A 136,290-nucleotide genomic window follows, 5' to 3' on the forward strand; every position below is an offset into this window, starting at 1 on the left:
TCTAAAGAGCACTTACGAATGGGGATGAAGAACGTCAAGGAATTAAAGATGCCAGAAAAGCAAATAGCCCCTTGGATTTGAGAACAGGAAACATGCACTTTACATGCCTCATCTCTTTCTGCCCCATCCAGCAAGCAGGGATGACGCGGAGACCTTCCCCGGGTCTCGCCATGCCCAGGAGTTAATGTGTTCTACAATGTATTTGTAGAAAGAAGATGCTGTGTCTAGTAGAAAGAGATGTGATATGATTGACATGGAGTGGCCACTCTTGACACAGGAGACATGGCAATTGTACTTCCCTGTATGAGAATGAGGCCTGAAGGAATGTTGCTTCCCTCAGTCTTTTCTCAGCAGAGGAGTTTTGTAAAACAAACCAAAACAAAACACCAATTCCCTGAAGCGGAATAAAGAAAGAAACTGAAATATCTGGAAACAATGGAAACTGCAAGAGCCAAGAAATGGGCAGCTTAGGGGCCCCAGGAAGTGAGGTGGGATCAGGCAGAGATAGGCTTGGGGCGGAGGATCTGGAAGCTGTTGCTGTTTACAGTCAATGTCCTCTCTCTCTCCAAGAGGTGGCAGGCCACTGCCCAGTGCTGAAGTCACTGTTTAACGAAGGTGGAGCCTGCCTTTACCTGGTACACCCATATAAGGAAAAGCCTGAGGTCAGGAGCAAGCAGACACCACCAGCACTGCTCTTTCTCCAAGACGGCTGGCCATGCTCTCCTCCTCTGCCAGTCTCCTCCACCACTCTCTAATCTGAGAGCCTGTGGAAACTGCCCGTCTCCCCTCCTCCATCAGACGCACCTGCCTCGGAAACAGGTAAGGTGTGCGTGGTCATCTCCCAGAGCTGTGGACCAAGGCAGTCCTCTAAACATTAGTGAGCACGTACAATTTTCTAGAGAGCTTCATGATGTCACTTCTGAGTTCCCACCTCCCAAGGTACATATTCAGTAGCTCTGGAAACTGGGTGTTTTTGATGCAAGTTGTCCAAGGATATGCTTTAAGAAAAACTAGGGCAAAGTGGGAGTTGATTTTCTAAGAGAATCTAATCCAAACTTTGCATAGTTCATGCAAAGAGAGTATTTCTTAATCATTCTGTCACCTTTGATTTCTGATCATTCTAAGTTGTGACCTTGAGGTCTGTGCTCACCATAAGGGACACATTGATGGCAGAAATCATGTCTTCTTTGTGCACTGATGTGTAGTTTCTGATAGATAGCAGGTGCTTAATAAACATTTGCTAAAGGAAAGAATGGGACCTGGGCCCTTTGTTTTCTAATCATCTAGCTTATTAGTTATAGGAATGAAGTTGACAACTCTGGGTTAACCACAAAAGACAGATCATTACAACTTCAGAGATTCAGGAGGTTCCTATATGCCTCTAGTGGTGTCATGGTCACACATATGTGTCTCTGTAATTGCTAAAGTTGTGTAGTCTTTGAGATGTGATGCTGTTCTCCAGGAGACAGTTCCAGCTGCTCAGCTTGGACCCAAGTTAACCAGATTAGAATAAATGCAGATATTTTCCCTCTATAGTTAACAGTTGGGTCATGAACTACTGACTGTCCCATTTGTCCTGGGTCGCAAACACAACTTTGTTTACCCCCAAGTGGCATTAACTAGACTTTCAATCAGATTATCCTCCTGAATTGTTTCACCTTTGTACCAACCTTGACATAAGTGTTGTGGGTTTTTGTTGTTGTTGTTGTTGTTGTTATTTTGAAGGTTGGAGGAGTGACAGCTAAAGGAAGGCTTACTTATTAGTAGATTGGTTGATGGAAATGTAATAATCTACCAACTGTGTAATAGGCAAAAGGTATATGTAGCATGAGTTCATTATCCCAATTTGTAGATGGAAAAAGTGAGGGACCTGGTGAGTGACTTGCTGCTAAAGTTTATACCAGATGCAAATGACAGAGCTGGAGTTCTGCTGTGTCTGGTAGGTACCCCGTCTTGTCCCCTAGTTATTTGGTTGTATTCAGTTACCCTCTTGAAAGAACACCTTAGAAGAAAAGATGCTATGAAGAAATGCACACATTAGGCCAAGCACTGTGACTCACACCTGTAATCTCAATACTTTGGGAGGCCAAGGTGGACAGATTGCTTGATCCCAGGAGTTCAAGACCAGCCTGGGCAACATGGTGAAACCCTGTCTCTACAAAAATAAATTTAAAATTGGGGGTCTGGGAAAAAATATTAGCTACATGTGGTGGTGCACACCTGTAGTCCCAGCTATTGGAGGCAGGGGGAGGGGTCCATGGTTGAGGTGAAAGGATCGCTTGAGCCCAGGAGGTTGAGGCTTCAGTGAGCTATGATCATGCCACTGCACTCCAGCCTGAGTGACAGAGCGAGACCCTGTCTCAAAAAAAAAAAAAAAAGACCAACCTACTGGCCCTGAGTCTCACTCCATATCAAGCGTTGTGCTTGATGCTTCCATATGGTGAGCTGTGTGATTTGGGGCATGCTCCTTAACCTCTTGGGGGTCCCAGTTTCCTCATCACTAAAACATGGTAGCAACAGTAATCTACCCCAAAAGATCAGTGAAAGGATCAGATGAGATCGTATATGGAAAGCACTTAGCAGTACTTGAGCACATGGCAAGTGCTGAAGATATTTTAGTCATTATTGTTGACATTATTTTAGCCTGGGTTCTCTATAAAACAAAGCCTGAGGCAAAGCTTAAGTGCTACTTTAGCACTTAAGGTAAGACACCAGGGGAGTGAGAGTCAGGGAAGTGGGAAATGGGAGGAGAAAAAGGGGAAGCAGTGAGGGATGATGTGCCACCACCTGGCGTCTCTTCACAAAGAGACATGGCCTGCCACTTGGCCAAAGCAGGGCCCCTCTGGACTGGTGTTGCAGATGCATTGTGCCTTGGAAGAGTCCATCTGAGCAAGGGTAGAGAGGACATTTGTATGTTGGCTCACTCTGTCTCCTCTCTTATTGTTCAAAGCTTGCCCTATGGGGAGTTAACTGTCCTGCACTTCCAGCTTGTGTCTTCTGAGCCCCGTGGCAGCCACTGGGAAAACTAGATCTAATTGCTAGAGGCTTGGCACCTCATCTGAGTCCAGAAGTGGTCAGAACAGCCACTTCCTTGGCTGGAGTAAAAAAAGGACCAAGAGTCCTAGAGACAGGTTGAGGCTAAGAGAACCTGAGATGGCACCTAAGAAAGGTTTAATAAAGACTGAATTATCATTAATATCTACTGAACACTGCGTACAGCACTAATGTTCCTGCCTAGACGTCACCTCTTTCTCCCATGAGAAAACCATAAAGGGGACCTTGGATAGGCTGGTCCATTCCATCTCTCCTCAAGGTTTGGAAGAAGTCAGGTTGAGGGCATCCTAACTCTTTCAGAACGTCCATGGTGGAACGTGCCACTGATAGACAGCAAGGAAGTCCACAGCCATGCAAAAGATCAGAGCAGAATCAAGAGGAGGTGTTGATTTTCTACCACCCTTGGGACTCTGTCTTTTGGTCAAGTGTTTCCTAAAGCATGGTATACATGGAACACTAATTTTGGGGGCTGCTGCTGGGGGCTTCTTGATATAAAGCATTTATGATCAAATATTTAGATGAATGTTGCCTCCTACTCTTCCCTCCTCAGAGAGTTATGATTCCAATTTACTTAAAAAGGCTCTGTTCATGCCTGTAATCCCAGCACTTTGGGAGGCCGAGGCGGGCGGATTGCCTGAGGTCAGGAGTTTGAGGCCAGTCTGGCCAACATGGTGAAACCCTGTCTCTACCAAAAATACAAAAAAATTAGCCGGGCATGGTGGCATGCGCCTGTAATCCCAGCTCTACTTGGGAGGCTGAGGCAGGGGAATTGCACGAACCAGGGAGGTGGAGGTTGCAGTGAGCCGAGGTTGCGCCACTGCGCTCCAGCCTCGGTGACAGAGTGAGACTCCATCTCAAAACAAACAAAACAGGCTCTGAGAAAGCCAAAACAAAGGAACCAGTTTAACTGAGTGCACCAGAGCTTCCCATACTGAACTCCAGTTGGAAATACAGCTTTGGACCATGTGTTCACGGGCTCAGTCTCTTTTGTCTTGATTCCTGAATTCTCAGGGCACTCTTCTCCACTATGCACTACTTTTTGCTTTGCACAAACCCTGTTGAATAAAAAACTCTGCAGTACAAGGGAAGACTGTGTGGTGCATGAGAAGCTTTTACCAATCTGCAGAGCTCATTCTCCCAGGAAACAACCAGGAAAGCTCAGCCAAGCCTTAAGCCCGTTTCCTCGTCTCAATAATAAAGAGAGGTGAACAAGGCGATCCCCAAGGGGTCTCCCAGCCTCTTGCAATCCATGATACTCATGTTGAAAGGCAGCTAAAGGTCACCTCGTCTACCTCTTGTGTTGCCTCAGAGACATACTATTTAGCGAATAAAGAGATCCAAATTGTTAAGACATGTTGTAGGGGTATGAAGTGGAGGTTTGCCCACTGCCACCCTCTCTGGTGAGTTGAACATGAGATGGGACATGTACCATGTCCCACAGTAGTGGCCGGGGCGATGAGCTGCCTCTAAGGACTTGGGCTGGAGGACAGCCAGGGCTCTAGGGTTAACATCCTCACTTTGGCCAAGTAAGTCCTGAGGGACCTTTAAAATTGGGAGTAGCCAGGAGGTTTATTTCCTTTCCCTCTGAAAGAATGGTGCCTCTGGCAGCACTCTGCCCTCTGATCTCCACTGGTCAGCCCTGCCATGTCCACCTCCCATGCCTGTGGACCAGGTCTGACCAGCATCTCCCATGCAGCTCAGAGGACTGAGCCAGACCCTGTCCCAGCCTGCAGACCAGAGACACAGAGGGGCGCTGTCTCCCATCACAGCCACACACCTGCCTTCGGGAGATGTGCCCAGTGGCGCACTAGAGACCACTGGTTCTCAAGGATCTGAAGCCAGAGGGGTGATGGAGAGATGACAGGAAACGTTGCCCCTGTTCTCCTCGCCAAACATTCTCTTTTCTCCCCACTCTAATCCTTAACCAGACGTGGCTGCCAACCAGCTGAACTACATATACCATTAAGCCCCACCTCAGAAAACTCTAGCTTTCTGCAGGAACTTAAGATACAGTCAGATGGCATGGCCCTGGGGGAGATGAGGGCAGAGGCTTTCTGCAGGGGCTGGCTCCTGGGACTCTACCCAGCAGACCACCACAAGCATGTTCCGTCAACCCAGGGGCTGTCCTGAGCCAGTGCTGCCATCCCCTCAGACCTGTCCTCAAGCCTTCTTCCTCAGCCAGGTCACCTGCCCTAGGTGGGCGTGGGGATTCCTCACAGCTCCCTGCCTGTTCTGGAACATAGGCCAGACAGCAAGAGGGGCGGAGGTCTCCTGGGACTGCATCTACCTCTCTTTTCAGGCATAGGCTCCCAGGCCTGCACCCCCTGCCCCAGGTCCTGTCCTTCCCACCATCTCCCCAGTGGGCCCTGCATGAGCTGGTTTTTAGGCCATTTCTGCTCCTCTCTCTTTCCTCTGTCTTTCCTTCTTGCCCTCAGCCCTTGCCTTCAGAAGCTCTGGCTCTCCCCGTTTCTTAGGTCTGGAGAGAGAAAGAATGACAGAAGGAACAAGGGAAACCTCAGAGGTCTAACCACCACCCTCCCCAGGCTGCCTTTCTCTGCTTCACTCAATCATTTAGACACATTTACATTCACATTTACACACACACACACACACACACACACACATTCTAAGCTCCTTCTTTTTCATGTTGCTTTTTGACATATTTAATATAGAAAGTTCTTGTTTTTGAAAAACATTTCTCCTCCCACTGGTCCATACCGTGACCCCAGAGATGGGACCCCCATCTGCTTGGATGGAAGCTTGCTCCAGAACAAGAAGGTTGACCTGGGCCTTCCTGGGGACCTTCATCGTGTGTCTCTGAGCACCTGGTCAGAAAAGGGAATGGCTCCCTTAGTTAACGTGCTTGGCCACTGGTACTACTGGATCTGTCTCCAACCCCCCGCCACCCCCCCACCAGAGCTCCCAGTCCAGGGCTCAGCCCACTCACCTCTGCAGCCTCCACAGGTCAGGCCTGAGAGACCCAGAATGGCCAGGCACAGACTGGGATGCCCAGGTAACCTGGCCAGGGGTCCAACAGCTGGCTCCACTGTCCTTTCTCTCTCCACTGTGTTGTGGCTAGAGGCAGCGCAGGGAGTGGTGGTCTTTAAAAAGCTCCATCTGAGAGTCACAGCATCTGCATTACTTGTTTTCCAGCCATGCCTTGAGAATTCACATCTTGAGGGATAAGAAAACAGGGTAATATTTGGACACAATTCTGGTGCGCCGTCAATGCTGGGCTGGCGTGAGAATCCCTTATCCTGGTGGGCTTCGTCCTCCCTGCATCTGGGCCATCTCATTCCTCCCACTCTTTTCCTCAGTCTGCATCCCTGCTGACTGGCTGTCCCTGGCTCCCTTTCTGTCACCCAGCCAGTCTTTGACTTTCTCTTTGTGTGGTTGATGTCTTGGCCTCTGCCTCATCCATTTTTCCATTTTCTTCTTCTTCTTTTTTTTTTTTTTTTAAGATGGAGTCTCCCTCTGTCACCCAGGCTGGAGTGCAATGGCATGATCTCGGCTCACTGCAACCTCTGCCTCCCGGGTTCAGGTGTTTCTCCAGCCTCAGCCTCCTGAGTAGCTGGGATTACAGGTGCACACCACCACGCCCAGCTAGTTTTTGTATTTTTAGGGTTTCACCATGTTGGGCAGGCTGGTCTCAAACTCCTGACCTCGTGATCCACCCGTCTCACCCTCCCAAAGTGCTGGGATTACAATCGTGAGCCACTGTGCCTGGCACTCACCCATTTTCTGTTTCTCTTTGTCCATTTAAATGAAAAAGCCTAAGAAGATAGGCTGAGGGAAATCTTTTAAGAATAAACGGATTATATAAATGTGGCCTCAACTTCCAAAGAACCTTAAAAAAAAAAGAAAGGAAAAAGACCCCAAACCTAGCCTTTTGTGGTTCAAGCCTTTGGGAAGTGAGCAGGCCTGGAGCCGAGGGTCTGCCTGGGGAGTATTCGTCTGAAACAGCGGCTCTCAAGACCCTGCATTTTAACTTGGTACCTGGCAGGCCCCAACTTCCTAAGTCCACCAAATTTGTATTTGTTTCAGAAAAAATTTGAATTAGCTAAATGAGAAGTGCATCTCTTCTTCAAGGATGAAAAAAGAAAAAAACCATGCCGAGAAATCTAAGCACAGATTAAATATTACACAGTGTTTCTGAGACCCATGTAGTTTTAGTTCCCAGAAAAAAGAATACTCTACCTCATCCTTAGAATATAGTTGAGTCTACTCAACCCTATCATAATTGAATGACACCTATCAAATACTCTAGGGAGGGGAAAGGAGGAGATTTCCATGCAAAGACAAGTTTCTTTTTTGTGTGTATTGGCACAAACCTAAACTTAATTGAAAGGAATAATACATTCTGTGGGCTCCTATTTTATTGTCTAACAGTATCACTGAGGCTACATAAGAACCTGTCGTCTCAGTTCCAGAAATACAGAATCTTATAGTAGAAAAGCACTTGGAAGAGCAAGACCAACCTCCTTAGTATTCCAAGTTGGGAGACCGAGGCTAGGGGAGGGAGCGATGTGCCCAAGGCCCATAGAGTTTAGTGGAGCTGCACAGATTCTTTCTGTCAGGCAAACCTTCTCTTGGTTACCCCCAGGGTCTCCTGAGAAGGACTCATCAGCAGAGCTCTCTGAGCTTCCTTGCACTATGATTCAGGAAGAGGCTGGGTCCACACAGCAAGGGCAGTAGGGAGAGAAGAGGCTGGGGTTGCCCTGCCTGTGGAACCTCAGTAAGTCGCTTCTGCTTTCTGCCTCTCTTGCACCAAGCTGTTGATCTCTTTGGCAGTCAGCTACAGTGCTGAACCCAGAGTCACTGTCAGGCAATAGAGAGGTCTGTTCTGTTCTGGGCACTTACTTCTCTGGCACCTGTTCCAGGTCTACGTAGCTTTCTTTCTTTTTTTTTTTTTTTTTTTTGAGATGGAGTCTCACTCTGTAGCCCAGGCTGGAGTGCAATGGCGCAATCTTGGCTCACTGCAAGCTCTGCCTCCCGGGTTCACGCCATTCTCCTGCCTCAGTCTCCCGAGTAGCTGGGACTTCAGGCGCCCGCCACCACACCTGGCTAATTTTTTTGTATTTTTAGTAAAGACGGGGTTTCACCGTGTTAGCCAGGATGGTCTTGATCTCCTGACCTCGTGATCCGCCCGCCTTGGCCTCCCAAAGTGCTGGGATTACAGGAGTGAGCCACTGCGCCCGGCCCTATGTAGCTTTCTACATCTGAAGACACGAGAGAGGTTTCTTTCATTTCATTTCATGGCCTCTTCCCTGGCCCTTGGTGGATCAGAGGTTATCTCAGAGGATGAGAAACACTAGCTTACCTGTGCCCCTCTCAGCCCTGATTAGGCATAAAGTAGGATGCCCTTGGCAGGGACAGAGGCATGCTTTGCTCACAGGCCAGATCACCCCAGCTTTGAAGCTGGGGGCAGGACAGGAGTCAAGCCCAAGTGCTGCCTAAACTTCTCCTGTTTCACCTTGAGCCCCACTTTCCCCTTCTGCAAAGTGAGCCCCACATAGTCTTCCTCTGAGGTCTGCCTTTCTGGGGGCCACCGATCCCACCATGGTGTTCAGGCCACACATGCATGGAAACTTACTGAGATGATTCTGAAGTGCAGAGTGGCTCAGGGACAGCACTGATCTGGCGGTTAAGTTCCATCTTCAAACCCAATGTTTAAGCTCATTCTCACACTTAAACCATCTCATATAAGCTCTCTTTGAGAAATACTCACATGTTCTCCCAACTTGCTGTAGATTTGTATACACACCAAATTTTCTGTCTTCTTTCCTCTCTCCCACACCCTCTCTCCTCCTCCTCCTTCCTTTTCCCCCTCTCTGTCTTCCTTCCTCCTTCCTACCCCCTTCCTTTGCTCTCTTCTCTCTCTCTGCTTCACTCTCTCTCTGTCTCCCTCTCTCTCCTCAAAGCCCTGAGGTATGCCAAAGTGGTATATAGCTGAAAGTGGTTTGCACATCTTTTTCCCACCAGAGAGCAGTTAAGTGCCTATTTTCTCCACTCGGGTAGCTAAATTATTCTCGATGTGTTAAACAGTGTAATTAAACACACACATACACACACAAGTGCACAGGCCCCTTCCCCCACCCTTCCTTGTTCCTTGTCAGCAGAGAGAGTGTCAGCCCCAGCCTTCAAGCTCTGTTAGTTTTAATTTGAGCTGTGGAATTAGTAATGGGTTTTGCTGGAACACTGTTGTGGGAAATAGATTGCTCCTCGTGCAGGGTTTGGGCACCATGTCAAATGAGTATTTGTTAAGGGGAAAACCGTCCCCTGTCGTGTTCTGCTGCATTACATCAGATTTATTTCCATTGTTCTGAAAAACACCAGCCAGGAGAGGGCCACATGCAGCACTCCTGGGCAGGAAACCATTGAATGCAGCTTCCTGTTTCTTAGCTGATTGAAAACAAAATGCAAACAAAATTACCCTTTGTTGCTGGGATATGCTAGGAGCATCCTGCGGACAGGGACGCCAGAGCAACCTGTCACTGGGGCAGGGAGGTGATCTCGTCACTGGCAGAAAGTCACTGAGTGGTTTAGTGCCCAAAATATGACACTGAAGAAAAGCAGAGAGAGAGCTCAGTAGGTTGAAGTTGGAAGGGATCTGCCCAATCCAAAGGCTCTTCTGGGCCCCCGTGTAGAGTCATCCAGCCTCTGCTCAACCATTTCCACCCAAGAGTGCTCACGGCCTTCCTTGTTCTGTGGTAATTCATGTCATTAGAAGTTCTCTTCTTCAGTACCATCCAATAAGGCTGCATGTGAATATTTACATTTAAATGCAAATTGTTTAAAATTGAATAAAAATTAAAATCCAGTCCCTGAATTGCACTAGCCATCTTTCAAGTGCTCAATAGCTACATATGGCGAGTGGCCACTGTATTAGACAGCACAGATATAGAACACTTCCATCATTGCAGAGAGTCTAATCAAAATCACTCTTCCCCAAATTTCTGACTCCTTCCACCCTCTGAACTGCACAGATCACGTGTTCTTCCTTTGCGTTCATATCCTTTCCACTGGACATGTGTTTGGCCTCAGAGACACCTGGCCATCATGTAGGACAGGGTAAGCAGAGAAGGAAAAAGCCCCCTGGGACGGGATAGAGGCTGTGGGACACTGGCCCAGCTGGAGATGCTGACAGATAGCTTGGTCTACAGCATGGCTTAGGGCCAGAGGCAAGGGTGCACCCAGTGTTTCTGCCAGGCAGGTGGAGGAGATGACAGTCTCAACGCATGGAAAGAACACAACTCTGGAACCTGGAGAGACCTGAGGTTGGGAGTTCAGAGGTGACTGGCAGGTGCCTGGTATGCCCACCAGCTGGTACAGGGTTGTAGTTACTGGGCTCAAGTTCAGGGCCAGGCAGGACACTCAAGGAGTTGCTGATAGCATAATGGACACAAGCTTTTACTATGTGCCACGCCAAGCCCTTTACAAGAATCTTCTCAATTAATATCCGTCTGGTGCTATGAGGCTGGTTTTATTACCTCCACCTCCCGTCCACTTTATAGGTAAGGAAAGGAGGCTCAGAGATATTAAGAGTATTGGCCAAGATCATTCAGTCAGTAAGAGACAGCTGGATTCAAACCCAAGTTTCAACCTGATTCTATGTGCCTGTGAGCACTGTTCCATGCTGCTTCTTTTTCCTTTTTCCTTAAGACACAAGGCAGAGTTCAGTTTTCTGAACTAGAGCATAATCTTGGCAGTAGGGAAACTTAGGTGTTGGGAGTACAGTTGTGGGGCCAGAGGTGGTTAAGTATCTGCTCTCTTGGAGCAGGATTATTCTGAAGGGAGGGGGACCTGGGCTGCAGGGGCTGAGTCTGAGGATCACTGTAGGCCCCTCAGTTGGCCTTCTTCCCAGTAAACCTCTCTAGATCTCCGACTCTTCCTCCCAGGAAGGGATTTCCAGGCTTCCTGTCTATTTAGCTGGACTGCCTCCCACCCGTATGGCACATTTTTGCCAATATGAAAATTTGCCACCTCTTTCAGGTGGATATAACTGCATGCCAGGAGACCACGCTTGCAAGCAAAGGGCTTGCCTCCCTGCCAGGCACGCTTATGTTACTCAAACACTCATTTTCAGATACCATTGAGCATGCTGATGAGCCTCTTGGAATGTGGCCCCTAGAACTGGGCTAGCCTGTCGAGAGCAGTGCCTTACTGCTGTTGAATCTGGTCAGAGCCTGCCAAATCTTTCATTTGTCTCATTTTAAATAGGAAGTCAAGTGAGGCATACAAAAGATTTTCAAAATGAAATTTAGCCAAGACAGATCCTGCTATTTACTTGCATAGTTAACTTCTTAAATGTAAAGACAGGTTTGCAGTTCCCTTAGTTAATTTCATCTTCTTGGTTTTGAAGTCATTTAGAATTTTGATTCTGCTATCTGCTTGGTTAATTGCTCTTGATTTCCACTATTAAAAATGATGAAAGAGTTGAAAAGGATCTTCATTTTTATTTCAACATCTTCTTTAAGGACCAAGATAAAAATGTAGAATAGGACAGGACACGGGACAGAGCTCTGTAACTATTACAATGCAATGATTCTTAGCTATTCCAGACCATTCATCCATGATCTCTGGGTCAAACTGCGAATTCTATTTACTACGCTGTATTCTACTTTACTATGCTACGTTGCACTCCACTATCATAGTACGTAATATACAACCTACTCAATGTAGTCTACACACAGGGAATAGGTGGAGATTTTATCAAATACTTTTTAAAAATCAAGACTATATATATATATATATATATATATATATATATATATATATATATATATGTAATTCTCTTCCTTCAAAGTAAGGACTCTATTTTGGGGAAGAAAGGAAAAGGGAGGGAAAATTAAGTAATTGGCTTTGGCAAAGCTATATTTGCTAATACAGATACCAGCTTTATTTCCTAAGTACTCAAAGTATTTCTCTGTAAGTCTATTTCAGATTTTGATATATATGTTGGACTTCATAAAAATATTATTATAGAGCTATAAGAAATTTTTAAATCAATGTTTTGGAAGAATGTGTTAATTACAAATTTTCTATTTTAAAAAGAGAATCTCTTACAAAGTTTCTTACATTAAATTCCCATAAGAATTAATATTGGCTCAATTATAAAAATTAAACATAAGCAAATATTTGTAATACATTTGTATTAGTGTAAAGAATATTGATCTTTTGTTTGTCTTTTGTTCATCAAAAGATACTGTAAAGGGGTTAAGAAGATAGGCCACAAACTGGGAGAAGATATTTACAAGACATATGACCAACAAAAGACGAATATCCAGAGTGAGTATTGAATTCCTACAAATCCATAAGAAACAGACAACCCAGTAGACAAATGGGCACAAAATATGAATATTCCTCAAGACAGGGAACATGAATGGAGAATAAACATATTGAGAGATGCTCAATTTTACCAGCAATCAGGGAAACAAATTAAGACATACGAGTTGCCACTTACTCCCACGAGATGGGTACAAATAAAAAGCCTGCCAATACCAAGAGTTAGTGAGGATATATAGCAATGGCAACTCTTTTACACTGTTGGTGAAATTATAAATTGGTACAACCTGGGAAAATAATTTGACATACTTAATGACATTGAGTATGTGAGTTTCCTGAACCCAAAAATTCTACTCCTTGTAATATAAACTAGAGAAACTCTTGCGTGTTTATCAGGAGATATGTACAATAACATTTATAGCATTATTTTTCATTAAAACAAAGAGAAGAGCATTAAATGTCCATTGAGAGGAGAAGTACAAATAAATCATAGGATAACATACAGCAGTGAAATAAATGAAATCCCGCTACTTTTTAACCATGGGTGCAGGGAGAAGCAAATTATTGAAGACTATATAAACTATATATAGCACTTAATTTTTGAAACAACTCTACTTAGAATATACAAAAACTGCATATGTTTAAGGTATAAATTTTGATGAGTTTTGACATGTGTATACACATGTGAAATCATCACAACATTCAAGATGAAAAATATTTCTATCACCCCCAAAAGTTTCTCATAACCCATTCCTCCCTCCACCCCTATTTCTGAGCAACCACTGAACTTCCTTCTGTCACGGTACATTAGTTTGCATTTCTAGGATTTTGTATAAATGGAGTCATATAACATGTATTCTACTTTGACTGGCTTTCACATAGCATAATGATTTTAGAGATTTATTCATGTTGTTGCATGTATCAATAATTCATTTCTTTTTATTGCAGAGTAGTACTTTATGGGTACATCACAATTTATTCATTCACTTTTGATGGACATTGGATTGTGTCCAACTTTTGGCTATTAAATATAAGTCTGTTTTGATTATGCACAAGTCTTTGTATGAATGTATGCTTTCATTTCTCTTGGGTAAATTCCTAGGACTGGAATGGCTGGATCATTTTGAAGGTGTATGTTTTAACATTTTAGGACACTGCCACACTGTTTTCTAATGTAGTCATACCAATTTACATATCTACCGAGAGTGTATGAATGTTCCAGTTTTCCATCTCCCCATAAACAGTGTGATCAGTCTTTTTAAATTTTAGGCCATTAGAAAATGGCCTATAGTGAGCTTTCACCGTGGTATGAATTTGCATTTCACTGATAACTTATGATGTGGAACATCTTTTCAAGTTGGGTTATTGCTTGTTTTTATATATTCTTTGGTGATGTGTCTATTCAAATCTTTTGGCCATTTTAATGGTTTTTTTTCTGATTATTGATTTGTAAGAGTTCTTTATATGTTGTGGATTCAAGTCCTTTGTCTGATATATGTGCTGCAAATATTTTCACCTAGTCTGAAATTTGCATTTTTGTTTTTTTAATGGTGTCTTTTAAACTTTCGATGAAGTCTAATTTATCAATTTTTTTTCTTGTATGGCTCATATTTTTTGTATTCTATCAAAAACACATTTACCTACCCCAAGTTTGCAAATGTTTTCTTCTGAAAGTATTATAATTTAAGTTTTACCTTTAGGTCTGTGATCATTTTGACTTGGTTTTTGTGTATGGTGAGAAGTAACATCCATGTTTGTTTGTACTTTTCCCATTTAGAAATCCTGTTGATCCAGCACCATTTTTTTGGAAAGACTTTTCTTTCCTCCATTGAATTGCCTTGAAACCTCTCTCAAATTAATTGGCCATATATGTGTTGCTTTATTCTAGATTCTGTACCCTTCTCCATTTATCTATTTGTCTATATTTTTGCCAGTACAGTAGCTTTATAACATGTATTGAAGTCAGGTTGGGTAAGTCCTTCAGTTTTTTCTTCTTTTTAAAAATTGCTTTGGTTATTCTAGGTTCTTCACATTTAGATGTAAATCTTAGAATCTGCTTATCAATTTCTAACAACAAAAAAAAGCATGCTAGAATTTTGGTTAGGATTGTATTGAACCTATAGAGAAATTTGGAAAAAAACTGCCATCTTGACAGTATTGAGCCTTCCAATAAATGAACCGGATATATCTCTCCATTTATTTAGTTTTCCTTTAATTTTTCTCAGCAATGTTTTATAGTTTTTTTTTTTTCTTTTTTTTTTTTTTTGAGACGGAGTCTTGCCCTTTCGCCCAGGCTGGAGTGCAGTGGCGCGATCTCGGCTCACTGCAAGCTCTGCCTCCCGGGTTCACGCCATTCTCCTGTCTCAGCCTCCCGAGTAGCTGGGACTACAGGCGCCCGCCACCACGCCCAGCTAATTTTGTTTTGTATTTTTAGTAGAGACGGGGTTTCACCGTGTTAGCCAGGATGGTCTCGATCTCCTGATGTCGTGATCCACCCGCCTCGGCCTCCCAAAGTGCTGGGATTACAGGCGTGAGCCACCGCGCCCGGCCTATAGTTTTTTAATGTAGATATCTTTAATGTCTTTAATGTTAGATTTTTTTCCCAAGTATTTTGTATTTTGGATGTTACTATTCTCCTATTTTTTGTTGCTATTATATAATAATATAATTTTTAATATTAACCTTGTATCTTGTGACCTTACTAAATTTAAGTATTAGTTCTAGTAGTTGTTTTGTAGATTTCCTACAATCAAAATGCCAAAATAGGACCTTCTTGTTTCTGATCTTTTTGCCTTTAATTTTCTTGTTGCATTGGCTAGGACCTTCACAACAGTGGCAAATAGAACTAAAACAGTGGGCATTCTTGCCTTGATTCTGATCGTAAAGGGAAGAAAATGCACTTTCCATCATTAAATATTATGTTAGCTGTAAATTTTTCACAGATACCCTCCTGAGGATGTTACCTACTATTTCTAGTTTTCTGAGAGTTTTTATCATAAATTATGTCTTTGTAGCTTTTTACTGTGGTAGATTGCAGGTGGATTTTAAAAAATATAAATCAATCTAACATTCCTGGAATAAACCCAACTTATGATGTGGTATCTTTCTTCTTCTTTTTTTTTTTTTACATTATTGGATTTGATTTGCTAAAATTTTAAGGCTCTTTGCTTCTCTATTCCTGAGAATATTGTTCTGTAATTTTTTTTCAGGAAGAAGATTTCTTTATGAGGTTTTGTTTTTAGTATTTTGCTGAGCTGATAAAAATAAGTTCAGCCATATTTCCCTTCTCCTCTATTTTTTGAGGAAGTTCGTGTAAGATTAGTGTTACTCTGTCCTTGAAGGTGTCATAGAATTCACTAGTGAAACTATCTGAGCCTGGGGGTTTCTTCTGGAGAAAGCTTCGGATAGTAAATTCAATTTCTTTACTATATGTGGCATTATTCAGATTTTCTGTTTCTTCTGTGTCAACTTTGATAAATTGTATTTTTCAAGAAATTGATCCATTGTATATAACTTAGCAGATCTGTTGGCATTGGGTGGTTCGTAGTATTCTCTTATTAGCCCTTTAATGTCTATAGGATGTGTGGTGATAACCCCTTTATCAAATGATAATATTGGCAATTTATGTTTTCTCTCTTTCACTCTTGATCAAGTTGACTAGGGGTTTGTCAATGTTGTTGATCTTTTCAAAGAAGCAGATTTTTGCTTTGCTCATTTTATCTGTTGTCTCTCTTCTGTTTGATTAATTTCTGCTCTTATCTGTCTTCTGTTTTACTAATTTCTGCTCTTGTCTTTCTTATTTATGTCCTTCTACTTATTCAGGTCTTCCTAATTCTCTTATGATATTATCTTTGACTCATAAATTATTTAAAAGTGTGTTTAATTCCAGATATTTGGGGTTTACCTAAATATTCTATTGTTACTGAATTCTGCCTGTGAATTTTCATGTAGAAGAACAACACGTAGTTCAGGGAAAAGAGAGAAACTGGGACAATAAATGTCCTTTTCATGTTTCTGGGCAGAAGTAATTTAGGTAATTTATCTGTGTATTCTTACAACTATTTATTTCTGAGAGAGAGAAATACAAGCAGGTTAAGGCAAGATTAGAGTCAGATAAATAAATAATAATGAACATATTTTCATAAAATATTTCATGGTTTAAGTCTCCTTCCATATATTTTCTTATTTGATTTTTCAACAAAGTATCATGTTCCCATTTGACAGATGAAGAAACAGGTGTTTAGTGTGTACGAGGCAGAATGAGGACTTGAGTCAGGATGTTCTGAAGTCACTTAACTCTTATGCATCTTTTCCATGAAATGTTAATAAAAGTTCTCCAATAAAAGGACTTACTGGTTATATGTGTGAAACACTGGGAGCAAACTTAAGTTTCTTTATCGAAGGGCTTCTTGGAGCTTTTTGTGAATTTCTGTAAAGACTGTTCAGTATCAGATGTTTTCCAAAATAATTTCACCTCATAATTTGTTATTTGTGGAGTGTTTCATGAAGCAACTGCTTCATAGAACACACTCAAGAATAGCTGATATGTAATATTTAATCTGCTGACACTCAGGAGATTTTATTGAATACCTACTATGTGCCAGGCCTAGCGCTAGGTGCTGGCAGATCAAGATACTGCTAAGACATAGTCGTGTGGCTCAGCAGTATCTAAGACATATCTCCCATTAAGGAGCCCTCATCATTTTTCCATTAATTCAAATAATGTTTACATACTTATCACTGTTGCTGCTCTGTCATTTGTTCTTGTGTCCACTGGCATCCTCCGTCTATTCTCTGAGAACCTTACCGACATGACCCAATTCCCCTTTGATCTGCACACTCCCTGCAGTATGCAGCCAGGGCTAGGAGAGTTGTTGGATCAGGCTGGGGTTAGTCACTGCCATGGCCTGAACTGTACTGTCCCCCTCCCCCAACAAATTCATATGAAACCCTAACCCCCAACATGATTATACCTAGAGATAAGGTCTTTAAGAGGCAATTAAACTTAAAAGAGATCATAAAAGTGGGGACTAATCTGATAGAACTGTGGTCTTATAAGAAGAGGACGAGGGAAAGATCTCTTCCCCACCCTCCACCACATACTGGCACTCTGATCTGTGACTTCTAGCCTCCAGAACTGTGAGAAATAAATTGTTAACCCATTTATGGCTAGTGTTCCATTATTGGAACGCTAAGCATGTGGGAGTTATTTATATCCTACTGCTCAAGGTCATCACCAAGGTCTGATTGCAAAACTTTAAAAAAATTGCAATCTCAGGCATAAATGCAGTTAAGTCCCTCAGTTGGTGGTCTTTTGCTATGGCAGCCCGAGCTCACTCAGTCACCCAACTCAGCAAAGGATGCAGGGAAGCTCGTTTCATAGACAGCAAGGGCAGCTAAGGAGGCTTTGTAGCCCTGAGCCACAGCTCCTGCTTGCTTCTCAGCCTAATTCTGAGCTTGACTCATGAGCTCACACAAGCTTCTTACATGAAGAACTTTATATCAATTATTTTTGTGATGTTTCTAGCTCCTCTTGTGTGATTTTTCTTGCAACACCCAAGAGCTGCCCCAGCAGCAAGATAAACTTTATCTTGAATATCAGGTAGGCCTTTCAGCAACCTTTTTTTCCCTTAAATTAACAAAGCTGGGTCTTCTTCTGCCTTTGGCTACCCTGCAAAGTGAGACAAATTGGGTAGAGAAGAGAGGAAAGAACCAGAAAGCCCTCCCAAAAATGACAGCAGGAAAATCAGGTGGTCCTCTTCTGCTGTGCAAAAAAGTGAAATGTTGTCAGGTGCTGTGGGCCCTTCCTGAGAACATGAGCCTACAGGCTGTTCCCTGGTGAAGCCAAGAGCAACTCAGAGGAAAGAAGAACTATGTGTGTGGAGGCGGAACAAGCTTCCCCTGCCTGCTTCTCCCTTCCCCATCAAGAGTCTCCTCCCAGAACAGCCCATCTCCGCGGCAGCAGACACACGGCCTGCTGCCTGTCCCCAAGCCTTCCCTTCCCCCAGGCCTGGGCAGCCCATGTAGTGAATGCAGAGCAGTAACAGAGCCCAGGGCCCAGGTCTGATTGACCATCCTGACCCTCACCCTGCAAGCCCCTCTGAGCCTAGCCTGTCCTGGATATGAGCAAGTCCTCGTCTCAGACAGTGTTGGGCCTCTGCGCAGTCCTTTCCTGCTCAAAATCACAATGATCATCATCCTAATAACCACCATGTATTGGCTGCTTTGTACTTACCAGTCACTGTGCTGAGTGTTCTGGAAGCATGGTTTCATCTGAGTTTCACAACAACCCTATAACATGTGTAATAGTATCATCATCTCCATTTCACAAATGAGGCAAGTGAATCTTAGAATGGGAATTCCTAAAGTCTGGCCAGTCCCCTACCCAATAGTGGACAGTGGGGGCCCCCGACATGGACTAGGAACTGATCCTCACATATAAGACCTTTGTATGATTCCAAAGGAGAAATGAAGCAAAATTCTTTAGAATTTCATTTTTATATGCAATTAAGGGCTACTTGCAGGCAATCCCATAATTATATTATTAAGGGTAACTACAGGGGGGAGGAGCCAAGATGGCCGAATAGGAACAGCTCCGGTCTACAGCTCCCAGCGCGAGCGACGCAGAAGACGGGTGATTTCTGCATTTCCATCTGAGGTACCGTGTTCATCTCACTAGGGAGTGCCAGACAGTGGGCGCAGGTCAGTGGGTGAGCGCACCGTGCGCCAGCCGAAGCAGGGGCGAGGCATTGCCTCACTCGGGAAGCGCAAGGGGTCAGGGAGTTCCCCTTCCAGAGGTGACAGACGGCACCTGGAAAATCGGGCCACTCCCACCCGAATACTGTGCTTTTCCGACGGGCTTAGGAAACGGTGCCCCAGGAGAGTATAGCCCGCACCTGGCTCAGAGGGTCCTACGCCCACGGAGTCTCGCTGATTGCTAGCACAGCAGTCTGAGATCAAGCAGCAAGTCGGCAGCGAGGCTGGGGGAGGGGCGCCCGCCATTGCCCAGGCTCGCTTAGGTAAACAAAGCAGCCTGGAAGCTTGAACTGGGTGGAGCCCACCACAGCTCAAGGAGGCCTGCCTGCCTCTGTAGGCTCCACCTCTGGGGGCAGGGCACAGACAAAAAGACAGCAGTAACCTCTGCAGACTTAAATGTCCCTGTCTGACAGCTGTGAGGAGAGCAGTGGTTCTCCCAGCACGCAGCTGGAGATCTGAGAACGGGCAGACTGCCTCCTCAAGTGGGTCCCTGACCCCTGACCCCCGCGCAGCCTAACTGGGAGGCACCCCCCAGCAGGGGCAGACTGACACCTCACACGGCCGGCCAGGTACTCCAACAGACCTGCAGCTGAGGGTTCTGTCTGTTAGAAGGAAAACTAACAGAAAGGACATCCACACCAAAAACCCATCTGTACATCACCATCATCAAAGACCAAAAGTAGATAAAACCACAAAGATGGGGAAAAAACAGAGCAGAAAAACTGGAAACTCTAAAAACCAGAGTACCTCTCCTCCTCCAAAGGAACGCAGTTCCTCACCAGCAACGGAACAAAGCTGGACGGAGAATGACTTTGACGAGCTGAGAGAAGAAGGCTTCAGACGATCAAATTACTCCGAGCTACGGGAGGATATTCAATCCAAAGGCAAAGAAGTTGAAAACTTTGAAAAAAATTTAGAAGAATGTATAACTAGAATAACCAATACAGAGAAGTGCTTAAAGGAGCTGATGGAGCTGAAAACCAAGGCTCGAGAACTACGTGAAGAATGCAGAAGCCTCAGGAGCCGATGCGATCAAATGGAAGAAAGGGTATCAGCCCTGGAAGATGAAATGAATGAAATGAAGCGAGAAGGGAAGTTTAGAGAAAAAAGAATAAAAAGAAACGAGCAAAGCCTCCAAGAAATGTGGGACTATGTGAAAAGACCAAATCTACGTCTGATTGGTGTACCTGAAAGTGACGGGGAGAATGGAAACAAGTTGGAAAACACTCTGCAGGATATTATCCAGGAGAACTTCCCCAATCTAGCAAGGCAGGCCAACATTCAGATTCAGGAAATACAGAGAACGCCACAAAGATACTCTTCGAGAAGAGCAACTCCAAGACACATAATTGTCAGATTCAACAAAGTTGAAATGAAGGAAAAAATGTTAAGGGCAGCCAGAGAGAAAGGACGGGTTACCATCAAAGGGAAGCCCATCAGACTAACAGCGGATCTCTCGGCAGAAACCCTACAAGCCAGAAGAGAGTGGGGGCCAATATTCAACATTCTTAAAGAAAAGAATTTTCAACCCAGAATTTCATATCCTGCCAAACTAAGCTTCATAAGTGAAGGAGAAATAAAATACTTTACAGACAAGCAAATGCTGAGAGATTTTGTCACCACCAGGCCTGCCCTAAAAGAGCTCTTGAAGGAAGCGCTAAACATGGAAAGGCACAACCGGTACCAGCCACTGCAAAATCATACCGAAATGTAAAGACCATTGAGACTAGGAAGAGACTGCATCAACTAACGAGCAAAACATCGAGCTAACATCATAATGACAGGATCAAATTCACACATAACAATATTAACTTTAAATGTAAATGGACTAAATGGTCCAATTAAAAGACACAGACTGGCAAATTGGATAAAGACTCAAGACCCATCAGTGTGCTGTATTCAGGAAACCCATCTCACGTGCAGAGACACACATAGGTTCAAAATAAAAGGATGGGGGAAGATCTACCAAGCAAATGGAAAACAAAAAAAGGCAGGGGTTGCAATCCTAGTCTCTGATAAAACAGACTTTAAACCAACAAAGATCAAAAGAGACAAAGAAGGCCATTACATAATGGTAAAGGGATTAATTCAACAAGAAGAGCTAACTATCCTAAATATATATGCACCCAATACAGGAGCACCCAGATTCATAAAGCAAGTCCTGAGTGACCTACAAAGAGACTTAGACTCCCACACATTAATAATGGGAGACTTTAACACCCCACTGTCAACATTAGACAGATCAACGAGACAGAAAGTCAACAAGGATACCCAGGAATTGAACTCAGCTCTGCACCAAGCAGACCTAATAGACATCTACAGAACTCTCCACCCCAAATCAACAGAATATACATTTTTTTCAGCACCACACCACACCTATTCCAAAATTGACCATATCCTTGGAAGTAAAGCTCTCCTCAATAAATGTAAAAGAACAGAAATTGTAACAAACTGTCTCTCAGATCACAGTGCAATCAAGCTAGAACTCAGGATTAAGAATCTCACTCAAAACCGCTCAACTACGTGGAAACTGAACAACCTGCTCCTGAATGACTACTGGGTACATAACGAAATGAAGGCAGAAATAAAGATGTTCTTTGAAACCAACGAGAACCAAGACACAACATACCAGAATCTCTGGGATGCATTCAAAGCAGTGTGTAGAGGGAAATTTATAGCACTAAATGCCCACAAGAGAAAGCAGGAAAGATCCAAAATTGACACCCTAACATCACAATTAAAAGAACTAGAAAAGCAAGAGCAAACACATTCAAAAGCTAGCAGAAGGCAAGAAATAACTAAAATCAGAGCAGAACTGAAGGAAATAGAGACACAAAAAACCCTTCAAAAAATAAATGAATCCAGGAGCTGGTTTTTTGAAAGGATCAACAAAATTGATAGACCGCTAGCAAGATTAATAAAGAAAAAAAGAGAGAAGAATCAAATAGATGCAATAAAAAATGATAAAGGGGATATCACCACCGATCCCACAGAAATACAAACTACCATCAGAGAATATTACAAACACCTCTATGCAAATAAACTAGAAAATCTAGAAGAAATGGATAAATTCCTCAACACATACACCCTCCCAAGACTAAACCAAGAAGAAGTTCAATCTCTGAATAGACCAATAACAGGAGCTGAAATTATGGCAATAATCAATAGCTTACCAACCAAAAAAAGTCCAGGACCAGATGGGTTCACAGCCGAATTCTACCAGAGGTACAAGGAGGAGCTGGTACCATTCCTTCTGAAACTATTCCAATCAGTAGAAAAAGAGGGAATCCTCCCTAACTCATTTTATGAGGCCAGCATCATCCTGATACCAAAGCCTGGCAGAGACACAACAAAAAAAGAGAATTTTAGACCAATATCCTTGATGAACATTGATGCAAAAATCCTCAATAAAATACTGGCAAACAGAATCCAGCAGCACATCAAAAAGCTCATCCACCATGATCAAGTGGGCTTCATCCCTGGGATGCAAGGCTGGTTCAATATACGCAAATCAATAAATGTAATCCAGCATATAAACAGAACGAAAGACAAAAACCACATGATTATCTCAATAGATGCAGAAAAGGCCTTTGACAAAATTCAACAACACTTCATGCTAAAAACTCTCAATAAATTAGGAATTGATGGGACATATCTCAAAATAATAAGAGCTATTTATGACAAACCCACAGCCAATATCATACTGAATGGGCAAAAACTGAAAGCATTCCCTTTGAAAACTGGCACAAGACAGGGATGCCCTCTCTCGCCACTTCTATTCAACATAGTGTTGGAAGTTCTGGCCAGGGCAATTAGGCAGGAGAAGGAAATCAAGGGTATTCAATTAGGAAAAGAGGAAGTCAAATTGTCCCTGTTTGCAGATGACATGATAGTATATCTAGAAAACCCCATTGTCTCAGCCCAAAATCTCCTTAAGCTGATAAGCAACTTCAGCAAAGTCTCAGGATACAAAATCAATGTGCAAAAATCACAAGCATTCTTATACATCAATAACAGACAAACAGAGAGCCAAATCATGAGTGAACTCCCATTCACAATTGCTTCAAAGAGAATAAAATACCTAGGAATCCAACTTACAAGGGATGTGAAAGACCTCTTCAAGGAGAACTACAAACCACTGCTCAAGGAAATAAAAGAGGATACAAACAAATGGAAGAACATTCCATGCTCATGGGTAGGAAGAATCAATATCATGAAAATGGCCATCCTTCCCAAGGTAATTTACAGATTCAATGCCATCCCCATCAAGCTACCAATGACTTTCTTCACAGAATTGGAAAAAACTACTTTAAAGTTCATATGGAACCAAAAAAGAGCCCGCATCGCCAAGTCAATCCTGAGCCAAAAGAACAAAGCTGGAGGCATCACGCTACCTGACTTCAAACTATACTACAAGGCTACAGTAACCAAAACAGCATGGTACTGGTACCAAAACAGAGATATAGATCAATGGAACAGAACAGAGCCGTCAGAAATAATGCCACATATCTACAACCATCTGATCTTTGACAAACCTGAGAAAAACAAGAAATGGGGAAAGGATTCCCTATTTCATAAATGGTGCTGGGAAAACTGGCTAGCCATATGTAGAAAGCTGAAACTGGATCCCTTCCTTACACCTTATACAAAAATCAATTCAAGATGGATTAAAGACTTAAATGTTAGACCTAAAACCATAAAAACCCTAGAAGAAAACCTAGGCAATACCATTCAGGACATAGGCATGGGCAAGGACTTCATGTCTAAAACACCAAAAGCAATGGCAACAAAAGCCAAAATTGACAAATGGGATCTAATTAAACTCAAGAGCTTCTGCACAGCAAAGGAAACTACCATCAGAGTGAACAGGCAACCTACAAAATGGGAGAAAATTTTCGCAACCTACTCATCTGACAAAGGGCTAATATCCAGAATCTACAATGAACTCCAACAAATTTACAAGAAAAAAACAAGCAACCCCATCAAAAAGTGGGCGAAGGACATGAACAGACACTTCTCAAAAGAAGACATTTATGCAGCCAAAAGACACATGAAAAAATGCTCACCATCACTGGCCATCAGAGAAATGCAAATCAAAACCACAATGAGATACCATCTCACACCAGTTAGAATGGCGATCATTAAAAAGTCAGGAAACAACAGGTGCTGGAGAGGATGTGGAGAAATAGGAACACTTTTACACTGTTGGTGGGACTGTAAACTAGTTCAACCCTTGTGGAAGTCAGTGTGGCGATTCCTCAGGGATCTAGAACTAGAAATTCCATTCGACGCAGCCATCCCATTACTGGGTATATACCCAAAGGACTATAAATCATGCTGCTATAAAGACACATGCACACGTATGTTTATTGCCGCATTATTCACAATAGCAAAGACTTGGAACCAACCCAAATGTCCAACAATGATAGACTGGATTAAGAAAATGTGGCACATCTACACCATGGAATACTATGCAGCCATAAGAAATGATGAGTTCACGTCCTTTGTAGGGACATGGATGAAATTGGAAATCATCATTCTCAGTAAACTATCGCAAGAACAAAAAACCAAACACCGCATATTCTCACTCATAGGTGGGAATTGAACAATGAGAACACATGGACACAGGAAGGGGAACATCACACTTCAGGGACTGTTGTGGGTTGGGGGGAGGGGGGAGGGATAACATTGGGAGATATACCTAATGCTAGATGACGAGTTGGTGGGTGCAGTGCACCAGCATGGCACATGTATACATATGTAACTTACCTGCACATTGGGCACATGTACCATAAAACCTAAAGTATAATAATAATAATAATAATAATAATTACAATAAAAGAAAAAAAAAAGAAAAAAAAAAAAAAAAAAAAAAAAAAAAAAAAAAAAGGGTAACTACAATTTGGTTTTCATAAACCAAAACTAGCTCATTGCTAGAGTTTATCACACATTGTAATTCAATATTTTCCTGAGAGGTAGGAGGCTTGGCAATGCTATACCGGTTCCACTGTCCCTGAGCATGCACAGAGAATTGGTAGACCCATGATTTTCACAACTCTTCATTATTGAGTGCCATTGCCTTTTGTCTTGAATTGACAATCAATTTCTATCACTGTTTTCTTGCTCTTGAATGATACCTTGACATTTCAGCTTTATCAGTATTTAATTTGTTGTGGGCCCTCTTTTTAACCCTATTGTGAGTGGTGAGACATACTGAATATTTTGTGCCATTATTCTATAAGAACTCAATTGAAGAAATGTACATGTGTATTAGGTTAAACTAAACAGAGCTGTTTGTATTTAACCATTTCTTACCTTAGGTTAAACCCTATGAAACTGACTATATTCAACCATTTTTGACCTACAAAAATGGCAGTTCTGTATGGTCCAATCTAATAGTTCAAATGTAAATGTAAATTATTCGTATCTTGTTTGTCAGACAGTTGTATGCACAATTCTCTCCAAATATGCTTGCACAATGACTGGTGATATTCTGTCTACAAATTTGTGCTATCTAAATAACTTGCCACATGCTATTACAAGGTAATTGTAAGAAAATTGCTAAGTTATGTTAAGTTTACATACATTTTTCCAGGATTCAAAATTTTGATTATGAGTTCATATTCTTTTCTTAGAATTTATTCCTTTATAGTCCTTGCTCATTCATTATCACCTGCTTCCTTTTCCACTGTGAAGTGGAAATGGGTGGAACACACGGACCCTGGGATTTTTTGTGCCACCTGCACTGACCCTGGTCGAAGAAGCTTGAAAAGCCCTATTTTAAGGACCAGAGAGGTTTTTCAATTCCCATAACTAGGAAGTGTGGATTCAGGATTCCCATCCAGGCCAGCCTCACAGATGGAGGACGTGGTACATTTTTGGTGAATGGCACCAGTTACATTCCTGTGGCTGCCTGAACAAGAAACCTCAGCCTTCCTTGTCAACTCAAGGAAAATTGGGATGCTAACATTTACTGAGGGACTACTGCATGCCTGTCACTCTGCTCAGTTGGTTAGGCCAAAACTTATTTAATATCATAACAAACCTATGAGATTTATAGCTTCAATCCATACAGCTGGAGAAATAGGTTCACAGGCTTGAATATTCGCTCCAAATTGCAGAAGCAGTATGTAGCTGATGAAAGCAGAAAGCAAACTTCAAAACCCATGTGATATTCACTGCACTATCTTTTCTTTGTTTTCTTTTTTTCCTCCCTATCCCCCATATTCAATTCTCCACCTATGAAATTACACAAAATCTGTCCACACTCCACCATCTTCCCTTCTGATGCTCTAGCACCGTCTCTCCTGTGGACAAGTGCAGCAGCTCCTGGCTTCCTTCCTGCATCCAGTCCCTGCTCACACCCTCTCTCTGGTCCCCAGATTGCTCCTAGCAGCCCCATTCTATGTACAGATCTGATCATGCCCCACATCTTCAACAGCCCTGCAGAGTTTACGGGGTGTATAAAACATTTCCTCACCCAGCTTTCCAACCTACCTTTCTGACAATCTCTTCCAACACTTCCTACCCACCCTCTGCCCCCATCCCACAAAACCCTCCAACACCCCATGACCTTTCCAATGCAACTCATGGGCTTCTGTGCACTTGCTACTCAGGGAAGCTGTGGACACCTTTTTTTAGCCTATCTACCAGTTCTTCACTTGGCAGTGCTCAATAAATGTTCATGAGATGTACTAGTACTCCATAGCATCTTGCGCACGTGAGAGCACATTGGAAAGCTGTTTTGTACAGCAGATTGAAAGGTTAACTGGGAGTGAGGATGCTTGAATCCTAGTTCAGGCTTAATGACTGTGCCACCAGGGACAGTGCAGACTTAGTCTCAGTCCCTGTAAAGGGTGGTATATCAGAGTGCCCATCTGGGGCTCACATTTGATGATGCAAAGGACTTGATGGCGTACCCCAAAGGTATCCCTTTTTCTCACCAACAGGAAAGGACCTCGGAAGTCTTCTAAGGAGAGTCATGGCGTATAACCAGGAACCTTCAGTGGAGACCTCCATCATCAAGTTCAAAGACCAGGACTTTACCACCTTGCGGGATCACTGCCTGAGCATGGGCCAGATGTTTAAGGATGAGACATTCCCTGCAGCAGATGCTTCCATAGGCCAGAAGCTGCTCCAGGAAAAACGCCTCTCCAATGTGATATGGAAGCGGCCACAGGTGAGTGAGCCCATCAGGAGCATACCCAGCTCCAGGGTCCTCGGAGTCGCCTGCCATGGCACCTCCAGCCAAAAGGAGGTGGGGCCAAACCAAACTGGAAGGAGAATGAAATTCACCGGGTGTCTGTGCTCCAGTGTTGTAGCTACTCAGTGGGATGGGAAGATGCTATAGCAGGAACCAGGAGCCCAGACTCCTGAGTTCTAACCCAGTTCTAACACTAAGTACATCACTAAATTAAAATACCTCAGTTTTTCATCTAAAAAATGGGAAACCATGGGTATGAAATTGTAGTTGTTGCTTTTTGGAGTCTCCTCCACCCCATAAGTGACCCCATCTATCACTCTGTCACCCTTTCTTCTCTTCAGGTGTCAGTATCTTTATATTCTTTTTTCCTTCCCTGTTAGAATTTGCTCAAAGGGAAGATATCAGGTCAGTCATTTACACTATAGGATGAATTGAAATAATCACCTCCCCTCTCTCTTTTATATTCACATTCTCAATCTTAGAGAGGCTTGACCACCTGTAAGAGAATTTTAGACATCAGCTTTAAAATTAGGGAGAAATTGCAGGACAACATTCAGATGTCCCTGACTCCACAACCCCAGCAGATGGCCACTACCTCTACCTTGCAGCCAGGTGAGCCCTCCTGGTTTTTCTAGAACTATCTCAATTTTAGGGCATGACAACTCCACGGAAAATGTCTCAGCTGACTCAACATTCTGATAATCTCATCAGGACTACTGTTGATGCAAAGCACCCGGATAAGGACCACCCTAAGGACCCTCCTTATCAAACCTCTATCCACACTTCTGTAGGCTGCCAGCATAACGTAGAATGAGATAAAATAATAGAATGTCTAGTAAGCTAATCATTATAATATCTGCAACCATTATTGAGCACTGATTAAATGCCAAGCACTGTCCAAACACTTCCCATAAAGTGAAGGTAGGTTACAGAGTAAAGTTATTTTCTAATGGTGGCTACTAATAGGCTATGAGGTCCTCTAAAGTATTTGTCTGGTCTGTGGATATCTAACTCAGTTCTGCACATGGGAAGGAGAACTGAAGACATCAGGGTCTGGGAGGCAACACCTCTTGCCCTATGTTGGGACAGATTTGAAGCTTTGGTGAAGGGAAGGGTTAGGGATCAGGTAGGGTTTGGAATGCTGCTTAGAGAAAAGTGGGGTGTTTCAGCATTCTAGGATCCTCTTATCAGCCATTGGCAGTAAGTCCTCAACAATGACTCTCTTCTTCTAGCCTTTACCTCCTGAGGAGAGCTGAAGCAGAGAATTCTATTTAAAGAAGTTCCAAGAGGTCATTTTTTTTCCTTTGCTATTTTCAGAGGCTGAGATTATTTTAGAAAGTGGTGGGATTTTTTTCTCACAAGGTGCTGAGCAATAGATGTGAGACCATATTTATAGTGTTGAAGAATTTATAACACTTCTCTTTAGAAAGGATTGAGAGATTCTAATTATCTGAATCTCACAACAACTCAACTTGTGATGTCTTTTGGGGGCAAGGAGAAACTGAGGCCAACAGAAGTGAAATTACTTATAAAGAATAATGCCAGGAACCCAAAATAGAGGCAGCCAGGGGCCGAATCTGCTTTTCCCATTACTACTCTCCTCATCCAAAATCTTACCTGAGCTCTACTGCAGGGATTGGGGAGAGGGGTCTTTTTCATTCTGGCACTTCTTTTTAAATGTCATATTTCTTTGTCTTCTTATCACAGTTGACAAGACTTGCCTTTGTGTAGTGCTTTCCAGAGCTTTCCATGTGTCTTCTCATACTTTATCTCCTTTGTTTTCTCCTAACTTTATAGAAAACTGATGTTCAGACAGTTGATATGATAAGCCAAGGTTACATGATTAGTGAGGGAAGGATCCAGAATTTAAATGAAGATTCTTTCCATCTGCTGCACTTTCCCCCCACTGACTTAAGTGCCTAATAGGGGCTCTGTTAGAATTTGGATGAACAAGTACATGAGTGAATGGATGAATGAAGGACCCTATCTACAGGTGCCTGATGCATGTTTCAAGTTCACACGTTCAAGAAAGAAACCTTAAGTCGACCTATTTTCCAAGCAGGACAGTAAAGGAAAAAGCCAATGCACTCACCCCTTCTACACTGTGATGTCCTTGACCCACCGTGTACAGCTGTGACTGCAGAGAGCACTGGAAGAGGAGCCACATCAGCCTGGCCCAATCCTAGTAGTAATGGCCACACCCACAGAGTGCTGACCATATGGCAGGCCTGGCTTTAGGAGCTTTGACTCATCAATCCTCACAGTAACTCTATGATAAGGTACTGTTATGAGCCTCATTTTGCAGCTGAGAAGCAGAATCAGAGAGTAGGGGGACTTCGGCCCAAAGTCATATAGTTGATGATAGTAGAGCTGGAATTTGAACCCAGGAGTCTGGTTCCAAGACCTGAGCTCCTAACACCATGTTACATGGCTCCTGTAAGGCCTCATCATAAGCTCATGTCCTATTCTGGGCTCCTGCCTGTCACTAGTAATTTTTTTGCACTAGTAGAATCTTCTACCTCATGTGAGTAAAACAGGAATCAATCCCTCTCTAAAGTTGATCTGTCTATGTTCTGCCCTTTTTTCCCTTTTTAGGGATAAAAATGGCACCTGTACCACATATGATTACTTTAAGTACTAAATGAGTACAATACTTAGAACAGTGTCTAGCACAGTATAAACACTAAGTAAACACTAGTTTTTGTTACTGTGATTAATTTGGGAAAAGTCATAAGGTAGCAGCTCAGGGCCTATTCCCTGGGATTCTTGGGTTTTCACAGTCCAGCCATCTCAGCTTCAGCCCTTGGCCAGTTTAAGAAAACTCTTTCAGGGAAAAATATGGGTCAGGGGCTGAAGGAAGGTTGGCAGAGAGTGTAGAAAATGCCTTTCTTCTCATGTTCTGCTTTTTTCTTTTTCTTTTTTTTTGAGATGGAGTCTTGTTCTGTTGCCCAGGCTAGAGTGCAGTGGCACAATCTCGGCTCACTGCAACCTCCACCTCCTGGGTTCAAGTGATTCTCCTGCCTCAGCCTCCTGAGTAGCCGGGATTACAGGCATAAGCCACCATGCCTGGCTAATTTTTGTATTTTCGTAGAGACGGGGTTTTACCATGTTGGTCAGGCTGGTCCCAAACTCCTGACCTCGAGTGATCCACCCACCTCAGCCTCCCAAAGTGCTGGGATTATAGGCACGAGACACCACGCCCGGCCTCATGTTCTGCTTTCTATCACTATTGTTAGAAAGTTGACTCCCAAGCCATAGCTTGCTGAGTGCCTGTCCAGAGGTCTGACCAGTGGCCCTTAAACTTCAACTATATAATGGCTGAGGTAGCACCAAGGTGTTTTAGGCCATCTCCACATTCTAAGTTTTTCCTGACAATGAGAAAGCTCCTCCTGTAGGCAACTGGTAAACCACAAGGGACATCATTCTGTTTTGAGTATTCATCCCAGCTTGGCAGGTTCAACACTAGCCCAAGAGTCAGGGGCATAAGAACCAGGCTTAGCTTTCTATGCCTGGTGCAGAAAAGTTGTTTTGTGTCATATATCTTACTTTCTCTCACCTCCCCACCATCTTACCTACCCTTTCCTTCCTCTGGCTCTTGTCCTTCCTTCCTCTAACAATTAACCCAATAATCTAAACCATTTTGCTGCTGAAACTTTTTCTGAAGTAGAAGGAAGCCCTGTTCACATCCTGCTTCAGTCTGTTCCCAAGCCCTCCCCCTCCCCCAGCCAGGCTCCACAACAGCCCATGATGGTGCCCTGTGCAAATGGCACTGAGAGGACCCGACTCCTCATCAGCCTCAATGCTTCCTACAACCCCGGTCTCAGCAAGGGACAGTGCTAAGGATTACACTTACACGTGAGGTATCTATGTGATATTTCCCTGAGCTAAATTTAGTACTTAGAGTAGACGCCTTTTAGGAGAACTTTTATTTCATGGATAGTTTATCAAGCATGTACATGTGAGAAGTATTATGCTAAGCACTTTACATGCAATGTTTCATTTAATTACCCTCACAGTCCTGTGAGGTAGATAATATTATCATCCTCATTAAATAGATCAGCACCATCCAATAGAACATTTTGTGATGATGGAAATGTTCTTCCTGCACTGTTCAATACAGTAGCCACTAGTCACGTGTGGCTATTGAGCACTTGAAATGTGACTGATGCAACCGAGGGATTAAAGGTTTAAATTTTATTGAATTTAAATTAATTTAAATGTAAGTATCCACATATGGCTTGTGGCTACCATGTTGGACAGTACACGATGGTAGACAGTAGAGCTTCACAACAATCACCAATGTTGTCAAATAAACTGAAATTTCATCTTTGTACCCATTTTATAGTAAAACACATTTTACTTCTCAACTGAAAAATGGGCTGTGTGCCCCAAGCACGTTGCTTAACAGGTGTTCGAAGCTCAGCACAGCCGCGTTGTGGCTTCCCGCCTGTGGTCATCCTAGAGGGAGGCACTGCCTATCCAAGTGACACCTTCCTTCCATGCAGCCAGAGCAGTTTCTGAAAGGATCAGTCACTAGAAACGATTCACCTTGGGACCAAAATATGTTCTTCAGGAAAGGAAGAGGTTAACAAGGTAAAGTTGTAAGTGCAGGTTAGGTTATGAAAACATTCCATAAGGCAATAGGTAACAAAAAATGGCAGAAAGTGACCCTGCCAACAGCCAAGTGTCATTCAGCCAGAGAACTTTAATGCCAATAAATCAAAGTCCTCTAGCAAAAATAGAAAAGGGAGTGATGCTGCCACCTGTCCCAGACTGAACTCTGGCCACCGTGTGAAAGGGCCGAACACTAAGATGCTAAACACAGGGCTCTCTTGTCCAAGAGCAGCATGCCAAGTGAGGATGTGGAAGTCTTTAGAGAGAATGCAGAAATATGCCCAGTGATGTCACATGGAAGACATTATTTCTTGGCATATTTCTCTGTCTACCTCTGGAGATGATTAGGGTAGAGCAGCTGGCTTGAGATCACATCAGAGAGGGTATTTTCTAAGATGCCAGGAGCCCTTGAAATACAAGAGCTCTGACATACCTAATATAACACAGATTACCCCCAAGCTTTGCCTGGAGAAAGGTCTCCACAATCCAGAATTAAGTTCCTAAGATTACTTAGCTTGACTATTGCTGTTGGCTTCTGTATTACTCAGGGTTCTCCAGAGAAAAAGAATCATTAATATATATCCTGTTGACATATTTATTGCTAGTAAATATATCAATATATCTTATATAAATATATCCTAGTATATATCTCATTAACATATTGATGTATATCCTAATAGATATCCTATTGATATATTTATGATGAGAGATTTACTAGGAGGGATTGGCTCACATGCTTATAGAGGCTGAGAAGTCCCACAATATGCCACCTGCAATCTGGAGACCCAGGAAAGCCAGTGATGTAGTTAAATCTGAGTGGGAGGCCAGAGAACCAGAGAATGGATGATGTAATTCCCTGTCCAAGGACAGGAAAAGACCAATGTCTCAGCTCCAGGAGTCAGGCAGAGAAAGGGCAAATTCTCCCTTTATCTTTTGCTCTGTTTAGGCCCTGAATAGACTGGATGGTGCCCACCCACCCTGGGAAGGGAATCTGCTTTGCTAAATCCCCCAACTCAAATGTTAATGTCATGTGGAAGCACCCTCATGGACATGCCCAGAAGTAATGCTTAGCCAAGTATCTGGGCGCTCCGTGATGCAGTTAGGATGGTATATAAAATTAACCATCCCAGCTTCCTTCTGTACTAATAATGTTTCAGAGCCCTCAAAGGCCAAGTCCATCTCACAGGATCTGAAAACATAAAGTTGAGAAGATGCTGCCTGCTGGTGTGGTCAGAGTGAAGAACAAGACACTATGGAGGCAGACACTTGATTCAGAGCCTGTTTCTTGTGTGACCTGGAACAAATCGCTCAACTTCTCTGAACCTGCTCCCTGGCCCTGGCTGGGTCTCAGAATCCCCTGAGAAGCTATGTGAATCTTAAACGCTATCTCTGAATGACCTATGAAATCAAAGTAGTGGGAGGTGGGACACAGCAGTCTCCCTGTCTGTGAAGCTGCTGGGTGATTCACAGTCGGCTGGAGACTGCCCATTGCTGGCAGTTCAGCCTGAATCTAATCTAGGTTCTCATCACACTGGCTTCACTGCCCTGATGTGCCTGGCCCATCTGGTAACAGGTGGCCTTCCCAGAGTCAGCACATTCACATTTTCCCAGCCATCTTTACCTGTTTTCTTAATGGGCCTCGTCTCAGGAAGTCAGCCTGGCAGACTAAAATGCTCCTGGGTATCATTTCCATCCCTTCCTACCATCTCTCTTTCTGGATTATTGGTCACAGCTCTGAAGTCCAGGGTCTGGGAGGAACAAGCAGCTTAGAAGACAGGAGACACAGAAGCTGCTTTTGTGCCCACCTTTGATGCAAATGATTCCTGTGTTTTCCCATAAACTTGAAGTCGACTATTGATTTGTGGTTTAAAATCATCACCATTTAATTTTCATCACATTAAAATATCTTTTTGTTCCTAATTAGCTAAAATTTTTGTTTTTAATTTTTATTATTCTAGTAAATCATAAAAAGTTGTTGTGTGTTTATCAAATGCCTTCATAGCATTTATTGAAAGGATACAAATTTTTCTCCCTTTGGCCCATGTAAGTGCTACTTCATATTATTAGATGTCTGACGTGAAACATCCTTGCATTCTGCATTTCTACAGCAAATCCTACACGATGATAACAAATTATCCAAAATAAGTCTGGTATGTCTGTGTGTTTTCTCTCAGGTTGGGCATCAAGGCTATGCTGGTTTCTTAAATGGTGGCAGGATTCTTTTTTAATTTTTATTTTTACACTGAAACTGTCAATGACACTGGAATTGTCTATTCTCTGAAAGTTTGAGGGAACTCAGAGGAAAAATTGCATGTACCTGTAAGCCTTTATAGGGCATTTGGGTGATACTCTTTGGTAACTTTAAAATACTATTCCAAGGCTGTTAGTCTTTTCTGCTTATTTGCTAACATGAGTTAATGTTAGCCAAGTTAATTTTTGTCAGAAAATCATCAGATTTTTTAATTGATTGGCATAGAATTCTACATCATGATTTTATATTTCTAAAGCCCAATTTTTAATTCTATTTTTATTTGGGTTTCTCTACCATATTTGCCAAAGGTTGGGTCTATGTAACCCTCCCCCAAATATTAGGTTGGTGCAAAAGTAATTGTGGTTTTTGCCATTGAAAGTAATGGCAAAAACCATTATTGGACATTACTTTCAAAGGCAAATAATAGAACAATTTATTTATTAATCTTGCTGTTTTTCTGGTATATAATTCACTAATTATTCTTTTCAGTTCTTCCTCCTATTTTTGTGAGGCTCTTTTTGTCTTTTTCTTTCTAAGATCTATGCATTGACTGCTAAATTCATGTTTTTATTCTATCTTGTTTAATAATGAATGCATCTGAGGCTATGGGTTTGTCTGAGTATAGCCTTTTTAATTTTGCAAATATTTCAAAAGAGGGGGATCAATATTTATTGAACATGTACTATGTCAGACACTGTGCTAAGTATTTCACATCCTTCCTCATTTGTAAATGTAAGGACTGGTCCAGCTTTACAAGGCTGTTGGGAGCCTACCAGAGAGAACCCAGGAGAAGGTACCTGCCCTCAGCAAGGGTTTGATGAATGACAGCCATTGCCTTGATTGCATCATCATTAGATTCTCTCAAATGTCCTTACATTTTGTATATTGTTTCCATTTTACACATGAAGAAACTGAGGCACAGCAAAGTAATGGGAATTGTTCAAGGTCTCAAGGTCACGCAGGAAGAAATGTTAGAGTAGGATTCCACAGCAGGTCTGTCTGAATGGGCTTTCCAAGCACACCTACCCCTGCCCTGGGGATCCCTGGAGGGGAGCTAGCAGGACCACAGTGAAGAAGAGCTGTGGCCAAGGTCAAGAAAATGGAGGAAAGCTGTCTTTGTTCCTGGTCTGAAAATGCCACAGCCTCCATCTCTTCTTTACTTCTCACGAGTAGAGGATCTTTGACAGCAGGCCTCCTTTGAGACCTTAAGTCCCCTTTTCCAGTAGAGAGAGGAGACAAGTAAAGGCTACTGAAATGCCCTACACCATTTTAAAACTGGCTGTACTTGGAGCCCTGCATGCAGCCGAAGGCCCTCTGAGCGTCCTTCTCTCTTTCTTGCGTTGGGGGAAATGCCAAAGTTCTGCCCACCATGGCTCTGGCAGAGGGTCGGACCTGGTGCCACCCCAGGGTCCCCCTCACCCGGGTGAGGCCTGGGCCTGAGATTTCCCCTCCCGGCATGTGACGGTGTCAGTTAGTTGCAGAGAAAGCAGTGGGAGGAGTTTGGTAAAATGATCCCCACGGCCAGGATCCTGTGTTTGCAGGCGGGCACACCTTCGTTTTCCCCTTAGTGTGCATCTCTTCCAGGAAATCTGGGCAGTTTATGAAGAGCTGGCAGGTTCTACAAGGCACATGACTCTGTACATGAATGGCTACTGAGAAAATGAATCCAATTCTAGTTTGTAGGCCTGCTCTCTGCAGACTTATTGGTCAATGTGAAAAGAAATGATACAAGGACCAATTACCAAATTATGCAAATCCAGGAACAGCTGCATAGAGAGGAGGCCGAGGTCATCCTGGCCAAGTCTAGAGGGCCGGCTGGTGCTGGGGCAGAAGCCAGACCTGTGGCCTGGTGTTCTCCCAAAGTGCCTGGGGATTCCCTTTGGGAACTCTCACAATTTTGGTGCCTGCTGAGAGTTCTTCATATTCTTCCCAGATGTGGCAGCACTGGCGGAATCCTCCATAACCACTTTCTCTGGCTGGCAGGCACTATGTGTGTTAGAAGTTAAGGAAGGACCGGGCACTGAGTACCAGCTCCTCACACAAGTGGACTGCGGCCTTCCAGACCCAGTCTGTGAGTTACCCAGGGAGTGGGCAAAGAGCTGAGTCATGTGTACCTTGTATCCCTTATAGCATATGGCTAGACTTAAACCTGGAGTCCAAAATACCTATGCTAATTTCTGAGATATACCATTTCACAACAAAAGCTTTATTATGAAAGTTATAGTACTTTATTACATTTATAAACCTCTCCTCTAATAAATGTATTCTATTCATTTTTGATGGTTTATTTACAACCTCTTAATAAAGCACTGCCTTGTCGAGATGGAATGGCTATTTGATCCAAGGACTCCAAGTCCTTATTTATGTTATCTCTTCATGTAGTATGCTAATGCATTTATGGCCTGTCTCGTCAGTTACATTTACACTCCGTGACACCTGCTGCCTTCCTGGTAGCAATAAAGGCTGAAGAACGTGGTGAACTTTCCTAACTCGGATTTTAAGCACCTATTTAAGAATTAACCTCGACCCTTGAAAGACAAAGTGAATGACGTCACTTTGGGATACAAAGGAATAAACGATGTTCATAGCTTTTCTCCCTCTTTCCTAAAGGATCTACCAGGGGGTCCTCCTCACTTCATCCTGGATGATATAAGCAGATTTGACATCCAACAAGGAGGCGCAGGTAAGAGTGCAACATCTTCCCTCCGTGCCCTGGATAGGAAGTGGTGGAGGGTGGTGCCTACCCACAGAGTTCTGCCCCACTTCTGAGGGAGAAAGGCCAGTTCCCTTGGTGCTGCTGTGGACAAACTGCTCACGCCCAATCCTGCAGCCTGCAATGAGCAGGGGAAAAGGAGACAGGAAAAATGCAAGCAAACATACACTGAGTTTCTGCAATGACTGTGCAAGACACCTTGTATGTGCAACAACCCCATTTCACATATGTGACAATGGAGAGTGCAAGAGGTAAAATAATTCGCTTAATGTCACACACTCAGTTAGCAACAGAGTTAAGAATCCAGCACTCTCTGACTGCTTCCCACCCCACCAGACAGCCCCAGAGCAAAGGAGCTGCTGAGAGCTGGAGGACATGGACAGTGAAACAGGAGGGGCTGCCTAAGAGGAGGTACCTGGGCTGTTCCAGGTGTGGCCAAAAGAAACCTCAGAAAGAGAAGCCTTGGAGTGAAAGGGCAGAGCTGGCTGGAAAGTGTATAGGAGTTGGGAGACAGCAAAAACAACAACCCTTCTGAGAATACACTCTAAGCTTTCAAAATATCAGCTTGCAGATGATGGGTCCTGTACTTGAACTTCGCCTGGTGAAATCACCGTGCCTTGGACCAAGTCAATAGAGCCTGCCTGGCCACCAGCCAATGGTTCCCCTGTTAGGGTTTCACCTAACTGGAGAAAGGACCTCTCTGAGGCCATCTTTGTGGCTTCTGTACTGAACCCAGTGCCTGATGTGAAATGGCATTCAAAGACAAATTGATCATGTTAGGGGTGAAGGAGAAAGGACTCAGGGAGGGGAGGAGAGACTCAAAAGGGCTTACAAGGACATCCAAGGAGAAACTCGAGGCCACGCATCCCTCAAGGAGGAAAAGGAGAGAACGTCCCCCTACTTCTGCACAGGGACGGGCTGAGCTAATAGCAAAGAAAAACACGAATCAGTTTTCCTCAATTGTACACAGCATAATTGCCAAAATTTGCTGTAACTGAGCACCTGTGGCAAAAAGAGAATCAGAGGCTGGACGTGCTGGCTCACACCTGTAAGCCCAGCACTTTGAGAGGCTGAGGTGAGTGGATCACTTGAGGTCAGGAGTTTGAGACTAGCCTGGCCAACATGGTGAAACCCTGTCTCCACTAAAAATAAAAAAAATTAGCCGGGCTTGGTGCAGCTGTGGAGGCTGTGGCAGGAGAATCGCTTGAACCCGGGAGGCGGAGGTTGCTGTGAGCCGAGAGCATGCCACTGCACTCCAGCCTGGGCTACAGAGCGAGACTCCATGAACACCACCACCACCACTGCCCCTTCTTTATCTTGCTTGGAGCCAGTCCCTGTGACTCCCTCCCCTGGTTCTCCTCTCTCAGAGGAAAAAAAATGCATTATTTAGAAGGAAGTGTGTGGCCTCTGGTGGTAAGGACCTTTGAAATTATGGGACGGGGTTTCCAAGTGTGTCCAGTCAGCCTTTCCTGGCTTATCTCCCCTCACAGCTGACTGCTGGTTCCTGGCAGCACTGGGCTCCTTGACTCAGAACCCACAGTACAGGCAGAAGATCCTGATGGTCCAAAGCTTTTCACACCAGTATGCTGGCATTTTCCGTTTCCGGGTACGTGTGCCCTTGCAGCGCTCATTGTATGATGGGGTTCTCTGTGAGTACAGGGAAGGTGAAAGTCTTAAGTTTTCTCATGGCCGGGAAGCCTGAGATGAAAGTGACAGTCGTGTTAGTTACCTTCCCTACCTTCAAAAAAAGGATTCAAGCTTATAATCTGACAACACACAGGGAAGATTAGAGTTGAAATGTTTTTGTGTAAATAAAAAGAAATGACAGAAATGATTAGCAAAAGAGTCACTGATCGAGAACCCTGTAACTAACATCGAGTTTTTGTCTCTGTCTATTCCTGTGCCATATCGTGCTATTTTGATTACAGTAGCTTTATAGGAAATGGTAACATCTGGTAGGATAAGTTCTCCTTCATTATTCATTACCATTTTCTCAAAAATATCTTGGTAATTCTTGCACATTTATTCTTCCATGAGAATTTTAAAATTATTTTGTCTATTTTTTTTTTAAAAAGCCACTGTGATACAGAATGCAGCAGGCTTTATGTATTAATTTAGAAAAATTACATTTTTATTATTTTAAGTTTTCCTTTCCAGAAACACGGGATACCTTTCTATTTATTCAGAACTAGTTTTATGTCCTTCAGTAAAGTGTTATATCTATATTGGTGCTGTGTCTTTCTTGATAAATTCATTCTCAAACATTTTATAATTTTGTGGCCCATGTAAATGAGGTCTTTTTCCCCTCATTTTGAACTTGGTGCTGCTAAAAAAGAGAAAAGCTACTACTTACCATATATTAAACTGCATCTAGCCATCTTACCAAATTCTTTTATTAGTTCTTAATTCTTTCTTTAACAGAATCTGGAATGGTTTAGTTATCTAATAATATTATCTGCAAATAGATAATTTTGTGTCTCCTTTTAATATTTGCAGAACTTATTTTGCTCTCTTGCTTTGTCACATTAGCTAGAACCTCACAATTTTGAATGAGTGACAAGAGCCAAATCCTGCCTTCTCTCGACTTCAGTAATGTGCTTCCTTGATTTACTCTTCTTTCAGTACATTCAAGTTGCTAAAAATTGTATTGGAATTTTTGTACCTATCTCATGCATAAAATTGATCTCTAGTTTGTGTTATTTTTATCATGTTTAAGTTCTGCTAGCTTTTTAAAACAAACTGATTGAGCTTTACATACCTTGATTTGAAATAAGTAGAATAATGAGAGCTAATCATTGATTAACTGTTCTTTGAAAGTAAAATAGACAATAGTGAAATTACCTGGGCCTGCCTCCCTTTTAAATGTGATTTCTTTAATTCTTCCAATGTATTCAATAGCTATCCAACAGGTCTTTTATTTCTACCGAAGTTAATTCTTGAAATTTATACTCAACTAGAAAAATCAACTGTTTCTTCAGTATTTTTAAATATATTGCCACCGAGTTGCTTATATGAATCTCTGACAATTCATTTAACCTCTTGTAATCTGTGACTAAATCTACTTTCTCAATCTGTGCTGTATTTTTACTTTTCCTTTTTTTCTTAATTCCGCTTTTCTTTATCCAATCGATCTGTTGTGTGGGTGTTGTGTTTGTTTTTTTTTTAACAAATCAACTTTTGATTTTTATTAGTTTTTCTATTCTTTTTCTTTTGAGGTTTTGTTTTCTATATAACTAATTATTTCAATCCCATCTTTATTAATTCCTTTATGCTTTCTCCTAATTTTATTGTTTTTTGTGATTTTCTGAAACTGCACACTTAATATTCTTAGTCTTTTTACTTTCCTCTGAGATGTGTATCCATAGGTTTTGATATAAACAGTCTTACTTTTATTAATGTTTAAGATAATACATTTTTAGTTTTTGTATCTTTCTTCATATAGGGGTTGTTTCTTTAAAGTTTATTTGATTTTCAAGTGATTAAGTTTTGCAAGGGATAATCTTTTAGTTGCTGAGTCTCTGTTTTATTATAATCGGAGAATATAATTCATAACTCTCTGCATTTGGGGAGAGTAATAAAGTAGTTTTATTTCTAGCCAAGCCCACAGCAGTTTTTATGAATGGCTCATGGACACACAAGAACAATCTATATTATCCAGTGGTTGTGAGTTTTACATACTGAATCAAGCTCTATGATTTGCAGTTGTGTTATCTGTCATTACGTCTTTCATCTTTACTTATTTTTCGTCTGCTTGATTCATTAGATCATAAAGAGGAGAAGTTCCTCCCATAGTTATTGTTTGGAGAATTCTTATGTTTTCAGGTGCTCTGGCTTTACACTTTTCCTGCTATGTTCTTTGGTGCCCAAAGGTTTATGATCTTGCTATTTTCTTATTGCAACAAAATTTGTACAATATCCCTATTTGTTGCATTTAATGCTCTGGCCTTGGATTCCTCTTTGCCTGATATTCCTATTGCCACTTTGGCTTCCTGTTATGTACATTTCCCTGTTATATTTTTGTTCATCTCTTTATTATTAATTTCATGCTCACTTTGTTATAGGTGTGTTTCTTATAAAAAGCATATTTAAAACTCATTGCCTACCACTGTTTCTCCCACCCTTCATTTCTCCTTAAAATTTTTGTTCTAATTAAACCTTTATTAGATAGAATTTCCTTAATAATTTCCTCAGAATATGTGAGAGTTTTTCCTTTGCTCTCACTTAAAAATGATATTTCATTTAGGTTTAGGATTCTTGGATCACATTTCTTTTCCTGAAAAGTCTGTAAACATTGTTTCGTTGTCTTGTAGCTTCCAGTGCTGCAGAAGAAAAATCTTATGTTAATCTATTCTCTGGACTTTGACTTTGTATGCGACGTGTTCTTTCCAACTGAGAGTCTATAAGAAGTGCTGGCCGGGCGCGGTGGCTCACGCCTGTAATCCCAGCACTTTGGGAGGCTGAGGTGGGTAGATCACGAGGTCAGGAGATCGAGGCCATCCTGGCCAATATGGTGAAACCCCGTCTCTACTAAAAATACAAAAATTAACTGGGCGTGGTGGTGCATGCCTGTAATCCCAGCTACTTGGGAGGCAAAAGCAGGAGAACCCTTAAACCAGGGAGTCGGAGGTTGCGGTGAGCCGAGATCATGCCACTGCACTACTGCACTCCAGCCTGGCAACAGAGCAAGACTCCGTCTCAAAAAAAAAAAGAAGTGCTCTCTCTCCTTGGAGTTCAGAAATCTATATGTACACCTGCTAAAAATTAATCTTGCCTGGGAATTCAGTGATATTTTTCAATCTGAAGACCTATATCCTTCTAGTCAACTAAGTTTCCCTCTGTTATTTTTGGGCCCCTCCTTTATCCTGCTCTTGCCTCCTTACATTCAACTATTTGCATATTAGGTCTTCTGTCAGGCAGGTGATGCTACTGCTGCTGGTTCAAGGACCACACCAGGGAGTGAGCTAGAGGATCCAGGATTGAGCTGTGTCTGGGCTTGTCCCAGGGTGCCAGCATTGATGGAGCTACTTAGGTGGTTAGGACAACTCAAGGCCCAGGCAGGACTCACTCTGCCCTTTTGGGTGGTGAAGAAAGTCACACAGTTCCCCAGAAGCAGCTGCAGCACACTGACCTCTGTAGATCTCCTCTCATTGCTGCGAGCTTGGATACTGCTCTCCAAAAGTTATCCAGTGCCCAGGTTACCTCAGATGCTTCACCTGAAACACTCTGGTTTCCCTGTCAGACCACTGAGTGTTGGCAAAATGGCCTCCAGCATGGTTCTTGGAAGGTACAGACATGATCCAAATGCCAGCCCTCCCCACCCAGAGGCATGGACCAGGAAATGCAGGTGGTGGCCTCATTCTTGACCACCAGTCAGGCCCTTTGCATCCTCTCTGAGAGTGGCAAACTTATCTGATGTCCCCTTTGTATAGGGAGAGCAAGTTTGGTCAGCATTACTGGTGTGGGAAGATAGGGCTAAGAGTTATTTTTAAGATGAACTAACCAGAGAAGCTCATTCGAGCCGGGACTTACTCATTCTTAATGTCCTACTGTGTGCCAGGCATTGTCCTAGGTGCTGAACCAAACGGCCACTGAAAAAGAATCTCTACTCTCATAACTACAATCTTGTTTTCATAATCTCACCTTTTGTGATCTCATCTAATCCTAATCACAACCTATGAGGCAGTTCTTACTCTTACTGCCATTTGACAGATGAGAAAACTGAGTCCCAGCGAATTATCTTGTTCAACATCTGTTGCTAAAGTAATAAGAGGCAAGACCAGCATTCAACTACAGTTCCACCAGCTGACTGCTGTCTACTACATGCTGCCACCCAATTAAGCACAAAATCCAGGTTGTCCTTTTGGTACTCCCTTCTGGGGACTGGGATTAGCTTCCCTCGGTGCTTTGGACGCATTTTGTAATCACCTTCCTAAAACCATCCCTGTTGCCTCTCAGCCTCACTGCCGACACATCTTGCTGCTCACTGCAATAGGAACACAAGTCCACAGCTGTGCAGAACACGCCACAGTGCACTGGCTCATTAGCAACTATTAAAACATCTTTGCTTTGTCTCCACTGACATATCTGTCTCAATCTCCATCTCTGCTCTGAAATTGCATCCTCGGCTGGATGCAACAGCCTGACATCTGGGACATCCAGATGTGGAAAAGGCCATGTGGATGAGCGATCCCAACCACCAAGCTTTCCATGGAGTCCACCCAGTGGAAATTTGCCTTCACCAAAGCTCAGGGCTGAAGCCGGAAGCCCTGCTGCTTCTACACAGGGGAGGCCAGCAAAGAGAATCCAAAAAGCTGGCTTTGTTATGAATTTTCCTCATTTGGCCATGTCCCCGGGTGAACCATTTAGAGTTGAATGCTAAAGATTCAAATAGTCTGTTTTGGAGAGGAACATCTGGTTCATTTGCGCTCTTAGCAGTAGCAATGCCAGCCAGTATCCTTTCTGCTGCTATAATGGCAGGGCCAGCTTGATGGAAGAAGAGGGGGGCCAGAGGGAGGCTGTCACTGCTCAGACCTCCTGAGCCATCCATGTCATCTGTCTCCAGGCCTTTGCCCACAGTGTGCCTCTTGTCTGGGATACCTTCCCTGTCTCCCTGCCACGTGCTTAAATCCTGCCTCTTCTTTCAAGCCCTCAGCTCCTGCAGGCTCTGCCTCTCTCATGCTAGCCCTGCCCCCACCACTCTCCTCTGTTGGTAGCATTGCTTCCCTATTGCCATTTTGTGCACAAGAAGTACCTGGAGAGTTTCATTTGTGTCACTGAAGCTCACAAAGGACTTGCCAAAGAGAGGCAACACTTAGATGCAAAGTGAAGCTAGAACCCAAGTCTGCTTCTTCCCTGACTATATCTTCCTGGACTAAGTTGGTCTGTGACTCATTTTCTCCATCTGCCGGTTGAGATGACATGCCTGCCTCCTGCCTGGCAACCTGAGCTGGGATTTTGTTTGGAATAGAGTTCATTATTGCATTGTAGAGGTCATGTTGCAACTTTTGGCTTAGGTTAGAGGACCCAGGAGCTCCCTCCTGCCTCAACTCTGTCAAAGCATATGCTTGGCTCTCTTCCAGTTCTGGCAATGTGGCCAGTGGGTGGAAGTGGTGATTGATGACCGCCTACCTGTCCAGGGAGATAAATGCCTGTTTGTGCGTCCTTGCCACGAAAACCAAGAGTTCTGGCCCTGCCTGCTGGAGAAAGCCTATGCCAAGTAAGTACAACCCCGCCGCCCATCAGCCCAGAGTTTCAGGGCTGGTCCTGCCTACCCAGAATGCAAACAGTCCCTGTTGGAGCATTGCAGCCTTTGCCACCTGGCTGGACATCTCCATAAACAATCACCATGTGCAAAGGTCCATGTTGGGGCCATCAGGAGGGTCCCACAGGCACATAGTGAAGAGTGGGCAGGGCAGGGGCTGGACAGAGATATGCACTGACAATGATATTATTGCAAGGCTGGTATCAGGGCCCAAAGAAATATATTTAATAATATCACGGTCAAAGTCCGATGAGAGCGCGGAGGAGAGAGTAAACAATTCTGACTCTCTGACTCACAGAAAGTCAGGCTGAGGCTGTGTGGAGGTGGTGGCATTTGAGTGAGGCCTCAAAGGATGGGCAGGATTTCAGCAAGGGGAGAGGGGATAGGTGGGAGGAGGCATCTCCAACAATGGGAGTGATTCAAATAAAGGCATCATCAGGGGTGGTCCAGGCAGTTGGGCACCCGGTGTGGCTGCTACGAGGTGGCATTTATGTGTGGGCGTGGGGCAGGACATGCTTATTCTCATATGGTCAAAATACCATGACTTAGGAACTGCCTTTAGGTTCTGACAAGCTTAAGAACTTATAAACATCCCAATTCACATGTTGTACTTAGATTCTTTGGGTTGCTTTTATTCAGCAGATGTTTATTGAGCATTTAACCATATGCCAGGCACTGTGCTTGGCACTGGGACAGACGCTCTCAGACTGACTCAAGTGGATGTGTGCAGGACTGTGGATGGGGGGGTGCACGTGTGTGTGTGAGGAAGAGGGCACTGTCCTAAACACCCACACAGGTGATGAAGATACACTCAAACTTTCCATAATCAATACAATGGAAACACAAAGAGTAATGACACATCCGTCTCCTCCTATGAGACTGCAAAAGCTGGAGAATGCCAAGTGCTCGCCAGCATGTGGGGATCCAGGACCCTCCAACAGCACGGGAGGGAGTGTGCACCCAGGCAGCCTTCTGAAGGACAACCCGACAATACTTAGCTTGGCTACACACACTTCTCACACCCAATAGGGACATTCCTGGGGGCCCCTAAGAGGACACATCTGAGGATATTCTTGACTGCCACAAGGTTGTTATGGAGTGTCCATCACTGAGGTCAGTGGGTACAATGGGTGGGCACACTTCATGGAGAGCCACGCAGCAGTCAGAAGCCACAGATCCCATCTGTGCACTGTGACCGGGACGGTCCTTAGAGGCAGGGTCCTTGAGGCCCCGTAGAAGTGTCCTTAGTGGGTGTGAGACATGCGTGTAGCCAAGATAAGTATTGTCAGATTGTCCTTCAGAGGCTGCCTTTGTGCACACTCCCTCCTGTGCTATTTGGGGGTTCCTGGATCCCCACATCCTGGCAAACACTTGGCATTCTCCAGCTTTCTAGCTTTTGCAAATGAGGTAAGAGGCACTGAGCAATCCCATGCACAGTTATTTATGGAAACGGAAACTCTGTGCCCTGCAATTCTCATTTCACAAGAACGCATACAAACAAAAGGTGCATATTCCACATCCTGAAATGCTTGTCTTGGGGTGGAGGAGAAAAAGAATGTGGATAAAAGGAAGGAAGGAAGGAAGGAAAAAAGAAAGTTCATGAAATGAAACAAATTTAAAAAAAGAGCAAGACCTCGCAGTGATGATATCATGAACGGGGAAGGCGGCACACCTGGAAATAGGACAGGAAGGTATGCAGAGGCCCAAGGGCAGGGATTCTCATGAGGCTGGTCCCCAGGGGCTGGAGAAAGGCTCTGGCATTGGTTTGGCTGCAGCTGCTGTGGCTTCTGCTCTGCTCTGCTCCTCTCTGTAGCTGGCCCGCTGCTCCTCCTCCCGCCCAGTCACCTGTCTTTGCTATGCATCTTCCTCTGCTGCCTCCTCACTCTGCATTTCTCAGGACCCCCACTTCCTCTGAACTCCCATCAGGCCACCTGGCCTTGTGCCTCTGTCTTTACCTTCTGCTGCTTTCCATCCGATTCCCTGCCCGGTACCTGATTCCAATCCAGAGAGTTGGAGTCTTATTGCTCAAGCCTGGGTCAGGACCCCATCGGCCCAATCAGCCATGACCTGGGTCAAGTGGCTACAAAGGGACAGGATCTGGGGAAGGGACACTTGCCCTCAGGAGGGGCTGTGTGTGAGGCAGGCACCTTGAAGGGGCGAGGGAAGTGCCAGAGCTGGGGATCACTGCTAGCAGATAAAAGCAGAGAGGACCATGCCCTTGAGGAGAAAATGAGTGGAGAGCATCATAGGTCCAGAAAATTCTGGAGATCATCCTAACCAGCCTCTCAGCCCACAAATGGAGAAGCTGAGTCTCCATTTGTGATGAGATGGCAGGTGCACATAGTTAAGCTGGGCCTACCAGGTCTTTACTCACCTGGCCAGGGACATCGTTATCTTCCCCATCCATTCTGCAGCCTTGCCAAGTGCAGTCCTGGGCCCTAGAGGTGGTGATAGCACCACAGTCCACCCCTGTCCTTCTGGAGGTCACAGTCCAAACAGTGAGGTGCCTCAAGACCTCTTTTTGTGCATTCTTTCTTTTTGAGGCAAACTTGTGAAAAACTAAAGTTTTTGTTCATTTCTAGCATCAGAAACAGCTGCTCATTAGCATTTGAGAATGAAGCCCAGATAACAGCCAAGGTTGTTGAACCAATCCACATTTGGGAGGTTAATTCACTTCTAAGCTACTTATGAAAACACTGCCATTATCTTTTCAATACAGATTCAGCCCTCATCTCTTCAGAGCCTCGTTTTATCCTTATGTAAAAACGGGGAGACCAGTGGTTCCCTGGGAGAATTAGAAATCTTGCAGAAGGAAATGATGACTTTGACCCCATTTTGTTAACTGATGACCTCAAGCAATCATTCAGCTTGAAAAGAAATAGGAACGTGGACCTGGCATCTGCATTCTACTGCTTAAAGATATCTAGCAGAGGATAAAATGTCTCAAACTATTAAAGCTGTTTAAAAGGTCCCCCACCCCCTCACTATCCAAAAAAGGAAGCTCTAAAATGCAGGGGTGAATCACATAGAATTATAGGGTTTCAGAGCCAGAAAGGACGTCTGTGAGCATCAAACCCCACCTTCTTTGAAAGTTGAGGAAACAGGCTCAGCGAGGTGAAATGACTGGCCCAAGATCACACACAGATGAGGATGGGATGAGCACGATTTTCCCTAGTCACTATTTCCCACGCCTTCCCACCATCCCTGACACTGTCAGTCCTACAAGAAAATGATTTGTCTTTTTGCTGCTTGAGGAGCTCAGCGTCTGGCACATGAGGACCACAGCCCAAACGTAGAGAGCCTATCTGTCCAGATGGAGAGGGACCTCTTCCCTCCAAGGGTGCAGGCAACAGCCCAGTGAACACATGGTCTCCAAACTTTCTATTCTCCTTGCTGCTGGGGAGTCTGGAAATTAATTGGTCAAGTCAAATGAAAACCATATTTAGCGTTTTGTTTTCCCCAGAGGTCGTGAAATAGAGAGGAGATTGAGGAGTGAGAGCTAGTAGGCTGCTTACCATCCTTTATGGAATCTCTACAGCATTTCAGCATCTTCTCTGGCTCTATCTGAATTCTTTCCTCTTTCATATGATTGCTGGGCACAAAGACATTTTCCCCAAAGGAGGCTGAAGCAGAGGATGGGGACAAGGCTGTCTCAGAATTCCTGGTTCAGGTGACAAGGAATAGTGGTGGCTGCGGTGAACACAGTTCTCTCTCTCTCTCCTTTCTGCTTCCTGTCAGCAAAGGGGGCTAAGAATAGTTGCCATGATCCTGAACATCAGCAGGATCCGTGAGCTCATGTTTAGAACGCAGAAAGATAGCTCCTTGTCAAAACACCCAGCTGCTGCTGGGACAGGTTTCATGGGCATTGTGGATACGTAGTAAGAGAAGACTTTAGAAGACACCAAAGGGCTCTGGCCGTGAGTGGCAGGGAGTGCCTTTGGTTGTCTTGGGTGACTCCGAGGTGACTGCCGGATGCTGTGGGTGCAGGATGTCAGACGGGGCCCACAGGCAGTGAGACAGTGAAGTGACAGAGGGGCCAGGCCCCACCGCGGCTTTTCTGGAGTGCTGTTCTTTAGCACAACCCTGTTTGAAGCCAGGAAAGGCGCCCTGAGAGTATCACCAGGAAGGGGCTGTTGCAAAGAGCAGGAGGTAGCACTGGTGGGGAATGGGTTCCCAAACCCCAGTCCTTGTGAATTTCCAGCACCCTCAGCCACGCCCTGGTAATTGGAACAGGAGCCAGAACCCACATGGGACAGCAAGGGAGTCCAGAGCTCAGCCCCAACCAGGCACACTCACCACCAAAGGAGGCTCTACAGTTGACTGAGCAAATGCTCCAGAGAGAAAAATCTAGACCCTGGGTCAGAGAGAAGGCGAGCAGGAGGATAAGGTTTAGAACCAGTTTTAAAACAAGTCAAGATTAATCTGTCACATGGGGGCTCCTGTAGAGATGCCCCTTCATTCTGGGAATCCTCAGTTTTCTTTAATAAAAGGCTTTCTAAGCCGTTCCTTCTAAGCATTCGTGCCTGGGGCAGAGTCCTCCTGATAGTGACTGCTTGATACGATACGCATTTGCTGAAGTGAATCTACCGGAATTCCGTGTGATCCCCAGGAGGAGAGAATGTCAGAGGGGGAAACAGTGAGAAAGGAGTTTTGAGGACTCATCCAGTCCACCCTGCAGCTTCCAGATGAAAGGCCAAGGGCAGGGAGGGGAAGGGTCTTGTCCAGGGTGGAAGACCCAGTTGGAGGGAGCAGCAGGATAGACCCAGGCCCTGATCGTGTGTGATTTTGCATTACCAGAACAAAAGCTGCAGCCAGGACTTCCTCCACTGCCTTCCACCCTGTGAAGGGCTCTGCCTCTGCCTGCTCACCGGGGACAGGAACGTGTAGGTCCCTGGCGAGAAGCCCAAGCAACAGAGGCAGCAGTGAGTGTGGCTCCTGCTGGGTGGCTTTGATGCCAGGGTCTCCTGCCTGATCTGACCTCAGTTCCATATCCTTTGTGAGCTTGCCCTGCCTGAATTTCAAGATTCCATGGAACCCTTCCAATTCGTCCCAAGTTCTCAAAACAAATCTGACTGTCCAGCCCCTGCATGAGAGGTTCCTTTGTGACTGATCAGGCCACCCTCTCTCCTGGGGAACGTTAGGCCTCTTGGGTCTGGCCCTGCCCATCTCCCAGAAACAGAAATGCCATGGGTGGGGGTGGAGGCAGGGTGGCAGGAAGAGATGCTTTGGAGAAGGGGGTGAGGGTTTTAAGCTTTTGGGGTATGTTACCTAAGACTCATCCTTACCTATGTTACCTTCAGTTAAGCCAGTGATCTCCCTAATGATCTGGGGGCGAGTGGGTAACTCTGGGAATGGGAATTCTGGATCAGGGTTTGCAGAGTAAGAACAGTGGCTCCCAATGTCCACTGCCAGCATCAGGGTATGGCTGTGAGCTCTTAGAGAGCAGGAATGGGGTTTTGAAACATATGCCTCTCATAGTCCCTCACCCACAGTCAGTACTTCACACTGCTGTTAAACTGAATGGGAAGCAGGAGATACTCAACATAATAATATCCAGTACTCATTAAGGGATGGCCGCGTGCCAGGCACTATGTGGAACATAGCCCCATGAAGCTCATTAATGTGCCCAAGTTCAAGCAGCCAAATTTGTGGCAAAGGTGGGGTTCAACCCCTGCCCTGTGGCTCCAGCACAGGCACTCCCAGCCTCTCGTCCGTGCTGCCACTTATGGGACTGTGCAGGCCTGGGGGACCAGGGCAGGAAGGTACAGAGGATGGTAGGAGCCCCTGGAGCTGCAGACAGTGCTAGAATCTCCATCCAGGCAAATGGGAGGTGGGTGGCCATGGTCAGGAGTGGACCAGGCAGCCCCTCACCTGGGAAATAGGCAGAGGGTCAGTGCACAAGCTCCCCTCCCAGAGCATCTCACCAAAGTCACCATGATGGTTCATCCCCCGTTCCCCTCCCAGGCTGCTTGGATCCTATTCCGATCTGCACTATGGCTTCCTCGAGGATGCCCTGGTGGACCTCACAGGAGGCGTGATCACCAACATCCATCTGCACTCCTCCCCTGTGGACCTGGTGAAGGCAGTGAAGACAGCGACCAAGGCAGGCTCCCTGATAACCTGTGCCACTCCAAGTGGGGTAAGTCAACGGGGAGCCCTTTTGCACCAGTTCAAGCCTTTCCTCAGCCAGGAATGCTCAGCCAGGGGCCCATTCAGCTAAGGAGGGTATGGCAAGCTGCCACCATTAACGAACACTGATAGCGTGCTTTACCTGGGTCACCTCATTGAACCCTACAGTAGCCTGCCTCTAAGACAGAAATTGCAGAATTCACTTCACAGAAGAAAAGGTGGGCTCAGAGAGGCTACCTAAGGTGCTCACCATCACACAGCTCATAAGTGGCTGGACAAGGCTTCCAATGCTGCTGCCTCAGAGCCTGGACCTACTGCTACAGCTCCCGAGCAATCAGTGGGCTTTACCATGTACTGGAGAACGCAGCTTCAGGTCCTTTGTATTTTGCCGTAAGTTTACACGGAGCCCCCCAGGGCCCTCTGATGCTCACTGGCTCTAATGGCAGCACCCAAGGGCAGCATGACCCATTTTGAAAAGCTTGGGTGACCCTCCAAATTATTTGAGTCTGTTCTGAGACATCTGGTTTCTATCCACGGGGATGCTTCCTTCATCTTGAAACATGTGGGCTTTAAGTCACACATCGCTAATCCAAAATGCCACCAGAAGCCCAAGATGCACTTTAAACTCCAGTTACTCTCAATGTGGGGGTCAAGTGATTCCTGACTCCTGCGAATGTCCCAGCAGACATATTTGTGCTGTGTCTCACTGATGACATGTGGTTGGTGGAGAGAGTAACCCAGGCCCTCGGGACTCCATGGGGTTCTGTCACTCATGGGGGTGGTGCCCTGAGGCATGAAATCCCTGGGGCCTCAGACACCCAATGGCCTTCCAACTCTGCTGCTCTAGAAAAGAGTTCCAGGCCATATACCAGTCCCAAGTGAGTCGGTGGGTCCCAGATGGCTCAGCGGCTGTTTGGACTGTGTTCTTCTATTTCTTTGAAGAACCTGTAGATGTCTAATGTTTGGTATGCTTTTCTGCCTTGAAGCCAACAGATACAGCACAGGTGATGGAGAATGGGCTGGTGAGTCTGCACGCCTACACCGTGACTGGGGCTGAGCAGGTAAGGCTGGCTGCTGGCCTGTCCAGCTCTCCCCTGGCCTCTGCCCCAGTGTTCCTGTTCCTCTCAACAGGGGCCAGAATCACATGAAAGCCCAAGAAAGATGAAATGAGGATTTATCACCCTCGCCTCTGTGGTGACTTGCACCGTGGACAGCCTCAGCTCCTTCCGTTCATCCAGAAGTTCTGACTCCCAGTGTCCTCCTTTCTGAGAACCCACCAGAGATCTTGCTGTCCTGTTGCTGATCTCAGACAGTTCTGACTGTCTATCTAGACTGGGAGATCAGCCCCAAAGGAGGTAGAATGAACTACCCAGTTGACTCCAGGGAGGAAGTTTTGCCCTGAAAGGGGTTTTATTTGTTACATGCAAGCTAAATTGTTGTAACAAAGACACTCCAAAATATAGGGTCTTAAGACAAAGTTCATTTCTCTCTCAGGTAAGCAGGTGATGCCAGGACTAGTAGGTGGCTCTGCCATCCTCAACATGGAGCTTCCATCCGTGAGCCCAAGACAGCTGCTCTGATCCCTCATCTTCCACCCAGGGGAGAGAAAGAGGCCAGGGGACAGTCATACATCCATATAGAAGGCATGAATTGGAAGAGGCATGCATCATTTCTCTCACATCCCATTAGTCTAAGCTTAATTATATGACCACACCAAGGCCAAGGGAGGCTGGGACATACACTGTCTAGCTGGGCCCCATATGCCCAGATAAAACTTTATCCTCATGGAAGAGGAGGAGGCTGGCACTGTAGGACAATCGTGCTCCTCAATGGAAGAATTGACTTTGGCTGGACAAAAATGTATGTGATCACTGGCCTGGAAAATACTACTGAAGCACAACCTTCTCTGTTCATAAAGGAAGAAGCTGAGGCCTGATAGGAGAGATGTCTTTCACGAGGTTAGATAGATAGCACCTGAGAGATAGCTGGTCTGGACACTCTGTCTCTTTAGTGTCCGTCTACATTTGTCACCACACTTGCGGTGACAGCACTTCCTGGCCATGGTGTGGTTTCCTGCAAGTGTTCCCCGATCTCTGTATTTCCCACAACACTTGAGGTCTAATAATGTCTCCTAAGCCCTGAGAGACCGAGTTCCAAACTCTAGGGCACATAATTTCCCCCAGGACTTTATGGACTGAGGACTGCAGAGCATCAGGCTCTACGTGTGGCTTTCTCAGACTTGCCTGGCCTCTCCTCCTTTCCCACATGTCCTTCCTCTCTCTACCCATCTGTCTCTCTTGTCCATGGACCTGAGGCCAGTTGTTCCATTGTTTCATGTTTTGATTGGTGTCCCAATCACAAAACCAAGACAATATCTCCAATTTCTAATGAATGCTTTTTGGACAATAGGTAATTGTCCAAAATTGACCTCAGCACTTCCAGATTCATGGAAAGAGAGCTGTTATCAATTAGTAATACCTGTTTGGGGCATGAGATGAGGAAGTCAGGTACCTTTGCAATGTATTTGCCATTCTTGGACAAGATCCTTTTTATACATTGAGATAGCCTTTGTTTCTCCTTTGAACACAGGGGAGAAGGGACTTGTGTACCCAGAGGTCCAGATGACCTTGGAGCATGAGTCTCTGCAGAGGCTGGCTGTGGAGATGGCAGTGACTTCTGGGTTGCAGAGCAGCTATGTGAACACCTAGGGCGACAAAGGGGAACTCGGGAGTCCAAGTGTGGGCTCAGCTGCCATTTGGGCTCCTGATCATGATACCCACAGCTCGAACATTTGTGCCCCCATAGTGTACACTTGGAGTTGTTTCAATAATATACTGAGTGGTCTAAGCAGAGCACCTCCCCTGGGAAGACAGGTGATCAAGACCGCATGTCCTGTGTAATCCATCCCTGCTCCACCATTCCATGTAGCTGACACTTCCCAGAATGTGTTCTAAGAAGCACTAGCCTCTATGAAAATGGGTTTCCAAATACATTTGGAAAATGCAACTCACTATATCCCCTCCTTGGAGATTCAGAGTGTACATTCACATTTTAAAGACTCCAAGAGGCCTGTATGAACAGTGCAAACACTGCTGGTTTTTATTGTACCATTAGCCACAAAACCATTTTTGCTAGGAATAACTATTAACGGCCAATGGAACTGGCATTCAGGATAATTCATTTGAGGAAGTACTACTGCAGGGTAGATAACTTGGGCCACCTCCTGCCCAGTAGCACCTTTTCTGAGCACTGAGCAGGGTCAGAGGCAGAGTCAGAGGCCAGGGAGTGAAGAAGCATGTGGCTGGCCCATTCTTAGGTGTAGCCATGGCCTTGTCCTCGAGTGTGACCCCTGCTCCCCCAGACCAAGGCCTGTGCGAGCACCAATAGGTCACTGTCATAAAGGAGGGACACAAGGGCCCAAGAACTGACTTGGTTAAAGATTCCTCCTCCAGAGAGAGGAGGTTCTAACTCGGAACCACAAGTATAAGATTAAAGCAGCCCATAAATGTGGCATGCTTTTTAATCTGCTCGTCCTCCCTCTAGGCAGGACACAGACAGGAAGATAAATGAAATTGGCATTTTTTATTATGCACCTAGCTCAGTCGGCGATTCCCCTGGGCAAAGGGGTGAGTGTTTATCTGCATGCCTCATTTAGCCCTGCCTTCAGCCCCTTTGAATCGCAGGCTGCTTTTCTCCCCCGCGCCCACTGGAGCCCCTGAGTATCTGTGAGGCACTGAGGGTGGCTCATTAAGCTGTTTGGGACACCAAGTGACCATTGCTTGTGTCCCTGCTCCATGGGCTCTGTCAGGTGCTGGCAGTTAACAATAAACTGCGTATCCATCCTGGCTAACACGGTGAAACCCTATCTCTACTAAAAATACAAAAAATTAGCCGGGTGTGGTGGCGGGTACCCGCCTGTAGTCCCAGCTACTCGGGAGGCTGAGGCAGGAGAATGGCGTGAACCTGGGAAGCGGAGCTTACAGTGGGCCGAGATCGCGCCACTGCACTCCAGCCTGGGCAACAGAGCGAGACTCCATCTCAAAAAAAAAAAAACAACAACAACAATAAATGGCGTGCAAGGCCTGGGGTGCCTTAGGGTAGGGCAGACAGGGGTGGAAAACCTGGGTTTGTGCCTCTTGGAGGCATTGAAAGTCAGAACCCCTTTTGCTGAGGTACTGGCCAGGGAGCGGGGCAGGCAAGGGAAGCAACAGAAAAGAGCCTTATCCGAGCCAGGCTCCTGGGCCGCTGTGTGACTGTGCGGCTCCTGCACAGCAATGCCCCACTGATGAGCATGGGAATTGACCAGGTGGCTCAAGGGTCACAGTCGAGGCCAAGGTCACAGCCACATTCAAGAACGAACCTTTACTCACACCCAGTTCCAAAACTAGGAGCCCGGACTTTGAATATTCACCGTGGCAGGATTGGAATTCTGCCTCCGCCGCTGTCTTAGCGGTCTTGAGGAAGTTGCTTAGCTTCTCTAGCTGTTTCCTTAGCGCACATTAGCAGGCACCTAGCTCTGACCCCTGCCTCCACCTGCAGCTTCTCTTCCACACAGCAATAGTCTATTCTATTCAGAGTGTTGTCCTTCTCCTCTGACCAAGAATCATGGAGCAAGTTCGCCCCTTTCCTCACCCCTCTGGGCCTCTGTCTCCTCAGACAACATTAGCACAGATCGATATCACAGCTACAGCTCAGTCATATTTTAATTCCTCTCGCCCGGCTGAGGGCTGCGGGCTCCCGGGGATGCAGGTTCAAGGGTTGGCTGCTGTGTTGTTGACACTTTCCCACAGTCCTGCCCTCTGGCTCAAGTGGTGTGAGGGAGCAAAGGGGTAGACCTCCTTATCTGAAGTGCAGGACTATGAGTTACCCCAGACAGGGGGCAGCGAGAGAAGAAAGGGAGGAGGAAAGGAGGGAGGGAGAGAAGAGGGAAGGCAGGGGGTAAAGAAGGAACGGAGGGATGGAGGGAGGAGAAAAACGGAGTGAGGAAAAAAGATAAGAAGGAAGGGGAAGAGGGAGGAAGGAAGAGACAGACGGAGGAAGAGAGGAAGAAAGGGAGGGAGGGATGAAGGGAGGCAGAGAGAAAGGAAGGAAGGAAGGGAGGGAAGGAAGGAGGGAGGGAGGGAAGGAAGAATAGGAGCAGGGAAGGGAAAAAGGATAGGGGCAAGGGGGGAAGAAAGGAAAGAAACAGAAGGAAGGAGGGAAGAAAGGGAGGGAGGGAGGAAAAGGAAGGAAAGAAAGAAGGAAGGGAAGACGAGAGGCAGTAAGGGAAAAAAGGAGGGTAGGAAGGGAGTGAAGGATGGAGGGAGGGAGAAAGGGAAATTAGGAAGGGAGGAAGGAAGGGAGGAAGGGAAGGGAGGGAGGAAGGAAAGGAAATGGAGTGAGGGAGGAAGGAAAGGAAAGAGAGGGAGGGAGGGAGGAAAGTTCAGGCTGTTGTTGGCCATCTTCTCTCAGACCAACGTGTCTCATCAGCTCCGGGATGCAGGACAAGGAGGGCTAGCCTTGGCTATCTTGGTTCACAGGCCATCTCAGTCTTGCTCAAATCTGCCTCCTCTACCCTCCTCACTCACGACAGTGCTGTTGAGACTGCACCATAGCTCCCACTGGGCTGCTGGCAGAGAATCAGGTTGTGTCTGTGGAACAGAGATGCCATCCATGACAGGGCTTGGAGGAGTCTGGGGACCCATAAAATTCTCTGCAGCCCGAAGCAACATCCCCTGCTGTTTATCTGCTATTAAATCTCAACTCACTCAGGTTCTGGGATTCAGTCTTAGGGAATGATAAAGTTGCATCTGCCCTTGCAAGGGGCTGAGCGGAATGAGGGGCCATTTCCTCGTCTATCTCATTCCAATGCCATGCAGGCAGTAGAGAGACATTGATTTTTTTTTCCCCTTTCAATTTTTTTCTGGCTGCAGCCAAATGAGGTCAGAAGTTAAATTGGTCCTTGGAGGTAAAAGCATCTGCATTCATCCCCCTTTCTGCTGACTTTTGCTGTAGAGCACTGACAGTTTCCTTTTCTGTTTTCTTTACAGATTCAATACAGAAGAGGCTGGGAAGAAATTATCTCCCTGTGGAACCCCTGGGGCTGGGGCGAGACCGAATGGAGAGGGCGCTGGAGTGATGGGTATGGCTTCTGGAAACCTCTCTCCATCCTTCACAGAGCACTTGGTGTCGGTAGAGCCTCCTGCCCATGAGAGCAGGAGCTGTCTCACCACTGTGCATCTCACTGCAGGCCTGTCCAGCTCACACCTACACGTGGCTATTGGTCCAACTCACGCTCCTGTGATGCCATCCGCCAAGCAACTGTGAGGCACCTACTGTGTACACCCTGTACTAAGTGCACTGTGTTAAGTTGGTGTTGTGAGGTATATATGGATGACAAGACCCAGTGCCCACCCTCCAGAAGGTTACAGTCTACAGCAGGGAATCCACATTCCTAGAATTAGTAAAAGTGGTGGGAGGCAAGGCAGGCAGGAGCTAAGCCCCAACTTGGCAAGACACAGATGGACAGAAGGAACTACAGCCCTTGGAGGGACCCATGGGATTCTGATCCTGAGCATGTCACATCATCAGGGTGGAAAAGGTGTCCTAACTGGGGGCAGTTGGGGAAACTGATGCAAAGATCTGGATGATGTTTTTGTCGAATCTACTCAGCTCACCAGTCTTGCCCTACTGCTCCGGATGCCCATGAGTACTCGGTGCCTGGGATATAAATGAAAAGCTGTGCCTGCCCACAATTAGATCAGGAGGGACAGGAGCTAAGATGTCCCATGGGGGCATAGCTGTGTGGTCAGTGCTTTCCCCAGGGAACTGGGCTGGCATTTCCCAGCTGCCAGAGGGGTGGACACCTAGGCCCCCAGCCCCTTGCTGACTATGAAGGAGACAGTAGTCCTGAGAGGACAGAGGGGCCGCAACAGGTTACTTGCTCCTCTGGGCAGCCAGTGAGGCTCAGCCCAGTCGCATTCCTCCAGGGGTCTGTGTCCATCCGTGAAAAATGTGGTGACACAGCAGCTGCTGCATCATCGCCCGTGGGGCTGGGGGTGGGGAACATGATCTGAAAGGAAGTACAATCCGTTCAGACAAACATTAATGGGCCCAGCACACAGTGAAATCAATACAGTGAGGACGGTGCATTCTGGAAGGCAAATACAGAGCCGGCCAGTTCTAGGCCTGATGCCCCAGGCTAAGCTGTGGCAGGACCACTCCGATCCCCCATGACCTTGGCACCCCTGGGAACTCAGCCAGGGTGGGATGAAAGTATGATTGGGATGGAGGGCGAGGTAAGCAGAGATGGAATAAGGGATGAAACAGCACAATGAATTCCTAGAATAAACCTAACTGTGACCTCAGATGCCCCTAGGAGAATCGGGCAGCCGAACCGCCTCCCCGCCCCCGTTTCTCCTCTCTCACCTCTATTCTTTCTTCCTTCCCAGGTGTATCCTTTGCCCTTTCCAATATAAATCCTAATAACCTCTGGCCTTTTCCAGTTCTCCTTCCCAGTCATTACTCCAAGTTGCCAAATATGGCCCAGAGGGTGACAGGATCAGCCAGCGCCCCTGATTTGAGGCTGCCTCTTTCGATAGAAGTAGAGGGAAGGCAAATGACAATGAAAGATTCCCTTGGGTAGGAGAAGAGGCAGTATATTCACAATTGATATTTTGCCCGTGTTTCCCATGCTAAATATCAAATGACCAGTGAAAGCAACAGGGGACACCAGGGTTTGGGGAAGAGAAGCTTCCCGTGGGCTGGCATGTTCAGGGAAAGCTTCATGGGTGGGACTGAACTTGAGTTGGCCTTGTGGCGGAGGAAGTATGACTCACTTCAGAAGAGATCACTAGATAGGAGGGGAACGCATAAGCTATGGCACACAGCTGGGAACATTGATAGTCTGTTCCCGGCCAACAAGCCGGCCTGAGGCAGAGGAAGCTGGGAGAGAGAGTGCTGGGAGCTGACACTAGAAAGCCTGATGCCGGAAGTCTGGATTTATCCCCTGCAGGCATGGGCATAAATGAAGGCTTTTGAACATGGCCATGATGTTTGCAGAGCAGGGACTGGGGGAGACGGATCTAGCAGAACCTGTTCTGCTGGATCACTTATTGTACCTTGGCTGACTGCTGAGGGTCACCACTTTGCACCAGAAACCAGGCTGGAAGGAAGTGACGGGGACTGCATAATCACTGTATCCAAGCAGGTGGTCGATTTCTTCCCCACTTCTTAGGAATGGAGATGGATGGAGAGCACCGGATGGTCTAATCTCAGCCATAATTGAAATTTCAGTCGCACACACTTAAAGGCAAACTTGCATGAATCGATAGTGTATTGATTTACACTACATTTATTCTCCATCACACATTGCAGAAAATGTAATTATCACTTAATTTTAAAATTGCCATTTTACAATACCACATCTGACTGCCTCAGCCTGCAGCCGGAAGCCTGAGTGGTGGTCCCTGCCTTGCTGTCCTAGCACAGAGGGGACCCTGGCTCCCCATGCAAGCTCATCCATGAGAAAGGTCTCATTGAGCTTTTGTGCCTCTGAAACCCATTGCCCACAAGCATGCCTCCCCTCTAAGGAGTGGGCTGAAGGAGCAGCTGCTCCCTTCTGCTTGTGAGGGTCTCTTCCTCACCAGAGACCCAAGGACTGGCTTCTGGAACACATCGTTCCAACAAAGTGGGCAGCATTAATTAATTAAGCAAACAAAAAATCACTGTATGCTATTAGGCATGCAATTACTTTTGCACCCACGTAATACATGCCAAGGCATGGGCAAAACACCTGTGATGATAGGATGACCAGCCAGGCTCAGGAATCTCATGGTTCTGGGAGTCTAGTGAGACATAGCCACCAATACACAAAGTAATGGTAACACAGTGGGCTATGGAAGCTCAAAAGACCTGGAACAGAGGGCAGATGGGGGCCAAGCAAGGCTTCCCAGAGGCAATGCCCTTTAAGAGAGAAGATGAGTAAGAGCAGGTTACAGAACTGAGAGGAGGAAGAGGGCGCCTGGTGCAGGGAGCATCAGGGTGAAAGTTGGGCTTGGGGGGGTGGTGGTTTAAGGAAATGAAGACACTATTGCTGGAGAATAGAATTCAAGAGTGGGGGTAAGGTGAGGAAGCAAGAAACTGGTAACATGGAGAGGGTGGCAGAGGCCAAAGTTCTCTTTAAGGAGTGTGAACTTCACCTTAAGAATAATATGGAACCACTGATGGGTTTTAAGTAGGGAAATAATATAATCAAGTTTACATTTTAGAAAGATCATTTCAATGGCAGTGTGGGAACGGATGGGAAAGTGGGCAGAACTGAGTTCAGGGAGACCAGGTGGACATCCAGAGGGAAGGGCAGGGAGCCTGAACTAGGGTAACAGCAGGAGGGATGGAAATAAGTGCCTGGCTTTGAGAGGGGTTTAAGAGGTAGGATCAATTAATGAATGCTATTCGATGATTGTTTGGATGTGGGGGTGTGAGAGAGGGACTCCTCATGTTCTTGCTCAGGCAATAGGAGGTGGCAGAGGATGGGTACAGTCAGGGACAGGTTGATTTGAGGTCACTACGGGACTCTATTGGAAATGTGGGGTGAACTACAGCACAAATCCATCCAGACTTCAGGAAAGAAGACCAGGCTGGGGACAGATGTTTGGAAGTTGTCAACAGGTAGAGAATAACTGGGTCCTGTCCTAGGTAGAATGACACTTGCCATGTGCTCCCCAGGAATGGTGACATGTACAGAGGGTCCCTGTTGACCCACACATGGTTGAGAAAAAATGCACTGGAAAATCTCACCCTGTGGTTTGTTTGTCCATACTCAGGTCTCAGGAGTGGGAGGAAACCCGTGACCCGCGGAAAAGCCAGCTACATAAGAAAAGGGAAGATGGCGAGTTTTGGTATTTACCCTTCTTATACAATGGTGTTTTAAATCTTTTATTGCCCAAGTCTTCAATCCCTACCCTTTTCCCTAAACATTTATGAAGATGGAAAATAGCTTTGCAGAGACCTGTTTAGAGGGAGCCTATTTTCTCTACCAAGACACAAAAACTTTGGATGAAAAATTATTGTAGGCTCCCTCTTGGTGGGAAAGTTATTTCAGTTATGAAATGCTGAACTTTCCAGGACATTTTAATAGTAAAAGAGAATATTGGCACCAAAGGCTTGAAATCTGTGGTTTCCTGGAAGCTAGGATGCATGGTTGTCATGCCCATATCTTCTGTACCATCTTGCTGGGACCCTCGAGCTCCCCAGTTTCCTCTAGTATGACCTCAAAAACAGCAGCAGGATGCAGACTCTATAGCTCTGTGTGAGACATGGGCTTCATCACCCAGAAGTCACACAGGACTAGATGTTTTGAAAACACGTTCTCGGCCATATGCTCACATCTCAGAGCATGACATGTACATTCCTCAGAGGGTTGTCTGGTTTACGGAGTGATGTATTTCAATGGAAATTAGCATGTGTGGAAAGGAGCATGGATCTAAATAATTAAGAATCAGAGGGACAAATATAAATTAGAAGGAAATCTTTCCCAGTATCTCTGGTTTAATCACAGTAGGAGGTGGGATTTTAGGTGTGGAATCCATTTTAGGCTGATAAAGACCTCAACAATAAATTTGGCAAAACACCCTAGGGGAAAAGCAATTTTCCTAGCAGCTTAGAGGACCCAGAGCAGAGAGAGACTGGCAGTCGTCCCACTGACCATGAAAGGGCTCACCATTGGATCAATGGGTTAAGGAGATGGCAGTAAATGATAAAGCTTCTGCCAGGTGACCGGCAGACCCCAGAACTTGACTGCGTCCTTGCCTTGCCCTCCCAGCCACTGGAGCAGAAGGACTGAAAAGATAGAAGGGTGCTTGATGCTGAATGAGCCAGGATCAGACACTGGCCTCTGGGCAGGACAGTGGCTATGCTGTAAAGTCATAGGAACGCCCACCCTGGGGACACAACCACTGGTCACTGAGTGATGTATATCTGTTTTTAACAGGATGTCATGTCAAGATTTCCAACAGAAATTTGTCGCCATGTTTATATGTAGCGAAATTCCAATTACCCTGGACCATGGAAACACACTCCACGAAGGATGGTCCCAAATAATGTTTAGGAAGCAAGTGATTCTAGGAAACACTGCAGGTAATCATGACGCTGGTGGTCACACTGCCCAACTGGAAGCTGGCTGCCCCAGCCCAGCCCTTGCATGGCTTCAGCTCTCTCTGGTCCTTGATTCTGGACCATGAGCCTGAAGCTGAAAGGAGGGGAGTTTGTCAGCATGAAGAGACAGCGACTGCTCCTCTAAGTAAAATGATTGCTGTAGGGGCCAAGCAGGAGAATCTCTGATGTGATTCTCCCCCAGCCCTCCATGCTGTGCCAATATCCTTCCACTAACCCCCTCCTGCTTCCTGGGAGAAGAGTGGGCTCACCACCCTCCAGTAAACGTCCAGGACAAGGGGGAGGGCTGCAGAAAGAACACAGGAAAAGAGTCAGGGACTAGGTTGGACCCTTGTCTTTGCCACATACTGGCCTTGTGATGCTGGAAACATAATTGGTCACCCTGTCCTCAGCCTCCCCAATACTCAGCAGTGGAATTAGTCACACCTGTCTGTCCTTGAGCCTAGAGAGCACTACCTAGGCACAAGGGAGACTATCCCTGCCCTGTCTTGGCAGGTATGTCCCTGCTGAAGTCCCACAGGTAGGCGCATCTGAGCCTGTCTTTGAGCTCCCCTGAGATGAATCTTGTTGATCATGGCCTTGGGAAAGTCACATTCCCTCCCTGTCCCTCTCATTCCCTGTTTGTGCCATTGTTGAGTGAAATAGCTCCCTGTGAAGAGGAACCAGAGTGTGCTTATACATCCTTGATAAAAGAGGCTGCGTAAACAATGCATTTGTGTGTGTGAGTGTGTTTGTTGTGTGTTTGCACCCAGGGATGCATATGCATCCCTTCCTCTGGGCACCTGCCTGTCGAGATGGTTTGTTTGAATGAGCCCATACCCCAGGGTGTCCCTCTTTTTTACCTCCAGGCTCTAGTGATCTACAGAACTTCTGCCCAGAGAACCTTATGACCAGGAGGTCTTGTGCAGAACCTCAAGAGCTGCTGAGTCCATCTTGGACAGCAAATTTACTGATTCCTCTTCCTGAGCTGCACCTCTCTGATTATAGGGCCAAGGCCCTCTCCCCTGGATACAATGCTTGTCAATGAACTAACAAAACCTGTACATCAGGGCCATTTTTAGTAATACCTTACAATGGAAGAAGAAAAGGGAGCCAGCGATCGGGCACCTGCTATGTGCTGCTAGATGCATTTTAATGCACCATCTTATCCAGTCCTCGCAGCACATCCATGCTATGGTGGTCCTCTATGCCTCCCCACTCCCTTGCAGAGCTCCCCCATTGTCAGTCCAATCTTCTGATGTGTATCAGTTCATCTCTATCTTGACTTATCTTCATTCTTCCATGTATTTGAATCTAATGGTTTTCATATTAGCTCGCTCTCTCTTATTCTGGCTTTGATAAGCATGCTTGCATAGAAGAGTACTGCAATTGCCATCTCACTGCCTGTTTTCCTGTCTCTAGTTGTGCTTGGGTGGTTCATGCCATTTCAAGGCTCTGATGGTTACCACCAATGCATAAGCTAACATGTAGCTGGGAACTCTGGAATTTCACTTATCATTATAAAATAGACTTTGACTTTACAGTTTAAGAAATATTTTTCACACAGTAGGGACTATACAACCTCTCCTGTGTTTAAGAGGAGGAAACCAAGGTTTAGAAAATTAACTTGTATCTCAAGTAGTAACTGTGGGGATTGGGATCCAGGCCTTAGGTCTCCAATCCAGAGTTCACAACACAACCCCACAGAGCTCTCTGCATTGGACATGGCCCTGCCCGGGAGTCCCAGGAGTGGAGCTGAGCTCTAGTAACAGCTCTTTCTGATGCAGGAGGACCTCGGAATGATGCTCAATTCAACTTCTCTGTGCAAGAGCCAACGGAAGGCACCAATGTTGTCGTGTGCATCACAGTTGCTGTCACACCATCAAATTTGAAAGCAGAAGATGCAAAATTTCCACTCGATTTCCAAGTGATTCTGGTAAGGCAGCCTGCTTCAGGGTTTTCCCTTGTAGAAATTTAGTGTAAACCTTGAGTTGGGGAGAACAGCTCTGGCCAGGCTTGGAGATTTGACTGCACCACAGCCTTGGAGATAAAGCCCAAAGAGGCTGTAGCATTCATGCAGTCCAAGTCTAAATGTGCAAAAAATCTGAGGCCAGAAAGATGACACTCGACCATGATTACAGTGGGACTCACCTGCCCGTGTCGCCTGTCAGCGTTTTCTGGGATGCTGCAGAATCTAATGCTTGCTACTCAAAAAGTGGTCTGGGCCAAGACCAGCTGTTCTAACAAAGCAGATTCTGGGCTTACTCCAGACCTTCTAAATCAGAATGTTTAAGGACAGAGCCTGAAAATCTGCATTTTCATAAGCTCTCCAGAGGCTTATGCACATTAAAGTTTAGAAATCATTGGCTAAACTTTGGAAGTTGCTTAGGAAAAAAATAAGCTGTCTAAACTATTCTGAGTATAAATCCAGGAGGTGTGTTTTTCTCTTACATTTAGACCAAAGTCGAGTCATCGTCTGGTGGCTGGCATGCAAACTTCTGCTTGGCTACCCTGAGGCCAGGTTTCCTTTCCACCTAGGCTCTCTCTCCTTTCATGGTTTTATGAAACTTTTATTTTAGGTTTGGGGTTACATGTGAAGGTTTCTTACATAGGTAAACACGTGTCACGGGGGTTTGTTTTACAGATTATTTCATTACCCAGGTATTAAGCTCAGTACCCAGTAGTCATCTTTTCTGCTCTGCTCCCTCTTCCCACCTTCCCCACTCAAGTAGATCCCAGTGTCTGTTGCTTGCTTCTTTGTGTTCATAAGTTCTTATTATTTAGCTCCCACTCATAAGTGAGAACTTGCGATATTTGGTTTTCTGTTCCTGCATTAGTTTGCTAAGGATAATAGCTTCCAGCTTCATCCATGTTCCCAGAAAAAACAGCTCTTTTTGTGGCTGCATAATATTTCACAGTATATATGTACCACATTTTCTTTATCCAATCTGTCATTGATGGATGGGCATTTAGGTCGATTCCATGTCATTGCTATTGTGAACAGTGCTGCAATGCACACTCACATGCATGTGTCTTTATGGTAGAATGCTTTATATTCCTTTGGGTATATACCCAGTAATGTGATAGCTGGGGGAATTCATTTTTTAAAATATCATTTAAAAGAAAAAAGCTACGAAGGAAAATCTGATCTCTCTACTCCCTGCTATTCCCCCAAACAATTCACTGCATCCCCCAAATCAAGTGAAGATTCTCAAATCATACACCCCACAGCTTCTTTGCACTAATGTGGATAATTAAGATCATGCACTCATCACATGCTGGGATCCTCTCTCCTCATAATAGAGTTGAAGAGACTGAGGCCCCAAAAAGTGAAGTGACATGGTCAGAGTTAATGGCAGAGCTAAGACTGGCTTCCAGAGGTCCCCCAAGCCTTCAGTCAAACACACAAGTCACCTTTCTGAGCACCAGGGATATCAGAGGTCCTTTAACAGATTGGGCTGGAGCTTGAATTACAGTGTCTCTAGGAATGATTTCAGTTTCTGTTGACTGAGCTGAAGGCAAAATTCACAGCCTTGGGTATCAGCACATTTATGGACAGACACGGCTCCTGGGTACCCCAGACATGGCTGAACAATCCTATGCATTGGCTGTCATTCACACTAATAAGAGGGCCTCACAGTGAGAGAATAAGATTGTGTCTCTCTAATCAGAAATGCTTTGGACCAGACGTATTTTGCATTTGAGGTTTGGAGGATTTTTGCATTATATACTTACTGATTCAGCATCTCTAGTCCAAAAATTCAAAATCCAAAATACTCCAATGAGCATTTCCTTTGCGTATCATGTTGGTGTTCAAAAAGTTTTGGATTTTGGAGCATTTTGGATTTCAGATGTTCAGGTTAAGGATGCTCAACCTGTACTTCAGAAGTACAAGCATGTTCACATTCATTGTCTCAAAAGCCCAATTAGCGCCACTTTTGTAGGTGTGGAAGCTAAAGCTCAGAGAGAAATGACCTATCCAAGGTGCACCTTGGAGGTGACAGGGGTGTTTGATCCCAGGACTTAGGGTCTCAGGTCCAGGGCTCTCAGTAGGGCTTAGGTGCATGCCTTTCTGGTGATACTCATGGCTCCAAAAAAAACAAAGATTCTGGCTCTAGCAGAAGGAGAGCTTTTGTGTTCTGCTCTCCTTGACCATATTTCCATTTCCCAATTTCAGGAATTTGGCAGAGAGAAATCACTGGGGTTTAGCACAGTAGTTTTGAGGTGCCTCAAACCCGCTGATGATATCAAAGGATATCTCTTAAGGATGCAGTAGTACACAGTTGTTATTTTCATCACCACCTGGTACCTGAACACTGTTTCCACTTTAAGGGAATCCTGGTGGGAGGCAGGGCCCAGCCTCCTACTGCAAGCAGCTAGAGGCCAAATATTCCCTCAACCAAGCCCTTGGATGAAAAGTTGTAGACTTGTGACCCAGGCCTGCCCAATTAGATGCTCCCTTCATCTCCCCCTCACCCCTCACACACACACACACACACACACACACACACACACTCAGACACTCACAGCCTTGGCAATCGAGGAAATAACCAAAACAGGTGGGAACAACTGAGGATTATTTGCTGTGTAGCCATCTTGTCTGGCCCCTGCCCACCTCTGGGCTGCATTTTCTAGCATCCCATCGATGTTGTGAGCTGTCCTTCCAAGAAGCATCTTTCAGCCCACCCCAGCCTGAGATAGTTTCCAGGGCTTTCAGATGAGAATTCCTGCTGACTCTGGCGCCTTCTAAGAGGACCCTCAGATTTTCCAGCTCTCACCTCTGGGAAGAAAAGGCTAAAGGCAGAAGGAGAGATTTGTGAAAGGCTGAGAAGGAACCGAGGCCCCTGGTCTGCCCAGCCAGGATTGACCAGGTCAAGCACCAAAGAGGCCTACTAGAAACATCTCAGCCAACTCTTCCTTCTTCTGAGCTAAGACAGAAGCCCAGAGAAGGATCAGAGCTGCCCCGGCACACACGCAACTTCTGAGGCTCTGTTCACATGGGTGACCATGGGCCTTGTGTTGATTCACCCAAAGTCTTCACAGTTCAGGAACCCTACCAAGATTGTAACCACCCCATTTTTAAAATCACATCAAGCCCACTTTCCTACTTTTCGGCCAGAGATGTGTTACTTCTCACCATTTACCAATTTGCTGAAGGAACTCTCAGACCCAAGAGCTCCTCAGGCTTCCTGGAGATCCCAGCAGATCTTGCAAGATCCTGATTGAGTTAAATGTCAAAGAACAGTTCAGACCTGGACAACTCAAATGACACTTGGGTTGCTTTCACAGTTCAGCTGAGAAACAGCAAGGTACCTGCTGGCAGCCAGGCTCTCAGAAAGCTGCAGGGCTCAAATGGAGCTCCAAGGCTCCAGTGCTGACCTGCTGATACGATGATGCTCCAGCCCTGGCATGGGTCTGTGACTCCCCAGTTGCTGTGGGAGCACTGCTCTGCTTTATGTCCAACCAGACCTTGATGGGATATGAATAGGCAGGGAAAGGACAGGACAGTGAAAAGGATGAGGGTGGATGAGCCATTTCATCCTCACCTCCCTCAAAGTTCCTCCCCAAGGCCTGGACTTTCCACCTTCCTCCCAGCCCACCCTTGGCCTCCAGAGAAGTCGGCTAAGAGGTCTGTACACATGGGTGGGGCCCAGTGTTAACAATGGAAAATAATCAAGCCAACTAAGGAAGACATCACCTGGTGGTGACAGGGCTTGATTACAAAGCAAGAAGCACAGCTTCCCCGATTCCCAACTCTGCTACTTAAACTGCTGAGCCTCAGTTTCTACACCCATAAAATAGGGAGCCCAACATTGGCTTGCAGGATTATTGTGAATATCCAACACATTACATAAAAGTGCTTTGCAAACTGTAGAGAGGCTTACAATGGAACTGCATCCTCAGGTATTCCTTCTACTACATGAAAAGACTGGAACATGGGTATCTCCCCATTCATAGGCACACAGACATTCCTGCAAGCATCAGGGATGGGAGTGCAAGAACAGATTCCCATCTATTTACAGTGGTCTGATAGAAAAAAAGAAGTTGACTTCTCAGGGAAGCTCCCAATGTTAGGCAGCTTACATTTGCGCCAGGTTCTGTGCTATCTGTCAAAATTTCCCCCTGCCTTTCAATGCGATCAGCATTGCTGTGAAGAGTAACCACACCTTTCAGGGCTGACCAAAGAATACCTCCTCCTCTCAGACACCTCCTTTTCTGCCTCAGTTTCCTTCCTCTTGCTGTTCTCTGCAATTGAGTGGGTTTCATTTTTTACAACCTCACACAGAGCATGAGTAACCAGTCATCCCAGTTCACCTCTAGGTGTGCCAAGGAACAGGCAGGCCACACAAGGAAGAGGAATGTGTTCCACTTATAAATTTTTTGAGGTTATCCTCATTGATCCATTCCATAAAGCTATCAGAGGAAATCTTGACACCCAGTGGGTCACCAAATCAGTCCACAAGCATGGGGAGATGTGTGGGCTGACATCTTCAGGCTGCAAGAGCCATGGCCTTGGAAAGGGCCATAAGTTCTGCCGTGCTATTGGTGGTTCTCACCATGCAACTTGGAGAAGGTGCAATATTCTCCAGCTCTAATGTTATCACAGATATAAGTAATGTTTGTAAAATTCGTACCTAATAAATTTAGGACAGTCATGTCTGCTTACAGCTATGTGTCTGTTAAAACTAGTCTGCAGATAGGTCCATGAATGCTTTGTCGAATCATGAAAGTTAGAGTGCAATAGTGTTTGAAGACTCTAAGTGATGGTGTATCTTGTTCTTATAAGAAAAATTTCTTTTGTCTTTACTTCATCTTGTTAGACAGTAATATGTCAGTGTTTAAAACATGCTTTGTGGTGGCCAGGCACAGTGGTTCACGCCTATAATCCCAGGATTTTGGGAGGACAAGGCAGGCAGATCACAAGGTCGGGAGTTCAAGACCAGCCTGACCAACACGGTGAAACCCCGTCTCTACTAAAAACAAAAATTAGCCAGGCATGGTGGCACGCACCTGTAATCCCAGCTACTCAGGAGGCTTGGGCAAGAGAATTGCTTGAACCCAGTAGGCGGAGGTTGCAGTGAGCCAAGATTGCACCATTGCACTCCAGCCTGGGTGACAGAGCGAGACTCCATCTTAAAAAAAAAAAAAAAAAAATGCTTTATGGCATAACAGGTATAAAATAAATTCTTTAAAAGAGAGGAAGAAAAGGAGAAGGAATGCAGGGATGAAACCAATGAGCCAAGCTGTTCAGTTCTGCTTGCCTTTTTGTTTGCGTCTGAGTACCTAAATCTGCCTTTCTCCCTGTTTCCAACAGGCTGGCTCACAGGTATGGCTCAGCGTCCTCCTTGCCCTGCACCTCTGCTGCCGTCTGCTGGTGAAGTGTTAGGCCACTTCCAACGCCCGTGGCCTCCATGTGTTCAGTGGCTGCAAATTCAGTCTCGCTAAGTCTTACATCAGACACAGGCCTAGAATCCCCAAACAGGTTCACAAAGCAGGAGAATAGTTAGGTGTCCTGGTCTGAAGCTTCGACCCTTTGAGCTGTTCTCTTGCTAACATTCAAGTGAAACCATCCTCAGGCCCGTGGCCTCTGATAGAGAAGATTGATGGAGATGGTTCCTTTTTATTTAAGATGAGAGCAGCACTAAGGGGTACCTTGGAAAGATCTTTAGCCTCCTAAAGTAGTCAGTCCCCAAATCCTCCATAAGCAGGATGCATGCTCTCCAAATGCAGCTTCAAGGTACATCCTTGAGCCCGTCTTGCAAGAAACTGCCACCCTCCTAAACAGATCATCTGGCTCAGGATTGGTGAAAGGTGACTTGCCCATATGAGGAAGGATGGAGAAGGACAGGTGGAGTTTGGAATACCTATCCTCACAGGCACTCAGACTCACCCCTCTGCCCGTGGCTGAGAGTGCTGAGCCACCAAGAGGGAGGTGCATCTGCCTGGGGACCACAGACGAAAGGGAGGAGCAAGATGTGGCCACAGACAGCAACGAGTGATTACAGCACCTCCGGGCCTTCCAGGGGAGCCTGCCTGTGACGGTGGTTGCCCAGCCACAGAGCTGGGGTCAGGATCTGACTCTGGTCCCTGACACCCCAGCTATGAAGTGGAGGGTTGGGATGGGCATTGAGAGAAGCACTCAGGTGCAAAGAGCCATCAGTGTCTCAGGTCCCAGAGCTGGAGAACAAAGTGGCACTTAATCCAGGAAAAGCACAGGACCCATCCCTAGAACTAGAGTCGAGTCTGTGCATGACCAGTCCTGGGTGTGTGGTTTGTTGATGCTGGATACTCTGAGCAATGGACCAAGAACCCCCACGTTGTTCCCCCACACTCACACTTCCCACTGCCACTGAGCAAGTCTGTTCTGAAGGATCAGGAGCCTGGACAGGGCTATGAGGGGCCAACAGAGGGAGCAGGACAAGATAATGGGTAAGCAGGGAGACTGTTGCCTTCTAATTATAGGAGGCATGCTGCCCACACACCTCTGCATGCCCACTGCCTCCCCGTGCACCCACACATGCATGCGCACTCACCCATACCCAGAGCCACGGGACACTGCTGACCCTCTGGAGAAGAACTGATTCCATCATTGCTTTTGCCATAAGGGCCCAAGCAAGTCAGGCTCCCAAACATGCTGAGGCTATTGTTAATGTCAGCAGAATTACGTTGGAGATGCCACCCTGCCATACCCCTGGGGCAGTGGCCTATCTCCTGTTTTACCTTGGAGCCCAGCCCTGTCCCTACCCCTGAAAAGAAACTTTCCCCTTTCCCATTTTCCCTGCAAGGCATAGCTCATAAATAATCATTTCCTGCTGCATAACCATTCGAAATGGAATCCCTATGCTTGACTATAGTAGGGAAAATTTGTTTAGCAAGGGGTTTTCATTATATAATATGTATGTGACATCTGGTAATAGGAACTGCATTATATTTGTTGTTTTATCTCTAAGAAAATATTGAAATAAAAGGAAAATGATCAGGGCCCATTATTCTCCAATGAGAAGGAATCTCGGGGCTTCACTGGAGAGATGAAACAGAAAGTGAAAAGAATTCAATTCTGTAGTGGTATAGCAGTCCAAAGTATTCTGCTAAACATTCAGGAGAAGGGGCTTTAGGGGCCCCAGAAGAAAATCAGTGTCAAAATGATGTCACTAGTTTCCATGGAAGTTTTCTTTCTATATAAGCAGGGAGAGAAAGCTCAGAAACTCAGGATGCTGTTAGACTCAATGAGATAAAACTGTGTGTAGTATTTCTTTGCATCCATTGTAGTGTCCAGGGTCTAGATGAAATGACAGTCTAAACACTACTGCTTTTTGAGAGTTCAGTTGAGCACTGTCTCCATTTATAGAGCCTGTAATGTTATCTTGGTGAATGCAGAGGGTCTAGAAGGTGGTGGGTCTTTCTTGGTGCCTGGGGTCCATGCACAGAGGAGGCTTTCTCACAATAATTGTGTTTCCTCTAATTCCAGCGGTTCCGGGAGAAATTTCCACCCGTGTTTTTTTCCTCATTTGGAAACGCTGTCCAAAGCTCAAATAATAAATTCCGCCGCAACTTCACCAAGACTTACCATCTGAGCCCTGGGAACTATGTTGTGGTTGCACAGACACGGAGAAAATCAGTGGAGTTCTTGCTCCGAATCTTCCTGAAAACGCCAGACAGTGACAGGTACAGAACCCTCTGGGATTCTAAATGTTTTATTCTACTTAACTTTATAAAAACACATTGTGTCGTTATGGGCAGTGCTCTGTGCATTCGTGCAGCTTGTGCTATGTCACTGGGGACACGATATTGGCCCCACTCTAGAGCAGCTCACCATAAAGGGGGAGCGAGAAAGTCTATGAACCAAGAACCAGACCACAAACAGGATGGGTCCATTGCCAGATGGAAATGCAAAGTGGCAAGGGAGGACTGAGTGGCAAGAGGGACTGAGGAAGGCTTCTTGAGGGAAATGGCACTTGAGCTGGGCTTTGAAGAAAAACATAATTTAATAGTTTAAAAGGGAAGGCGATGGTGGCCATGGGAAGGTAGGTAGAAGAAAAAAGCATGAATGGCAGCAGGGAAGTGGCTGTGCACAGGGCTGCTTGGAGAGTAAGTAGCATCGGCATCCATACAGGAAGGTGGTATTTGGCCAGCATGTCACATGGCCTGAAATGTGGGGTATAGCAGGGAGACAGTGAAAGATGGGCCTGAAAGAAATAGTCCATCATGGGGGGGTCTTCCATGCCAACTTGATCATTCAAGACTGGGACCAGCAAGTGCTCACCCCACTGGGCCCCTTGTCTCCTCTTGGGCCCAAGACAGACATTGCCATCATTACGGCAGTCTTTGCAGCTGAGCGTTGGTGAGACCCTCTAAGTCCAGCATGCCAGGCCGCCATCATACCACCAATAAGAGATGGAACCTAAGGCAGAGCCTACCTGCCATCCTGACAATGGGGGTTGCTGGAAGTGTGTATCTGGTTGTGGAAGGAACCATTTACTAAACAGTTAAAGACCAGACCATTTCCAGCCAAAAGGCTGGGCTCGTGGCCACAGTGCTGTAGCTGCTCACTTCACGTCCTGCAGTGCTGAGGGTGCCCCATTCAGGAACTTGGCATCAATATCCAGTGCCACCTGGGTGCCCTCTATATGCAGGCCCCCTTTGAGTGGTGAACTGGTCATCCTTGTCACACTGTCCTCTGATTTTCTAGGCACCTGAGCAGCCATTTCAACCTCAGAATGAAGGTAGGTACGCAGCAAGGTTTGGCCGGCAAGCCTCATTGGCCCCATCCCATCCCCAAGAGCTTCCGTCTCCTTCTTTGTGCCTCCCCCTGCCCCCAACCAATGAAAAGAGAGACACCATGATAGGCCGATGAAGGCTCAAAGAGGTGGGGTAGGGGGAGAAGACCAGGCCTCCAAGGCTAGGCTCAACCCAGCCCTCTTCCTTCCACAAACTTCAGTTTTCTCATTCCCCAGAAGGGTTTTTCCAACTGCCCAATAAAGCCTCTTTCTCAGATCTTGGCAGGGATTGTTGCGCCCTTGCTGTACCAGATGGGTGGCCTCCTTCCCCAGAAGTCTAACATTGTCTGTTTTCCCTTTGATCCAGGGAAGCCCTTCAGAACATGGCTCCCAACAAAGCATTTTCAACAGATATGCTCAGCAGGTATGGTACCTAGCACCCAGGGGCCTTACGTGGGAGCAGAGAAAGGGGACCTGAGGGAGGGACAGCTCTCACAGGCCCTTATTGGGATGCAGAAAGGAGAAGTGACTTGATGGATTATTTTACCTGCCTCTCTTTCTGGATCATCTCCAGAACTGCTCTGGCTGCCATGCTCAGTAGAGACGTGGCGCCCCACCCAGTGTCATCTGGGGGACATCAAGATGGAATGTAGAGCTTAGAAAGAGAGGGGATAATTATGGGGTGTGAGGTGTATTGCCCTCTAATTCTTTAAACAAGCAATTGGCAGTACCCCTTGAAACCTTTCCTTCTCCTACTCGGCCACCTCCCACAAACCTGGCATCGTTCCTCCCGGGAGCTAGCCAGCTTCAGAAAGCACATACAGCTTCCTTGCTGCCAAACCACCTATGCGCACACAGGATTTCCTTAATGGCTTAATAAACTGTTATAAAGAACTCCTTGACTTGTCAGAATAAAATAGCTGCCAGGGGCTCTGCACAATGGGCCTCTTACCGTTAATAATTGTGTTAGTGTGGAAAGCGGAAAGTGATACCGATGATCATCTCTACCCTGCCGCCTTGAACCAGGAAAAGGCCAAGGACAGGAAGGATGGCAGGCCCTGCCTCTGCATTCAGAGGGTTAATGGGGCAGTGGTCACCCAGAAGCAGCCTGGGCCAAAGTAGGGAAAAACTAAGAATGTGGCTGGAATGAGTGGCCTGTGTTGCAAAGAGCAGCTGAACACAGGAACACGGACCTCCATGAAGTCGGTACCAGCCCAGGATCCAGGTCCACCATCTGGGCTGATTCAGGAGGCACTTCACTCTCTGCATGACAAGGCCGGCCAAGATGATTGTCCTCAGTCTGTAAGCTCCCGAAGGCAGGGATGATATTATATGCATTCCTTGTCCCCAACACTGATCACTGTCCTTGGCCCGAGGAGGTGCTCAATCATTTCTGTTGAATTAAGACAGATCACCTCCCCCAGAGCAGATGCCTGCGTGAAGGTTAGTCCCTGAGGTGGTTAGCAGGGCCTGATTAGGATGCCTGAGACTAAGCTTCCTTCAGTGGCTGGTGGCAAATTCTCACACATGGCCCATGCACCTGTACCTCTAAAATAAAAATGTTTGCCATATGTGAAGATGGGACAGATTTTCTAATCAGGACTTTTCCAAACAACAGCCAAGTTCCTCCTCATAGAGGGTGACTGGTGGCCCACAGGGGGACTTCGTGGGAATTAGAATAAGACCCCAGTGTGGCATTCTGCCAGATACATGGCTGGGAAGCAGAAAAGAGACTAGATTCCAGCCCCCTTTCACCTCTCAGCCAGGCACTCTTGAGAAGGACCCACCTGGCAGTGTTCTGTAATCCTACAAGCTGTCCTCAGGGTCTGTGTCCTCCAAAGAAAGTTTAAAGCAAAATATTCCTCCATGCACTCAGTGTCCTCTCTTCTGATCTTTTCTATCACTTTAACCAGATTTAAACTAATACAATGGTTGCCAGTTGCGGTGGCTGACGCCTGTCATCCCAGCACTTTGGGAGGCCAACGCAGGTGGATCAGGAGGTCAGGAATTTGAGACCAGCCTGGCCAGCATGGTGAAACCCCATCTCTACTAAAAACACAAAAATTAGCCGGGCATGGTAGTGCACGCCTGTAGTCCCAGCTACTCGGGAGGCTGAGACAGGAGAATTGCCTAAACCCAGGAAGCAGAGGTTGCAGTGAGCCAAGATCGTGCCATTGCACTGCAGCCTGGATGACAGAGCAAGACTCCATCTCAAAAAAAAAAAAAAAAAAAAAAAAAAAACCTAATACAATGACTTGATACTACCACCGGTTCTTCATTCACTGTAGTAGTGGTGACAGCTCCATAACCCAGGGTCTGCCTGTGGGAAAGGAAGGATCCACTTAGACTCTGGGATGAGCTAGGTCTATCCACCAAGTAGCCAGCATTTACCCAGCACCCGGACATTACAAGTCCCACACTAAGCTTTGGGAATCCCAAGGAATAGCTTTTGGGCATCTTGCATTGTGGTGGTCAAGCCAAACATGCAATTTTTTAGGAGACTGTTTAAGCAACCCTCACCTCCATTCTTACCCTCATCTCCTCAGACTCTTTTGGTTGGTTATGGAGTGCAGGACCCAGGGCAGGCTGTGTTCTCACATGGGAATATGGAGGAAAAAGACATGGTCCATGCCCCAAAGCTGCTTTATAGTGGACGATTCCATGGAAGTTGGAACTCTTCATTAGCATGCTAACTGCTGTTCAAAACGAGGTGTCCTGAGTTTCTGGAAGAGAAACTCAGTTGATAGTGGTCACTCAACACCAACTTTCCTGATAAAACCCAAAGTGAGATGTTGGAGAAATGACCCGAAGACCATCTTCAGGCACTGGAAGGATGCTTTCCTCAGGGGCATCCTGACGGGTCATCCTTCGAGGTGAGGACCCCATCCGGACAGGCTCTGGGGCTGTTTGTGCTTCCAGTTCAAGGTGGTAAGGCCAATCCTGGGAGATGGAAGGTGCTGATTCTCAGAAGACCCCCAGGAGGCACCCTATTCTACCTGACCAGTGCCACTCTACAGGGCCACCTGCTGATAAATCTTTCCAGCACCAGCTCCCCATGAAAATGCTTTCCCAGGGCGATAGCAGCATAGCATCCCCTCTTCCCTTCCCAGGCTGGACGTGAGGAACAGCCGCATATAGAACAGCTCCATGTCTCTGTGAAATTGTCATCAAAGACACTGCCTGTCAACCTGCTGGATGCCCCCAATATAAAATCAAATGTAGTTAACTGCCCCAGAAGTGGAGGCCAGGAAGAGTTCCTCCCTCCCCAACCTCAATTGCTTCCTGCTCTTAATCCAAAGAAAACCATGATGTCTCCCTTTTTGCTTCAGTGGCTGGGAAAATTAATGCTAAGTAATGTGCTCAATGATAGCAGTTTCTCTTAGCCCACGTTTCTGGTATTTTTAATTCCTATTATCACACACGTGCACACACACACACATACACACACACACATGCACATAGTAGTCATAGTTTTTCCTAGTTTCTTCCTGGAAGCAGTTGGGGAACACATCTGAAGGGTTGAGTTGATTCATTCAACAATACTTACCCTGAGGGGTTCCTAAGTGCCAGAGTTGGTGGGAAGGACTAAACTGCTTTCAGTCCAGTAATGGATACAGAGAGGAATGCAAGATCACCCACACCAGGGGCCAAGCATCAGGAGTGACCAACATGACAGATGTGCAGGGGAGGGAGTCACTACTATGGCTGGGAGCCATCAGGTAAGGCTTCATGACGAGGGCAAGATGGGTACATTGTGGGGACTAAGTGCTTGGAAATCTGAGTGCTTTTACACGGCAGGCAGATGTGCCTCTCAGATCCTGGCACTGATATAATTCCTGCATTCCTTCCTTGTTTGGATCAGAGGCTGGACATTGATGCCACCCAGCTTCACAGCCTTCTCAACCAGGAGCTTCTGACAGGTATGAGCAGCCCAAGGGCAAGCTGGCCCCATCCTCCTCCCTGCTGGCAACCCCACCCCACACCCCACTGTCAACACTTCAGTCCTTCCTGTCCTTCTCTCCTCAGGACCTCCAGGGGACATGTTCTCCTTAGATGAGTGCCGCAGCTTGGTGGCTCTGATGGAAGTATCCTTTGTGGTCATCCCTCCCATGCTCTGAGCACCCCTCTGCTCTGTGGGCTTCCCCAGAGACCTAATTAGGACAGTAGGGAACCCTTTTCCCATCAGTATTTTCTCTTCTTCCCTGTCCCTGAGTTTCTGGGGATTCTCTACTAACTCACTAACGTGCCACAGCAACAATGATAACAGTTACCATCTATCAAGCACCTACTATGTGCTGATCAGTGTACTGGGATGTGTGTGTGTGTGTGTGTTTGTGTGTGTCCTCATAATTCTTGAAGCAATCCCTGTGATACAAAAAAGTATCATCTCATCATACAGTAGAAGATACAGGAGTTCAGAGAGGTTAAGTAATTTGCCCAGATCACACAGCTAGTCAGGACTCATGCTCAGATTTGAAGTTGGAGCTTTCAGCCTCCAAAGTCTATGCTCTAACCTTATCCTAAACCGCCCCTTTATAGCACCGTTGGGAACTATTTTCCCTTTCACCCGTTCGCTTCCCACTGGAGGAGTCTCCATTATTTAAATTTCTTACTTCAACAAGTCCCCAATTCAATCAAGACAACTACCACCAAAACATGGAAAACTGCCTGGTCTACACAGCAGTTGCATCCCAGCATTGCTATGCTGCATTCGTAGCGGGAGACGATGGGCAGAGGCAGTTCAGAGACTCACTCCAGGCCCGTGGCTACAAGTGTGGGACCAAGAATTGAACCCCAGGCTACTGACCCTCCTCCTGATTTCCATTCCCCAGCGAGCCATCCTCCTCCTGTGTACCCCTCGCTTGGCAAGCAGAAGAGGCTGACTCCATGAGTGTAGACCCCCAGATGCTGCCCTGCCAGCCCCTCACTTGGCAGTGTGCTGTCTCCTGAGACGCATTGCCCTGCTCCCGCACCATTGACAAGGCTGAATTGGGACTGTGAAGCCGGCTGTTGTGAAACAAGAGGGCTTTTTTGATGAAATCATAAATCAGGCCCTGTCTCTGCTGGCTGTGTTTTGGAATCTATCAGAGACACAGCCCATCTCCCACAGAGGAATCCAAATGGTCCTCATAGTGCCACGGCCCAGGGTGAGTAACCCTAGGGGAGGTCACATTTGCTGGACCCCTGCAAAGCGGACAGGTGTCTTTCAGCCTTCTTCCTACTCACTCACTGGCTCCCCTTCCAGTTCTCAGAGGTTAATGCTTTTCCCTTCGTTAGTCATCACTGAACCCATCATACGGCACGGCCAGGGCTGGCTTTAACATGCCCACGGGATGCATTCCCTCTACACTTATGCATACAGGGCTCTACGTGCTCGTCTGTGGCTGTTGCTTCTGGGGTTGCCATGACCCCTTCGTGCTCCTTCCCAATTTCTGGAGCCAGAGGGCCCACTCCAACTGGTGAAGGCTGTGTTCTAGACCCCTCTCTTCCCTCGGATGCAAGTGATACTGGCCTCCTTTCCTCAGGAGTTCCTTCTTCCAATTGCGCATTTTTCTTTGTAAAACAAATCTAAGCCAGGTCCCTTTCAGATACAGCGGGAGCCAGCTGGCGTGGGGCCACGTCTAGGTGACAATGGACCAACGGTGTTGCTAGTGATGAATGGAGCTGCTCTGGCTTCATTGGCAGGACAGCAGCCCCTCTGCACCTTGCACGCTGGCTGGTTCACTCTTAACTCCTTACCCAGCTGAAAGTGAATGGGCGGCTAAACCAAGGGGAGTTTGCACGACTGTGGAAGCGCCTTGTTCACTACCAGGTATGGGCACATTCTCTGTGACTAGCACTCTCATTCTGTCCAGTTAGCAAGGATTTACTGGGTGTCTAACCCTGCACCAGGGTTCAGGGGTATGAAAGAAGAGGAAATCTCACCCCTGACCTCAAGGAGAGCTCGCGTGTTGTTTGGGGAGACGTAGTGCAACTCTAGAAGGCACAAGGCAATGCCCAATTAGGTGGCGGAATGAGGGATGTGTTGGAGGTGGGAGGAGAATGCTGTCCCTGTAAGCTAAAGCTATCTGCTAGCATCTCCCCCCACCCCCGCCCCTGCATCCGCTGCAACACCTGCTAGCTTATCTCATTCCCATCCAATCCACCTGCCAGAGGATCTGTCAAAAACACAGATGTGGCGTGAGGCCTCAATGTGGCCTCCCCATTGTTCCTAGGACAAAGTCTAAGCCCTCAGAGTGGCACGCAAGACCCTCTAAGTGGGTCCCTATTTGGGGCCCAGGAGAAGCCCTTTCCACTCATCCCACTCTCTCCTTTAGACTCCAATACAAGTCTAAAGGAGACTCACTATTTCCTGTAAACGTCACACCTGTGCCCCTTCAGCCTGCCCCTCCTGCCTCTCCCCTCCCTGCACCCTGAGACTGGCCGGTGCCCACCTACCCTTCATACTTCAGAATTTTTCTTGTTATATGTATACCCACACATGCCAAATAGAAGTATAATCTGTTTTTAAAAACTAATAAATGCCAATAAATACATCAAATATCTAGCCATGTCACTAAATATTTTCATAACATGTTTAAAGGCTGAAAAAAAGTGTTCCTGTGTGGCTATTTCAGTATATATCCCCGGATCCCTGACTAGGGGTCACTTGGTTTCTCATTTCATTGCAGGGCACTGCGACGGCCAGCATGTCCATTCCCCTGGGTCCCCCAGGGCAAGGGTTCCCTCATATCCATCTTTCCCCAGAGCCTCCCTAGTGTCTAAAACACAGCAGGGGTTCAAAATGCTGAATAAATGACCGAAGAAATTCCGAATGAACGAATGAATTCCTGAGAACAGTCTAGGTCTGTCCTTGCACTCACCAAAAGCCAAATAAGGCCCCCAAAAAGCTGTCCAGCTGCTATTTTGCAACAGTTGTCTCCCACGGTTGGCCTCAGTCACATGCCTGTGTGTGGGTACTTTGCTTTGGAGTAGCTCCTGGGGACAGGTAGGCATAGACCCAAATTAGGGTCCTGAGTTCAGTCCTGCAGCACTTACACACCTAATCCAAGGCAAAATGTTCCCTGCCTGAGTATCAGTGTCCTCATCTGTGAAGTATGATGTTGACCAGGATTATACAGAGAATTGGATAGAGGTAGAAAAGGCCTGCCCCTGTGCTGGGCTACAGGAAGCAATTCTAACCTGCTTTCAATATTTTCTATAGCGCATTCACTAATGTGCAAAGCACTCTCCCAAGCACTTTATAAATATTTAGTCATTTACTCCCTGCAACAAACCTATGAGGTAGGCACTGTAATTAGCCCTATGCTACAGATGAGGAAACTGAGGCCTAGGAAGATTAAGTCATGGCCAAAAGTAATACAGCTGGTAAATAGTCCACGATTTAAACCCTAGCAGTTTGGTTGTAAAGCCTGTGCTCTTAACCACTACCCTACACAAACTCTTTGGAGAGCCCTATGCTCCCCTCAAAGGTAGAAAACTGCCCTATGTGTCAGGACCCAGTCTGGCGGTGCAGAAGAGGAAGGAGCATGGGTGAGGAGGGAAGCAGCCACAGCCCCTCAGCGGGCAGCCAGGATGGTCAGTTCACCAGGTGTGGCCACTGTGTCCTCCCAGTCCTCAGTGCTGTGACCGTGCCTTCCTCTGAGGTTTAGGGAAGCAAGCTCCCAAGATGGAAAAGGAGTATTCAGGACCTCTCCAGTCTTCACACAGACTTCTTGCTTCTCTTCCCCTATTAGCATGTTTTCCAGAAGGTTCAGACAAGCCCTGGAGTCCTCCTGAGCTCGGACTTGTGGAAGGCCATAGAGAATACAGGTACAATGGGGACTTTGGAGCTGTGGTGCCCAAGGTCCGGGGTGGGGGGGATGTGTGATGGGGTGGGGACCCAGTAGCAAGGCTGGCACAACAGTGCCAGGCAATCAGGAGAGAGGAGCGCTGCAGCTCTCGTGTCCTCCCCAGTTCACACTGACCCTAGGGGGCCTCCACGGTTGCAGACTCAAACATAGTTGCCCTGTCTGAGTTCTCACATGCCAGTCAATTTTCCCAGATGTCTTTCCTCCCCAGCACAGCTCTAATTGTGAGAAAATAGCCACCGCATGATTGATACCCTACCAGGAATCGAGCTCGCCTCGGAGACGCGCTTCCAGCTCAGTATCTGGGCCATCAGGGTTAAATACCCACAGGCTGGCTAATGATCTCTCTCTCTTCACAGAGAGTTTGGGGCTAAATTAAATCAAATGGCATCTGTCTGCTTCAAGTAGGCAAAAGCTTTCAGCCCTGGGATAATGATAATAATCCCTTAGGGTGCATAAGTGCTCCATGGTTCACCAAGCACTTCTGTTCGTGTCATCTCATTTGACTGTCTCGACTACCCTGCAAACTGGGAAGGGCAGGAATCATTACCTCCACTGTCCCAATGGGGAAAATGGATCACAAAAAAAGTTGCACAAGGAAATGGCCACCTTCCTTTAATAAAATGTAAATCACATTTCCCCGGGAGTCACTGGAAGGAGAGTCTCCATCATCCTCCCTTCTGTGGATCCTGGCCTGGAGACAGGGCAGAAAGATCAGACTGCTGCCCCCACCTGTAGCCTGGATCCTCCCCTTAATGCTTCATAACGTGGAGCTGGGACTCTCAAACCCGAGCTGCCTCCTAATCCCCTTCAGGGCTTGTTAAAGCACAGATTGCTGCACCTCTGATCAGGAGGTCTGGGTGGGGCTCAGGAATTTGCATTTCTAACAAGCTCCCAGGGGATGCTCATGCCCCTGGTCTGGGGACCACACTTTAAGAATCCATTAAAGACGAAATCTTTTAAAAAAGACCTCACACGTGACTCCAGAATAATAAAAGAGAAAAAAGTAGAAAATTGTTCAAATTCAATTCAGTAAGACTTCAGCAGCCAGGCAAGTAAGTGAAAGGGGCGATGGAGCTCACAGTCAGAAAACAGATGACTGAGAACGTGGCAAGCAGGAGAGGACCTGGCTTATCTAAAGGCAATTGAGTTCATGTTTTATTAACTCCGCTAGAGAAACCACCTGTGTCTCTGGCTGCCAGAGGCTCACGGGCCACCAGGCTTGTCCCCATGATGGATGGTTTGGCTTGCAGGGTTCTACTTGCTCTCTAAGTCTTGCAAAGCCTGACTATGTGCCAGTGTGCACTTTGCCCCTGTGAGGTCGGTGCCTCCCTGGAGCTTATAACTAGAAGCACAGGATGACAAGGCGCTGAGCTCCTGCCTGCCTGAGGCCACCTTCTGCATTCTGCTCTCCTGCCAATAGTCAGTCTTTTCCCTGGATGGACTTAGGACAGTCTCTCCTCCTGCCAGGGGCCACTCCCACCTACACTAGCAGCACCCATAAACAACCCACCTATAGTCATGGGTCAGGAGGAAGGTTGTCAAGGTCATCAGCAGAGAGAAGTTTGACAGAGGCAGGGCTAGAAGCAACCCCCAGGTGTCCCAGCAGCTCTCCCATTACGTGGGAATGATCAGATGATTGTGAAGCCTGATGTGTCCCCAGAGCGAGGTCTTCAGTATCTTCACGTGGTCTCTGGCCAGACTCCAGAACTAGGTTCCTGGGGCCTAACAACCAACAAGAAAGAGAAGACACTGAAGGGAGGGGGCTGAGTGGGAGGAGTTGGTGGGAGGTTGCCGGGCCCTCTGAACAGGTCTCTCAGACCCTGAGAGGCAGAGGAACCCTCCAGCCCTAGCCTCCTCTCACTCACTCATTCACCTGTGGCCCCAGACTTCCTCAGAGGGATCTTTGTCAGCCATGAGCTGCTGCATCTGGTGACACTCAGATACAGCGACAGCGTCGGCAGGGTCAGCTTCCCCAGCCTGGTCTGCTTCCTGATGCGGCTTGAAGTCATGGCAAGTAAGTGTCAACGAGGGGCATCCCAGAGACCTTGGCAGTGACTGAGGAACACAGGAGAGGACCGGCCACCCCCTACCCCACCCCAGGCCTGCGTGAGGCCTCAGCAGCAGGGTGGGCTGGCAACCTGCGTGAGGTGCCAACCGAGTCTGTAGATGGTGTGACCAGCTCCCTCTGCACCCCCTCTCCCCTGTAGTTCCCCATCGCAGGTCTCTTTTCCTCATCACCCTGCCCAGCCCCTCTCTCAGGAACAAGGTTAATTGAAATCACGCTGTCCCCGTCTCCAGGTTGTGTTTATCATTGAAACCTGCTCTTCAGTTATGTAATGAAGGATTTTGGTCTTTGTTGAAGGAATTTCACACACAAGTGAATAAGTGGGGGCAGGAGGTCCCTCCCCAGGCTTCAGAAATCCAACTGTGTGGGCCAAAGTTTCCACACTTTCTAGCAGCGTGACCCTTTGTTTTTAATGAAATCTAGTGTGAAACCCCGGGCCACAGTGGGGCCGCTGTGATTGCGGGAGAGAGGCCAGACCCCTCCCCACTCATAATCCTCTCACCGCCACGCCACGAGGCACCGCTGCAAAGCCTGCAGCTCTGAGCTGGGCAAAAAGATTGAGAGACTAAGGCTCTGGGAAGGTAAAAGAGAAGCCTGAGGTAAAAGCCTTGGCCCCCACACAGTTCTCAGTTGTACAGGGGAGGTCCCCAAACTGTATCACTGAAAGAGTGACAAGCCCTCACATCCCCACAGCCTAGTGTGGGTGGATGCAGGGGCAGGGAGTGCAAGGAAGCTGGGAGAGGGAGAGGCGTGTGGGCAGAGCAGGCACACAGCCCCTCTGAGGAGGTGAGCCCTGAGCCACTCGCCCCGTGCAGAGCTCGGCTGGACAGAGAAGAGGATGGGTGACAGGCACACCCCATGGAGCAGGAGGGGCTGCTTTACAGAATCACCTCCTGTGCTTCTTATGGGCCCAGGCCTGCCTCCCCTGAACTGCCTGGATTCCTTCCTCCTCAGTCAGTCAAAACCTTCCCTTCTTTACCCTAGAGACTTTCCGCAACCTCTCTAAGGATGGAAAAGGACTCTACCTGACAGAAATGGAGGTGAGGTACCTTCCCCTCCCCGGGGCAGGCACAGTCCCAGGCTGCCTCCCCTGACTTGATTCCAGGGGGCATTTTTCTCCCTGAGGATATTGAACAATCTGTCAAAGGCCAGCCAAGCTGTCCCCCCAACCTCCAATTACTGCCTTATATATCGCTGGCCGTCAGGCTGCTTTAGGATCTTGGCAGACAGATTTTATTTTTTTCCAATAGCTTAATAAAGCAGAGGATTATGTGGGAGTCATAAATCCAGGAGGGAACAGAAGGACAGCCCGCTGAGCTCACTGTACATTAAACTTATTCCCATTGAGTTTTAGAGGCTCCTGACCAGCCAGCTGGTAGACCTAAGATATATACGTCTCACTGCCTGGTTATTCAGGGAGTAGCAGAAGATGTGCTGTGAGACAACCCCACCCCATACCCTGCTTGGGTTGGAATTAGCTGGAAGGGGTGATGAGACTGGACTGAGGTCTTCCAAGGGAGGAGGGTGGCATTTGCCCTGCTCTGTATTAAGCTAACAAGTGTAAAGAATTGTTGTAATGATGATGCTTATTTTTCAGTGGATGAGCCTGGTCATGTACAACTGAAGCAAAGAGGAAAGCAGACCCACGGCTCAGGTAAGACATGGTAGCTTTGGAGTCTTTCCCTCCTGGGAGCATGAGTCCTCCTTCTCCTCTAAGAACTGCACATAAGACTCTCTCCTTGGGAGAGCCTCCCCAGGGATGACAGACCCTTACATAAGGGAACCAAGGCTTAGCTGCTCAAGGCCCTTGAGTTTCAAGGCCAATACTGCAGATTTCATGCAGACAATGTAGACCAATGGACCTTTATGGAAAGGCATGGCTTGAAAGGCATGAATGAGGGTTTAGAATTCTTTACTGAAGTTCCAAAGAAAAAAAGTATCTCTCATCACAGGAAGGGCAAGAGAAATGGTAGAAATGGAATGGTGTAGAGCAACAGAAATGGTAGAAATGGTCAGGCCTTGAGGAGAGAAGAGCAGGCTCTAGCCCCAGCTGTACCATTGTCTCACTGTGCAGCTTTGGACAGATGATGAACATCTGTAGGCATCAGTGTTTATCCCTCTAGCATGAGTGTGCTGAAGAATTAACACTCACGTCATTTCCTCTACATTTTTTTTCACGAAACAGACCCTAGAGTTACATAGTCCACACCCTAACCCTGCTGTAGCAGAAGCCCCATCAGTCTTCTAGAATCCTTTAGGACAGGGGAGCTCAAGATGTTGTGGTTCCCATTGTTGGACATCTCCAAGTGTTAGGTATTCCTTAGCTAGAGGCAATCATCTACTTCCCTGAAAATTTCTACTCATGCTTCTGGCTCTACTCTCTGGACCACTGTAGAAAAAAATACTGGACATGCAAGACCTACAAATATTTGAGGATACCTTTGCTGTTTTGCCCAAAGCCCATCTTCTTTAATTATTCCTGTTGGTTTTCATCCAGACCTCCTGGTGACCATTCTCTATGTGCCAATGTACCTTTGAAGTATACAGTTCTCCACGCAGCCGACCTGTGATCAATATCACCTAAAACTCGATTGTTTTTGTAAACAGTATTTAATCTCCCATTCATGTACCTTGAAGTCAAGAGACAGACACTGTCTCCATAAATAATGTTTTAGCATAAATATTTCCTGATGAACGCTTGATGCTTTCTAATGATCGCAAATGAATACTGCAGAGATCATAGTTAATTTGACCCAATTGTATTTCCTTGAGTTCTCCTTTCACTCCTTTTTAAAAACAGAACATTTGATTATTTTCAGTTTTATTGTGTCTGTTCCAATCTGCATGATTTCTAATATCAAAAATGATTCTTCAATTGTATATTTAAGCTAATTTGATACACAGGGCCTAAAGGCTTAAACTTTCAAAATAACTGGATTCTCTCTTACTATCTTTTCTCCTGTACAGGGTCCCGATTCTCTCTTAACTAATCTTTCAACCCTTCCTATTTTTAAAAAATGTGTCAGATAGAAGGATAATATTAGAGGCATTATTGTGTTTACTTCAGTTTCTTTCACTAATGCCTATCATCAGCCCCAGGAGCGCTTCCCTAGCTTCCTCATTAATCACCACCCTCTGGCATCACATCATTAAAGCACATCCACTCACTCTTGGCTTGTGGTTTGCTTTACAGAATTGGAGGCAGGAAGGTGAAGAAGTTCTGCCTCCAAATCTACAAACCCACTTTCCTCTGTAACTATTTCCCCCCTTCTTCCTCATTACCCTTCACCTTCTCAAGGGCCTGATTGAATGAATTCTCTCTTCTGTCTTCTGAATACTAAACCTGTCTCTGTCTTCTGGAGTCATTTAACTCCCATTTAAAAATGTGTATCTTTTAAATTTCTTCATCTCCTACCCCTTCCAGCTAAACTCCACCTCTTTCCTCTCATTGCAACCAAATTTCACGGAAGAGCTCATTGTCTACACATTCTCACTTCCCACTCTCCCTGCTAACTGCTTCAGTTGAGATTTCTTAGACATCATCTCTCTTCCCTGACTTTGGCCTGGCCTCCCTATCTGATTTTCCTATATCCACTCGTATCCCTCAAATCAATTTCCTGCAGCCAGACTACACTTTTTAGAATTCAAATCCAATCATTACATTCTCCAGGTTTAAAAACCCTTCAATGTCCTCCCATTGCTCACAGGAAAAATCTGGCATCATTAACATGGACCACAAGAGCCTGTCTCCTCTGGCCCCTGCCCACCATCTAACCACAACTTGTGCCTCTTTTTCCTTCTCTCTACTCCCACCACACCATTACACGTTTACTTCCTTCTATTTTCCATGCTTTTCCCAGCCTCAAGCCTTTGGCCTTTCTGTCTGCTCTGTCTTGGCTATCAGTCACCAAACTCCTGATCCTTTATGTCTTAGCCCAGTTGGGTTCCCATGTTCTGGGTTCCCATATTATTCACTCACATATCACCCCTCCCCAGTCATAACATTCAATACCCTTGGTTGTAGCCCATTCCTTCTTTTAAAGAAATATATTGAGATATAATTCACACATTGTACAGTTTGCTTATTTAAAGTATAGAGTTCAATGGTTTTTTGCATAGTCAGAGTTGTGCAACAATCACCACAATATGATTGTTATAACATTTTTATCACCACAAAAAAGAAACCCCATGCCCATCTAGCATGCCCACAGCAGTTGCTCCCCAATTGTGTCCCACCCTCTAGCCTGAGGCAACCACTAATCTACCTTCTGAATCTGTAAGTTTACCTATTCTGGACATTTCATATGATTGGATTCATACAACATGTGGTCCTTTATGACTGGCTTCTTTCACTTAGCGTAATGCTGTCAGGATTCATCCATGTTGTAGCATGTATCAGTACTTCATTCCTTTTAAGTGCCAAATAATATTTCATCTATTCCTCAGTTGATAGATTTTTTTTATCTATTCCTCAGTTGATAGACATGTGGGTTGTTTCTAGTTTTGACTATTATTAATAATCCTGCTATGAATGTTTGTACACAGGTTTTTGGGGGGACATATGTTTTTATTTCAATTGGGTGTATAGTTATGAGTGGAACTGCTGGATCATATGGAAATTCTATTTGTAACTTTTTGAGGAACCATCAAACTGTTTTCCAAAGCAGCTACACCATTTTACATTCCCATCAGCTGCAAATGAGAATTCCAGTTTCTCCACATCCTCAGCAACCCTTGTCATTGTCTGTCTTTTATAGCAATCCTAGGGAGTGTGAAGTGATATCTCACTGTGGTTTTGATTTGCATTTTCATGATGACTAATGATTTTGAGCATCTTTTCAGTGCTTATGGGTTATTTTATATCTTCTTTGGAGAAATGTTCATTTAGTTCTTTGTCCATTTTTAAGCTGGGTTATTTATATTTTTACTACAGAGGAGTTGTAGATGTTCTTTGTATATTGTAGATATGAATTCCTTATATATTTGATTTGCAAAATTTTTCTCCCCTTCTGCAGGTTGTCTTTGCAGTTTTTGACACTATCATCTGTAGTATATGAGTCTTTAATTTTGATGGAGTCTAATTTATCTATTGTTTTCTTTTGTCTCACATATTTTTGGTGATATAGCTGAGAAATCATTGCCCAACCCAAGGTCAAACTATTTATTCTGGTTTTTCTTCAAAAAGTTTTATAGTTTGGCTCTTACATTTAGGTCTTTGATCCATTTTGAGATCATTTTTTACATGGTGTGAAGTAGGGTTCTAATTTCATTCTTTTGCATTCATTCATTTGTCCCAGCACCAGTTGCTGAAAAAACTATTCATTCTCCTGTTTCTTTGTCTTGGAACCCTTTTCAAAAATCAATTTAATATAATAATTTATTTATGGACTTTCCTTTCTGTTCAATTGATTTATATGTGTATCTTATGCCAGTATCACACTTTGTTGGTTGCTACAATTTTATAGTAAGTTTTGAAATTAGGAAGTGTGAGTTTTCCAACTTTATTTTACTTTTCAAGACTATTTTGGCTCTTCTGGGTTCCTTGCATTTACATATAAATTTTAGAATCAACTTATCAGCTTCTGGGATTTTGATAGAGATTACATTAAATCTAAAGGTCAATCTGGGGAATATTGCCATCTTCACAATATAAAATCTTTTGTTCCATGTGTCTCTTCATTTTTATAGATCTTCTTTAATTTTTTTGAAAAATGATTTACAATTTTCAGTGTAGAAGTCTTACACTTTCCTTGTTAAATTTATTCCTAACTATTGTAGTTTGGGATGCAATTTTAAATAAAATTGTTAATATTATTTTCAGATTTTCATTGCTAGTGTACAGCAATAGAAATTATTTTTATATTGATCTTATATCCTGCAACCTTGCTAAACTTGTTTATTAGTTCCAATATTTTTAAAGGGCTTCCTTAGAATTTTATATATTGAAAAATCATGTAATCTGCAAGTAAAGACAGTTTTATTTTTCCACTCCAATATAGAGGCTTTTTATTTCTTTTTCTTGCCTAATTGTCCGGCTAGAACCTCTAATACAATGCCAAATAGAAGTGAACAAAGCAGACAATCTTGTGTTCCTGATCTTGGGGGAAAACACCCAATCCTTTGCCATTAAATATGATGATCACTGTGCGTTTTTCATTGATACCATTTGCCAGGTTGAGGAAGTTCACTTATATTTGTAGCTGGCTGAGTTAACACACTTTTCATTACTTGCTTGATGTCGGTATTCTCTGCTAGACTATAAGCCTGGGTATGTCTTGTTTGTTGCTATTTCCTTAGCACAAAGCGAAACACCTACCATGGAGAAACTAGTTGGTAACTTTCTCCCAAATAACCGAAAGAAATTGTTCTTTCAGGTTTATACCTTCCTTTGTTTTGTTCTCATCCCAGCATTTGTTAGTATTAGCTTATATCCTAGTCTTCCTGCTATTTTAGCTATTCTCTATTTTCTTCCCCTTTATGGTGTACTGGGAGGCAGGTAGTTAATATTATCTTGTTATTATCTCTAATACATCATGACCCATATTATCTTATGAAGGCCTATTTTTCCCTCACTTTTTTGAAAAATTTGAAAATTTCCCTCACTTTTTTGAAAAAGTTGAAAGTGTCCTGGTCACTTCAACTCTATCCAATATTCCTTTACTTTGCTATTACAAAGTTTCTTTCTTCTAGGAGTTCCAACACTCTGAGGTCAGCAAAGAGACTTTTATTGTTAGCCAGGATTCGATCCAGAGAAGTCCCTCTCTTTGCTCACTTGATCCTCTGTGTTACAAATTGTCACTGGAGCGAGCAAAGGCTTTGTCCTGAGTTAAGCGAGCTTCTCCCAGAGATGAGGGTTATTGGAGCTCCATCACCAGTCTACTTGGTTTCCAGGTCACTCCCTACAAACTGTGTACAAGAGGTCTTTTATCTGCCCTTGGACTCACCGGGCAAGTTGAGGTATACTTTCGTGGTAAGAATACTTCTGTTCCTCTCTCTGGCTCATCTTCAACCCATCTGCTCTCCTCTGACCTAGCAGATTGGGATATAGGTATATGCAACTGGGCTGAACTCCTCTTCCTCTCTTCCCATCATATATATTTCTTTTAAACAAAGTGTATGCCTTGTTGTCACATTGCAGGCAATACCTATATTAAAATATGTTAAAATATGTTTAAATATAAAGTTCATACTTGAAAGAGTGCGAATACTTATCTCATTGCTCTGTGCTCCTTGGACACTTGAGGCTGTATTGATTTTAATTGATTTCAGAGTCTAGAGGTTTAATACACGGCAAATCACACCCTGCTGAGAGTTTGTCTAGCTAATGTGATCTACATCCATGTTGATCTGTCAATATGCCAGTGAAATGCCTTATTCTAACAAAATTGTCATTTATAACAATTTCCCACTGTATAAAAATACAGTTTCTTGAGGAAAGGGCCACCTTCTCCTAGTCTGCAGGATTTAGGTGAAATATGACAACAGTGGCCCTGGTCTTACTGATGACCAACAACCATTTTCTGCAGGATGAGTCTACTTCTAGCCTAGTAAATCCATCTCTCCAATCTCATTCTGTTCATCAAAAGAAATTCTTTTCGAGAGACCTGGCTAGATGTTGGGTTGAAGACTGACACCCCAGGGCAGATGGAACTGTCAGAGTTCAAGTTAAACTCTCCTATACTTGTGAGTTGAGAGTTGTGAGTCTGGATGTGCCTCTGGTGATGTGAAAACACTCAACACCATTGGCAAGCATATACCTGGTGGTTACCAGGCACCTTGAGATGCCAGGGTGCCCAGCCTTCTGGAGCTGGCGTTGGAAGAAAAATGTATCCAACTGGGAAACTGACATGTACACTCCAAGGGCATAAACCAAGGAGGAGGAAGAGGTGGAATCCAGGAAACAGAAGATCCAACACTAGACAGAGGCAGGGAAGTCCAAGGACCAGCGCTGTGCAGCAGAGCAAGAGAGTGAGCCATCCCGAGAGGAGCTGGAGGGGCGGCCTTTGGGGAAAATGGGAGCAATTTTTGATCAGATTGCTTAATTATAGAAAAAATAATGTTCAGAGGGATTTTGAAATTCTGCTGGAGAGCTTTGGAAGAATTAGTAGGATAATGACTTAAACTAAGCAGACAAAAAAGTGAGGTAGTTATTAACTCCTGGAAGAATAAAGAGTTACAGAAGAGAAAATGTCATCCTAGAGTATTTTTTCACTCAGCAGTTAACAGTACATATATAATTGTAATAAAATACAAATGGAATATTGATTTAACAAAAATGTGACATAAATATATCAGAAGGAGGGAAGATGTAGACATGAAAGGGGGTTAGAAGCAACCCCACCCCATCTTGCATCATAAGGAGTCAATAGGCATTTAAAATTGACAAATCAAGAATTAACTGCATAAGCATATTACCTAGAAATATGGAGGTAAACATCAGAAGAAAGAGTTTAGGGAGGGGAATTTGGTTAGAAATGGGACAAGAACATGCTATTTTTCCTTCGTGCCTTGTAGTACTCTTTGAATTTTTTAATTATGTATCTTGGACTGAATTTTCATGAAAAAAATAGGCAAACTAGCAAGTAGTCTGAGAGACAAGAGAGGTGGAGGGAGGCAGGGAAGAAGAGTTGAGGCCTCTTTACCCCATGGGTAGGGCAGCTGGCTGATTATTGCAGAAAACATGACTATGCACGAATGTCACTTTATTCCAAGCCCCTTGCACTTGAGAAAAACCACTCCTCTGCAGAAGTCCAAAGCTAGCCATCTGGAGCTTGGATGGGACACAGCTCAGGGCTGTTGTTACTGTAACAGCCCCTGGCCTCAGCCCTTCCAACCTGCCTGGAGACGATAGGAACATCTCTCCCCCAAGTTTCCCTCCACTCCAGTGCCAGCCCTCAAGGTGCTAAAATGGGCTATGATATGAACTGAAGCTTGGGGCAGGACAGGTGCTGGGGTGCCCTTTAAGGAATTTTGAAGAATGGGGTAGGGTCATCGATTAAGGGGCCACGGGCATGTTGGGGTCTGTCAGCCTTGCCAGCAGGAAGCACCAGTGCTTCCTCTACTGTGGGATGATCCAGAACAGCATCTTTGGAATGGGGCCCCACTTCCGTGGTCACTCAGAGGAAGGAGTTTCTTTACTCACCCTTGGCCTTCTGCATTTGCACCTCCATGTCTTTCTCTAGGACAAGCTCCCAGTGATCACTCAAGAATCTGGCTCTCATTCTAAGAGGCTGTGCTGCCCACTGTGGTTGTGATACATCTAAACCGGCCCTGCGTGAAACCGAGTCCACGCTGTCTTCCAACAGCCTGGGTTCAGTCCTTGGCTGGCCCAGGCCCAGTTAAGCCTGTGGCCACCAAGCAGCTCATGTGAGCACTTTGGGATGTGCTCAGCCTACGTTGCCCTGGAAAAGGAAGCAGGAGATGTCTCCCTGTGGGAAAGGAGAAGAGAAGTTGTCTCTGAGTCCCCTGTCACCAGTTGGATTCATTTCTTGGAAGAGCCAGAATGAGCCAGTTTGCCCACCCTCGGGTGCTATGGGTGACACAGGAGCTGTCCACTGGGTGTTTGCAGAATAATTACACTATCTTATGTCTGAATCCTGATGATTTCACAGCTAAATGGCAAAAATAAAATATGTTTCCCATAAAGGTCTCTCATTCATATTCTGTCTCAAAAATACATTTGGGGAAGAGGAAAAGTACCCAGCAAGGCAGACGCTTCCCTCACTCTCTCCTCATCCATGGTGTGGTCACCGGGTGTCTCAAAAAGCAGAGGCCCACAGAGGATGGAAGAGATTCCACAGCATAACTGGGCCAGACCCCACTCAGAAGAATTTGCAGTTGGAAAGCTCATTTCTGGATGCATAACCCAGTAGGGGAATCATTGCAAATGGGTGTGTCAAAAGGACAGGAAGGTGAGAAGCTTGCTGAGTGTGACTTTCTGAATGGCACGGTCAGAGGACAGGATGGTGTGGGCAGGGCTGCATCATCACACACACACCCATGCCAGGAGCAAGGACAGTGCTCGGCAGTGATTGCATGCTGTATACAAGTACCAAACACGCAGCCAGGTGACCTCATCCACAGGGACTGTTGTAAAGCCTTCAGTCATTTCAAGTAGAATAGCTACCTGCCTAAGGAGTTGAGCCCCTCTTGCTAATGCTTTTGAATAGCGAGAGGGTCAGACACACAGCAAAGTTTGGGACAGGTCACTTTGCCTCCCAGTCCCCTGCTTGGTTAGCCAGGATAGATGCCCATGGTTGTGAGCATGGACTTTGGAGTTAAAGCTAATGTCTAAAGATCCTGAATCCTAGGCTGTCAGCTTGCCCTGTTACATAAGATTTTCTGCATGCAAAAAAACTGGGACTGGCAGGTCATCAGAGACTCTGATAAGTGGGAAAATCCATAAGAATGAATAAGCCATTTCCTACAGGATTCAAAGATGACCTTCACCCAGGCATTCAGGTAGAAAGTCCAGCACACCTGCACAATTTGCTGCCACAACCACATGTCATTCCAAGCTCCTTTTGGGCCTGCTTGCATCCTGGAGGACAAGCAGAAATGGATGATTCTGCAGGCCTAGGGTCAGTGGTGAGCAGCCCCAGGGGTCTGCACAGGCTGGACTGGTGTCCTTAGGATACAGGGCAATTTCCTCCCTCACAGGGCTTTGATCAGGGACCAGTCATTAATTTTCTCTTTAACAGGATTTAAAGGGGCAGGGTCCTCAATTGCTTGATTGAAAAACTGACTCTCCCTGTCATGCTGGGGCTCCAGAAGGCTCAGAAAGGCTCCAGGTGGCCATGGCAGAGGGGCCCGGGCTTCCCTGCTTGGAGCTGGGGGAGATTATATTCCAGTCTCCCCAGGGAAGGGCAGGGCCTTGATCCTAGCCCCAGCACAGGGCAGACCAGCTAGCTCACCCCGAGGCTGCACCTCCTCGGTACTCCCCATGTCCTTCAGCCAAGGTTGAGAAAGGGCTCCAGAGCAGGGCGGGCTTGACAGGCTGACGATCTCAGACAAACCCTGGCCCTGCCAGCCTCTTACACGTGGGTCCTGGGATGGGTTGCTTTGTCTCTGCAAGATGAGGATGTGGGCAAGGACCATGGCTGGTGCCCAGATGGAGGGGTGGGATCCCTCACGGAGCAAATGACAAAGGCTCAGGTACAAATCCCACCTGCCCCCCAGGCTCCCTAGAGCTTCTGCCACTACAGCCACCATATGATGGAAGCAAGGTGTCCAGATGAGATTCCTGAGGCCCCGAGAAGAGGTGGCCATGCCATTAGCAGTGGCAGATACAATGTGTCTCTGGGACACATTTAAAGTAGTGTGTAGAAGGAAATTTATAGCACTAAATGCCCACAAGAGAAAGCAGGAAAGATTTAAAACTGACATCCTAACATCACAATTAAAAGAACTAGAGAAGCAAGAGCAAACACATTCAAAAGCTACCAGAAGGCAAGAAATAACTAAGATCAGAGCAGAACTGAAGGAGACAGAGACACAAAAAAACCTTCAAAAAATCAATGAATCCAGGAGCTGGTTTTTTGAAAAGATCAACAAAATTGATAGACCGCTACCAAGACTAATAAAGAAGAAAAGAGAGAAGAATCAAATAGATGCAATAAAAAATGATAAAGGGGATATCACCACCAATCCCACAGAAATACAAACTACCATCAGAGAATACTATAAACACCTCTATGCAAATAAACTAGATAATCTAGAAGAAATGGATAAATTCCTGGATGCATACACACCCTCCAAAGGCTAAACCAGGAAGAAGTCGAATCCCTGAATAGACCAGTAATAGGCTCTGAAATTGAGGCAATAATTAATAGCTTAACAACCAAAAAAAGTCCAGGACCAGACGGATTCACAGCTGAATTCTACCAGAGGTACAAGGAGGAGCTGGTACCATTCCTTCTGAAACTATTCCAATCAATAGAAAAAGAAGGAATCCTCCCTAACTCATTTTATGAGGCCAGCATCATCCTGATACCAAAGCCTGGCCGAGACACAACAAAAAAAGAGAATTTTAGACCAATATCCCTGATTAATATCAATGCGAAAATCCTCAATAAAATACTGGCAAACTGCATCCAGCAGCACATCAAAAAGCTTATCCATCACGATCAAGTGGGCTTCATCCCTGGGATGCAAGGCTGGTTCAACCTACGCAAATCAATAAAAGTAATCCATCATATAAACAGAACCAAAGACAAAAACCACAGGATTATCTCAACAGATGCAGAAAAGGCCTTTGACAAAATTCAACAGCCCTTCATGCTAAAAACTCTCAATAAACTAGGTATTGATGGGACGTATCTCAAAATAATAAGAGCTATTTATGACAAACACACAGCCAATATCATACTAAATGGGCAAAAACTGGAAGTATTCCCTTTGAAAACTGGCACAAGACAGGGATGCCCTCTCTCACCACTCCTATTCAACATAGTGTTGGAAGTTCTGGCCAGGACAATCAGGCAGGAGAAAGAAATAAAGGGTATTCAATTAGGAAAAGAGGAAGTCAAATTGTCCTGATTTGCAGATAACATGATTGTATATTTAGAAAACCCCATCATCTCAGCCCAAAATCTCCTTAAGCTGATAAGCAACTTCAGCAAAGTCTCAGGATACAAAATCAATGTGCAAAAATCACAAGCATTCCTATACACCAGTAACAGACAAACAGCCAAATCATGAGTGAACTCCCATTCACAATTACTTCAAAGAGAATAAAATACCTAGGAATCCAACTTACAAGGGATGTGAAGGACCTCTTCAAGGAGAACTACAAACCACTGCTCAATGAAATTAAAGAGGACACAAACAAATGGAAGAACATTCCATGCTCATGGATAAGAAGAATCAATCGTGAAAATGGCCATACTGCCCAAGGTAATTTATAGATTCAATGCCATCCCCATCAAGCTACCAATGACTTTCTTCACAGAATTGGGAAAAAGTATTTTAAAGTTCATATGGAACCAAAAAAGAGCCCACATTGCCAAGACAATCCTAAGCCAAAAGAACAAAGCTGGAGGCATCATGCTACCTGACTTCAAACTACACTACAAGGCTACAGTAACCAAAACAGCATGGTACTGGTACCAAAACAGAGATATAGACCAATGGAACAGAACAGAGCCCTCAGAAATAATACCACACATCTACAACCATCTGATCTTTGACAAACCTGACAAAAAGAAGAAATGGGGAAAGGATTCCCTATTTAACAAATGGTGCTAGGAAAACTGGCTAGCCATATGTAGAAAGCTGAAACTGGATCCCTTCCTTACACCTTATACAAAAATTAATTCAAGATGGATTAAAGACTTGCATGTTCGACCTAAAACCATCAAAACCCTGGAAGAAAACCTAGGCAATACCATTCAGGACATAGTTGGCAAGGACTTAATGACTAAAACACCAAAAGCAATGGCAACAAAAGCCAAAATTGACAAATGGGATCTAATTAAACTAAAGAGCTTCTGCACAGCAAAAGAAACTACCATCAGAGTGAACAGGCAACCTACAGAATGGGAGAAAAATTTTACAATCTACCCATCTGACAAAGGGCTAATATCCAGAATCTACAAAGAACTTAAACAAATTTACAAGAAAAAAATCAAACAACCCCATCAAAAAGTGGGCAAAGGATATGAACAGGCACTTCTCAAAAGAAGACATTTATGCAGCCAACAGACACATGAAAAAATGCTCACCATCACTAGCCATCAGAGAAATGCAAATCAAAACCACAGTGAGATACCATCTCATACCAGTTAGAGTGGTGATCATTAAAAAGTCAGGAAACAACAGGTGCTGGAGAGGATGTGGAGAAATAGGAACACTTTTACACTGTTGGTGGGACTGTAAACTAGTTCAACCATTGTGGAAGACAGTGTGGCAATTCCTCAAGGATCTAGAACTAGAAATACCATTTGACCCAGCCATGCCATTACTGGGCATATACCCAAAGGATTATACATCATGCTGCTATAAAGACACGTGCACATGTATGTTTATTGCGGCAATATTCACAATAGCAAAGACTTGGAAACAACCCAAATGTCCACCAATGATAGACTGGATTAAGAAAATGTGGCACATATACACCATGGAATACTATGCAGCCATAAAAAATCCAATGAGTTCATGTCCTTTGTAGGGACATGGATGAAGCTGGAAACCATCATTCTCAGCAAACTACCACAAGGACAGAAAACCAAACACCACATGTTCTCACTCATAGGTGGGAATTGAACAATGAAAACACTTGGACACAGGATGGGGAACATCACATACCGGGGCCTGTCATGGTGTGGAGGGAGTGGGGAGGGATAGCATTAGGAGATATACCTAATGTAAATGACGAGTTAATGGGTGCAGCACACCAACATGGCACATGTATACATATGTAACAAACCTGCACGTTGTGCACATGTACCCTAGAACTTAAAGTATATTAAAAAAAAAAGTGACAGATACAAGGTTGAAGCATAAGTCCCCTGATTCAGTGATTGTGGCCTCTCCAGCAACTAGACTTTAGGCTGGTGCCCAGTAGAGCAGAGGAAAGGACTGGCCTGCTTCCCTGGAGCTGGGGGTTACCCCAGTGAGGTAGCCATCTGACAGCACATATGCACACACACACTCACTCCAGGGCAGCTGGGTTCCGGACAGCAGCTACATGTGCATACAGACTAGCGAAAGAGTTTAAATGGTGAGGAAGGAACAGAGTGTATCAGCCAGGTCTAGTCAGGAAAAAAAAAAAAACCACTCAAGGTATTTCAAGAAGGAAGGGATCTAGTCTAAGGAATGAGGCACTTACAAAGCTGTTGGATTGGTTAAAGGGGCAAAGGCCAGGAAGGTCACCACTAACTCCCAGGCTCACCACTAGCCTTAAGAGAACCAAGAAGCTGCTACTGCCACCCAAGCCAGACACTACAGGGAGCTGCCAGTAATGGTCCAGACCTCCTGTAGCCTAATGCCAGTGACTTGCAAGACAAAACCTCACATCTGCTGAAACCCACCTGACTGCACACCCTGCTGGAGGCAGAATCATATGCCTTCTGCCTCTCTTCTGCCTTCCAAATGTCACCCACATGTATCTCGAGGGTGGGACTTAAAATGTACCTGGATCTGTCCTGGCAAGGGTATTTCTCAGGCTTCCAGCCCCTGCCAAATAGGAGAGAATATAGAAAGTGGTGTAAAAGCTGCCAGGTGCCAAGAGACAACAGCCAGCACAGAGAGGAGGAAAATGGAAAGAGAGATAGAAAGACAAAAAGATGGAGATGGGGACCTGAGGAAGGGAGGAAACTTTAGACAGACAAGGAACAGATAGATGAGGCATGGCCGGGAGCGATACAGACAAATTAGATGGGAGAGACAGAGGATATGACAGAAATAGGAAGATTGAAACAGAAGGAAGAAGACTGGGGCCACAGGTGCTGGTGGGAGTATTGGCGATAGAGTCCAGCCACGTGAAATCCATTCCCAGTGGAAATGCTGAGCTGCCCAACGCTCATCAGAGTTGTTTTAACTCTGTTCGTCTCAGACTTCTGAGGCTATGAGTTTCAACATTTATGTATGTAGGAATCGCCTTGAGTAACTTGTTTACAATTTTTTCTGAGATCCTAATCCAGAAGGTCTGGGGCTGGCCCTGGGGATCTGTGATTTTAAAGCTCCCCAGCTGACGGCACATGGTCCTTGGGTGACATTTCAGGAATCACTGCTTTTGCAGCTTTACTGACTGGTGGCAATTCTCCAGACTGCAGCAACCAGGGTGACCGTGAGATCCCTAATGAATGCAAGCTTAAGGCCTACTGTGTTCTGAGGCTTCTTACCCGTCCCACCACAACCACACTCTGCTCCCTGGGATGTCACCAAGATCCCTTTCTACCACCTCCCAGTTCCCAGAGAACTGATGTCCTTGTTGATTTTTACCTCTAAACAAGCTAATTAAGCAATAATCTTAAAAGAATCCATCACTCTGACAAGGTTGTTGATTAACAATCCTCCAGCCAAGCCAAAGTGCTTAATATCTCAGCAGAATGGTCAATAATGAGTACAGCAGTGGCACCTGGCTGCAGCAAAGCAGGTGATAGCTGTATCTGAGAAGACGGGTGCAGAATGGGTAATGGACTCGACCTTGCCGCCTGGTGGAGGACAGAGGAGGGGAGGGTGGATGGGCTTGGGGCTGCACAGATGGGCCATCTCTAACCAGACTCTAGACCATCCTTTCTGAGGCCACCAAATGCCCCCAGAGGACTTCTAAATCTCGGAGAAACTCTGGATCATAGGAGAAGGGTCATGTGAAAGGTGGTTAGACACATGGACAATTTTGTTTTTGTTTTGTTTTTGTTTTCCAAGACAGAGTTTTGCTCTCATTGCCTAGGCTGGAGTACAGTGGCACGATCTCAGCTCACTGCAACCTCCAGGGTTCAAGTGATTCTCCTGCCTCAGCCTCCCAAGTAGCTGGGATTACAGGCACCCGCCACCACGCCCAGTTAATTTTTGTATTTTTAGTGAAGACAGGGGTTTCACCATGTTGGCCAGGATGGTCTCGAACTCCCGACCTCAGGTGATCCACCCGCCTCGGCCTCCCAAAGTGCTGGAATTACAGGTGTGAGCCACCACGCCCGGCCGACATGGAAAATTGTGCAGCTGTGTCAGTGATATACCCACTCAAGTTAGAGAAGAGACGGGCAAGACGATAAAATGACTGCCTTTGAGAGAACAATGTTAAGTCCAGGCTAATGTATCTTTCTCTTTTCTACACTTAAACACTCTTATTTTAAACACCTCTCTGTTCCCTTAAAAAACATTTTCTTTCTTCCACCTTGGAGGATAGGCTCTTTGACCAAATGGAATGTGGTAAAACACTGTCCCCTGATGGTCAGAATTGTTGCAGCTTCAAATCCTCCACAGTCCAAAGACTCCTGCCCATTCAATCAATATCCAGTGTGGGCCACAGAAGATGGAGCCTCCAGGCAGCCCGGCAGGAGCATGCACTATCCAAGCTGCCACAGCTCCATCATCTCCACTTGACTTCATCTTGGTCTGAATCCTATTCTCACTTTTGCTGTTGTTTGCATAAAGATTGGATGAGCTTGACAAGGACTCTGGACCAAAAGGAAGGAAACTGGCCCCACCTGTGATCTCTGGTCACTGACATGCCGTGTCATCTTGCCTCTTTAAGAGTTTCCAGTTCCGTTCAACCACAAAGTCAGGCCCTGCCTATGGCTAAATTGGCAACATTAACCCACAGTGTGAGTAGGGCAGGGCCTAGGTTATATTCTCAGTCTTGCAACTGCCTCTCTGTCTGACCTTAGTCAGATTCTCCAGATGGGGGTTTTGCCTGGCCCCTAAATTCTTTCCTTCTAACTTTCTTGTTCTCTGAGACTCTGCCATGGCTTATGCTTAAGGGGCTTTCCTAGAGCCCAGTTCTCCCATTTCCCAGCCTGGCAAATAAAATCAATTTCGCTTCTGTTAGAGCCATTGCAACTTCACCACCCATGTATTGAGCCTGGAGTAAGTGCTCAATAGATGTTAAGGGAGTGAATGAATGAGCACATGTGGTGTAAAGATACGCACCACGGGGGAGCGGACAGAGCACTGGGTGAGAACTCTGGAGTCTAAAGTTCAAGTCCCGGTTCTGCCTCCATGCAGCTGTGTGCCTTAGGGAAATGGCCTTCTCTTCTGAGCTTCCTTCTCCAAAAATGAAGGGGCTGGACTTTCAGATTTCTAAGGTTCCTTCCATGTCACAAACTTAGGGATCCAGGTCCTAACACATTCTACTCCGCAATCATCAGCAAGGGGCAGCAATTAGCCAGAAAAAAAAGAGCCCCTTCAATTCAGCAACAGCAGCTCTGCTGAGACCCATGCTCTCGGGGCAGTAAGTCAAAACAGTCCTCTCTTTCCTCAGCTTGGGAGTTGCTGCTTCTCTTATGATGCTTGTGACAATGAAAATTAAAAACCCTTTTCAGCCACCTGAGGTTGGCATTTAAACCAGCGTACACATTGCTTTGGGGGAGGTAAAAAAAAAAAAAAAAAAAAAAGGCCACTGTGCAGCTGCAATAATGGTGAGACAGTGACACCTAGTGGTCATCTCTACTAATCACTGCTCAGCACTGCAAGCCAGGGGCTTGCCAGAAGTGAGGCTCTCCCTATGGCTAAATTGGCAATATTAACCCATAGTGTGAGGAGGGCAGGGCCTTGGTTGTAATCTTAGTCTTGCAACTGCCTCTCTGTCTGACCTTAGTCAGTTTCTCCAATTGTGGGTTTGGCCTGACCCCTAAAGTCCTTCCATCTAATTCCCTTGTTCTCTGAGACCCTGCCATGGCTTATAACTTACAGTTGGGAGTCCTAGGCCCACGTGGAGCGCAGGATATCCCTACCAGGTAGGAGCAGCTCTGAGACCCTGGGGTTCAACACTGGGACCCTGGGGTTCCACCCTCACAATCATGCACATCCCTGTCCACACATTCAGTTCCACGCAGCCACAAGGCAGGACCACAAAGCCAGGCCATCAACCATGGATGTGATAGCCAAGGGCTGCCTCCGTTCCAGCCGCCAAGGTAGGAGAAAGTAACCAAATCAGCCAGAGAGAAGCCTGGGGGAGCTGACTTTCTGTTGGTGGCAGGGGACAGTTCACTTGGTTTTGCCCACTTTACGCAACAGAATCTTGTCCTATTGCTGGGGTCTATAGGGTTCAGATATCCCTAAAGAACAATGCAGATGGGTTATTCTTAGCACATTTTACTCCCTATATGTACACCCCACAAACTACAAAGGGTGGAAAGGGGAGCTATAGGTTGAGGCTTTAGAACCTCCCCCACAGGTCACAAGTGCTCACAATTTAGCATGGTTGGGGACATAGTGGCTGAGCTTGTTGGGTCTTTCCTGAGTTCCGTATTATTCTTAACCTAGAAGAGCTGGGCTTTCTGCCACTTGAATCCTGTTTCTTATCACCAGTGTTTGGTCTGTGTTTATGAGTCTTTCTCCAAATGTCACCTGTCAGTACTGCATCGTTTCTACAGAAGACCTTGGTGCCTTCCAATATGCCCACCACCAAAATGCTGGGTGAGGCTGTGCTGATTTCCTCACCCTTACTCCTCATGGTTTTCCCCAGACCATGACCAGGAGGTATGCAGTGGTCACACTCTGTGAGCCCTCAAAGGAGGAAGTCATTTGTTCAGGTTGGGGTTGCAAACTCCAGAGCTGCTATAGTTTCTGGTGGTGTGTGGTAATTTTCCCTTGTCATTAAATGACATATGTAAAAATGCTTTTCTGGGCCAGGCGCGGTGGTTCACACCTGTAATCCCAGCACTTTTGGAGGCTGAGGCGGGTGGATCGCTTGAGGTCAAGAGTTCAAGACCAGCCTGACCAACATGGTGAAACCCATCTCTACTAAAATACGAAAATTATCTAGGTGTGGTGACATAACTTGTAATCCCAGCTGCTTGGGAAGCTGAGCCAAGAAAATTGCTTGAAACCAGGAGGCAGAGGTTGCAGTGAGCTGAGATCGCACCACCGCACTCCAGCCTGGGCAACAGAGTAAGACTCAAAAAAAAGCTTTTCTGGAGGTGGAGAGAAGGTGAACTATTATTTTAAAACACCTAATATATAACAGAGTCCAGTCAGGAGACAAAAATCACACCAGCAATTTGAATAAGGAAAATTTAATATAAAAAATTATAGGCCAGGCATGGTAGCTCATGCTGTAATCCCAGCATTTTGGGAGGCTGAGGCAGGTGGATCACCTGAGGTCAAGAGTTCAAGACCAGCCTGCCCAATATGATGAAACCCCATTTCTACTAAAATTACAAAGATTAGCCGGGTGTGGTAGCGGGTCCCTGTAATCCCAGCTACTTGGGAGGCTGAGGCAGGAGAATCACTTGAACCCAGGAGGTGGAGCTTGCAGTGAGCCAAGATCACACTACTGCACTCCAGCCTGGGCAACAAGAGCAAAACTCCATCTCAGAAAAAATATATATATATTATGAAGTAGTAAAAGGTGTTAACTTCTAAAAGGGGCAAAAGAGGACTCTAAGGAATACAAGAATAGTAAGTGCAGGAAGCAGCCGCTACCTCTAGGGCTGGGAAGATTACCCAGAGAAGGAGATGAGAGCACAGATGAGAGTCCCACCTTGAGGGAGAGAGTGTGGCTGCAGACCACTGGGCAGTGGAGAAGGTCCGGGGTGCCAGTGGACTGGAGCTGGAGTACAAGAGCCTCCTCTGCTGGATGCTGGAGAAAATCACTGGAGAAAGCACCATTGGATTTCCCCCTGCTGGGACAATCACACTGAGGGAGAAAAAAGGCACACTAGAGCCAAGAGGAGGAGCTCGTCCTCTGCTATACCTTGCAGTGTCCAGGAGGAGCCAGAAGGAGGAGCTGGTCCTTTGCTATACCTTGCAGTTTCCCTCTAGCACCCTCTACTGACACAGTGTAACATTGCAACAGCTGACGAAAGAGAATTAGTAACAGGGTCCAGCTCCAGTATTACAAAGCAGGGCAAAGAAGAGTGGTTTTGCAGTTGACAGGCAATAAATTGACAACAGGCACACCTACTCTGTGCCAGGCCCCATGTTATGCATTTCCAGCATGAATCTCATAATCTCATTGATAATTATTTGAAATAGATATTATAATTCCCATTTTAATGTTGAGAAAACACTAAAAGCTAGGAGAAGTAATCTGAGAAAAATATGCAGCTAGTATACTTTAAAATATGCAACAGGGTTGAGCTGATGTTTCACTGATGGGTATGTGACTCTAGAGTATGTGTTTCTGGCCGGGCACGGTGACTCATGCCTGAAATCCCAGCACATGGGGAGGCCAAGGCAGGCAGATCACCTGAGGGTCAGGACTTCAAGACCAGCCTGGCCAACATGATGAAACCCTGTCTCTACTAAAAATACAAAAGTTAGCTGGGCATGGTGGCGGGCACCTGTAATCCCAGCTACTCGGGAGGCTGAGGCAGGAGAATCACTTGAATCCAGGAGGTGGAGGCTGCAGTGAACAGAGATCACACCACTGCACTCCAGCCTGGGCAACAGAGTGAGACTCTGTCTCAAAAAAAAAAAAAAGTAAAGAGTATGTGTTTCTGCATCAAGCTAGCAATACCTGTCACTGTAAAGGGTTAAGGACAGTACAATGTTGTTCTCCCTCTCCCAACCTCTTCTTCTCTATTAAATCACATAAGCCTTCCCAGCATTGGTTCTTGGACTCTGCCTTGGAGAGGCAGTGAGGCAGGTGCCCCGTAGGTGTCCTAAGGGCATGATTCTCAAGCCAGAATCACTGGGAAAGTGGGTGAAAACACTTTCCTGGGCCTACCTCTGCAGAGTCCAGTTTAGTAGATTTAGGGGGACTTAGAATCTGCATTGAATAAACTCCCCAGATGACTCTAGTATACTGCAAGAGAAGAGCACCAATCTCCACTGGGCTAGGAGTGGAAAGTGAGGAGCTGCCAAGACTTTGATGGGTGGAGGAGGGGCTTCATGCTAACAAGCTCTCTTGGCCCCAGCGCCCCATGGGAAGGTCAATATTGTACCTGGTTTTCCAAATGAAAATCAAATAAGGCACATGGATCTGCTTTATGGGTGATAAAGTTGCAATGGCTCTAACAGAGGTGAAATTGATTCATATTTGTCAGGCCGGGAGATGAGAGAACTAGCCTTCAGGACCCCTTGGCCTCTTGCCTGGCAGCCCCTGTAGACATATTTTTGGACAGGAGGTATTTCAGAGTGAGAGCATGCCAGAGGTAACTTCACTTAGCTCAGAATGGAAGCCACCAGCTTTTGAGCACCTGTCGTGTGACAGGAACTAGGCTCCATTATCTCCAGCCCTTAAACCCCCTTACAAGGATTAATACCAGAATGCTCAGATGAGGAAACGGAGGGGTCTTGCCCCAGGCCATGAAGACACAAGGGGCAGAGCGCGGGTTGGTTGTACTCCAAAGCCATGCTCTTTCCACTGGCCCACACAGCCCTGGGAGAGGAAGACAGCTCCTGGCCCAGGCGTGCCTGCTCAAGGGAGAACCAGCCAGTCCCGAAAGGGGCTAAGCAACGCTGTCCTGGGCTGGGGAGGGCTGTTTCAGCACCACCTGCCAGGAGGGCCTAGAAGTCTAGAGATGAGAGTGAGAGAGATTGACAGGAAACCTGGATGGTGCCTTTGTAAGGTACAGTGATCCATCTCAATAATAATTGTTGTCACCTCGTCAATATTAAAATATCTCATCAGCCTTCACAAGTCACTGTAGGAATGGCCAGCTGTAAACTCACATCTAGAAAAAGGGAAAATTCAGAAATGTCTCAAGTGCCAGCCTGTTCAGTCCTATAAACTCTTCCATGCCATGCTGTCCATCCAGTGCAATAAGCAGAAAACTTGGTGAGTGTGGGCTGACTCCAGGCCAAAACGAGCTCATATGCGTCTGTGACTCCACGAGACTACAAGCACCTCAAAATCAGCAGTTCTGCCTCACCCAGGGTGATCTCCAGGGGCCAGCTTGCGCCTGTTGCCTGGCGAGCCCTCAGTAGGAAGCTGTGTGGCCTGTCCAAAAATATGCCTAAAGGAGCTGCTAGGCAAGAGGCCAGGAGGTCCTGGAGCCTAGTTCTCCTGTTTCCCAGCCTGACAAATATGAATCAATTTTACCTCTGTTGGAACCATTGCAACTTCATCACCCATAAAGCAGACCCATGTGCCCTATTTGATTTTCATTTGGGAAACCAGGTACAATATTGACATTTCCCTGGGGTGCTGGGGCCGAGAAAGCTTGTTAGCATGAAACCCTTCCTCCACCCATCAAAGGCTCCACCCCTGCCACCTACCTCCCGGCTGTTCAGCCTTGGCCCTAACCTCTGGGCCTAGCTGCTCTCCTCTGTCAAGTGGGCATTTTAAAATACTACCACTTGTCCAAACCTACAGAATGTACGTCACCAAGAGTGAAGAAAAACCTCCGGACTGCAAGTGATCATGCTGTACAGATGTAGACGCATTGATTGTATCACATGTGCCACTCTGGTGTGGGATGCTGGCCACGGGGAGGCTGTGCATATGTGGGGGCAGAGGGTCTACAGGAACTCTCTGTACTTTCTGCTGAGCCTTGCTGTGAACCTAAAACCGCTTTGAAAAAATCAAGTGTATTTAAAAGGCAGGGAGTTGGGAATACTGCCTCTTGAGGTTGCTCTGAGAATTGAATAAGATATTGTTGTCAATGCACCCAGCGCGGTCTTTGGTGCACAGTGTGGTCCATGGTAGCTGAATGAGGGGCTATCACCCTCCTGAGACCCAGGAGGAGGCTGAGGGCAGTGACAGATGCTCACTTCTAGCACATCTCATCTCCCACCGGGAGCCCTCCGGGGTGGGGATAGGTGAAAGAACGGAGGACCAGATGATCTTGCTAGTACTCAGGAGATAGGGCAGCAAAGATGACTCAAGAGAGAATAACAGGCCCAGGCCTAGGATCAGCCCCTCCCTCCCTCTCTAGCAGACAGATCTTCTCAGAGCCAACAGAAGAAATGGGAGACGACTTGGCTATTTGGCAAAAGCACAAATCTGGCTGGGCTATGCCCCGGCTCTCAAGTCCTCATTTGCTCCACAATAATCTCACCAGGCACACTGGCCTTTCCTCCCACTGGGTGGACCCTGCAGTCATTATGGGTGCCATTCAGCCGAGCAGGAAGAGAACAGGCTGGTGTCTGTAGACCTGCATTTCAGGCCCCATTCTCTGGCTGTGTGACTTTGAGAACATCTCTCCCCTCTCTGTGCCTGTTTCCCCAGGCCAGCTTTTCTCCCTTCCTTCTTTCACTGAGTACGTCACTGAGTGCTATCCTTGAGCCAGATAATCCCTGAGGGTCCTTTCAATGTGATATGATTTGTTTTTGTTTTTGTTTTTGTTTTTTGAGACGGTGTCTCGCTCTGTCGCCCAGGCTGGAGTGCATGATCTCAGCATGGCATGGCATGATCTTGACTCATTGCAAGCTCCGCCTCCTGAGTTCACACCATTCTCCTGCCTCAGCCTCTCGAGGAACTGGGAATACAGGCGCCTGCCACCATGCCCGGCTAATTTTTTGTATTTTTAGTAGAGATGGGGTTTCACTGTGTTAGCCACGTTGGTCTTGATCTCCTGACCTTGTGATCCGCCCTCCTCAGCCTCCCAAAGTGCTGGGATTACAGGCATGAGCCACCACGCATGGCTAGAATAATGTATTTTAAATGCATTGGAGAAATATAAAACATGCAGACACGAAATATACAGATAAAAATGGAAATGTTTTCTTAATCACGGGAGACAGCACTTTTCCTCCTGAGTTCTGCCTTCGAATCTACATTTCTGTAGACTTCGTGAACATGAATGTTTGCTTGGAAAGTGCCTGGATAGCTTTGAAGCCTGCAAGGCTGTGATCTTGCCCTCAGGATCTGGCTGATGTTGGTCAATCGCCTGTCTCCTTGCAAAAGGAGGGTAGCGTGAAGCCAGGACAAACATGGATACTTCCTGGACCACAGCTCTTGAGTTCTCTTGAAGTTCCCTCCACAGCCACACCTGTTCTCCCTGTCAGACTGGTCCCCTCGCCCAGAGCCTGTTGAGGAACCAGATCTCTGGGGGAGGCACAGGATGTGGAGGAACATGTATGAGCTTTGGCTTCAAACAGATATCATTTCAATCTTAGCTCTGCCATTGACTTGCTGTGTGACCTTGGGAAGTAACTTACCATCTCTGAACCTTGTTGCCCTGTATCTATTTAGCAGAGAGAATAAATCTCTCTCTGACAGGGTCGTTGTAAGTATTATATAGAATGACACAGGTCATGTCTCTGGCCACATAAATAGCTGAACCACTTTATTTAACGAGATAGTTGGAATCTCGTCCTTGGATGAGATAAACCGTATAAAGCGTTAGGTCATGCCTAGGTAAGAACTCGCCTCTATTGGCTACTATCATCATCATCATGTTGCTCATTTTCATCACCATCTCAATCATTTTATCCCTTCCCTGTGACCTCCAGGTGGCAGCATGGGGCCGTGGAGCCACAGCCCTCCTCCTCAGGCTGTCACTTCAAAACTGTGAGTGGGCAGGACCCTTGGGTGACACTCCTTGGGTGACACTAACCTGAGTTGTCACCATGCTAGCCAAGTGAGGAGCACTTAAACACCTTATTTTCATCCTTAGGACCTTCTGCAGGAAACGGTTATCCACATCGTATATGGATGAAAGGTGGGCTCGGGTGGGAGGAGCCACTAGTGGAAGTGGAGCCAGGAATCAAAGCCAGTCTCCGCTGCCTGCCAGCTGGGGCATTTGCCCACTGCGCCGGAGCCTCCGAGTGGGTTCCAGCATCTCACCTGGCAGGTGGGAAAGTGAGGCCAAGGAGCGAGGGGACTAGCCCCAGGATCGGGCTCCTAGGAAGGGCTCCTTCCCACAGAGCCCAGTCTCCGGGAGTGGCCCGTCAGCCACGGCCCCAGCACTGACTTGAAGTTCAACCTGGGCTCCCTGGAGGGTCTTGGCAACCTCAGGGAAGCATCCCATGACTCGTCTCTTTCTGCCTTGTCCATTGGGACCTCTTCTGATCCCCAAGTAATCTTTGCTACCAGAAGCCAAAGTGATTTGTGGAAACTTCCTCCAAATCCCCAGCTAATCCTCTTCTTTTAGTGAGGTCCTTTAGCAATCACATTTGCTGCTTGGTGACCTCGAATCCCCTTATTCTCAAAGGTCCCTGGGGAGGCACATGTGCAGATGTGTGTCCCTGCTGGGGCCTCTTGAGCTGGTCCAGGCCAGAGCAGCATGTCTCTGACCACCAGCTTGTCCCACTCAACTTCAATCTGCTTTCCTCCCTCCTAGGGGTCTCACTTTAAAGTTGGCCAGGGAGAGGCCTTAGGTCTGTGCCCAGTGGTCTGTGGATAGGGCTTGCTAGGGACTGGGCCATCAGCTGAGAAGCCCCAGTCCCCTGGCCTCTCCACACTGATTGACTCTCAGAGGGATCCTCATGTTTGAAGTTAGGGCCTCAGTTTCCTCCTCTCTTAAACAGGGATAACATTAGTCGTACCTCAAAGGCATGCAATGAGGAGTTACCAAGGTAATATATCCAATGAGGTTAAAGAAATCAGAATCAATTAGCTATGGTTACCTAGAGTATCTACCTGCCACCCCCACCCCCTCAAGGACTCCTATCTGTCTCCACCTCTAAAGGGGTGGACCCCGGGGGACGCAGCTGCTCACAAAGGCTGAGAGATGTGATGTGGGGCAGTTCTTCAGCAAGCCAAGCCCACTGTGGGCTTTGCAGTTTCTGGGGACTCCCTGTCCCTCAACAATTCTGGCTGGGAAGGGGTCCAAGAACCTGCAGCTGTAAGAAGGTGCGCTGAACAGAGGAGAGATTTGAGATGTGGCTACACAGGGCCAGGGAGGCAGGAGCTGGGGAGGGGCAGCATCTGCCTCCCAGCCAGAACAGAGAGGGTGGTCCCAGCAGTGCCCAGGCAGTGGGGGAAACCACAGGCTCAGGCAGGTGGCAGGGGAGAAGCAGAGGGGCTGGGCAAGGCAACTCTGTGAACTGAGATAATTTATTTAATCTTTGAGCACAGTTACAGCATATATTTTGTGACCCACAAATCAGCAGGGTTCCCACTGCCCCCAAGAATGAGATAAGATTGGCTCTAGCTCCCTGTGAGAGTTCAAGTTCAGGTCCCTCCCGGGGATTTATGCTGGTGCCCTGGCCTCCTGCCCCTGAGCTCTCTCCCCCTCCCCTCTGAACTCTGCAGCTGCTCTCTTATCTCTTCCTAGGTGTTAGCCTGCTCATGGAATCCTTTTTCCTTTCCTATGGCCATGCTATACTGGGAAAAAATGAAAACAAAACTCACCCTCTCCAGGATAGATGGTTCCAGGCCTTTTCTGGGATCATGCCTTGCTTAGGCCAAAGCTCAGGACCTCATCCCGGTCATCGAGGAGCTGCCCCTCCTAGGGACACACAAGCACATCCTTCTCCAGCTGCACTGGGAGATTACGTCCCAGAGACGGGAACCTGAGTGTGTGTCCTGGCAGCTTGTGTGTCAGATACACAAGGTCATGGCTTCAATTTCCTCAGAAATGTGTCATAATGAATGTGACCGACATCTTTCTCCTCTCTCAGCCTAGAAATCCTCAGCACTCTATTCCCTGGATTTCCTCTAAGGAAACTGACATACAAGGAGGCAAGGAATAGGGGTCTTGCTCCCTAATCAGCTATCAAAAGTGATTAAAAAATGCATTGCCTTCAATCAATAATTTTCTATTTAAATATAACAGAAACATTTTGCTCACAATAAAACTTTATGCAGGAGCTCCAATACATATTTAAAAAGTGAAAACAGAACTGCTTGGCTGAATCTGGGAGAGGCAGAGGGAATGATAATGCCTGCTCCTGGGCTTGTCTCTCCCAAACCCCATGGGAATCTCTGAGGCACTCTGAGCTCTGGAGATCAGAAAGAGAAATAAAAACTGTGTCTTTAGCCAATGTAGTCATCCCGCTCAACTCTTAGTAAGATAAATGTAAATTAAAACTGCACTGAGATACTATTTTTGCCCTACCAGATTGTCAAAGATCCAAAAGTTTGGAAATGTTCTATTTTGGCAAAGGTATAGGAAACAGGCACTCCTATGCATTTTAGGGGAGACTCTAAATTAGTGTAGTGCCTGGAAAGGGCAATATGGCGATATTCATAATACAAATGCACATACACTTAGGCCTAGAAATTTCATGAGCAAGAATTTATGCTACAGATTATCTCTGCACATAAGGGAAATAAGCTTATAGTACTGTTTGTTTAACAGTGTCAAAGGCAGTAAACAACCTAAATATCCATCAATGGGTAGTTAAGTAAATAGTATGTGATTAAACTAATGTTGTACCCATACTGTGGAATATTACAGAGTTATTAAAATTAGAAAATTCTTTGTGTTGATCAGGAAAGGTCTTCGAAACATATTGCTAAGTGAATTTAAAAAACAAGAAAACAGAACAGCATGCAAAATATGCTACCATTTAGTGTAAAAATAAGTGGGGAGAGGATATGGAGGTATTTTCTTGTAATTGCACAAGATATTTCTGAGAGGATAATAAGAAACAAGTAACATTGGCTTCCTAGAACCAGGTGGCCAGAGAATAGGGATGGGATGGAGATGTTTATTGCATACTCTTTTGAATTTTGAACCATGTAATTGTGCATCCTATTCAAAACTTAAATTTAAAAATGTGTAAGAACAAACAACAAAAAGAAAATCATTGCATGAGATAAAACAAAGGTGTACATTATTCTTCTGCTTTAACCATACATAGAATAATCTGTACTCTCAAAGAATCCAAAAAGTAAAAATACAAATAACATTTTTAAAGATTACCTAACAAGTAAGCTCCAAGACTCTTAAACTCCAAAGCTGTGGATTTCTGGCTCCTGCTTAGGGTGTAGAAAGCTGCAAAGAGCGTTGCTCTCATCCTTACCAAAAGAAAAAGCCAACAATCTGCAAAATGACTTTCTTGATCTCATCAGAGAACTGGGATTGCAAGTAAAAAACTAACCCAAAATGTAAGAAAAAACAGGCACCTCCAAAGGGAGACAGAACACAGGTACTTGCTTACATGTCAGACTCCATACAAATTGGAAAGAATTCAGCCAAACTTCCTAACAAATATGTGGGGGCTGTATAATCGTATAGACCCCTTGGGAGCTGTAGACATAAGGGGAATCCACGGTCCGTTGCAATCTCCTCTCCGTGGACCACACTGGATGCTCACAAGAAAGGAGGAGGGTGAGAGACATAATCAGACCTCTCTCCGGGTTCAGGGGAAAAGTGTTGCAGGAAAGCTCAAAGTTCCACACAGACCCTTCTCCCTATATCCCCTATGGAAAAAAAAAAACAAAACGAACAAACTATTGGAGAAAAGACAGCAAACTTTGTTGTCCTTTGGGAGCAGGTGAAAATCTGTCACAGCTGGGAGAAGAGAAGAGTGAAAACCGTCTGCCCTGGGTGAGGGGAAAAAATACGAGCACACCAGTAGAGTCTCCTACAGAGAGAGAAGGGACAGGATCACTGAAATATCTCTGCCCTTAAGACACAGGGCCATAGCTTCTGCCTAAGACTGAAGCTGAAGCAGAATAGCAGACAATGCCCTCAACCCTGCCCTGTTCTACAACTTTAGGCTAAAAGGGTTAAGTAACAAGTAACAGCAATCTATTGCTGGAGGAGGATCAAGAGTATGAAGAGAAATTTTCTTGAAGGTGTAGCCACAAAGGGAAGTCCTGAAGCTGATGGTGAAATAGACATTAAGCAACACCCTCTGGCAAAGCAGCTACCACCCCAAACACAAGGCACTTCAAGAGAAATTTAAAGCCTATGATGCACTAACAGTAGCCATAGTAACAGTAAAACCTAAACACAGCTCAACTCCTGACTAGTTTGATCAAACCTCCATAACAAAGGCCCAGTAAAAGACAAGGCATGCCCATTTCCAGCCATAAGTCTGTACTGTTCTGCACAATATGTCTGACTTTCAACAAAGAAGTTACAAAGAACACAAAGAAGCAAGAAAAAAATAACACCCTATAAAAAGATAAGGCAATCAGCAGAACTAGACTCAAACTTACCAAAGGTGTTGAAATTATACAAGAAATATAAAATAACTCCAGCTAATATGTTAAAAGTTTTAGTGAAAAGATGGGCAACATGTATAGTCAAGCCAGTAATTCCAGCAAAGAGAGCAAAACTAGAAATAAAAAACAAATGGAAATGCTAGAAATGGAAAACAAGGAGCTGGAGAATGCTATTGAAAGATTCATCAGTAGAGTTGACACAGCTAAGAAAAGAAACAGTGGATTAGAAGTCAAGTCAATAGAAATTATTCAAACAGAAACACAAAGAGAAAAACAAATGAAAAATGGAACAGAATTGAAGACCTATGGGACAATATGAAACAGTCCTAACATGGATGGAAGTGAAATCCCAGAAGGTGAAGAGAGAGAGAACAGGGCAGAAGCAGTACTTGTAAGGATGGCTGCTCAGAATTTTTAAAAATAACGGCACCAAACTAGATTCATTAACCTAAGAACAGCAAACAGGATAGAAGAAAAATAAGAGAAAGAAGGAAGAGAAAGGGAGGCAGGAGGAAGAAGAGGAGTAAACCTAAACATATTATATTCAAACAGCTAAAATCCAAGAACAAAGAGAAAATTTTGAAGGTAGCCAGGGAAAAATGACACATATCATAGAGAAACAAAGGAGAGAGTATAGCAGACTTCTTTTCAGAAACTACGTAAGCCAGAGGACAATGGAACGACATCTTTAAAGTGCTGAAAGGAAAAAAAGACTAACTCAGAACCTATTCCCACTGAAGATATCTTTCCAATATAAAGGAGCCATAAAAAATTTTCAGGAAAATAAAAACACCAAGTCCATTGCCAGCAGACCAGTGCTACAAGAAATATCAAAGGAATTTCTTTAGAATAAAGTATATGATAGTAAACAGAAACCAGTACCTACAAAAAGAAATAACAAGCATTGGAAATGGCATAAATGAAAATAAATTTTCAGTTGTTCCACAAGATAATTGTCTGCCTGAGGCAAATTGCTTGTAATATCTTGGGTATTTATAGCACATATAAAAGAAAAATGTAAGACAACACCGGCACAAATGATGGGAGAGAAAAATCAGGAATATGTTGCTGTAAGACCCTTACTGTACAAATGATGCAATATGATAGTATTTGAAGTTAGACTGTAATGAATATTTATATTATAAGTATTAGAGAAACCACTAAAATAAATTTAAAATGAAATAAAAATAACCTAGTAATAGATATAAAATAGAATAAGTAATATTCAATCTGAAAAAAGAGAAAAATAAGGAAAAATGAAATAGGAAAACAGCTAGCAAGATTGTAGATTTTAATCCAAACTTATCAGTAATTATATTAAATGTAAATTGCCTAAATATACTGTTATAGACCAAATAGTGTCTCCCTAAAACCCATTTGTTGAAGCCCTAACCACTAGTACCCTAGAATGTGACTCTATTTGGAGATAGAACTTTTAAAGAGGTAGTTAAAGTTGAATGAGATGGTAAGAATAGAGCCCAATCCATTATGACTAGTGTTCTTATAAGAAGAGAGATACCAGAGATATGCACACACACAGAAAAGGCCACAGGAAGACACAGGGAGGAGGCAGCTATCTGCAGGCCAAAGAGAGAGGCTTCAGCAGGAACCAACCCTACTCTCACCTTCATCTTGGACTCCCAGCCATACTCTCACCTTCATCTTGGACTCCCAGCCTCTAGAACCGTGAGCAAATACATTTCTTTTGGTTAGACCACACAGTCCATGATATTTTGTTATGGCAGCCCTAGCAGACTAATGCATATGCAAATTAAAAAGTGCAATTGTCAGACTGGATTTTTTTTAAAGACAAAACTATATTGTCTCTTATTATACAGTTAGGATAAAACTAAAATAATGGGGAAAGATGTATTATGCAAGCCTTATTTAAAAGTAAGCTGGAGTGGCCACATTAATGTTAGACAAAATAGACTTCAGAACAAGAAATATTACTAGTCATAGAGGTGGCCAGTATACAATGATTATAGGGTAATTCCACTGAAAGACATGATAATCCTAAATATGTACACCTAAAATGAGAGCTTAAAAATAAATGAAGCAAAAAATGATATAACTGAAAGGAGAAATAGACAAATCCACATTGTACGTGGAAACTACAATGCTCCTCTGTAAATAACCAATAAAAGGAGTAGTCAGAAAATCTCTAAGGATATAAAAGACCCAAACAATACTGTCAATTAACTTGATCTAATTGATATTTGTAGAATAGTTCATACAACAAGAGCAAAATTCTCATTCAAGAACACATGGAATAGTCACAAAACAGATCATATTCAGGGCCAGTTTTAAAACTTACACATTCAAAGGAATTTACATAATATAAAATAAGTTAATTGACCACAGCAGAATTAAACTAGAGATCAAAACCAAGAAGATATCTGGAAAGTCCTCAAATAGTTGGAAATTTTAAAACACCCTTCTACATAATCCATGGGTCAAAAGGAAGTAACAGAAAATTAGAAAATAATTTGAACTGAATGAAAATATAAACAAAATATCAAGCAATCAAGCATTGTGTGATGCATTTCAGTCAGTACTTTGAGGGAAAATGTATAGCACGAAATACTTACATTAGGAAGAATAAAGGTATAAAATAAATGACTAGTCTTCCACCTTATAAAACTAGAGTAGAAAGCAAATTAAACTCAAGACAGGCAGAAGAAAGAAAACAGTATCAATATAAGAAAGGTTAGAAATAAATGAAATTGGGCCAGGCGCAGCAGCTCATGCCTGTAATCCCAGCACTTTGGGAGGCCAAGGCAGGTGGATGACCTGAGGTCAGGAGTTTGAGACCAGCCTGATCAACTTGATGAAACCCCGTCTCTACTAAAAACACAAAAATTAGCTGGGCGTGGTGGTGTGTGCCTGTAATCCCAGCTACTTGGGAGGCTGAGGCAGGAGAATTACTTGAACCCAGGAGGCAGGGATTGCAGTGAGCTGAGATTGTGTGACTGCACTCCACACTGGGGAACAAGAGCAAAACTCTGTCTCAAAATATAAAATAAAAATAAAAAATAGAAATATATGAAATTGACAGAAAAACAATATAAAAAAGTCAACAAAATGAAAAGCTGTCTCTTTGAAAAAAAATGAATAAAATCGATTAACTTCTAAGCCAGACTGAAAGAGAAGACCAAATCACCAAATGCATTAAATATTTCAGTTTCATATTCTGCGATATATGCAATATCTATATTTTGAAATTTATAAAACACTGATAAAAGACATCAAAGAAAGCCCAATATTAGGATGTCAATTCGCTCCAAATTGATCTACAGATTTGATTCAATTCCAATAAAACTCCCTGCAAATTTTTTATAGAAATTGACAACCTGAGGCTAAAATTTGTATGGAAAGGCAAAGGAACTTGAATAGCCAAAACAATCTGGGAGAAAACAAAAGCAAAGTTGGAGGAACCATGCTACCTGATTTCAGGACTTAGTATATTTATCATAAAACTATAGTAATGAGGTCAGTGTATGATTTTGGAGGGAAAAAGAAAAAAATAGATATGTCAATGGTACAGAATATAGAGTCCAGAAATAGATACACACATATAGTCAACAACTTTTTTACACAAATAGAAAGGAAATTCAGTAGAGAAAGGATAGCCTTTTCACAAATGGTGCTGAAACAATTAAATATGCATAGGCAAAAAGTAAACCTCCAATCCATACTTCCCACTCCAGTGTAAAAACTACCGCAAAATGGGTCATAAACCTTAATGTAAAATTATAAAACTTCTAGAAGGAACACAGAAGAAAATCTTTGTGACTTTGGGCTAGGCAAAAATGTCCTCAACTCAATACTAGAAGCGTAATTCAGAAAAGAAAAAAATTGCTAAGTTGATTTCATCAAAATGTTAATAACTTCTGTTGTTTGAAAGACACCGATAAGAGAATGAAAAGACTAACCACAGACTGGCAAAAAACATTGGCAAATCACATATCCAAGAAAGGATTCGTATCCAGAATATAAAAAGAACCCTCAAAACTCAATAGTAAGTAAAGAAGCAACTGAAATTTTTAAAAGGGAGGGCAAATACTTGTAACAAAATAGATTTGTAGATTGCAAATAACTACTTGAAAAGGTGTGCAGTCCGGGCATGGTGACTCATGCCTGTAATCCCAGCACTTTGGGAGGCCAAGGCAGGTGGATTGCCTCAGGTCAGGAGATGGAGACCAGTCTGGCCAACATGGCGAAACCCCATCTCTACTAAAAATACAAAAATTAGCCAGACATAGTGGTGCATGCCTGTAGTCCCAGCTAGTCGGGATGCTGAGGCAGAATGGCTTGAATCCAGGAGGCGGAGGTTGCAGTGAGCCTAAATCATGCCACTGCACTCCAGTCTGAGTGACAGAGCAAGACTCCGTGTCCAAAAAAAAGAAAAAAAAGGTGTGCAACATCATTAATCATTAGGGAAATGCAAGTTAAAACCACAATGAGATATACAATTAAAATGTTTAAAATAAAATAACCTGACAATACCAAGTGCTGACGAGGATGAGAAATGTAGGGTCCAGCCCCACAGGGTCGGTGGGTTTTTCTCCCCATGTGTGGAGATGAGAGATTGTAGAAATAAAGACACAAGACAAAGAGATAAAAGACAGCTGGGCCTGGGGGACCACTACCACCAAGACGCAGAGACTGGTAGTGGCCCTGAATGCCAGGCTGCACTGATATTTATTGGATACAAGACAAGGGGCAGGGTAAGGAGTGTGAGCCAACTCCAGTGATAGGTAAGGTCATGTGGATCACGTGTCCACTGGACAGGGGGCCCTTCCCCACCTGGCAGCCGAGGCAGAGAGAGAGAGGGAGAGAGAGAGAGACAGCTTGTGCATTTATTTCTGCTTATCAGAGACTTTTAGTACTTTCACTAATTTTGCTACTGTTATCTAAAAGGCAGAGCCAGGTGTACAGGATGGAACATGAAAGCAGACTAGGAGTGTGACCACTGAAGTACAGCATCACAGGGAGACGGTTAGGCCTCCGGATAACTGTGCGCGGGCCTGACTCATGTCAGGCCCTCCACAAGAGGTGGAGGAGTAGAGTCTTCTCTAAACTCCCCTGGGGAAAGGGAGACTCCCTTTCCCAGTCTGCTAAGTAGTGGGTGTTTTTCCTTGACACTGACGCTACTGCTAGACCATGGTCTGCTTGTCGATGGGTGTCTTCCCAGATGCTGGTGTTACCGCTAGACCAAGGAGCCCTCTGGTGGCCCTGTCCGGGCATAACAGAAGGCTTGCACTCTTGTCTTCTGCTCACTTCTCACTATGTCCCCTCAGCTTCTATCTCTGTATGGCCTGGTTTTTCCTAGGTTATGGTTATAGAGCGAGGATTATTATAATATTGGAATAAAGAGTAGTTGCTACAAACTAATGATTAATGATATTCATATATAATCATGTCTATGATCTAGATCTAGTATAACTCTTGTTGTTTTATATATTTTATCATACTGGAACAGCTCATGCTCTCGGTCTCTTGCCTCGGCACCTGGATGGCTTGCAGCCCACAGAGAAACAATTGGAATACTCATTCAGTGCTGGCGGGAATGAAAAAGGGTAGAGCCACACTGGAAAAGAGTTTGCCAGTTTCTTATAAACAAACATATAACATACAGCCCAGTTATTCTATTCCTAGGATTTACCGTAGGGGAAAACAGGTTCACATAGAAATCTGCATGTTTACTGCAATTATACTCATAATGGCCTCAAACAGGAAACAACCCAGATGTCCCTCAGCTGGGCAATTGATAAACTGTAGTACGTTCATGGAGTACTATTTGGCAATAAAAAGGAGTGACTACTGACACATGCTGCCACAGGGATGAATCTCAAAAGCATTATTATGCTAAGTGAGAAAAGCCAGACTCAAAAGGCAAAATACTGCATGCTTCCATTCATATTACATTCTGGAAAAGGCAAACTATAGGAGCAAAAAACTGGTTAAATGATTGCCAGTAGCTGGATGTATGGAGATCAATACAGAGCAGATGGGGGAAGTGTTTAGAATCTTGGGACCATTTGGCTTATATCTTGATTGTGGTGCGGGTTACACCAATGTATTTGTTTGTCAAAACTCACAGTACTGTATACTAAAAAGAATGAATTACTGTATGTAAATTATACTTTAATTGTTAAGAAACAGTGGGTGGAGGGGATGGCTATACACCTATCTACTTATGTTCTAGAACTTCCCCATGGCCACACAGCTTATAGGGGATATAACCAGGATTCCACCTGTCAATTTTCAAAGCCCATGTTCTTTCCACAGAAGCCCTCTGCCTTTTCTTAGAGAAAAGTAAAACAGCACTTGTATTGTTCTTTACCATTTAGAAAGCACTTTTTAAAAGTCCTTTTCCATGGCGCAGCTGATTCAATCCTCACAAAGCCCTCTACAATATTATCACCACTCTCCTGTAACAGATGCAGACATTGAGGCTCAGAGCGATTTGATGAGCTGCACACGGTCCTCCAGCGAGTCAGCAACAGGCTTAGAGCTTCTGACTCTAGTGATGGTTCCTGCCCCCCATAGCTGTAAACCTTGGTATGGAGGGTGCTATCCCCAGGGACTCCCACACTGTCTGGCTTCCTCTGTGACCTGGTGGCCCCTCCAGGAAGGGTCCCCACCCCAAACTCAGGCGAGCATTTACCCACTCATCCATACACTAAGTAATGTCCTATTCTCCAAGAGCCGCTGGAACTGCTCTCTTGGCAGGGGCAGCTCAGGGCTCTGCAGCCCCCAGCACAGCCCGAGTTCCACTAGGAAATTACCTTAGGGTTGAGTCCCTTAGGTCAACTCTTATCCCCTTTCTACCAGATCCCAACCCTGTCTCTCCCTTTCCCAACCCCTGGTTCTTGAGTCTGTAAGACATCAGCAGAGCTGATGTTCTCTGGGTCTCAAATTTGGTCCTTTCTCTAGATTTGGTCATTTTTCTCTCTCTCTTCAATTATTTGATACCTGAACCCAGCATCTGTCTGTGACTCAGCTAAAGAGACCTGAAGCCAAGTGCTTTCCCACCTCCTCCCTTTCTGATTTACTGCCTGGAGACCTTTGCAGCTCTGACAGTCCCAGCACCCAGATCACACGGGAGGCACCTGCTCACCCTGTAGGTAGGAATCCTCCAACCCACACTTGAGGCATTGGTGTTGGTAATTTAATTTAAATGCAGAATTAAAGATGCTTATCCTGGTAACAGTTCATCTTACTGTGTTTCTCAGGCTTGCCCTAAAAATCCTGAATCTTGCTTCAGACTTCCCTTACCCCAGGTCTCAGCTTTGGGTCACCTGCAAATGGGGTACCTCTGCTCTCTGTGATTTCTTGGAAGCTAGAGAGCAAAGTGATCTTTCTGACCTGGTTCCCCCAGCCGCTACCCTGGCAGGTGTCTCTCAGAGCTCTCTCTTGCCCTCATCCAATTTCCCGTAACATTAAGTGCTCAGTGAACTTGGAGGCAAAAATATAAATGAACAAATTCACAGTTTCCTCTTTGTTTCTCCTGTTCCTCCTGTCTATCTGCCTTTCTATCCACCATGCTAGATAAGTCTGAATCAGCCATAGAGAGTCACGGAATTTTAGCTGTTGGACCATGTGCCTGCCTCTGGGTGTGTGCACGGATGTGCGTATGTGTATGTGCGTGTGTGTGCATGTGTGGGGGGTATGTTTATACAAAAGAAGTGTGTGACAGACAGAAGCAAAGGCAGGAAGAAATGAATAGGAATGACACGTTTTTTTTTCTTGAAGGGAGAGAGCCAGAAATTACATCCGCTCAAAAATATCCTGCCTCTTTCATAGATAAATATAGCATCATGAGTAGATGTATCACTGAGTGATACTTTCAAAACAAATCTGGGAAGGTCACTTGAAGAGGCTGTCACTGCTGACTCTCTCCCCTTGCTCGAACGTCTCCCAATCCCTCATTCCCTCCCAGAGCTCTCAGACTATGGTCAGGAATAAGAGGTGGGGGAAGTGTGCAGGCTTCCCACTAGGCATTCTAGAAAGGGGAGAATAGCAGGAACAATGGCGCTGCTTGAAACAGACTACTGGCCAGAGGCTCCAGGTGACCAAATGTCTCCCTCACAGGGAGGCACTCAAGAAGCCACGTTTCCCTGTTATAGAGAAGTAAAAGCTCAGCACAGGAGGCCAGCCCCATAGAAATGTATTTACCAGGTGTGCTGGTTGGTAGCAGGTAATTGGAGCTTAAGAATACTTGACTTAGTTCCAAGGGGTGGAGCAAAATCGTTTAATCCCCGGTGAGTTGCAGGCAGCTGCCAGCCAGAAGGGACTCCAGCCCCTGACAATGGGAGGCATAGCGGTCATAGCACTGTGTACCAGCTGAGTATCAGTTCCACTTAGACTAACATGCAACTGATCCTTCCAGCAGCCCGCAGAGGTAGACATTGCCATCCCATCTACAGCTGGAGAGACTGAGGACAGGAATGAGTCAGTGATTTATCCAGGGTCTCGTGGTCAGTCATGGCAGAGCTGGGCTTTGTCTCTTCCAAGTGTCAAGAAAGGTCCCCTGCCTTCTACTCACTCCACATGAAGGAGAAAAGAGGTTCTGCTGGCACGCCGGCCCAGCCTCGCCTGTCAGCAGAAGCCCCAGCCAGCTGTGATCATGGAAGGACAGCTCCTGGGTCCTAACCCCTGTGAGAACAGAGAGCTGTCAGGTAGCTGCAGATCCTGCATGAAGAAGCAGGGGCTAGGGGCCATTTTGCAGTTCTGAGCTTCTCAGCTCCTGATTCATGTGGAGCACCCTTCCAGTGCCTCAAGGCAAGGCTCAGCATTGGTCCAGCCAGCTTGGCTGTAGGCTGAGACACCTCTCTTACCTGGACAAGTAGTATCACCCTTTGCTGTGTGTTCTGAGCTTCTTAACATCTGTATTCATCTGCTCGAGCTGCCATAACAAAATATCATAGACTGAGTGGCTTATTTCTCACAGCTCTGGAGGCTGAAAGTCCAGGATCAAAGGACCAGCACTGTCAGGTTCTGGTGAGGGCTCTCTTCCTGGCTTGCAGGCAGCCACCTTCTTGCTGTGTCTGAGACAGAGAGAGAGAGAGAGAGAGAGAGAGAGAGATAAACAGAGAGAGAACTGTATTCCATTGTTTCTTCTTATCAGAGCACTAATCCCATCTGATCAGGACCCTACCCTTAGGTCCTCATTTAACATTAGTTACTTCCTTAGAGGCCTCATGGGCTGGGATTTAGGGCTTCAACATATGAATTGTAGGGGAACATGAAAATTCAGGTCATAACATCTTTTGAAGTCAGGCTTGGATTCAGTTTTAACCTCTACCCCTCTCTAGCTCTGGAAAAGTTCATGCCTCTTATATTACTTTCCTGTTGTTGCTGAAACAATTTATCACAAAATGAGTAGCTTAAAATGACAAATATGTATGATCTCACAGTTCTAGAGGTCAGACACCAAAATCAGCCTCACTGGGGTAAAGCCAAGGTGGCGGCAGGGCTGCGCCCCTTCTGCCTGTAGCTAGGAGTGTCTTCACTTCCTTGACTTTTGCAGCTTCTAGAGGCTGCCCACGTTCCTCGGCCCATGGCACCACATCACATGGACAACAGCTTCCATGGTCACATCTACTCTCTGACTCTAGCCCTCCTGCTTCCCTCTTGTAAGGACCCTTGTGATTGCATTGAACCCACCTGGATAATCAGGGTCATCTCCCCATCTCAAGATCCTTTACCTGATCACATCTGCAAAGTTCCCTTTGCCATGTGAGAAAACCAATCCACAGGCTCTACAGATGATGATGTGGACTTCTGATTTACTTTGGGCTTTGTGGGCTGAGGGAGTCCTGAAGTGGCCCAGCTTGGGGCCTCTCCATCTTGTGTTTATTAAACTGGCCTGGATCATCCTGAACCTTGCTTCGGATTTCTCTTACACAAGGCTCCCCGCTCCCTGCTTCTGCATTGGGTCAGCTGCAGTTCTGCCCTCTGGGCATCACTGGAGACACAGAGCAATGCACAGAGCAATGGCTTCTGCTGACCCAGCCCCGGACGGTACCTCCTGGGGTTCTCTCTCGCCTCTCCATGTGCCTGAAGACCAGGCATGTTCCTACTGAAGCTGGGACTCAGCAACACCCGACGTTCCTCTCAACTCCTCCCAGCCTCTGGACTGAGGCTGACCCTGAAGTCCCAAGTCTGGTTCTCAGCCACACCTGCCCCACACCGAGGCCTGAACCAGGAGGGCTTGGAGCCCACGGCAGTTGGTCGAGCATGAAAATCCCGCAGGCCCAAGGCCATGTGGTGTACCAGGGGAGACTGCAGGTGGGGGTGGGGTTGTCTCCCTCTTCATGGATCTTTCTCCTGTGGGCAGCCCCCACCCCCAACTTCAGAAACCCAGCATCTTCACACCTCCCATCCCCTGAGAGCAGATGTGACCAGCTCAGCTTGGAGCTGCCTCAGGCTCTGGGGTTTGTCCCCAGATCTAGGCCACAAGCCTCCCATCGCAGGGAGCGGGGAAGGGGTTCAGGGCCGTGGACTCACTGGAGGGGCAAGGAGGGGCCGCTGGCCCTGAAGCAGGCCTCCCACGCAGAGCTGGTGAGGGCAGCTGGGGTGACATCCCCAGACTAGAGCCAGGCAAAGCCCCTGTTCAAGGCTGGAGCCCCCAGGGATTCCCCAAGGCCTCTGAGTGGGGGCTGTGGCGGGGTGGCGGGTCAGCTTCTGTGAATGAAGCCTGTGGCTCTCCAGATCTCCACATCCCCCAGTGTGGCCTGGGCCTGTTGTTGCCTCAGCACTGGAGAGGGAGGAGGGCTGAGAGAGCCTCTCTTCTTCCACAGTTTGAGCTGCCCCCTCACCAGCTGTCTAGTCCCCTGTTTCCCTTGGGCTGAAGCTATGTGGAGAAAAGGACACTCCAATTGAGCCCCTGCTGGCAGGAAAGCCACACAAGTAGAGTGACCACACACTTTCCTGCCTAGAACCTCCATGGACATCTCATGCCCAGCTTCCCAGCCTCCTCTGTCACAACTCCTTCCATTTCCCATGAGTTCCAGCCATAACGGCCCAGTGGCCACACCCGAAATCATGCACCTCTGTGCCTCTGAAATTGCACCTCTGTGCCTCTGGAAATGCACCTCCAGCCCTCTGGAAATGCGCCTCCAGGCCTCTCGAAATGCACCTCGAGGCCTCTGGGCCTTTGCACATGCTCCATCTCTGCTTCTGCCGTCTTTCCTTTGCTCCACCCCCTCAGGGGGCCTAGCCATCCCTCAAGCCCAACTCAAACAGCTGCTTCTCTGTGGTGCCCCTCTTGCACCCCCAATGTGATTACTGCTCCTTCCTCAGTGTCCCCAAAGGGTGTACACAGCCCTTCCCTGACATGCAGGGCACTGGCAGAAGTGTGGTCTCTGTGTGCTTTTCTCTCCCCAGGATCGTGAGCATCGTGAGGGTGGGGAGCAAGTCTTATTTTTTGAAACCCTAAGGACTGCCACGAAGCTGGACTAAAGGTGTTCAGGAGGGGTTCACTGCCTTTATGAGGCACCAGCTGTGTACAATGTGTTGCCCAAGCATTAATGTTCTGGTGTTTTAGCAACTTTATAAACCAGGTGGAAAAACAAGATACCCACCCTGCCTGGCAGGAGAGGCTCTCACTAAATTGAACCAACGAGTAAGCAAGATTCAAAGAAACCGAAGAGCAATGAAAGCAAGCATAGTTTATACCGGGGGTCTCCAGAGTTGGGCATGCCCACCAAATTCATTTGTTCCCAATGCAGGATCAAAATGTGGATCCTCTGTTTACATTTATTTGTATCCTTTTACTTTTCCATGCTTTTCTTTTTTAAAAATTCTAATGTGTATAATACACAGATCTGTACAGTAATTTATGTCAAATAATTTGTAAATGAATACAATATACATTTAACACGGGGCAAGCTGAAAGATGTTTTATTCATATAACTTTGGAATAAATTGGGTTTAAACTATGCGAGGTGACAGCCCTGTAGTAGGGGGAGCATCAGAAATGCTTCCTGGTGACATGGGCACCTCCCAATCCCATTCCCCCTTCATTAAGGACATGGCCCCTCAGGGTCTGAGTTCCTGCCCAGATGACAGGTCCTGTCCATCCACTACCTGTGGCTCAGCCCCTGCCACCTGGTGCCATCATCTTTCCAAGCCAAGGCAGTGATCCAGGGACACTTTCTCCTGAATGGGGTACTTGGCCTGCCCTGCTCCCTCCTAGGGCCTCACCTCTGCCTGCAGGAAGGAGGGGTGGCTGGAATGGGCCTCTGCTGAAGCCAACCTGGGAGCACAGTTCCGACATGGGGAATGTGGATGGAATTATTTTCTTCAGATTTCCCAACAAAAATAACTTGGAATTTATGTCCTTGGACATGCTGTTCCATGTTGCTGCTCAAATTCCTCCCACTGCTGCCTAGGAGCCTTTAGATTTGCAAACAGCCCGGTCTTGGCATTTGGAGGTCAGAGCCATCCATCACGACCGGGCATTTTATTTTAACAGGGATTCTTTAAGTTCCCACTGAGCACCAGGCCTGAGGCTAGGCCTTGGTGATTCCAGATGAACTCAACACAGAAGGGGAGAGGGGCAGGGACCTCTTATTCGTGATTTTATTGTTATCTTTGTGCTGGGTACTTAGTAACAGATGAAGGCCTCCTGCCAACCTATGAGGGACAGATGATCATTTTCCCATTTTACCAATGAGGAAATCAGGATCTGGCAGGCTGAATGTCTGTCCTCTCCCCACGCTGTCACCAGGAGGGATGAGGGATCCCACCCGAGAGGCTCCAAGGCTCAGACTGGTCAGGCCACAGGAGAGGTGAGAAAGGCTCGTATTTGGCTCTGGCCTGACCCACTGGGACCCGGCTTCTGGCTCCTCACCTGGTGATGAGGCAGGAGGGTCGCATGCCCCCTGAGGTCTCTGCCAGCCCTGACCTTCTTGGCTCTGTCTGGGCTCATCCGACCCTACCCTGCCTTCTCCATCTTCCAGTCTGAGCCAGGAGCCCTTCAAACGGTGGGCCACGCAACAGGGACCTGGCACCACTGTGGGGTTTCTGAGAAATTTCAAACAATGACGACAGGCAGTTTTCTTCCTGAGAAGTAGGGAGGCACACGAGCCTTGTTCTCCTCTGTGCCCATTCCACCATAGGTGCAGGGAAAAAGTGTCACCCTTTCCTTGGTCTCATGGCCTCTGTGGCATTCTGTGAATGAGTCTGAAAACAAGCCATTGCAGGGAGGGAAAAATAAGCCGCTTACCCCAGAATGGCTCTCTGAAGCTCTGCCGGCCACCTCCTCTCGGGCCTTTGCAACAGAGACACCCTCCTATGTTGACAGGGTAGGTCACCCTAGGAATCACGCAATTCTCTCTTAGGTGTGAGCTTGCAGCACTCCCGTGAGGACAGGCTGGGTCAGGAGCCCACCCTCTGCTCTGATGAACTCCCATGGACCCAGGATGGAAAGGCCACAGATTCCCTTTTGCAGCTTTCCCTGGTGGAGGGACCGGTTGAGGGACAGGCTCCAGGCCAGAGGCACTCCGCTTCCATCCAGGGAGAAAAGCTGTGCAGACACGTTTCCCTCGCTAGTCACCAGGACTGAGAGCCGGGAACGAGTGAAGCTGGGACCAGCTAGGCCATGGTGCCAGCTGTGCCTGAAGCAAATACTAACAACAGCTATAATTAGCAGTAATGACCCGAATGGCTAGCTTACTGTGCTGATGGATTTACAACAGGGGCGGTGGGGCTGTGGAGAGAATTCGAAGGGTCTGTGAACTTGAATGGGGAAAAAATTTATATCCTTATTTTCACTAACCTTCCACTGAAATTGAGTGTCTCCTGCTCTTCTGAATGTAGTCAACAGGCCTCAGACATTTTAGCAGCATCTGCGACTTGCCAGTAGAAATCAAAGTTACATTTCATATTACTGTACTTGTTACGATATCTGAAATTATTGTTTAAGCTAATCACTGCTTCAGAATTATGGAGGTTGCGAGATCTGTCACTAGATCTTGTTTGTCGTGTTAAGAAGAATCTGTGATGTGATATCAGAAATTTTAGCTTTTATAAAAATATTGTGATAACTGTATTTCAATGTAATTGGTGTTATCCTATGTCTTCTGTTTCATGCATTTAAAAATATAGCTCTGAGGAGGGATTCAAAGCTTCACCAGGCTGCCTTAACGAGGAAGAGAGGGGCTGCTCTACTGGCATAACCTTGAACAATGCTCCCAACCAGCCAGTGTGGGGGCAGGGCTGGAAGGACCTAGGTTGGCCTGCATACATTTTGGGGGTGCAGGTCTCTTTGTTCAAAAAAAGTTTTTCAGGGGCTGGGCGCGGTGGCTCACACCTGTAATCCCAGCACTTTGGGAGGCTGAGGCAGGTGGATCACTTGAGGTCCGGAGTTTGAGACTAACCTGGCCAACATGGTGAAACCCCATCCCTACTAAAAATACAAAATGTTGCCGGGCCTGGTGGCACACACCTGTAGTCCCAGCTACTCAGGAGGCTGAGGCAGGAGAATCACTTGAACCTGGGAGGCAGAGATTGCAGTGAGCCAAGATCGCAGCACTGCACTCCAGCCTGGTGACAGAGTGAGACTCTGTTTCCAAAAAAAAAGAAAAAAGGAGTGTTTCAGGAAGGCCAGCATGACATCATATAAAGGTGGGACTGCTCTGGTAGAATTTGGGGGCAGGGGGTCCTTGGAGCTTCCTTACCCTGCCTACCCAGCCCTTTCCATTAGATGCCCTCCTGCCCTTCCCTGCTTCCAAAAAAGCTCCATGGACTTCCTCAGTTTCCTCAGAGCACATTTGCAAATCATGGACCTAATGCAGCCCCTGTCCAGGAGCACCTTGTTGGTGGCATAACTTCCTATACAGCCCTGCCCATCAGAAGTCCAGGATGCCCTGGTTCTAGGCCCACAAGGCCTCAAGCTTGACTGTAGGCAGATCTGGGGTAGAATTTGGGGGATGTCATTTATGATCCCAGAATGAGTCCTACCATGCATTCCTGAAAAAGACCAGGAGAAGGCCAGGCGCAGTGGCTCACGCCTATAATCCCAGCACTTTGGGAGGCCAAGGCAGGCAGATCACAAGGTCAGGAGATCGAGATCATCCTGCCCAACAGGGTGAAACCCCATCTGTACTAAAAATACAAAAGTTAGCCAGGCGTGGTAGTGAACGCCTGCAGTCCCAGCTACTCGGGAGGCTGAGGCATGACAATCACTTGAACCAGGGAGGCAGAGGTTGCAGTGAACTGAGATTGCACCACTGCACTCCAGCCTGGGCGAAAAGAGCAAAAACTCCATCTCAAAAAAAAAAGGAAAAAAAAAAAAGACCAGGAGAGAGAGGGGTTCCTAGCCCAGAGGGCTCTCACCAGCAGCTCAGGAGTTAAAAACATGGGCTTAGAAAACTCTTAAGTTCAAATACTTTTCCACCGCTTACTAGTGGTGTGTGCCATCCAGTCTCCACTTTCACGTGGTAATTAGGAATAATAAAATTTCCCACATTTATAGGTTGTTTTGAGTTAAACGAAAAAATGCATGTAAAGACCTTAGCCTGACCCAGCAAATGCTCAGTAAGTGGCTGTTGCTACCTGAGCCCGTTCTCTGGGGAAGATGTTTGCACCTGCCACAGCCTCTGCCCTCCTCATACTTTCCCTCTAAGGCGTCTCCCCATTGGAGACCACCTCCAGGCTTGTTTTCACCCTCCAGGTCTGAAACTCTTAGTCCCTCCAATCCTTTCCAAACATGTCACTTGGCATTCTCAGGGTGTTTTGTTAGCAGCAGCCACAGCTCACCCAGACGGCACATACTGTAGCTATTATCTAATCATCTAATAATTAGCTTGACATTTATAAAGGGCCTTGAGGGATAACTGCTTGGGGTAACTGCTGTTTTCAAATGCGAGGGTACCGTAATTTTGCACCTGTGCCAGGCTAAATGTGAGCAGGAGGGAACAGTGACCCAAACCTCTGCCTGCCCTCAATTGTCCTTAGTGTGTTTAAGCAGAAGCAGATTTACCCAGAAGCTAACAAAGCATAAGCGTCAAGACCCCTTATCTGCACAGTCCTGTGTTTTCTGTAAAGTTTGCAAAAGTAGCATATGTTTGCTTTTTTTTTTTTTTTTTTCCTTAAAGAGGTGCTTCAAAATTGTATGAGCTGCAGGTGCCACAAAACCTAACCCACTCCTGGGTTTAAATCAGAGCTGTCTCTTGGATCAGTCCTTCCTGGAAGCCTACTTCTCCTATTGTTGCCATTAAGAACTGGCAAATGGGTTTGGGGCAGAAGATTAAGGAGGGGGCTGCATTGTGGGCTAAACATGGTGATTTGCTAGATCAGAATGGAGCCCCAGACTTTCCAGCATTAGGGAGTCAGAGTTCCCTGCTCTGCCACCTGCTGGCTGGAAGACTTGGGTGCCACCACACAATCTCAGCCCAGGAGTCCTCCTCAGTAAACTGCCATTTAGAAGCCTGACCTGCCCACAGCACAGCCAGAGGTTACTATGAAGAGCAAACAAGCTCTCTGTCAATATGCTGAAGTGGCTGTTTGGTGGTGACTGCAAAAACACACAAAACATTGACTTAAAAGGCCAGCAATAAACTCCCTCCCCAGTCCATGGCAAGTAAGTCATGCATGGAATGAGGTACATAGTTTGCATGTGCCTTACTGGACTAAGAAATACAATAGGGAAATTACTCCCTAGGCCTCATTAGTAGGAGTACAGGTTGTGAGAGGCGAAAGCAGTCATCTGCCTGGACACCTGGGGGACCACAGTCTTCCCACTTCTACAGCCTCAGGCCTTTGGGAGTAGCCCCCAGGACAGATGACCAGGGAAAGGATATGGCTTTGGCCAGGACACGGAAGAGAGGGGTGAGAGGTAGAGAAAAGCTCCCACAGCAACAAGGGCAGGCTCTCATTATTGCTGTTAGTGGCCCCACCTCCCAGCTGGGCTCAGACCCCAATGCCCTCTGACAACTTCCCTTCTGGTTTCCCCACATCTGATTAGTTAAGTCCTAAAATCCCCACCCTCAGTATCTGTTGCTTCATCCCCTCCCTCCTATTCCTACAGGCCATCTTCTGTTTCTGATCTGGACTATACTGGACTATAGCAACAGACATCTAACACAGGGCTTCCAACAAATGGGCTACAGGTATGCTAGGGTTTTATCTCCTTGGCCCTGGACACAACCAGACCAGGCTTGGGGAAGCTGGGGCCTCTGGACTAGCATCTTGCAGCCCCAGGAAGCCTCCTTTGGTACTCCCAGTATGCAATGCAAATGTCATCATTTTTATCTTGCCTCTATGTGGAAAATTTGGGGAATGCTAACCTCCCAAGTGCCCCTTTCTGCCCACTCAGACGCGTCCTGGGCACTGTGGCCAGGTTGATTTCCATGGAGGCCAACTATAATAGTGCAGTTCACCTTCAGAATGGCAATCAAGATTCTGCACGGAATGACGGTTGCAGCAAGCCACACCTGGCCACAAGGGCAGGTGGAAAGACCCAGTGCCAGGGTCCTTCTCACAGCGTGGTCCTGTGAGTTGCGATGTGTGGAGAAGCATAGGCTGGGAGCACAGCAGACTACGCTCCTTCTCCTAGGTTGTGGTTCTCAGATTCTATGGTGTACATGCATCACCTGCTACACTTGTGAAAAATGCAGATTCCAGGGCCTCCTCCCTTCCCCCTACTCCCTCCCCAGCCCCTCACCAACATTTTAAACCAGGGGATTTGCAACTAGTCCAAGAAATTTACATTTTTGAGAAGCATGCTGACTATGAATGCAGGTGTTGCACAAACCCTACTTTGAGAAACAGTACCCCAGTGACCACAGCTAATTGCAGATTTCACCCAGTCAGCCCAAAAGATGAAACACCACATATGGACAGGAATTAGCAGTAAAAAACTGTGTTTCAGCCAAAAACTTGAAACCAAATACGTCACTTGGAATAATTCCATAAGAATAAGAGATCATTAAAATACGGAAAGTGGTTGAAAGGAAGACCATCTGTGCAAACCAAAGCAGTTTCGAGGAACCAAAATAAGTTACTCAGACCCGAGAACATTCTCCCAGAAGGGCAAACCACATGAAAAATACAAAATGTAATCCTAAAGAAAAAAGAAAGTCTTGAGATTCTGGAAATAAATTATTTATAATCTATAACCAAAGCAGCCCATTGGGCAGAAAAATACAGCAAACTGCTCTCTACAGTGTGAGCAGATGGAAGACATTGAATACGCACATGACCAAATATGAATGGCACGAGTTCCTTTAGGGGGTTCCCAAAGTGGAGTGAACTTCATCAATAGCATTATCATCTGCGGTGGGGGCGATGCTTCAGCAACAATTCCAGCAGCTCCGGGACCTGTCCTGTCATTCAGCTGGGTGGTTCTACAGGCTGTCACTACCTTTTCTGATTCCCAGATGGAGGCAAGGTTGGCTCACAAGAATACCATGAATGTATCAGGCAAGCGGCACTGAACATCTGAAATCCAGACCGACTTGAAAAATAGAGATTGCACGTTCACCATAATGTTGTGGGATGTTTGACCCTCAGTCAGCAGATGTTTGCCATCCTCGTGGGTTATTCCTGCCATTTGCTCCTTTACTTCCTTTTGCCTACCGCATGAACCATTTAATCACACTTCAAAACTCTGCTCAGTATGTGGAGTGGAGCGGAGGGCTCAGGAACCATTCTGGGTGGTAACAGACTGTGATTAAACAGAGACTCTTCAGAGTCTTTTTAACCAGGACAAAGCTGTGGTTCTTCCCCTTTGCTCGGGGACAGTGGAGGCCAGAGAAGACCGGGAGATGGTGCTGGAAGGGGCAACTCCACCTGGTTTACTAGCACCTCATTTGGGCTGGTTCACACCCATGGGATGGGAGCTCACTCACACTGTTTCCCCAGAGGAAATGTAGGACTTCATGACGTGCATCAACCTGAGATCTCAGTGACCTGGATCAACAATGTTTCAGGGGGAGGTTGAGAATCAGCATAAAGAAGCAGTTAGCGACTAATATGGTTTGGCCCTGTGTCCCCACCCAAATTTCATCTCAGTTTGTAATCCCCATGTGTCCAGGGGGGGGACCTGTAATCCTCACACATCAAGGGAGGGAGGTGATTGGATCATGAGGGGTGGTTTCTCCCATGCTGTTCTCATGGTAGTGAGTGAGCTCTCATGAGAGCTGATGCTTTTAAAGTGTGGCACTTCTTCATTCTCACTCACACTCTCTCCCGCTGCCTCCTGAAGAAGGTGTCTGCTGCCCCTTCTGTCATGATTGTAAGTTTCCTGAGGCCTCCCCAGCCATGCTGAACTGTGAGTCAATTAAACTTCTTTCCTTTATAAATTACCCAGTCTAGGGTATTTCTTCCTAGCAGTGTAAGAATGGACTAATACAGAGATGGAACATGTTTTCAGCTTTTATGTGAGGCTCTGTTTTTAACCAGGATGAAATATCTATCAGGGAAAGAAATACAAAAGCCTCAATGGGACCCTTTTAGAGGTACACTAAAAACACATCCTGATAAATGCAAAATGGCCAAGTTTTGAGATAAGCATTGAGCTGGAGCCGAATGTTGCTATCATAGATACCCTTTGGAATATAATAATAAATAGGAAATGTTATTTAAATGAGTAATAAGCATTACCCTTTTATTATTAAAATATTTAATGGTCAGATTTCTAGTCTGCCTTTATAGTGCAGGAATAATGATGTCTTAGCACGGTCTGCTGTGAGATTACACCTCGCATTTCACTGGGTGCTGCATATTTACAACACTCACTAGACATCCATGCTCACTGAGACCAGCACACACTGCCAATACAGGCTTCTCATGATGGTGATGTTGTCCATGTTATTAATCTTTCCTTTCTCTTGAACTAAAATAATTCCTTTTTAACTCCTTGATATAAAGAAGTCCCAACCAGGACTTCTTGAAAGCCTCATGGCACATATTAAGTTAAATAACCAAAAGTGAAAAGTAGCTCTTACAGGTTAATTCTCCCCACCTGAGCATAGGATGTACCCCGAGACTGCAGCGAGGATCAGCCTACACACAGGTGCTCACGGGCTCTCAGAGAAGGGGTCTTGGAAGCTGTAAAAGCGTCAAGCCAGACAAGCCATTGCACTCAGCAGAGCAGGGAACCCTAAGAGTTACCAGGTAGTTCAGGCTTTGACTTGATTATGTAACCAGCTGTCCTAGGCCCTGAATAGAGCAACCGATCAACTGACCAATGGTGATTCAAACTGACAAGTTTAAACTAAATATGCAAAATGCGTTGCTATACACTGAGAAGAAAGTGAAGGCAAAGGTGCTACAGCCAGAAAGTGCTGAGCTTGGGCAGCAGTGGTCATGGTGGGCTACCTGGAGGGGGTAGGGTATGTCCCAGACCTGCAGGATCCTACAGGAGTGGGTTGACTGACTAGAGAGAAGAAAACATTGGCTGGGTGTGGGGGCTCACGCCTGTAATCCCAGCACTTTGGGAGGCCAAGGCAGGTAGATCACAAGGTCAGGAGTTTGAGACCAGCCTGGCCAATATGGTGAAACCCCATCTCTACTAAAAATACAAAAATTATCCTGGTGTGGTGGTACACACCTGTAGTCCCAGCTACTTGGGAGGCTGAGGCAGAAGAATTGCTTGAACCCAGGAGGCGGAGGTTGCAATGAGCCGAGATCGCACCACTGCACTCCAGTCTGGGCAACAGAGCAAGACTATGTCTCAAAAAAAAAAAAAAAGAAGACATTGACCACTGATTCCTTTGCAATTCCTGACCAAACACATCCCTCAGAAGTAAGCAACACAGTTTATAAACTAGAAGACAGCCAAGGGAAGAAAGGGACAGTAACCTGGCCCTTGTGTCATTCATGACTTTTATCTCACAGGTGAAGATCCTGAAGCACATCATTCTGTGACTGCCCTAGGTCACATTGCTGGCAGATGGTAGGGTCAGATAAGCAAGGGCAATTCAGAGTCCCATAAGACCCCACGGCCCCAACATCTCTTGTAACACAAAAAAGCTGCCTTCCTTTCTCCTGCTAATAGGAGAGTTGGGTTTGGCTATACAATGAGGAGTTTGGCTTGGTTAGATTCTTTGAGCTGTCTCTGTTTTGTTATATTTTGTTTCGAAGGGTGATATGGTTTGGATATTTGTCCCCTCCAAATCTCATGCTGGAATGTGACCTCCAGTGTCGGAGGTGGGTCTAGCAGGAGGTGTTTGGTTTATGGGGGAGGATCCTGCATGAATGGTTTGGTGCCCTCCCCATGGTAATAAATGAGTTCCTGCTCTATTAGTTCACACAAGAGCTGGTTGTTTGAAAGAGCCTGGCCTCCCTCTTGCTTCCCTCTCTTTTGCTTCCCTCTCACCATGTGACGTACCTGCTCCCCCTTCACCTTCTGCCAGGAGTAAAAGCTTCCTGAGGCCTCCCCAGGAGCAGATGCTGATGCCATGCTTCCTGTACAGCCTGCAGAGCCTCTTTATAAATTACCGGCCTCAGGTATTCCTTTATAGCAGCACACAACAGACTAACACAAAGGGGTTAGTGAAGGAGGGAAAGGGTAAAGAAATCACTTCGTTTTTTCCCTGGTGGTAGAACCTAGATGCAGGCAAGAAAACCCCCTCCTGGGCCAAGCCCCTGAGCAGCAGTGCCGTGGCCCTCCCACATGGATCATGCTCCTGTTGCCGCTAGAACAAGTTCGCACAACTTTAGCGGCTTAAAGCAACACACATTTACACCTTAGAGTCCCTTGGTCAGCAATCTCACTGGGCATCAGCAGGGCTATGTTCCTTCCTGGAACCTCTCAGGTAGATTTTGGTTTTTTGCCCCTTTCTACATCCTCTTTCTTGTGCTCCCTTCCTCCATCTCCGAAGCCAACAATAGCCGGTTAGTTCCTCTCACATCACATCCCTCTGACCCGCTCTTCTGTCTCCATCTTCCACTTTTACAGACCCCTGTGATTATGCTGGACTCATCCACCTAAGCCAGGATATAATCTCCCAATCTTAAAGTCAGCCACAATCTCAATATCATCCACAACATGAATCAAACATATTTACAAGTTTCAGGGATTAAAATGTGGACATCTTTGTGGGGCCCAGGCACTATTCCACATCACACCTGCTAAGGTCAGAAGATAGCATATATTTTATTTGACAATCTCCTGACTTGGCTTGTAATTTTAAGTATTTGGAGAGATGGTATGTGGCCTCCATTTGCACTCTTGCTCTAGGTCTCACAAATGTTGGGGGTGCTCTGGTGGGAGCAGCGTTTGTCCCAAGGTGACTGTTGCCACGGCAGGTCTTAGTGGAGTGGGAGGCACTGAGTACTCAGCTTTGGCCAGCAGCTGCCCCTGCTGGAAGCAGTTTCCCAGGTGCCCCCAGCCCGTGGGCCTCCAGAGGAGTACGTCATCTTCCTTGTCTTATCTCTGCCTCAAACCCAATTCTCTGCCTCCCAAAACTTTGCTCTCCTTACAATGGCATTCGTCCCCCAAAAAATAAATTTCCAGTTCTTTTTGCCTTTTACTTTTACATAAAAAAAGGGAGACACAAGGAAAGAAACATCCTACTCATCCCAGCCCTAGTAGTACAGACACATCAAAGCATGCCAAGCCCTTCCGGAAATCAGAGCATGGCTGACATCATCCTGCCCACATCGCTAAGCAACTGTGGGATCAACATCTGTTTCCATGGAGATGTCTCATCATCACCATTCGCCAGGCAGAGCTGAGAAGCGCACCAGGAGAAATGAATATGCTGGGCTGTGCCAGAGAATAACAAAACCCGGTGGCCGTGAGCAAAAAAGCAATCATGAGGGTGAAAGGAGGATGAGAGAGACATGAAGAGGAGGAAGAGAGGGAGAATGGTGCTGGATGGGGTTCGGCAGGAAGTCACTGGCCAGAACCAGGCCAAGGTGGACATTACCAAGCCCAACCCTCTCACTGCCTGAGAGAACCCCAGTTTCAGACTGCTGATCCGTCTTGTCCAATGCTTCACAGGCCATGCTGGGGCTAGAACCCCAGCCCTGTGCCTCCTAGCCCAGGCTTTGTCTCCTTTAGAATGAAGGCACTCAGGAGCAACGATGCTCTGTCTCCTGTTGGTTCCAGGCAAGCAGAGATGGTTCCTACTCCTTTTCCTCTGCCCCTTGCTCTGGCCTGCCTAGCATAGTTCCTTCTGAGGATGGTGGCTCCTGCTCATCCAAGGCACCCCCTGTCTCTGTAAGGCGTGGCCTCTGATGTGAAAGTGGTGGAGGGCAATGGAAGGGAACTGACTTTACTGAGTGCTCACTATGTACCAGGCACTGTGTCTCATGTTGATTATAGGCCATCTCTATTCTTCCCCAAATTCCTCCTGTGAGCACGAGAATCTCATTTAACAGGCAAGGAACTGAGGCTCCTCTGAGTTCTTATTCAATGTAATGATAAGAAGAGCAAACACTTAGAAATCGCGTACTATGCACTGGGCATTGTTTGAATCTTTTTCAGATATTAATTCATTTCATCCGCACACCGAGCTGTGAGGGGAGGAGTATCATCCATCAGTTAAATAGATGGCAGGGGGAGGATTTGAAGCCTGGGGTGACCTTCCCACTGCAGTCCGCTGACCCTACTGTCCTCACTGAAGAGAACGGCTCAGGAAGTTCAAGTCAGGCACACAAGAATGAGCTGATGATGGACTGGATGTTGGAACAGGAAGCCAAGTGGGATTTTTCCTTGTGTCTCAGAATTGCAGCCAGTGGCCAGAGCTGACAGTGAAAAGCACTGAAGACCCAGCAATCCTGAGTTCAGAAGTCCACCTGCAGTGGTGCTAGCTCCCACCTACAGACCCAGGGAGAGATCTGTCTCCCAGCAAATGCCAAGTGCTCTGCCTGCCTTCCCACTGGCAGTGTTAGAAGAGGCAAGGCCTCCCAGGGAGGGCGGGGGTCATGGTGAGAGGCTACCCCTCTGCGGCCCGGTGAGAAGGTCTGAGATTCCCTTGTTCCTGGGGTGTCTGCAGCAAGGGAGGCCAGAGGCTGGTTCCCAGACTGCGCCAGTGTTCAGCGAGCCGCAGACCCAAAGCCAGCTGTGGAGCTGTGGTCAGAGCCTCGGGTGCATTCTGGGAATATGTGTCTGACACAGGGCCTCCCCCACTATGGGGAAGAAGAGGACCCATGGCTGGCTCCCTTGACATTTTGGGGTTCACTTGGACCCCAAGATCAGTGCCTACCTCTGGTCTAGAGATTTCCAAAGGCAGAGGCCTGGTTGGTGTGGCCTTGGCCAGCAGGGCGCAGAACAACAGAGATGGAGGGTGTGTCTGGGAGGAACACCGGGCAGTCCCACCCCGTACCCATTCTTCTAGCTCTCAGACAGTCCAGATGAACACGCTAGAAGGTCCCTGGGGTCTATGTAAAGGGTCCCTGGGGTCTATGTAAAGGGTCCCTGGGGTCTATGTAAAGGGTCCCTGGGTTCTATGTAAAGGGTCCCTGGGGTCTATGTAAAGGGTCCCTGGGTTCTATGTAAAAGGTCCCTGGGGTCTATGTAAAGGGTCCCTGGGTTCTATGTAAAAGGTCCCTGGGGTCTATGTAAAGGGTCCCTGGGGTCTATGTAAAGAGATCCTGGGGTCTATGTAAAAGGTCCCTGGGGTCTATGTAAAGGGTCCCTGGGGTCTATGTAAAGGGTCCCTGGGGTCTATGTAAAG

The 136,290-nt window shown here is 45.9% G+C and overlaps 1 protein-coding gene across 1 annotated transcript; it reads left to right on the top strand.

The window, feature by feature from the left end:
- The first annotated feature begins 671 nt into the window (after positions 1 to 671).
- Positions 672 to 91,677, top strand: CAPN13 (calpain 13). The gene is made up of 23 exons (XM_002812157.4): positions 672 to 819; positions 27,045 to 27,274; positions 36,774 to 36,846; positions 38,367 to 38,482; positions 43,956 to 44,092; positions 50,102 to 50,276; positions 51,253 to 51,327; positions 56,296 to 56,387; positions 60,070 to 60,144; positions 61,236 to 61,381; positions 63,184 to 63,332; positions 68,712 to 68,723; positions 70,866 to 71,062; positions 72,087 to 72,120; positions 72,482 to 72,538; positions 75,977 to 76,034; positions 76,141 to 76,199; positions 77,858 to 77,926; positions 79,851 to 79,926; positions 81,853 to 81,981; positions 83,017 to 83,072; positions 83,630 to 83,686; positions 91,215 to 91,677. The coding sequence occupies exons 2-22, from the start codon at positions 27,077 to 27,079 to the stop codon at positions 83,654 to 83,656; spliced, it is 2,010 nt and encodes a 669-aa protein (XP_002812203.3). The 5' UTR covers positions 672 to 819; positions 27,045 to 27,076; the 3' UTR covers positions 83,657 to 83,686; positions 91,215 to 91,677.
- Positions 91,678 to 136,290: the final 44,613 nt, after the last annotated feature.

The sequence above is a fragment of the Pongo abelii genome, chromosome 12 (genome assembly GCF_028885655.2).
Source record: "Pongo abelii isolate AG06213 chromosome 12, NHGRI_mPonAbe1-v2.0_pri, whole genome shotgun sequence".
In the NCBI taxonomy this organism is placed as follows: domain Eukaryota; kingdom Metazoa; phylum Chordata; class Mammalia; order Primates; family Hominidae; genus Pongo; species Pongo abelii.

Coding starts and splice junctions, on each gene's coding strand:
- CAPN13 (XM_002812157.4), top strand. CDS start 27,077: ATGGCGTATAACCAGGAACCTTCAGTGGAGACCTCCATCATCAAGTTC. Junction 77,927..79,850: donor AGCGCCTTGTTCACTACCAG/GTATGGGCACAT, acceptor TTCCCCTATTAG/CATGTTTTCCAGAAGGTTCA. Junction 81,982..83,016: donor GCGGCTTGAAGTCATGGCAA/GTAAGTGTCAAC, acceptor TCTTTACCCTAG/AGACTTTCCGCAACCTCTCT.